The sequence below is a fragment of the Phragmites australis genome, chromosome 15, assembly GCF_958298935.1.
Source record: "Phragmites australis chromosome 15, lpPhrAust1.1, whole genome shotgun sequence".
In the NCBI taxonomy this organism is placed as follows: domain Eukaryota; kingdom Viridiplantae; phylum Streptophyta; class Magnoliopsida; order Poales; family Poaceae; genus Phragmites; species Phragmites australis.
In genome coordinates this window covers 6273601-6417779 of record NC_084935.1, presented here as the reverse complement: position 1 = coordinate 6417779, position 144179 = coordinate 6273601, and the positions used below count along the sequence as shown (strand labels likewise).

Genomic DNA, 144179 nt, shown 5'->3' with positions numbered 1-144179 from the left:
ATTTTGATCAGTGTTTAATTACCTCGTACTTCTTCAGCCAGGCGCTGGCCTTCTCGACCTGGTCGCCCTCCCAGCCGTTGATGACGACCTCCTCGCGCTTGAAGCGGTTGTTGATCTTGGCCGTCTCGGCGATCTGCCACGCGGCGATCTTGGACTCCACCTCCTCCTTCTTCACCTGCCCCACCGACACACCGCCTTCGCCACCGTGGCCGGCGCCGGCCGGCGCCATGTCCCGGGCCGCCGCGGACGGGGTCGGCGAGCCCCGGCGCGGCGACGGGATGGGGTTGCTGTCGGGCACGATGGCCAGCGGGTTCGTCTCCTCCAGCTCCTCCTCCCCGATCCTCCCCATCGCGTCGACGTCGTCACTCCCGTTCGCGGCCGAGGCGGCTGCGGCGGCGGCGTTGGCGTTGGCTGCTGCGGCGACCATGGCCAAGAACTCCCTGCTCATAGTTGGGAAGGGCTCGCTGGGGGCGGTGTCGCTCCCGACGGAACGGATCGACGTGTGCCTGCTCCCTCCCGCCGCTGACCCCCACGACTCCCCCCGGCCCCAGCGGTACGACGGAGGTTGGCTCGGCGGCGGGCTCAGCGGGTGGATGTCCCTGAACTCCGGCTCCTCTTCCGGCGTCTGCCGCCTCTCCTCAACGGTGTTCTCCTGCTCGACGCCGCGGCTGCTGCTGCTGCTACTGCTGCCACTAGCCACCGTCTGCTCACTCAACATGTGGCACACTTCCTGTTCTCGCTAAGCCACTAGCGGCCGCGAAACCATCTGCGACTCGGTTAGTGCGGCTCAAGACGCTGAGCTGTGTGGTGCGATGGTGGGGTGAGAACTGAGTAGGGTGGTGGCGGAAGGCGCCTTCTTAAAGACGAGAGAGGGCGCCCACCAATGGAGGGCAAGGCGGGATATTTTTCCCGCTTCTATTTCCATTTCCTCAGTCTGTTGGGTGCCTGCGTCTCGCTTTCTTAAACCGGAGACTCTTTTTTTATTTTAGCGTTTTTAAACTAATATTTTAATAACAGCATATGGGCATCTAAATTTTTAGGAACTAACTCTTTTTGTCACGCCAAAGTGTCTGATGTGACTCTCCAACGTAGTCACGCTATATTTATTGGTGTGACCAAAGTGACCACGCTAGCAGAACCCCGCCGTCTTTACACGTGAGTTTGACGTGGTAGCCTGAATTACGTTAAATTGGTTTGCATGACTTAGATGAACAGTGTTTTCAGCGGTTTCAATTGTTCTCTTTCTGCTTTCTCTATTTGAACAGTGAGATTGTCGTACTCTAAAATTCACAAAACTTTTTCTGTATGTCCTATAATTCATGGTGAATCCATTTTAAAAGGATTCACCTCAATACCCATCTAGGTTTCAAAATAAAGAACTCAAAAATGGCTACTTTTAGAAATTCTAGTAAATTTTCAGGCCTCGAATAAATTCTCAAAAATCTGAGAAAATTCACTAATATTCCTCTCATATGGTGTAATAATTTCTAAAATTATTTTCAACCCTAAGTTACTTAGTGAAAAAGTGAGTTCCTTTGCAATGCTCCATTTATATACATTTGTATCATTTCGTACTATTTAGCCTTGTAAACGCCCTCTAAATAATTAGTAATTATGTTCGATTTTCCTCAAAATTTTGCCAGCGCTTAATGCAACATGTTCAGTCCTATTTGCAAACATGCACATCCAATAGAGTAGTAGAATTTTAATTATTCAATTTCAAATGTTGGTATATGTTACAATTTGTTCTATAACAATAATACTTAGGTGATTTGTGGAGCCAAAAAGAATTGCCATTGGCGGTCTAAACCTTACCAAATTTATTGTATGGATAGTTCATAATATGTTTTAGCCGAACCACACATATAATTTTTAGGAAGACTAATACACTTTAAATTGCGCATATTCAAACATAGCTAAGTGCTATGGCTACCCACAGCCTTTGAGACTACAGGGTGAATTGAGCATTTTGAAACGTACATTTAAATTAGGAAATAATTTCCAATTTTGTTGAAAGTAAGCAATTGATAACAGTAATGGTCTTAGGTTTAAGCCATGAGATATGTTCATCAAGAATCTATACACAATTTAGGTTACATTAAATCAAGAACACTGCGACTTTGGACCGGAATTCTATGCCACCGATGCAAGGGAATGGGCCACACCATAAAATATTGTCCAAGTCAGCGAGTGTACATTGCAACAGAAGACGATGATTATGTAAGTGATAGTGATGTTGAGGATGAATATGGTCTTGTAGCTAACCATGTAGGAGATGAGGACAAACATGAGATGGAAATCGATCACGAGAAAGAATTGAGTGCCACTGCCGTGGAGAATTACAGGACACTCATTGTGCAGCGAGTGTTAATCACTCAAATGGAGCAAGTAGAACAACTACAACGTCACAATTTATTTCAGATGTTCCTCATAATCAAAGACTATAGTGTTCAAGTTATTATTGATGGAGAAAGCTACAATAACTTGGTAAGTTCAGATTTGATCAAGAAGTTTGAATTGCCGATAAAGACACATCCTCATCCTTACCACATTTAGTGGTTGAACAATAGCGGTAAGGTGAAGGTAATGCAAATATTTAGGTATATTTTTCTATTTATTCATACCATGATTGTGCTGATTTCGATGTAGTTCTCATTCAAGCATGCTCACTCTCGTTAGGTCGACCATAGGAATTTGATACGGATGCAACACATCATGGTAGGAGTAATAAGTTCACTCTTATGCATAAAGGAAAAAAATAACTTTTTTACCTTTAACCCCTGCTGAAATTATAAAATATGAACAAAAGATAGCTGAAAATAAGATAAAAGAGCGTGAGCATGAATATGAAAATCAGTAAGTAGCAAAACATGTTTTTCACCCAAAAACGAGAAATTGACTACAAGTTCTAAGTTTGATGGAATAAAATTGAAAGGGTGTGTTATGTTTGCCACTAAATCTGATCTTGCTAAAATTTATTATAACGAGATGCCATGCTATGCTTTGATATGTAAAGATGCTCTAGTTTCACTCGAGGATATATCTATCTCTTTGCCTCCTACTGTTGTAAACTTTTTGCAGGAGTTTACGGATGTATTTCTAGCTGAGGTACCCCTAGAATTATCATCTATTCGAGGAATCAAACATCAAATTGATTTAATTCCGGGAGCAGCCTTATCAAACCGTGCTGCATATAGGACCAATCTGAAAGAGACTAAGAAAATTTAGCGATAAGTCCAAGACCTTTTGGATCGCAAATATGTATGAGAAAGTCTTAGTCCATGTGTTATTCCCATTTTTGGTTTCTAAGAACGATGGTAGTTGGCACATATGTATTGATTGTAGGACCATCAATAATATTATCATAAGATATCATCTTATACCTAGGTTAGACGACATACTTGATGAGTTGAGTGGTTCTATAATTTTCACTAAAATTGACTTGCGAAGTGGATACCACCAGATTAGAATGAAACTTGGATATGAATGAAAAACTGTATTTAAAACTAAGTTTGCCTTATATGAGTGGTTAGTAATGCCTTTTGGATTAACTAATGCACATAGTACTTTCGTGCGTTTAATGAACGAAGTTTTACGTCCTTCGATTGCAAGATTTGTGGTGATTTATTACGATGATATCTTGATTTAGAGCAAGCGATTTATAGCAAGTCACATGAACTATACTTTGATCTCTTATGTGCTGTTTTTAATGCTTTGAGAGATGCATGTTTGTTTAGTAACCTTGATAAGTGCATCTTTTGCACAGATCGAATCTCTTTTCTTGGCTATGTTGTTACTCCATAGGGAATAGAGGTGGATGAAGCAAAAATTAAAGTCATAAAAAGTTGGTTGACCCTTGAGACTGTTACCAAATATTCCTTATAGTTTAGTCAGAGATGAAGGACTAAGTTGTTGCGTCACTGTTTTAGATCTTGTCGGGTCTTGTAATCGAGTCGAGGTCGGAGTCCAGGTTGTGTATGTCTCTTCTCAGGTCCACATAACAATAGGGTAACCTCCTCACATCCCCTACATATACTTAGTAGCCATCATAGTTTAGGCTCAGATTTTGCTTAGATTATTTTGTTTTAGACAGTTTCGGCGTATACCGGTTTGTAGAACCCCAAACTCAAGTTGTTTATTGATAATCCGCAATATTCAGATTGCATCTACCTGTTCTTACTTCTGTTCTTGATTCACTTGCAGGAGAAGCCTTCTTGGCGAGGTCAACCATATTTTGGCACGATTGGTAACCACGGAGTAGTGGTGTATTGGTTGCGAGGGTTCTCAATCTATTCTGATCAGAGCCTTTAGATTATCAATATCGAAACTCCACCAAATCGACTTATTATATTACCTTAGGAAGATTAACCCATGAGCAACCTATATGGATTATTAGTTGTAGGTTTCTTTCATGGCATATTTCTTCAATTGATATTATCTAGGTGGCATGAGTCCAATCTATAGGATAAATTCCCTATTATTATCAATTATAAGTGCATGTCTCTTATAAGTATTCAACACTTGTATGCATACATTTAGGCGGAGCATATCATATGAGCTGTGATTTTAAGACTAACATGTGCTTCAAGTGATATCCTTTGTAGTCTCATAGAGTAATCTACAAGTCTCCAAAGGTATGCAATACTTAAAGGCTTCAATTAATATCATTATCAATTTATTTGAACATTTAAGCTATCTCCATTCATAATATGGCTTAAACTTCCTATCTCTAAATTTATCTGGTTGTACATATATTGTTACATGTCCCTAAGTGGTTCATCACATGTAGGTCTCATCATATGTATGTATACATATTTGGGGAGTTTAGACTATATTATGTGATTTTCATATACTATGATCCATGTGTTTTCATTTTAATTAGTATCCACATAATCATTTCATCTGGATTCCCACATGTGGTACCATTCCATTGGATCACAGTTCGTGAAGGTCTCCCCTATATGCTCTAATATTTTTCTTTGAGTTCAACATATGTTTGTAACCTTTTTAAAGATTATTGACAAAGAGGGAGAATTTTGATGACGAAAGCAAGACATCGGATGGTTAGCAAGATGCATGATGATTGATAAGGGGAGAAGAAAAAAAAATATTGCATGAATCGATCAAGGGAGATAGTAGCGAGATGCAGGAAGGGGAGGAAACCACAACAAAAAGGGGATAAGAGATAGTGTGAAGGTAAGAACAAGGTATGATAGGGATGAGATCTTTTCTCACAATTTGTTGTTTTTACCATGCATCCTAGCAAAGTGGTAAGGTTTTGTGCACTTTACATTTGGTATCATTTATTTGCCACCTATTTCGGTTGTGTTGTCATCAATCATCAAAAAGGAGGATATTGTAGCAAACATCTTGCTTGAGGGTTTGCCTTGGTGGCTCGGTGGCTCATCTTGCTTGAGGCCTTGCTTTGGTGACTCGGTGGCTCAAGAGCTATGACTAGAAGAGTCTTGGCGACCGAGAGTATATTATTGGTGAAGCTCCAACGTGGACTAGGGGTTGCGTTTATGACATCGATGCCACAAGATAAAAATATCTTGTGTTGAGTTTGCTCTCTCTACCATCTTTATATTTTTGTATTTAGTTCTTGCAATCTATCATTGCATTTTTTTACCTTCATAGAGTAATTTGCTATAATTGGCTATATGTTGCAAATCTTTGAATGACAGAATAGACACACTAAATGAACCCAGAGCACATTTAGATATAAATTGATATAGGTTTATCTTATAAAATTTTTAGAATCAATTAGTTTTAAGTGTCCTAATTCACCCTCTCTCTATTAGGACGTCATTGATCCCTACACCAGCGTTGTCAACCTCCATAGCCTCGCACCACCAATAGTCGCCGCTCGAGCGCTAGCAGCTGCCTCGTACGAGCCGCCCCTGGTCGGGCCGTGCCATGGAGGCTGTGGTGGGCTGCCAGGGTTGGAAACCCTAGTCGCCGCCCCTTAACCGAGGGGCGTTTTAGGCTAGGCCGGCTGACCGGAATAAGAAAAGAGAGAAAAAAGGGAGAAGATAGGTGGGCTGACTAGAAATAATATTAATGGGCCGAAATAGAAAATAAAAAATGGGCCTGCAGAAATTTACAAAAAGCCTAAAAATGCTTTTTCTTGCAAAAAAATTACCCCTAGAATTCAAATTTTACATCTATTTTAGCAATTATGCTATATTTAATTATATTATTATTTTTTCTATGCTATTAATTATTATTGTTACTATTTAAATTGCCTATTATGTATTTAAATTCAATAAAATTCATATAATAGCATAGAATAGAAAATATAAAAAATACAGTAATTTTTTCATATCTTTATTTTGCAACATAATGGAACTGTACTAGTAGTAATGTTTGTGTTATTTAAATATGTAGAAGGCTGGCATTATAAACAAGGAGTTTGCTAAGCTGAGTGCAGATGGACGCAACTATCTCGGATGTCCAGATTGTACTTGGAGCGAAAAAGCTCCGCACTTTCATTGGCCTAGGAACAAGTAGTGCAATGGTTTCCACGGAGAATGAGAATGATCAGACACTTCATTTTCTGCACCACCATCTCTCCCCCACTTTGAAGGATAAGTACATGGCCATGACCAGCGCTAAGGCACTATGGGACGCACTGTAGGAATGTTTTGAGCACCTTAAGTACACCATCAAGCCTCTTGCCGAGAACGAATGAGTTTGGCTCCGCTTTTGTGACTACAAGCATGTCATAGAGTACAACTCAACACTACACCACATTTGCACACTCTTGAATGCGGCAGAAAATTGAGAAGACTCTCTCCACTTTTCACGTGAATGTGACAAAATCCATACGCAATCATCGTCAATCAAAATATAAGAAGTATTCTAAATTGATTGACGTTTTGCAGCTCCATAAAGTTCATGATGAAGTCATAAATAATAACTTCTTACCCCAGCTGCAAGGAAAGAACAGTGGCCTAGAAGTCAATCATAACTCTTTCAAAGCACGCAAGAACCACAATAAGAAACTGGAGGAAGTAAAGTGGTGGCATACAAGGTCAAGCCTGGTAATGATAATGGTAAGACAATTAAAAAAGTCAAGCCATATGGTGAGCGGAACCAGACATGCTATAAGTGCAGTGTTTGGGGCCATTGATCCTGAATCTGCAAAGCATCAAAGCATGCCGTGGAAGCATACCAAAAAAACGAAGAAGGAGCAGCTAGAAGCACACCTCACCATTGCAATGGGGATGGAGGTAGACAAAGTAGCTGTAGTTGAAAGGGAAGCATCTCACATGGAGGAAGATGATGCTCCCACACTTGCAGTAAAATACTTCTCAATGAAGGATGTGGAAGCCTCTACTTTGCCATCCTCCACTACCATAGAATCCATGAAAGATGAAGCGGAAAAGAAAGCCATTGAAGAAGAAGTGGTCAAATATTTTGCAGACTCTATCTAGAATTAGAGTAATTAGCCATTTATTTAGTTGCTCAATTTAGGAGATTAAATAAATAAATGTAAGCTCTAGAAGAGCAAGCTTAGCTAAAAATAATAGTTTTTGATGTTTAATAAAGCATTTAGTCTTGTTGCCACTTCCTCGCACATGTAAATGATTGAATGATTTATTTCTTTTATAGAATATGTGTGGTGTCTGTATGCAGGAAGAGTGTATTGTGGATAGTACAACCACACACACTATCTTAAGAGAAAAGGGTGTATTTTTAGTCTATTAGAAATAAATCTGGAAAAGTGATGACTGTCATTAGTAGTGATAATTGCATAGTAGGTTCTACAAGAGTCACAATCATACTACCTATGGGAACTACGTTGCACGTTGAAGAAGAATTATTATACTCTAAATCTATAAGAAATCTCTTAAGTTTTAAAGATATCTGCGCTAACGGTTTTCATGTAAAAACTAGTGAAGAAGATGTTAGGAAGCACCTACTCATCACTAAGCGCGATAGTGAAGTGAGAATACTAGAAAAACTTTCCTCCATAAGCAGTGGTTTGTACTACACTCGCATTAGAGCACCTGAAATGTTCACTACCTTAAAGACTATTTCGTAGTGTAAAATTATTCTCCCTATAGCATGATAGATTAGGCCACATTGGTCTTAGAATGATAAAAAATATAATTATTAACTCACAAGGTCATGTCATAAATGTAAAGAATTTTTGGAATCATGAAGATTTTGTATGCTCTGCATATGCTATCGGGAAATTAATAATAAGATCATCTACCTTAAAGGTACAAGATGAAGTCCCTACATTCTCGTACTGAATCTGGAGGAATATTTGTATCCTCAAAGTACTTTACTTCCAAAGCCGTTTTGGTATTTTTATGGTATTGATAGATGCATCGTTGAAGTGGTCTCATGTATGTCTATTATCTACCCGCAATCACGCATTTGCAAAGTAGATCTCGCAGATCATACAAAGCAGGAATAATTTTGCTGACCATTGAGTGAAGTCCATGAACTTACTTCTAAAGCATTTGATGATTATTGCACTGGTATGAGAATTAAAGTTGAATATTTTGTACCGCACATCCACACTCAAAATGAACTAGCTGAAGCCTTGATAAAAAGATAAAATTTATTGCTAGATCTTTGTTGCAACACTGTAATTTTTCTGCTACATGTTGGGGACATGCAATCTTATATGCAGCAACTCAAATTAATTATAGACCATTCTCCTATAATATTCATTCACCTATGCAACTAGTGCAAGCAGTAATCCCGAAAATTTCCCATTTACGCAAATTTAGATGTATGGTTTATGTGCCAATACCGCCTCCACATTGAACAACTATAGGATCTTTGTGAAAAGTTAGAATATATATCGGTTATAAGACTGCATCCATAATCTAATAATTAGAACCAACAACTGGAAATTTGCATAAGGCCCGCTTCACTAATTGTATTTTTTATGAAAATAATTTTCCATCATTGGGTAGAGGAAATACCCTCTAATGAAAAATATTAGGAAATTATTGGCAATCTGAAGGAATTAAAACACATGATCCTCGCACTAGTGAAGCAAATGATAAAGTAGATAAAATTATCGATTTGTAGAAATTAGCAAACTATCTACCTGATCATTTTTTTGTGATTTGAAGAGCGTGACTAAGTCGCATGTGTCTGTACGCAATGCATCGGAGAGGGTGGAAGTACCAAAAGAAGGTGCCCCTTATCTTGTCCTAGGAGCTCCGAATAATAATAAAAGGACAAGAAATTTGGTCATTCAAGTCCCAAATAGCCAGAGAAGTTTGGCAAAAATGGGGAATGAGAGCTTACCGTAGCTGATCATAAAAATGCCCCAAAGGAAAAAAGGAGAGTCTGTGGAGACCTGGTGATGGTATGAAACATAAGGAAGTAGGCATATCAGATTTGAATCTTCCCACGCAGGAAGAAACCAGTGAAAATACGCGTGTTGAAATTGGCGCTGGTAAACTAAAGGACATTGCTCCTACAGTAAGAAATAATGAAGAGCAAGATATTGAAGCACCTAAAAGTGCAACACACGATGAAATAGGAATGAACTATATGAATTTAAGGGGATCTTAGAACAGAGCAACTACAATAGTTGATATATACTTCGCAAATAAAATTACCACAACTATGTATATCATGACCCTAAGCCTGCATCGCTTACTGAATGTAGAATGAGGTCAAATTGGGAAGACTGGCAGAAGACAATAATAGCTAAACTGTTGTCCTTGATCAAAAGAGAGATTTTTTTGGCCAGTATGCCGCACACCTTCCCACATCAAACAAGTAAAAAATAAGTGGGTTTTTGTTCGTACGAGGAATGAAAGGAATGAAATTGTGATGTACAAAGCACGACTAATTGCATAAGGTTTCACTCAACGACCAGACGTTGATTATGAAGAAACCTATTCCTCAGCCATTGTTGGCATTACCTTTAGACATTTGATCTCAATGGTAGTCAGCTTGGAGTTGGAAATAAAATTGATGAATGTTATGACTGCATATCTTTATGGGAGCCTTGATTCTAATATTTATATGAAGATACCTAAAGGAATACCATTGCCGAATCAGAATAAAATAAATAGACACCTTTATAGTGTACAACTGAAGAAGTTGCTATACGGGTTGAAATAGTCAGGTAGAATGTGGTATAATTGTTTGAGTGAATTTTTTTTGGAAAATGAGGCTATAAAAATAACATGGACTGTCCTTGTGTATTCATAAGAAGGAATCATGATGAATTTTGCATAATATCTGTATATGTCGATAATCTGAATATCATCGGTACAGAAGAAGAAATAAAGGAAGCAGGCTCATACTTGAAGTCTGAATTTGAACTAATTTGGTTAAAACCAAGTTTTGCTTAGGCTTGCAGCTAGAGCATGTGATAGATGGAATTTTAGTACATAAGTTAAATTACACTCAGAAGGTGTTGGAGCGGTTTAGTTTTGGAAAATCATTTCCCGCTAAACCACCATGATCGGAAGGTCATTGCAAGCAGATCAAGATCTCCATAGACCTAGAGAAGAGGGGGAGGAAGTATTAGGACTGGAATTCCCATATTTAATTGTAATCGATGCGCTAATATATCTGGCTAATTGCACTTGGCCAGTATCATACCCAGTTTCAAGACCAAACCAGATGCATCTATACGTATGTCAGGATCAATTTACACATATGATGTCATCAGTGGAAAACATATATAGTGCTCATTATTACATTGTTATTTATTACAAAATGACCACATGGGTCTAAAAAATTACATCACAACGGAAAATATAACTCAACGCAATGCACCACTCCGAAGGCAGTCATTCAGAAGTTTCGCATGCCTAGAACTCAACATCGTCTTTGGGTTATTCTTCACAAGCTTTACCATTTGAAAAGCAATCGTGAGTATTTCTAATACTCAGTAAGTGGGGGAAAGTGTAAGAACCCCGTTACCGGGATCTCCTGTGCCTCCTGTATCAGTGCTTGGATTACGTAGCTGTTATGCACAGTATAACAGTCGTAGTATCACAGTCCAACTTCGTACATTATAGAAAGTTTCATAATACAAAAGGTTACAAACCGTATTGCATATGAGAAGCTTGGCCTAGCGTCCATCAAAATACACAGCGGAACAAAAGCCCAAGCCACAAGCAGCGAGGGTGCGAACGCAACTTTAGAGACTACTCTTCAATCCCTGCTTCACCTCCAGCGAAGTCAGCATTGGCTACTTCATCTGAATGACACCAAGAGTGAGTACGGAAGGTACTCAGCAAGCCCTATACTACTTCAAAGTGTTGATAGATGCATAAAGCGGTATTTCATGGTCAAGGCTTTATGGTTTTATTTTTAGCGTAAAGTAGTTTTATGCAGGTGGCTAGTGGTATCAATAGCTAATGACTTTAAAACATTTCAAATAGTTCAAAAACCAATGACAAACTATATATGGGGTTTTTTGGTTCTGTGAGGGGCTACACCTCATTCCTTAGTCCCTATTATCACATCTAGTGTACCTCTAGTACCACACAGCTTCTGGCGGATCAAGCCAGGAATCTCATCACACGGACATCTAGTCCACACACTCACTTATCAAGACACACACACCCGGAGTCTATTCAAGCATGACCGTGCCTTCGCATGTCCATGACCGTGGACACGGCTATTCGAATAGGTTTACACTATGCACCACGTGATATGCTTAACCTCCAACCGTAGCCAGCGGAGGAGAGAATCATACCGATAGTATGAACAAGGGTTCCCGATCTTCCGAAAGGTTCTGGTAACTCTCGATTTGGTGGAAACGAGACACAAGTCGATCCGGCTTCCGAACAACACGATCCGAAACCCCGCAATCGCAGCACCACGTCTCCTCTGGTTATCAACCGGCGTTGCACGGTTGACCTCGCCAAGAAGGCTAAAGTCCTTGCCTGCGAATCGACGAACACAAGCAAGAACAAGGAAGAATGCAACCAAATTGCAGATGAATGATTAATCTCACGAGTTGGGGTCTCACAAACCGACGAAACGGCGAAACTGTTCTTGACAGAATAATCTAAGCAAACCCCCCCCTAATGAGAGCGGCGGCGGCTGATAATAAGGGTCTAAGGGTCGTCACACCCCCTGGACACGCCCCCCCTAATGGGCCCAACGACGATACACGGCCCAATGGGCTAAAAACGGTGACGCAGCACCGGGACAGATTCTGGACGCTGACTTGTTTTCGATGTTTCCCGTTGACTCAGAAGGAATTTGGACCTCAAACCAACGCCATTGGTTTCCTTATGAAATTATCTTTCCAACCATATATGGATCGTCGAAAACGGAGTCCGGATGCGTCCTGGGCGTCCGTTTTACTGCTCGCTGGTCCTGGAGGTCGAGGCTGATTCGGACTCGAGTTGGACTGGAACTCCTGCTGTTGTTGGACGTCCTAGCTGCTCCTCCACGCCTCCAAGCCTTCCTCTATGTGTCTCCTTGTCCTCTCCATGATTCCTAAGCAACACATAATCATTAGGTAGCAATCTATTCTCAAAATTATATAAAGAATTGCTTAAGAACGAGCTCACCTCTAAATTTAATTGTCGTGCGCGAGCTCTTGTGATTGGACCTTGAAAGTTCAATGGAGGATCATTGTATGTATCCGAAGGAGTGATGTCCTCATCATCCTCCCCCTCTTGAATTGGAGTCGTCCTCGACTCAAGCTCATCATCGGCTCCCAAGTAAGGTTTCAAATCTGCAATGTTAAAAGAAGGACTAACCCCGAACTCGGGTGGCAACTCAAGTTTATATGTATTATCATTTATTTTCTCAATTATCTTATAAGGACCAGCAGCTCTTGGCATTAATTTAGACTTACGCAGCTCTGGAAACCTATCTTTTCTTAAATGTAACCACACTAAATCACCCGGTTCAAGTTTGACTTCTTTCCTATCTTCACTACCAGCAATTCTATACTTTTCATTCATCTTTTCGATATTTATTTTAGTTGTTTCATGCAACTTACGAATAAAATCAGCACGTGCACTAGCATCACTATGTGTTCTTTCAGTGGTAGGTAAAGGCAAAAGATCAATAGGAGCGCGAGGGTTAAAACCATACACTACCTGAAAAGGACTTACCTTGGTGGTAGAATGTGTTGCCCGGTTATAAGCAAACTCCACGTGGGACAAATATTCTTCCCACATCTTCAAATTTTTCTTCAAAATAGCTCTCAACATGGTACCCAAAGTGCGGTTCACTACCTCCGTTTGGCCATCAGTTTGTGGGTGGCAAGTAGTAGAAAACAATAGTTTTGTACCCAATTTATTCCATAGAGTGCGCCAAAAGTGACTCAAAAATTTAGCGTCGCGATCTGAAACAATAGTAGAAGGCATACCATGCAAGCGAACAATCTCTTTGAAAAAGAGGTCAGCAATATAAACGGCATCATCACTTTTATGACAAGGTATAAAATGTGCTATCTTAGAAAAACGATCCACAACAACAAAAATGCTATCCCTCCCCCTCTTAGTCCTAGGCAATCCCAAAACAAAGTCCATCGAAATATCTGCCCAAGGAATAGAAGGAACAGGAAGAGGCATATACAAACCATGTGGATTCAAGCGAGACTTAGCCTTTTGACATGTGGTACAGCGTGCCACGAACCGCTCAACATCTCTCCTCATCTTTGGCCAAAAGAAGTGTGTGGCCAACATATCCTCCGTCTTCTTAGCACCAAAATGTCTCATCAATCCTCCTCCATGTGCTTCCTGCAACAACAAAAGACGAACGGAACCAACTGGAATGCATAGACGGTTAGCTCTAAACACAAATCCATCATTGATCACAAACTTGTTCCATGTACGTCCCTCTTTACAGTTCAGCAATACATCTTTAAAATCAGGATCAAGCACATATTGTTCTTTTATTGAGTCAAGTCCAAAAAATTTATAATCAAGTTGGGACAACAAAGCATATCGTCTAGACAAAGCATCAGCAATTATATTATCCTTCCCTTTCTTGTGTTTGATAATATAAGGAAAAGATTCAATAAATTCAACCCACTTAGCATGTCTACGATTCAGATTATTTTGAGAACAAAGATACTTAAGCGATTCATGATCTGAATGTATAACAAATTCTTTAGGCCACAAATAATGACGCCACGTCTCTAAAGAACGTACAAGTGCATACAATTCCTTATCATACGTAGAGTAATTAAGAACAGGGCCATGCAATTTTTCGCTAAAGTATGCAACGGGCTTACCTTCTTGCATCAAAACACCTCCAATGCCAACTCCACTAGCATCACATTCTAGCTCAAAGGTCTTAACAAAATTTGGAAGTTGCAGCAATGGCGCGTGCGTAAGCTTGTCCTTCAAAGTGTCAAAGGACTCCTCTTGTGCCTTACCCCAATGGAACACCACACCTTTCTTTGTCAACTCGTGTAAGGGGGCAGCAATGGCGCTGAAATCCTTCACGAAACGACGATAAAAACCTGCAAGTCCAAGAAAACTTCTCACCTGTTTGATGGTTTGGGGCACCGACCAACTCTTTATGGCTTCAATTTTCATCTCATCCACCTCAATTCCCTGTGGAGTAATAACATAGCCAAGAAAAGAGACTCGATCCGTGCAAAAGATGCACTTCTCAAGGTTACCAAATAAACGTGCATCACGTAAAGCATTAAAAACAGCACGTAAGTGATCTATATGTTCATCCAAAGACTTGCTATAAATCAATATATCATCAAAGTAAACCACCACAAATCGTCCAATAAAAGCTCTTAAAACCTCATTCATCAAACGCATGAAAGTGCTAGGTGCATTAGTTAAACCAAAAGGCATTACTAACCACTCATATAATCCGAATTTAGTTTTGAAAGCTGTTTTCCATTCATCTCCAAGTTTCATTCTAATTTGGTGGTAACCACTACGCAAGTCGATCTTTATAAAAATTACAGAGCCACACAACTCATCAAGCATATCATCAAGTCTAGGAATAGGATGGCGATATCGAATAGTAATGTTATTGATGGCTTTACAATCAACACACATACGCCAAGTACCATCTTTCTTAGGAACCAAAATCACAGGAACAGCACAAGGACTAAGGCTCTCACGTACATACCCGCGGTCCAAAAGCTCTTGGACTTGCCGCTGAATTTCCTTAGTCTCCTCGGGATTGGTTCGATACGCAGCACGATTTGGCAATGTTGCTCCCGGGATCAAATCGATTTGATGCTCTATCCCTCTCATAGGTGGCAGTCCCGGGGGTATCTTAGCTGGGAAAACATCCTCATACTCCTGCAAAAGGTTAGTGGCAGCAGGAGGTATCGAACTAATAACATCATCAAGCGAATACAAAACTCGTTTGCAAACCAAGGTGTAGCAAATATCATTATTAGAAATTTCAGCAAGGTCACTTTTTAGTGCAAGCATAACACCACCCTTCAATTTTATGCCCTCTACCTTAGAACTAGTTGCAGACTTATCCTTTTTAGGTGGGTAAAGAGAATTAGCAACTTGCTGATTTTCAGATTTAGTATCACGCAAATTAGCAGCTCGTTCTTTATCAGCTTGTACAATTTCAGCAGGGGTCATAGGAACCAAAGTAATTTTCTTTCCTTTATGCATAAAAGTATATGTATTACTTCTACCATGGTGTATAGCATCATTATCAAATTCCCAAGGTCGACCCAATAAAAGTGAGCAAGCTTCCATAGGTACCACATCACAGTCAACATAATCAGCATAGGAACCAATGGAAAAAGAAACTCTGCAAGTTTGTGTTACCTTAGCTTTTCCAGCATCATTAAACCACTGAAGGTTATATGGATGGGGGTGTTGGCATGTGGCCAAGCCAAGCTTCTTGACCAAATCTGAACTCACCAAATTATTACAACTACCTCCATCGATGATGACACGTGCTCGCCGATTTTGGATGACGAAGAAAATCTGGAACAAGTTATGGCGTTGCAGCTTCTCTGGTTGTTGTACCTTTGTGCTGAGCGCCCGCTGCACAATGATGCTCCTATAGGTCGCTGTGTCATCACTGCCCAAGATTTTGTTGCTCTCCTCAACAACTGGTTCTTCTGCTTCTTCTTCCTCAATGTCAGAGGCGCTGATGTACCCATCTTCCGTTGCAATGTATGCCCGCTGACTTGGGCAATCCTTCTGCACATGACCGAATCCATGGCAGCGACGGCACTAAATGCCAGAGGTGCGTCCCGTTGATGCAACAGAGGAAGCACTCTTGGAAGGTCCCTGCAAAACAGAATTTTTACCTGAGCCTGAAGGTCGTGTAGTGACCGTATTTGGTGCCGTAGCTGCTTGTTGCTTGCTCGCTGGTGAGGGAGCCCTGTAAGTGGATGGTTTGGACAGCCCCAAGGATGGTCCTGTGCGCGGCGTGTATGTGGTGCTGGCCTTGTACTTGCCCTGCTGCTCACGCCCCTGCAACTCCTTCTCTGCAAGCATAGCAAACTGAAACAACTGGTTGACATTGTTAAATTCTTTATAATCAATAATATCCTGGATTTCACGTCTCAAACCCGAATAAAATCGACAAATAGAATCTTCGTTTCCCTCTACTATGCCACAACGCATCAAGCCCTTTTGAAGCTCACCATAATAATCCTGCACAGATTTATCTCCCTGTTCTAAGCGCATCAATTTCTTACGCAGGTCTCTATGATAAGATGGGGGAACAAATCTATCACGCATAGCAACCTTAAGCTCTTCCCATGTACGAGGTGTGGCACCATCTGCAGCTAAACCAGTCCACCAAATAATAGCAAAATCTTTAAACTCACTAGTGGCTTGTCTAACTCTATGTTGTTCAGGTACTTGGTGGGCACTAAATTTTTGCTCTACTGTCATCTCCCAATCAAGATATCCCTCAGCATCATAATGTCCCGAAAAAGAAGGTATAGTAAATTTAACCTTAGCATAAGGATCTTCAGGAGCTCGATTATACATACCTCGATGGTGGTGGTGATGTGGAACGCCACCCACACCTGTGGTGTTAGTGCGAAGACGACGCCGTAATCTGTTTTGCAATGTCGCCGCTGGATCAACATTACCATCGTCATCATACAACTCATCACCGGTGTTGCTTCCATTCACATCTTCGTTGTGCACATGACGGTTTTCCAAAGCATTTACCCTGTCGGTGAGCTCGGATAACCGTTTGTCCACCCGCTCAACCGCGTTTGTGAGTTTCATCTCAATTATCGCTTCAGTGACAGCCTTGATGACTGTCTCCTTCATCTCCTTCTGAGCATTGTCTAGAACAGCTTGTAGCTGCTCTTGGCTGACACACTCCTTGAAGTTCTTTGGCGTTTTATCTCCATCAACTGACATTGTGGAAACAAACACAACAACAAACAGTGAAGGTTATCCCTAATAATCGTACTACAAAGGTGGAGTGGTGCCTCTCAATCAAGATCAGCAAAGGTAGACACCTTACCAAGCTCTTACCAGGGTTCTTACCAGCAAAGCAAAGGATACCTGGAAGGCGTGCGAGCGATTGCAAGGATGCAAACCAGTGCTGTCCAGAAGAATCTGTGGAGCTTGGAAGGCACACAAAGAGAACAAATATGTATATGTGGAACACAAATCAGAAACAGATAGTAATGCTGAATTATAGTCCCAAGTACTTGTTCTCGTTGCTGGCCTAAAGTGTTGCAAGTACCAAGTATGTGTGATAAACAAGGTGGAGAAACAAATATGATGGATAGCAAGAGCAACAGAAACAAGGAACTAAACAGCACACGCTAACACAGCTCACTTTGCCCTTCTCTATGTGCTCCTCTAGATATTGTTCCTCTTTTGCCCCTCTCTTTTTTCTATTTTTTTGGGCTGTCGTTGTTTTTTGGGGAAAATTCGACTTTTTCTTTTTATTTTTTTGATATTGTTTTTTCACTTAGGAGCACACAAGAGGGAACCACAGAAAATTTGAGCTTAAACAAGTGAAAGACGTGGCGCTTAAACAAGTGAAAGACGTGGCCTGTAGAATTTTCTGAAGTTCAGCCGGAAAATGAGAAAAATATTTGGAAATTGAAAACTCAAACTTCGGAGGCGAATTTGGGAATTCTGATTTCGCCGAACCCGGCGAAGCGGGGGACGAACGGATCCGAAACGCCGTTTCGATGCGAAAAACTCTGTGACTTTTCTGAAAACGGAGTTCGTACGCGAAAGTTATGCCCGATTTGAGAAACGACTCTGAATTAGAGGACAAAACGGGAAGAAAGTGGGGAAAATATGCGACGAAGGCTAGGGTTTGATGGAAACGGTGGGGGAAAACACACGAACTGGACTCTAACACGACCTAACCAGCAACAAGACCTTGACCAGGACACAAACTCAACACGACGGACTCTGAAACTGAAATATGCACAAGCTAAAGGCGCGGAAGGGTTGTAGGACAGGAAAAAAAAATGATGTGGCAGTGGACTATGGAACGAAGGCGAAAACACTCGAAACTAAGGGTAGATATGAACCTGACGGTATACCTGAAGTTCTGAATACCACTTAGTATGAACAAGGGTTCCCGATCTTCCGAAAGGTTCTGGTAACTCTCGATTTGGTGGAAACGAGACACAAGTCGATCCGGCTTCCGAACAACACGATCCGAAACCCCGCAATCGCAGCACCACGTCTCCTCTGGTTATCAACCGGCGTTGCACGGTTGACCTCGCCAAGAAGGCTAAAGTCCTTGCCTGCGAATCGACGAACACAAGCAAGAACAAGGAAGAATGCAACCAAATTGCAGATGAATGATTAATCTCACGAGTTGGGGTCTCACAAACCGACGAAACGGCGAAACTGTTCTTGACAGAATAATCTAAGCAAACCCCCCCCCCCTAATGAGAGTGGCGGCGGCTGATAATAAGGGTCTAAGGGTCGTCACACCCCCTGGACACGCCCCCCCTAATGGGCCCAACGACGATACACGGCCCAATGGACTAAAAACGGTGACGCAGCACCGGGACAGATTCTGGACGCTGATTTGTTTTCGACGTTTCCCGTTGACTCAGAAGGAATTTGGACCTCAAACCAACGCCATTAGTTTCCTTATGAAATTATCTTTCCAACCATATGTGGATCGTCGAAAACGGAGTCCGGATGCGTCCTGGGCGTCCGTTTTACTGCTCGCTGGTCCTGGAGGTCGAGGCTGATTCGGACTCGAGTTGGACTGGAACTCCTGCTGTTGTTGGACATCCTAGCTGCTCCTCCATGCCTCCAAGCCTTCCTCTATGTGTCTCCTTGTCCTCTCCATGATTCCTAAGCAACACATAATCATTAGGTAGCAATCTATTCTCAAAATTATATAAAGAGTTGCTTAAGAATGAGCTCACCTCTAAATTTAATTGTTATGCGCGAGCTCTTGTGATTGGACCTTGAAAGTTCAATGGAGGATCATTGTATGTATCCGAAGGAGTGATGTCCTCATCAACCGAGACCCTTCAAACATATTTCCTGCCGAGCATTCCCACGAGACACACCAAGTACCAGAGCTGCATGTTCCGAAGGCCAGCTTCCCTTTTTAAGCCTAGGCCGGTTCCTGAAACCTCCAAATAGCGGGACAGATGAACTCTTGGCTGCTCGCTACTCTCAGCCTCTTAGTATGATGCCCAACTCAATCCGGTGAAGGATAAGTCAAGTCCTGCTCATACAGGACTCATGATTGCATGAGGTGGCAAAGCAAGACGGCTCAATGGCTCGATCCTTAAGCAGCCGGGCCAGGAATCTTCATTGGTAATCAATACCACAAGGTAACTCAAGCCCCAAATAGCATCCTCCTTGGAGGACCACTCTGCCTGTCCGCGCCAAAACAGTTTTCACCAATTTTTACACATCTTTTATCATATCCCATACGACATCAAGGATTTCACAACCATCATGGGATTCACAACTATCAATGATTCATGGTATATGAGTTAATATTGATCATGGTAAATCATCATCTCCGAGGAGATGCATTTTAAAAGCAATGTCTCCGAGAAGACGTATTCGATCCTAAACATGCTAGATATCAATGAGTCGTCAATTGTTATTATAGTTAACAATAGGTAATCCTAGGGTGATATGTATACTAGATGATAACATTTATAGCATGGAAAGTGTTTAATAGGATTAACTATTGCAAGTGGTCTCTAAAACGCAATACATAGCACATGCGATAATAGGTCAAGTTTTAGTTGTTTATGTAGATTATTTGAAAACATAGGTTCAATATGATCAAAGAATTAGGACTTGTCTTCTCCAGAGTTTTCCCCAAAGTCTTGGTTGAAATCGGGATCTTCCTCGCTTCTAACACTTCTTGTGTAGAACTCATAGAAGTCGTGCTTTTCTGTAATTATAACCACGATCAACAACGACCTATACTAGAGAAGAATCAAATAACACCAAATGGAAATCCAAATAAGCCCTAATGGATATCACAATGTGAAAGATGAGCAGATCTCAATTTTAGATGAATTTCGGCGAAAAAATCGCCGAAATCGAAGCTAAAACGGAGAAGTCATGACTCCCGAAAGATTCAATCGAAATTAAATCAAAAAATTACCAAATGTTACTATTCATGGTGGAACCAACGTGTGGGACCCACGTGAGCAGTAAATGGGGTCCCACTGAATAGTAGCTAGGGGCCCACATGAATAGTGACTGGATGGGCCGAGTTGGGCTTAATCTGGGCTTGAATGCGCTGGGTTGCATAGTGTTGGGCCCGCATAGTGCATGCCCGCTCGGGTCTTAGGCTGGTTGGCTGACGGGCTGTGGAGGTGGGTTGAAGCTGGGCTGGCCCATCGGGCGCGACCTGTTGGCGGCTGGGCCGGCCAGCCGACCAATGGGCCGAGCCAGGCCGAGCCACGGCCCCTTGGTCAGTCCATTCGAGAGTGCAAGCACGCGGGCACGTGAGCGAAGGAGGGGAGGGAGAAGCGACCGGCGGCAAAGAGTTCCCGATGGCGCACACGGAAAGCTCGGTGGAGAAGCATGCTGGCCAGAGCTTCGTGATAGGAAATGCACACCAGGCTTCTACGGAATAGCGTGGACTTGGCTGGGGACTCCACGACGACGACTAGCGGCAGAGGAAGCACCAGATGGTGGTCGGAGGGAAGGCGGCGTGGCATAATTTGGACAGCACCTCCCCTGCATAGGGAGGTGCCAACCTGCAAGAGAAAGGGGCCTAGGGCACCCTAGAGCACACGGCACGATGGCCAGCGACAACACATGCACATACACACGCGGCGACGAGGATTACACGGCGGCAGAAACATATCACATGGAGACGCGCAACTATTAGCCAACAAAGGGTTCAGGGACACCCATACGCTATCTAGGAGGGCACGAGGGGGCCAGGAATGCTCACCGGAGGATGAACGGCAGCAGGTCGGTCGCGGTTACTGGCGGTTTGTCGAAGAGGCGGTGGCAGACGGCTCGGCTCCGTTGCACGGGCATCTCACATCGGCTTTCGCCGGACAGGCGATGGCACAAGGATGGCGTCGAGCTCCTACGGCTCCTCGACAGCAAGTCGATGGCAAGACAACGACGGTGAGGATGCAGCAGTGGCAATGGTGACGGCGAGAGCGTGGGGTGAGGCGAGATGGAGAAAGAGAGACATGTATAGCGGCTAGGCTCTATTTATAGAGGGGAGGGAGAGCTGGAGAGAGACGGTGCGGGTTGCTGGCGTCACAGGACATCGGCGGCGAGGTGGCGGTCGGCCCCCACCTTGTTTCCTAGAGCATGGGGCATGCTTTGCGCCATCCATGCGCAAGTGGGGCGCGGGAGTTGCGCGTGCATGGTATGGGAGGAGCGAGCGAGCGAGAGAGAGAGAGATCGGAGAAGCGGGGAGCCGGTCTGGGGATTTTCTCGAAGGGAAACAGCAGCCGGTGCGGCGTGAGGTGGAGGAGGGAGAGAGGAGAGGAAGGCGCGCGAGATGAAGGCCGGATCAGCGACGCGTGAACGTCCGAGGACGCGTAGGCGTGTGCAAGATGTCCAACACGGTTGGGGGCCATGTGCGGCGCGTGGGGGGGGGAGAGAGATGACGATTGGGTGGGTCGCATGGCTGGGCTACGCGGGAGGAAGAAAGGGAAAGGAGCTGGGCCAAGAAAGAGAGAGGAGAAAAGGAAACCGGCCTAGGAGAAAAATAGAAGGAGAAAAAGAAAGAGAGAAAGAAAAAGGTTTTGGAATAATTCAAATTGGAGAATTTGAATTTGGTTTCGACTTTGGATTCAGATCAACTTCATTTGGAATATTTGAACTTGGATCTCAAGACTTTCTAAGATGATTTGAATCAAAGAATTCGAACTCGAATTTGGATTTGTGCTTAATAGAATCTATGGGTAGAATTAAAATTGAGAGACATTCAAATTCAAATCTCCACAGAAAGAACCACAAAAATCTCAACTAATGCATATGATCGTCTTAATGCAGAGGTTATTTTGAAATTGATTCTAGTGCATTTGGAAAATACCTACTCAACTCGATACCCTTAACACACATATGAATGTATACATACTGGTACATATACATTCATATACATATACTTCCTTGACTTTAATTATCTTAATTAATCATAAAATTTTTAATTTGGAGTAAATTTTGTAATTAATCAACATGCTTAAACTCAGGATGTTACAGAAAGTATGACTTGGAGGCTTAAAATAAGATTTCCTATCTTCTAGGGTTTAATTTGCATAAATGCCAATTTTGGAATAAAGCTACAAAAAATAGTTTTTCAAAAGGGAAAAGTGTAACTGATCTTATTTAACCTCCAAAATTCAACAACTCCTTGCCAACTATAAACACACACCCAACTAATCATGTGAGGGTCTATGCTGCTTGTAGCCGTGAGCACTGCTGAATATTCAGTATGACACTCTGCAGAGATTGTACATTTTATCCATGAATTGAGACCAACTCTTTTGTCGTTACCCGTCGGTACCTTACACACTCACGACCATCGGTACCTTAAACACTTCCGAGGTGTGCACCGAGAAATCACTTCGAGGCTTTTTGAAAGAGTCTCAGTAGTACTTGCACACCAAGGTTTCATTGTTGTACATAAGTGGGCGGTCACTCCACAAACCGGTCCTTGATATGGTCTAGGAAATACCGCCAACAAACCGAGGAAACATAACATCTTAGCCAACAAACCAAAAATTGCATGGAACACATCCAAAGCTCATGTCAACTTCCCCTTCTTAGCCAAACCCTAGATTCATTTTTGTTAATTCCCTTGACAACATCAATTGTTATATCATACTACTTATCTCAACTTTTAATTTCATAGCTCATGATTCATCACCGACATACTACATGTTCATCTAAAAGCATGGCTAAGCAGTATATTCATGTCATTGTGAATAAAACATCTACAGAGGAAACCTACGCATGTTGAAAGTGTTTGCTATTTCTACCTCATTTCTCCACAAAATAGCATGCATATTTTCTAAATTGTATTATTATGAAAACTAGGTTCACAACATGGTCAAGGACAATTGCCTTCTTCGATCTGCTGCTCAAATTCTTTGAATTCTTGGTCTTGCAGATTCCCGCACTGCACTTCGACTAATCGAACGACGAGCTTACCCTAAACGGGGTGCTTCGAAGAGCAGAGGAAAGGGACAGGAAGGGCCGACGAGCTAACCCTGAGCAGATTTGGAGCAAGAGCAGTGACCTGGAGACTGGGCAGCCAGATGGTGGCGATGGTGGTGGTGGTGGCGGTTGGTGTGACATCAAGGAGGGGGCTCCAACGCTGGATCAGGGACGAGGACCTTCGAGAACACCACCAGTTGTCCCTGTGAAACCAGAGGGGTGGTTAGTGTGGCCGGAGATGGTTCGATTGTGCGGAATAGCAACAACGGCGTTACTCACCGAAGACAAAGTAGAGCGTCCTGTCTTCGGGCTTTAAGTAGGGAAGGAGGCGTAGAAGGCGTGAACGGGGTAGAGAAGGGGCTAGGGGAGCTTGACATTCACGTTTTACAGGCAATAGGAGGGAGAGAGAGAGAGAGAGAGGCTCATGGTCCGGCTAGACTTCATTGCCAGATTAAGTCCACGTGGAAGGGGAAATGGTAATGGGCGGTCATTTTGCTCAATTAAAGAGGGAAAAGGGAATGTGCGTGCTGTGGTTTGGTGCTCGGGCAGGGAGGCAAAGGAGGGTGGCTCCGATTGGAAACGTCAGCAACGACGGCACAAGAGTAGGGAATCGAGCAGCTAAAGGAGGAAGACGAGCTGGACAGCTCGGTCGCTTAACTCGACGGTGACATGGATCGAGCCAGACCCACAGATAGAGAGAGGGGCGGGCAGGTGGGCCAATTCAGGCCAACTAGGCTTGGCACAAAGAGAGAAGGGGAGGGAAAAGAAAATGGGCTTTGGCCCATGGAGAGATGGACAAGCAGGCGGGGAAAGAAGAAAGAACAAAAAGAGTTTTTGGCTGGGTTTTTGAATGAGCTTTGGCTTGGGTTAGGTTCTCTATTTATTTCTTTTTTTGTTTCATTTTGAATTCTATCTCTATCTCGAATCTAAACCGAATTCGAACGAATTCTAAAACACTTTTGACCCAAAATTCAGAGAGGGAGAAAAAGAGACCTACTGCAACTACAGAGCTAGCATGAATGCAATAAACAAATATAACCTAATTTGATTAATTTATTTTAGAAAATACTATTTTCTTTTTACTACTTATTTATTTCCCTTATTAATTCCTAGCAAATTTTAATTATTGCAAAACTTCGAAAAATTGGGTGTTGCAGCAGACATAGCGTTTGTAGTGAACCTACTTGCACAATATAGTGCAGAGCACACTAAAAGTCATTGGAAGGACGTGAAAGATATTTTGTGTTACTTGTAAGGTAGCAAAGATCTTGCTCTGTTTTACAGAAAGAATCAGGACATAAGTCTGATCGGATACGTAGATGATGGGTATGTATCAGACTCTCATACAACGAAATCATGGACTGACTATGTTTTCCTATATGATGGAACTGCAATATCTTAGAAATTATCAAAGCAAAGTCTTGTATCTACTTTGACAAATCACTAAAAAATAATAGCTTTATATGAAGTCGCAAGAGAATAAGCGTGGCTTAAAAGAGTGATCAATCATATCCAGCAGTCATGTGGTTTGAACACTACTAACACAACTACTATTATCTATGAAGATATTGTTAATGTGTTTCACAAGTGCAATCAGGATATGTGAAAATAACAAAGCATATCAATTTCAAGTTCTTTTATGCTCATGAATTGCATAAAATGAATGAAATAAAGTTAATGCATATCAAATCATGTGAAAATCATGCAGATTTATTCACTAAATCTCTCCTTGTATCTAGTTTTGAAAGATGTGTTGGTGATATTGGGATGATGAGACTTAGAGAGTTGCACATTTCAAATAGAGAATTTTCACATAATACCGATATGAAGAATTAAACCTTAGTCAAGAAGATTAAATACCCAAAGTTAGTCATGAAGATTATATAAAGTATTTGGATAAATTGTACTCTTTTTTCCTTAAATGAGTGTTTTTTAAGTTTCTCATGATGAGGTTTTTAACGTAGCAATTCATATGATCATGGCGTGAGCTATTTACTCTCTTTTTTTAAAAAAAATTACTGGGTTTTTAGAGAGTTTTGATAAAACATATGTATTTGACGAGAAGTGCCAAAGAAAAAATATTAGAAAACCTATAGTTTTACAACAGAATATGTGTTCGTCTCGATTTTTTAAAGTTTGATCTAATTAGAATAGGTTTTTATCTCTTGAAGATTGATTATATCTTTTAGTGGCTTTTAAATATATAAATATATGAGTAAAGCCCCTATTATAAAATACAAATGAACAAAACAGAAATATTTTCCAATACATTATATCTTTTTCGATGTAATTGTTCCTCGTTGAAATCTCTAAACTAAATCTGGTAACAGAAGTTACTCAGCAAACGCAAGGTCGCCGTGGAAGCGTGGGAACGTTTCTGAATCTGACGAGGAAAACACCGACACAAGACGCTGCAAATGGGCATGAACTCTGGTTTTTCTTTTTCCTTTGATTATGACTTTATCCACAGGTAAATGATCACGGTAGACATCTAAAAAATTATCATGGCAGATGTCTTCGAATTGTTCAAGAATACTTCCATTTGTTTCCTGACGATGCGCAACAGGGTTGGTTACACCAGTGCATCGATCGTCTGTCTGTATGTCTGCTTTTTTGAACATTCTTAGCTTGTCCTGATTATTCTCTAATCATATTCTCTTCATTTTGTTCTCTTTCCGATTCCTTTTCTCGTTCTCATTCTTTTTATTTTTTCTCATCTACAACAGCTTCTCTTCGAGAGGAATCACGAAGGGAAAGGAGAGAGAATCCCGTCCTAAAAGGAATAACCCTAAGAATCCTGTCGTGAAACGAAACCGTTAAAACGCTGAAGGGGAAAAAATCCTTTTACAACAAGATTTTAGTCTCTGAAGGGAATCCGTTGAAACTGACCTAGACTATTTTGTGGTGAAAAAATGGCGACACGGCACGTTGTGTTTGAGCCTTCGAGGATTAATAAACGGCAGATAAGTACTAAATAGTCAAGTAATGGCAGTGCTGGTACTAACCTGCTCCACATACGTGCGTGCGTTAGCATGGGTGCTTCTTTCGTTAACGGTAATGATTAGTCCTAACATTAGATATATCTTAATTGCGACAGCATGAGTACATACCAGTATTTAGAGGTGCTATCAGATAAAGGTGTAAATGTGATAGTGTCAGTATAGTCATAGATGAATTAATGTAGACAGTTGGTGGAGCTCGTGTGTAGTCGATGTAATGGTAGGCAATCGGTGAAGACGATGGCAATACGGAGGAGCTCGGTGTAGTTGTAGTGGCACTGTGGTGTGGACGACGGCGGTAGCCTTCACTCCACTGCACTGCCTAGATGATCGGTCTAAGGTTTATGCGTGAAGGGGTGTGTTAGCTGCGTGAGATTGATCACCCACAAGCCCCGATATACCCCCTTTATATTATAGCGCGGTGTGGAACGAGACTGCAACTAATAGGTTGGTTGGCCCTCGACCAGGGCGCGTGAGAGGAAACAGACTCTCCTATTTCTCAGTCATGTTAGAGAACACGTCAAAACATAAATTCGAGATCAATTCCAACATTCTCTTCTTTGATCAAAAGGCTAACATCATAAGTCCACTCTTAATAAAATAGCACAACAAGATAAAATATTACAGCAGCTAATTAAATACCACTAAAACCCAAATACCTATAGTACACCACTCTATCACAAAATAAAAATTTGTTATGCTTAATGGGAGTTGGTTTGCTTAATGACCCTCTTAATCCAGAATCATAAGCTTTCTAATAACCTCATGTCAGCAACATGATCACGAAAGATATAGTGTGGTAAGCCTTTAGTAAACCGATCTGCAAGTGTTGACTTAGTACTTATATGCTTAACACTTATTGTTTGATCTTGGATTTATCTTTCATAATATGATACTTAATATCGATGTGTTTGATAGCACCACTCGACTTGTTGTTACTCATATAGAAAATTACAGGTTGATTATCGCAGTAAAATGTAAGTGGCTTTGTAATACCGTCGACCACTCTTAATCTGGGGATAAAGTTCTTTAGCGATACAGCCCGTCCGATAGCCTCATAACATACTACAAACTCAGTTTGTATCATTGATGATGACGTAAGTGTCTATTTGGAGCTTTTCACAAGATAGCTTCTCCAGCGAGGGTGAAGATATAGCCTAGCATGTATTTCTTAGTATCCATGCACTCCACAAAATCTATATCCAAATAGCCAACAACTTCGAGGTTATCAGATTTTCTAAATAATAGCATGTAGTTCTTAGTGTATTGCAAATAGCGATGGACTTTGTTCACGGCTTTTCAATGGTTCGATCCTGAATTTGACTGATATATGTCAAGCATCTCGGTCATAAAAGCTAAATAAGGGCATGTACATACTTGAGCATACATAATGCTTCCAACAGCTGAAGCATAACGAACTGATTTTATTTGATAGCTTCATATTGGTTCCTTGGACATTAAAATATCCCAAACTTATCGCCCTTAACAATAGGAGCAAGTGTAGCAAAACACTTATGCATATTGTATTTCTTCAGTACTCTGTCAATGAATGCCTTTTGAGACAAACCTAATACTCCTTTGAACCGATCTTGGTGAATCTCAATGCCATGAACATAAGAAGCTTTACCGAGATTCTTCACATCGAAATTAGCGGATAGAAATCTCTTGATCTCAAACAGTAGATCATTGTCACTGCTGACCAAAAATATATCATCCACATAAAGAACTAATATAGTCAATTTCCCTCTTTAAACTTTATATAAATGCAATTATTAACTTCATTTCTTTAAAGCCAAAATTTCAAATGACTTCATCAAACTTGAGACGCCACTGCCTAAAGGCTTGCTTTAGACCTTAAATTGATTTCTTAAGGCGGGATCCCAAATGTTCCTTGCCTTCCATGACAAAACCTTCTGTTTGAGCCATATAAACATTTTCTTCCAAGTCACCTTTAAGAAATGTCATCTTTACATCCATCTGATGCAGTTCTAAATCATAATACGCTATAAGCATCATAATTATTCTGAAAGAAATCTTTACTTGATATATAAGAGAAAGTTTCATTATAGTCGATCTCTTCTCTTTGCTAGAAACCTTTAGCTATGAGACTCGCTTTGAACCTTCCGATGTTCCCCTTAGAGTCATGCTTTGTTTTGTAGACCCATTTACAACCTACTGTTTTGACTCCGTCAGGAATTTCTATTAGGCCCCATACATCATTATTGAGCATAGACTTTAATTCGTCCATCAGGGTATTAAGCCCCTCAGATGAATGTTCACTCATCATGGCATCTTTATATGAGTTGGGATCTTGTGTCTTCCATATATCATTAACATCCTTATTCATGTAGACAACATGATCATTCGAGATGGCAGGTCTCCTGTCACGCTATGATCTCCTGTCACGCTATGATCTCCTAATCGGTTCGTTAGGCACTCAAGACTAGGATTGGGTACTGCACAGGACTGCTGAGGCTCATCATTAGGAATTTCAGAGACCTCAATAGGAGGTGCATTGACATTAGTTTCTACAGAAGGTGTAACCACCTAGGGCACAGGGATGTAGTGCTCTTGGATCATCGATGTAGGAACATAAACCCGCTTTTCCTCAAGATCAACTTCCCTGGGCTCCAGATCTTCATTCTCAAGAAATACAGCGTGTCATGTTTCAACGAACTTAGTGATCATGTCTGGATAGTAAAAGCGATACCCTTTCGATCTCTAGGGATACCCGATAAAGTGACAACTAACTATCTTATGATCTAATTTTCTAATATGTGAATTAAAAACTTTAGCTTCAGCTGCATAGCTCCATACACGCAAATACTTCAAATAGGGCTTTCTCCCAATCCATAATTCGTATGGTATTTTTGCAACTAATTTACTGGGAACTCGATTAAGAATGTGTGCGTCTGCCTTAAGTGCCTACATCAAAAGTCCAACTGTTAAACTAGAATAACTTAACATACTTCGCACTATCCATAAATGTGTTATTGCGCCTCTCAGCTACCTTGTTTTGCTGAGGTTCAGAAAGTGTAGAATATTAGGCTACTATGTCATTTTCCTGAAGGAATTTGGCAGAAGGGCCAAGGATTTACCCGTAAGTGGCATATCTCCCATAATACCCCCCCCCCCCCGATCTGATCTCACTACTGTAATCTATAGGTTGTGCTAATTTTCAATCACAGCCTTAAATATCTTGAATTTATGAAGAGACTCGGATCGATCCTTAATGGGATAGATGTGCCGTAACGGGAGAAATCATCAGTGAAGGTAATGAATGAATCAAAACAATCCACCAATGTCATAGGAAAAGGACCACAGATATCCGTACGAATTAATTCTAATAATCATGTACTTAGAGTGGCCCCCTTCTTTATTTGGTTAACATATTTTCCTTTAATGATATCTATGCAGTAGTCAAAGTCGAAGAATTCTAAGGATTGGAGAATCTCTTCCTTAATGAAACGCTCTATTCTTCTCCTCGAAATGTGGCCTAAATAACAATGCCACAATTTTAAAAAAGTTTCATTAATTATACTTCTATTTCTCTTATGACTTACATCACATACATTCATAGATATAGAGGATTTATTAAGAGGAAACATATAAATTTTGTATTGTCAAATGACAAGACCAATAATATCTGAATTAAACTTAAGAATGCACTTATTATAATGAAAATAATCATCATCTAACATCGAAAATGAAATGAGGTTTCTCCTCATGGTAGGAACATAAACTACATTATTTAGTCTTAGAGTGAAGTCACTATTAAGAACTAATGGAATGGATCCAATAGCTTCAATTTCAGTTTCCTTTCCATTGGCCACTATAAGACTTTGCTCCCCCTTCCCTAACGTGCTCCCAGAAAGAAAACCCTGTAAGGAGTTAGTAACGTGCACAGTGACACCTAAGTCAATCCACCAGGAATTAAGAGAAAAATCAATATACATAGATTCATCAATGAATGCTATTAAATCACTACCCTTCTTTGTGAGCCACTTAAGGAAGCCAACATAGTATTTTTAGTAATAGTCATCTTGTAGCAGAAGTGGCATATGTCATCCTTAGGTTCTTGAGAGGCAGGAGCATGAGGAGCACGTGCCTTGGGCACCCTCTGCGCTGCCATGTCGTACTTAGCGACGAAATACAACTTCTTCTTAGAGTTAAAATATCCTTGGAATTTCCTTTTGTTCTTGGAGCTACTAACTTGATTGACAAAATCTTTCTTTTCAGCCTTCAGTATCTCTTCCTCTTGAACACACATCGTGATCAAGTCGCTCATGGTTCATTTCTCATTCTGAGTATTGTAGTTAATTTTAAAGGGAGAAAATTCAGGAGGGGAGAGGTCATAATGAGATGGAGAAGAAAATCATCAGAGATTTCCATTTTCATACTCTTGAGTTTGGCAACCATATATGTCATCATCATAATGTGTTCTCTTATGCCGTCGAACCCATAATTGTACTTAGTGTTGAGGAGCTTCTGAATCAATGTGTTGGCATAAATCTTAGAGCTGCCTTTGAATTTCTCCACCATGGATTCTAAGTACGTATTAGCTATTTCAGAGGTTGGGATTTCTCCCCTTATAGCTTCTGAGGTATATATCCTCATAATCATTAGTGGCATGCAATTGGACCGCTCCTACTTCTCATAAAGTGCATCATAAGCTTTCTTTAGTTTCACCATAATTTTTCACGTCAATGGTGAGAGCAGTGGGAGCATCAACCCTAAGTTTATAGTCAAGGTCCAAAACTCCAATAACAACAGTCACTTTAGCTTTCCAAGTGAGAAAGTTATTCCACTTAAGTTACTCAATGCCGTCAATTATGACGGCAACAGAAGAAGCATTAAGATCTGCACAGAAAAGTTAGGCTAGATTAGAAATTTATCATGAACAAATTTGCATGAAAATAATTTTACAAGTTAAAATTAAAACTCTAATCCGCATCACCGTTAGGCAGAAAACGAAAAAGAATTTGGACCACCACGCGCCCGCCGGGCCTTGAAGCTGATGGGCAGCGAAGAGCGCCTTCTCGTGGTCCTCGCACCGAAGGAGAGCGAGCTTTTGCTCGATGGTGCGAAGCCAATGGTAGGTGTTGAGTGGATCCTCAGCACGCGTGAAGGTAGGTGGCTGAGTTTGCAAGAAATCTGAGAAATCATCTCGGTGCCTGGCCCTACCTCCTCCTTGAGGGGCTGTGTTGCACACGAGAGCCTCTAGGAGCGCCGTCTAAGCTTGACGGTTTTGCTCGATTTGTATTAGGACATCCGCCATGCCCAGCGGTGGAGGTGGCGGAGGGTTGTTCTCATTAGAACCCTCGGGAAGATCTCTCAAACTGCCACCTCATGCTGTTGTGACTATGAGAAGGAAGAAAGGTGAAGGTTAAGTTCCGCCATAGGTGAAAAATCCAACCCCAACTAATGCTACTTGCTATGGTGGACCTTACTTATTTCGATCCGTATTCTACATACTGATGAAAATGCATGTTCAAAGGCATGATGCAAAATGAGCAATGAAACATAAAAGCATGCTCGCTACTGAACTACACGTATCTTTATCAAATGCATCTCACCCCATCAAGCATCACAACTACAGACGTTATACTTAGGGGCATAATATAGCAGGTTCATACATATTGATCATGAAAATGAGCGAAGGAAATTTTAGTGAGTTGCTTAGTGAAGTTAACTACTTACTAAACAACGCTCTAATTATGTTTAGGCTACTTCATTAAACCAAGCTCTGATACCACACTGTGGAGAACCGTCCAAATAATATTCTAATTAATCACCAGGAGGATCATTATCCATAATCACAACCTCGATGATTAACCAGAATATCATTCTGGTAGTCCCGGCATGTGTTTTTTTCCCAAGGATCGGAACACATGCCTTTCAACATGTACATTACAACATAGCTTAATAAAAAATGAGTAATAAACATTTATATTACAAGTATTAAGCATGCAATTGATTTCAACAATTTACAACAAAAGCGAGCTAAAAGGAAACAAAACCCCTTAACTCCTAACCAAAAAAAACTACGCAGCGGAAAGTTAAACTTATAAACAACAAAAGAGAACAGCGTCACATGCCCTTAGGCACCGTCTCAACACGCCACCTTCAGAGTAGGATGCACTACTCTTGCCCTCCACCCTGATCAGCAGGCACGAAGTAGCCAAAGACAGCATCATCCTCGGCAGCAGCAGAACCTGCAACAACTTAAGGGTAGCATCCTGAGTACGAAGGTACTCGCAAGACTTACACAATATGGATATATAATATTTCGACTCCAAGGATTATGCATTGAACTATTAGCAAGGACATGCCATAAGATTAAGTAAAACATATGCAGTGAGCAACCTAGACACATATGAGTGAGCACCTATACTTAACCAAACATGCCATTCTACCCTGCAATAACCAACTAAACATAAATGAAATTGCAACATAACAGTAACATAAGTACTTAAACATATAAGTAAACTGAACCAACCCATCCACCACCATAATAACCGAATCATCAACCACATATCTGAACCATCATCCACAAACGAGAACTCTACGACCGGGTGCAAATGAAACAATAGCATGCTCATGACCGAGAGCGCGACAGTTCGAACTGTTTATACACCCTGTAGGAGGATACTCCTGGACCCACATGACACGAGGACCATACGGCTTGTGCCACCCGCTAAAGTGCACACAAGGGGTACTCTGTGATAACCTTTCCCAACCAGCCCCAACCGTGTGGATCATGCATCACTCGGTGCGGCGGTACTAGAACTACTCTCGGAGGAAACTAGTACCACTTACAAACCCGCCCGCTCACACCATCGATGTTCTGGCCCACAAAGCCACAGCTGCGAAGGTATTCGGCTCACCTTACTATTAGATCGGCATGCGGTGAGTAAGGTAAGTGCTAAAACCAACTAGCCCGATGATTGGCCTTAAACGATGCAAGCGGTCTACGGTGTCCGGGTTCCTCTCCCGAACTGCCCCCAGGACTTTCCTTCGAGGCAGACATCACCCCTAACACCGCCCACATCTCGTCTCATACTCTCCACTCATCCAACCAACATCCACATAACCATATACATGAACAAGTAGTAAGCCCTAATCTCGCGAACAACGATCGAACCATTACTTGTCTTCTACCGAGGACCTATGCATTGCTAAGCATTTCGATCGACTCTTAGATATTTACCACATTACCAAGGCTACAAGGATATAGATGAACAATTCAAGGTAGGGATTATTCAATCAACATAAGTTCTACCCATAAAATCCCAACATCGACTCCCTATACATGGAAACCTATACATAAGCATAGTTTATCAATATTTAAATTTCATTCAATTCGACAAAGGTGCAATGTAATAGATGCTTGCCTTGCTACTCAGGTAGCTGCCTATAGATACACACGCAACACTCGCCGAAATCCGGAAGATCGAAGTTGTCTTCAACCACGGTCGCCTCCCGCTCTGGCTCCTTGTTAGCTAAACAAGAACGCGTGCAATGATGAGAATGAATGAATGCAATGAGGCCTGCCACAATGCTTAACAACATGCTAGAAGTATAAGACATGTGAATCAATGCAATACTAAACGATCTAAACGAAAACTAAAAAATAACAGCCATCCAGAGTATCCGGATTGGTTCGGAGTATTCGGGCTCGGACCCTCCGGGTGAACCTCCAGAAGAGGTGCTCGGTTACTGCTTTTTATTTGATTGGCCTGAAGTATCCGGGTGAATCCGGAATATCCGAGTTCCGGAGTATCCGGGCCATCCTCCGGTGAAGGCTCTCAGTTATTACTATTCTAACTTGACTCGGAACCTCCGGGTTGGTCTGGACTATCCGAGATATACCGGACACTCCGAGTGAGGTTCTGAACGAAGCTCTCGACTACACGATCACATAGCTACCCAAAGTCTCTGGGTTTGTCCGGATAATCCGAGTAATATAAACTTGGGTTCTTCACGATTTTTCCCTCGGGTGATTTGACTCACTTTACAAATCTGTGCTACCTAAATGTGCATATGCCCTATCCATGAGATTCTAAATCAAACTCGCACCCTAAACTTTAACCAATTTTGAACACAATTCAACAGACTATTTCTGCTGAATCCAGAGTATCCAGGTGAGTCCGGAGTATCCAAATCAGCCTGGAAACGCTGTTCTTGAGTGGATTTTTGGTTGATTCGAGCTGCAATCTTTTCCAAGCCTAAATGTAACATGTTAGGGATGATCCAAGGGCACTAGAACTTACTCATCAACTATCAACACAACTCTAGACCTCATTTTCGACCAAAACTCTATTTTTGCTCAAAAAGCTCAAGAACGCCAAGAACTTTAAGAACTACTCAATTCCTCCACGAAAACGAAAAATGGATTGGATAGATGAGTAGATCATGAGCTAGAGAATGCAATGGTACCACATGCATACCTTGAATCCTCCACTTGAACTCGGATTTTGGAAGAAAAGAGAGAGTGCTTGAGTGGGAGAGGGAGAGAGGGGAGGAGCTGCTAATGCTGCAGCTGGGTGAGGGCGTGGTGGAGTGAGGGAGGAGAGAGAGAGCAGGTGGGGTGCTGCCCACTTGAGAGAGGGAGTGGGTGAGGTGTGGGTCCACATGTGGGGCCCACATGTTAGAAAAAATGGGTATTTCTAATGCAATTTCTATTCCTTTCTCCCTCAATTTTCTTCTCTCATGTAAATAATTTTTAACGAAGTCCATTAGCGCTCCGAATTATCATTTCGCAAGATTAAGCATAATGCTTAAGAAGCATGGTTTTGCTTAAATGCATGATTAAGAATTTGGGACGTGACAGAGAGAGAGAGTGAGAGAGAGGCAGCCGCCATGAGAGGTGAGGGGTCGCCAGAGTTAGATCCAGCGAGAGAGAAGAGGAGGGAAAGAAGATTCCACCATTGGTTGACTCGCCAGCGCGCGCGTGCAGCTCCATCGAGCCGGTCTGTGGAGGTATCATGAAGGCGACATGCGCGTGCGGCGAAAGAGAGTCATACTCCAGCGCGAGAAGATGGCAATGAGGCAAGGAGGTCTTTATGATCCGCGTGCGCAACCATGAAGCGGAAAGAGGATAGGAGGACTCGCCAGAGAAGAAGTGGAATCCGACGGGCATAAATGGTGATGGAAAACACCAAGAATGGTAAGTCTTACCCCCTCCCTTCTTAGATTAGGGTTTGAATTTGAGGATTTGGGTTCGGATTAGAGGATTAGGGTGTTAGATTGGAAATTGGATAAGTTTTCCTTAGGTTTTTTCATTAGGATTTCTCAATTTCCCCAATTATCCTTGTTCTCTATGCTACTCGGGCTTAATTCGGCACTAAACATGTCGATTTCTCCAAAACCGACCCCAAAAGCACACAAGCATACACATACATGCATAAACATGACTAAACATGATTAATTGGCTCTAATCTGAGACATAAAACATTAATTCACATTAATTTGAGCCTAATTTGATTTTGAAAACATATAGTTGAACACTAAAAGATCTAAGCTGAAGCTAATTAGGCCCAATTTCATCTGATCTGAAACAAAAACACTTAAACCGAGAACAATTAGAGCCAATTTGTCACTAATTAACATGATTAAGTCTAATTATTCATAAATTGGCATCATCCGCAACTAATTAAGTCTAATTGGGTCTGGGTTGGGGCTAACTGGCTCTAATGCCATTGCTAACAGTAATGATTAGCCCTAACATCAAACACATTTTAATTCCAGAAGTGTGAGTACATACATGCATTTGAAGATGCCATCAGATGAAGGTGTAAGGTGTGATTACGTCGGTGTAGTCGTGGATGAGTTGGTGTAGACCGTTGGTGGAGCTTGCGTGTAGTCGATGTAGTGGTGACCGATCGGTGAAGACGATGGCAACGAGGAGCTCAGTGTAGTTGCCGCGACGTTGTGGTGTGGACGGCGGCGGCGGACTTTGCTTCACTGCAGCGCTTAGACGATCGGTAGAGGATTTAGATGTACAGGGGTGTGCGTTAGCTGTGTGAGATTGATCACCTACGAGCCCTGGTATACCCCTTTATATTATAACGTTACGTAGAACAGAACTGTAATTAATAGGTTGATTAACCTCAAATCAAAACGCGTAAGAGAAAACATGTCCCTTCTTTCTCTATCACCTTAGAGAACACTATACATAAGAGCATCTCTAACCAGCTACTCATATTTGACCCCCTATTCCTCTTATTTAGGGGCTCCTCATCCAGATTTCATCCCCTATTTCTCAGCGCGTTCCAACCGGCCCCTCATATTTGACCCCCTATATTCGAATCACCTCTATTTTATTAATATCTGGTAACTCTCTCTCTCCTCTCTCTCCCTCTCTCTCCAGAGCCTCTCTCCCATCGCCCGTCAGAGCTCCCTCTCTCTCCCCGCTCCTTCTCTCTCCCCGACCTCCCTCTCCTCGAGATCCCTCTCTCTACGCCTCCACAGCACAGGCGGTCGGGTGAGGGGGCAGCGCGGGAGGGGCCGTGCGCGGGTGAGGGGCCGGATGAGGAGCCCCTAGATGTAGGGGGTGAGGGAGGAGATTTGAGAGTTTCTCAAATAAAGGGGTCGATTGGAGACCGATTTTTATCGTTTTTTCTTTAAATATAAGATATAAGGTGAGAAGAAGACTCTAAAACCATGATCCATTCCAACCTCTCATCCACTTTTTCAACGCAGCATCTTTCTTCGTTGCTGTGCATTTGTCGCCATCTGAAAGCTACTGATCGACTGCAGTACAGGACACGGTGCATGCATGGCATGGCATGGCTCACCAAAACCAGGCCAGAGCGGCCCCGCCATGACATGCACGTTAATTACTGCCTATATCGTCTATCGTATCAACAAAAGCTGGAATCTGCTTACTTTAATTACAACCAGTTACGGACGTGTGAAGAGTGCTTATTATTCTTTGACGCGGTCAAACCCAGGACGTACAAAATCTCGCAAAATCTCAAACTTTTTAGCTCTCAGAGGAAAAGTCGCAACATTTTTTTGTGGCAGAAACACGGGACTCTAGTGACAAGGGAAGGGGCAGACGTCACACGTCAGGTAGATGAAGGGTCAGGAGAGAGGACGGGCAAGATCGCCTGTAGAACACCAGATGCGAAATCAGTCTCGGCTTCTATGCCTAGATTAACCACGTACGGGGGCCCAGAGCTTGATGGAACAGAGGCAACAAACAAACGAAAAGATCGCTCGACTTAGTGACTGGATCCTCCGTAACCACCATATCTACACTAATCTTGAAAATACTGCCAAGGCAATTGAATGAACTTGCACATGAATTGTGGAGAAAAATTAAAACACAAGATAAAGTGATTACCACAAATAATCTGGAGAAGGAAAGGCGATGAGATGATAGGTTAGTTGCAGTTCGTAGAAGAATACTGCCAAGATGAAGCATTCAACCTGCACATCTGCAGTTGATGATATGTTGTCAGCTAATCTTAGACACAAGGCAATCTAGCAAACCTAAGCTTGTTATTTGTGTTAGTATTTACAAGCTGCTTTTTAGGAGTAGTGCTCTGCAACATTCAGTAGCCAACATTTTACATATGGATGCACACATATAATTTATTTTGACTGTTTATTTACGTTGATGAAAAAATTATAAGTATGTAAGAAAATCAATGAATATGTGAATATTAGGTGAAAGGAATTAACAAACGAGATTTGTCATGTGTATCAAGTAGATGTAGAGTTGCTTTCCCGTCCAGTAGGTAGGCGCAGAAGATCCCGAGTGGACAGAAACAAAACCGAGCAAGGGCAACCCCTCGCACGAACGTTCGCGGGCGAGGTGAAGGTCAACCTTAACCCTACCACGGCAGCCTGGGCCCGTCTCGCTCCAAAGTCCCACCGGTGCAGTGCGTAACCCCGCACGAAAGGCAACAAAAAAGCCGGGCGCGTCCACCACGTCATGGGGAGCCATGCGATCGGACGCGGTTATCAGCCGGGCCCCGGGTGGCCGGACACGTGGGAACTACCGACAGCACCCGTGTCCCGCGGGGCCAGGCGGCGCGCGCGCGAGAGGCCAAGCGGAAACCAAGCGGCTACGGCTCGCGCTGTGGCACTAGCGAGGCGGACACCCCTACCCCATGTCCTCATCCATGAGGGCGCCCACGGCATCGCCGCCGCTGCCGTGCCGTGCGGAGCGCGCGTAGCGTATTGCCCACTCGCGGTCGTGGTGCGACGTGACGGCGGGCCTCGCCGACAGAGGCCCAACGATCACCATGCATCGAGTGGCATTCCGGTAGGACTTCGTTTATAGCGTAATCTTCGTTTCGGGGACAAGATCGATGCGCTTGCTGGGAAAGGAAATATCGAGAGGAGGGATTGGTGCGCGGATCACTTTCGCTGCCGCTGTTGCCACCGGACACTTGCCGCCGCCCGGTTGGCCGTACTGAACTGCTGATGATAAATGAGCAATGGCTTAATTTCATAATCTTCTCCGTTGCTCCTTTAGACTTCAGATATCGTTGCTTCCGCCACCACATCCTCCACTGCTAATGTGCTATACCTTTTCTTTGTGGCTGTGACGATTTTTAATAGAGTAAATTTTACAAAACAACATATATTTTAATAAAATTATCGTAAAATTACATATTTAAACAATAGTTTTATAACACTTTAGATTTAATGCTAATTTAATCTCAAAATTATAGATATTTTAGTAAAATTATCATAAAACTACATGTTCAAGTAATAATTTTAAAGAACTATAGATTTATCGCTGATTTTATCACAACAACAGATTTTAAAGGAGTTATTCCTAGCCCCGTTACTATAACGACTGTATCCCGCTTGCAGTCTCACAATAGCGGCCAGCTCATAAAATGGACTGTCCGAGAGCTTATAAAACTATATATAAAGACCAGTGACGTCCTAAGAGAAAGATTCTAACACTTATTTCACTTTTTTGAAAAATAGTAATAATTTGCCTTTTCCCTAGAATTAGGGTATTCTTCTTTGTCTCAAAACCTTAGGAGAAAATTTTATTTTTTATGTTAAGTAATTAATTTAGGTTATATTAAAGTGTGCTGCATTTATACTGAATAGATGAAGTAGGGTTTTTATTGTGTGGAAAATAAGTTTTTGAAAACCTCGAGGCACGTCGTTTGAAGTTTGGAAAAAAAATTGAAAATATTTCATAAAAAGAAAATATATTTTCTCTTCCATGAGTCTTTCTCCTTTTTCTCTCTTTCTCCCCGGCAGCCCATCCTTACTTTCTCCCAAGTCGAGCCCGTGCTCCCTCCTCCATTCACCCCGCCTCCCACCTAGGCCAGCCGAAGGCCAGGCCTAGCTGTCGCTCCCTGCCACCCTCTGTTGGCGCATAGCGAGAAGCCACCTCCTTCTCCCTTTGTCGCGTGGGGCCCACGCCATCTTCCTCCTTCGACCCATGCTGCACCGCTTGAGTCCGAGCCAGTCATGCCAGCTGCCACCGCCTCTCCCTGAGCTCGTATCCCAACCGAACTTCGCTCTCATCCAAATGTCCACGCTCATCCCTGCCTATATACAAGTCCACACCCCCTCTCTTTTCCATCTGATTTCTCCCTACACTGAGTTGCCGCCGCCATCTCCATTGTCGAGGTCCGCAAGCTCATGCCGTCGCCGCTTCGGAGCCGCTCCGCCCTCACCGACCAACTCTCTAGCTTCGAAAGCTTAGGACCAAGCTCGTCAACCCCTCCTTGTCTCTCACCAATCGTCGGAAGACCTCCTTCGCTGCTCATCGACCTCCTCTATCGCCCCGCATCATCGTCAAGCCTCAGTGAGTCTCCCCATCGTCCAAATCCGCCTCAAACGAGCTCGTCGTGTGCCCCTCTCTCTGCTCTGACGCTCACCATCGTGATCCGTGGCCGGTGACGTGTTTTTTGTCGAGCTCCGGCGAAGCTACGCCATGCCCGAGCCGTCGCAGCCGCTTGGGTCTTCACCGTCGGCTGGCCAACCCCACCCCTTTTCTCCCGGCCGTCCTATCTATCTTTGATGGCCTAAATTAGAAGCAAAATACCCCTTTGTTAGCCCAATCCCGTGATGACATGTGGCACTTTAATCCAGTCAGCCGCTAGAGCCACGTTAGTGCCCTCATCAGCCGGCCACATCAGCAGTATCTGCCCATGTGTCACACCACATCAGCAAATTTTATCCAATCAGCTTTTCTGATTTATTTTAATTCATTGTAATTTTGCAAATAAGCCCTTGAACTTTTATGTATTTAATAAAAAGCCCCTATCTTTTTGTTTAGCTCCTACACTTTTATTTATTTACAAATAAGTCCCTCTATCTTTAAAAAAGGTTCCTGTACTCTCTGTTTTATTCAAAAGAAGTCATTTTCTTCTTTTGATTCAACCTTAAACTTGTTTTTAGCGTAACTTTCTTGTTTTAGCTCTGATTTAGACAATTGTCGTGCTCACGTGTTCGTAGAAATGTGTACCATCTTTTAGTATCTTTTTCATAGATGTAGCTATTGATTGGTGTACTATTCTTAGTTAGTTTAGTTATGTACTTTTTCGGTTTGTTTATAGAGTAGACAAAGAGCCGTTCGAGAATCTCTAGGATCAAGTCTTTGAAGAGTCTGAGCAGCATGACTGAAGAGGCAAGTGCCCTTGAATATTTTGATTCTAGTTTTTCAAATGCGTTCTTTATTTCAAACATGGATGCTATTAATTTTGAATTATATTTACATATAGTACCATGTTCCATATATTCCTTATCGCCTAGTTGTCAGTAGTAGTTTTGTTGGGTAGCTTATGCTCAGCTTTGCACAAGGGTATAGATTGGTAGTCAGTTGAACATGACTAATGAACTATGCATCTATGAGTTGGAAAATTATGGTAATGGTATAACAACATAGAACCTTAGGCCTTGAGCAAAGTAGTGTTGATGATGATGATGATGATGGTTATGTTGTTGGATTTGTGTTTGCTTAAGTGACCTAAGTAAGGACTGATTCGTGGAGCGATAATCCAAGAAGTATCGTACCAATCAGAGACCTGGTATGGGACATGCTTGATCTATTAATCAGTGGATTCTATTTTTGTGCATGTCTAACGATAAGAGTGGATGTGTGGGGACGGCTAAGGCCAGAACCATTTGGTTAGTGGTATGAGATGTGTAGTGGAAGGGAAGGGTGAAAACTTGTTAGAAACTACAATGTGTAAAAGGGAGCTTCTGGGTGGTGTGAAAACCATTTTGACCACGGTGAAACCTAGCGGACGTGCACATACTGGATAAAACTTTGTAAAGATCTTGTAGTGACTTTACGTGTGACACACCACTGGCGTGTGTTAAGTATTTCGTGGATACGACAACAAGAAAATCACGAGTCTGGGGAAAGCTAGACAACCTCTATATAGTGTAAAATCTGATATATCAGTCGTGCTCACGGTCATGAGAGACTTGGATTCTCACATGATTAGTTGGTTTGGTTTAGCTAGTTTGGGAACCTGATGTGGGATTCAGGTGGTTGGGAAACATACGAAGATATTTCTAGGAGTTGGAAGTCTAGTGATGAATCACATAGTTAAATAAGATGCTTTTATAACTCTACGATAGTATAGTTGGCGTTTATGTAAATTTAACTTGTTACAACATGTTTCTTTATTTAAATTTCAATGTCATTTATTTCCCACACTTGCGGAGTATTACATGTACTCACACTTGCTATTTCCATCCAAATGTCCATCAAACGTTACTCAGACAATAAAAGAGAACTAGACTACTTCACCGACGAAGATGAAGATTGCTAGGCTAGTGGTCCCCCGATCAATTATTTGTGTAAGATGGGAGCTTCACTATGTTTCGCTAGTGTGTTTTGGTTAAAGACTTTGTGGTCATTTCTATTTATTTAAGTTAAACGTTGTAATAATTACATTGTGTGTGATACACTGATGAAGTCGTTACATGTATGAAACTTGATCCTGCCATACATATGGTTTACATTTGGTTTTGTCCCTTTTTAAAATCGGGTGTGACAGAGGTGAATTCGGACACTTAAAACTATTTGGATCTAAAAACTTCACAAGATCAATTTATGTCTGAATGTGTTCTAGGCTTATCTAGTGTGTCTACTCTACCGTTCAAAAAGGATTGGGACCTATCTAGAAAGGTAAATTGCAATTATGTAAATACAAAAACGTAAATAAGTTAGAGAGCAAACTCGGCACAAAGGATTTTTATCTCGTGGTATAGATATTATAAATGTTACCCCTAGTTCATGTTAGAGCTCCACCAAGGATATGCTCTCGGTCGGCAAAACTTTTCCAGTCAAGCTGGATGAGTCACCAAGTCACCAATGCAAGGTCTCACCACTAGCTTCTCTTTCGGTCACTTGTCGATGTCTTCACTTTGGAGTTTGAGTCCCCAAGACAAGGGTCTCCGTGTCCCCGTACAAGTTTTTTATCGTCACTCCACACTAAGTCGAAAGGTCAACAAGCTTGAGCCACCAAGGCTCAAGGTGCTAGCAAGTCACCAAGACTAAAAGGTGTTGGCGTACCATTTGGTACACAGTAGGATCACTTCTTGATCCACTCTCTAGGCAACAATACATAGCAACAACTCTTTCTAGGTCTAATAGAACTTATCACTCACTAATCTATGTGCTAATTGGCTTGGATGAAAACTTTAAGCACTTTGGTGGCTTGGACGTCTTCACAAGTATCTATGAGCTTCACCTGAACAACCACTCCTTTAAATGACCGAGTGAAGGGGTATTTATAGCATCAACCCCGTGAACTAGTCGTTGCTCCAATGGCTTAATTTTTCTATATACACCGGATGATCCGGTGTAAACAGATTGTACTCGTCAGACCATCTGGCGTGCACATCCTCTATGAACTAGCTGTTGAAATCCCACTCAAATTCATTTTAAACACCAGATATTCCAGTGTTACCATCAACTCAATCGTCGGATCATTCGGCATGTACACTTGAGCCTGACCGTGCCACTTCTCTCTGTGTAAAATACTTCTGCGTATGAAATCTTCATCGTCGGACCATCCGACGTGTACATACACGCCAAACTAGCCATTGACATCTTCAATGGATAAATTACTCCGTCATGCACCATCTTCGAAGCGTCAGACCATCTGGCGTGCATATCTTCTTCTGCTAATCGAGTAATTTTTTCTCTGCACAAAACACTCCGACATGTAGAACTTCAAAGCGTCGGATCATTCAGCATGCAGCTTCTTCAACTCCATCTGGAATGCTCTGGTGTGTACAAACTGCGCTGAACCATCCAGCATGTTCTTCAACTTTCTTTTTCTCTATCAAAAACACTCTGTCGTGTATACTTTATTGATCACCGGACCATCCGCCGTGCATAACTTTTTTGGGACATCTCTAATTCAATCAATTTTTATTCCGGTTTTGGTGGCTTCTTCATTTATTGCATCTATGAGACATACTTAAGCATATACTTGACAAACATGTTAGTCTCATTGACTATATTGTCATTAATCACCAAAATCACATTACATGCCCTAAGAGGGCCATGTACACACTGTAGATACTTTGACAAAATTATCGCAAATCGCAAAATTATAGATTTAAGCGATGGTTTCACAAAACTACAAATTTAACATCGATTTTATCGTAAAACTATATATTCTATCGTAAACCTGCTAACCTGACGAACGGACCTCACTTGTAGTCATATGAACACCCGGACGGTTCATTTCATGAGCTAGCTTTGCTGTGAGACTGGAAACGAGGTGCGATCTTCATGGACTCATGGTAACGAGGCTGAAAATAGCTCATCTAGAATCTGTAGTTTTGTGATAAAACAGTGTTAAATCTATAATTTTATGAAATTATTATATAAATATGTAGTTTGTGATAATTTTATCAAAGTATATATAGTTTTACGATAAAATTGACACTAAATCTATAATTTTATAAAATTATTACCTAAATTTATAATTTTACGATAATTTTATCAAAATTTACATAACTTTATAAAATTTACTCTTTTTAATATCAAGGAAGCAACCCAGCGTAACCCAAGTTACCCACCGCTCGGATCATGGGCACATCCGCACGCACACGGCACACATAGTAGTGCATGGAAGACGCCTGGTCTTGGCCCTTTTCTTACGTCGCATAAGGAATCTACCCCGTGCCATGCCAATATGCCATCGACATCGAGAGGACGGGAGATTGGTTGGACATGGGCATGGGTCTCCTCCCACGACGACCGCTGTCCGCTGCGCGCTTCTTTTTAGACCGGTGGAGACCAGCCCAGACGTGACCGGATCGTACTAGTCACCTTGTTGGCCTGGACCACATGCACTGCGGCTCGAGCCTTTTTTTCTCATCGCCGCTGACGTTTACGTTGCTGCGAGTTGAGTGGGGTCGTAATATACCGACACGTGTTAGCAGCAGACGGAACGATGGCTAGTGGAACGAGTATTTGGATGCTTTGGTTCAGAAAAGAATAATATTAGCTATATGGATGGGCCATGAGAGTGGTTGATATCGATTATCTCCTCTCTGTAGTTACTCCAACGGAAAATTGGATTGTTTGGCAAGTTCAGTGCGCACAAAAAGAGTTTTCCTCGTTCCACCAGCTAATAATTGGGAATCTGACGCTCAGATACTGCTCTACCACACGTCGTCCGACAAATGTCGGGAGAAACGAGCATAGCATTGTGCGAAGCACACGACCCCAGCATGTCGGCAAATGCATCCGGTCTCCAGCATCTGCCATTGCAGAAACGGAAAGGGACCGGCCGCTCGGAGGAAACGACGACAAACGAACGAACGAAACGAACAGCCAGAGCACAAGCGCCCACACCCAGGAAGTTCCCGATAGCACCAGCACTGTACGAGATCTACCTCGTCGCACTACACTATGATGCGGTATGCCCTAGACACGCACCGCAACACCCCATATGTAAACAAATATGCATACCACGGGCCGTGCACCGATCGAAGAAAGGATATAAAAAGCTTAACGGAGAAAGGTTCGCCGGATCGGCAAAAGCGATCGAAGGGCCCGGCCGGGGGGCAGCGAGAGCGACTGCGAAAGCGGCTGCCCGGCGACCGTCCCGGACGGCGCCAGCCGCCAAACACGCGCGCCATCCAGGACGAAGGTTCCTTCGATCGTGCTCGATTCGTTCCCACCCGCGCGTGGAACCGACTCGGCGCATGGATCGATCGTTTCGATCGCGTACGCGCGCGCGGCCGGCCGTCGTCGCGTCAGGGTCTCAGCTAGCTAGCGCGTGGGGCGGGCGGTGAGGTCGCTAGTCGTCCGGGCGCCAACTGGCCGTCTCGCCGCCGCGTCCCGCTCTCGCTAGTGCGACGTGGTCGTGTTCGGGCCAACGGTTGATCGATCGCCACGGAGAGGAAGATGCTTGCATCAACGCGCGTTTGGGTGGGATAGCAAGCTGCCACCTGGCTGTTTTACAGCTGGGGCTGATGGCGGCAACCGATGTTACGTCGGTTCACTCAGGAGCAAGGAAACCTCAACGATACGTCAGGTGAATATAGAATTTGACAGAGAGGACAGCACGTTGGCGTTTATGGAAAGGTGATGAGTTCATTGACCGTGGGAGATATGGGTGTGTATTCTACCTCGTGTCTTGATTCTTGATTGGTTGATGCTAACTTTAGGGTATGCATGGTTCGAAAGCGTTTTCCTTACCCTGCAAATCTCCCCCAACAGAGAGAGAGAGGGGTTACGTGATCAGACTATGCAAATCCGTGAAGACCAATGTGCCGCTAAAGGGATCGAACTCTAGCAGCTAACGAGCTAATCAATTGAGGTTTCAAATAATAAACTGACGGCGAGCTTCTCCCTTCGGGGCTCGGGTCTCTGTCTTCCCTGGGCCACGAGAAGGCCCAGACGCCCGAGGCGGGCCGCACTGTGCTCTCTCGCTCGCACAGCAGGGAGCGGCCTGATGTGCTTTCGGCCCGCATTCTGGGCCGGCAAAGCGACGCCGGCCGTGATGGCCTGCGCGCTTTTCCCTTTGCCGGTAAGCGGCTGAGCCGAGGAAAATCCAGCCCTGCGAGGGGGCTGAAACGGCCTGTTTCCCATTTGATCATTGGTCTCACATGCAAAGGGTTCATTTGGATTGAGCCCCGGCTGACCCACTAATCTATTGGCTCACCAGAAGTTTAGCGTAGGAATCGACGCCTGTGTTTCACCTGCAGTTGGCAAGAAAAACTAAGCACTAGGCGATATGAGGCTAGCCTCGCCAACTATTGGCGTCATTCTAAACGCATGAGAAGAAACAAGATCAACACCATTTTTTTGACAGGGCAAGTCCCGGCATCAATCAAAACATGTCCTTACTCCCGTGTTTGGGCCAGATGTCATTGGGTGCCTTTCCGGGATGGGGCTCGCCAGAAGTAGTTGACCATAGACTGACAGTGACGTGGGTGTGGACAAGGCAACGGTGATCGATCTAGTGGAGCATTCACCCATTTCAAGGACATTCTAGTAAAAAAAGAGTGTCGTGTCTTGAGGGAGCATCCTTCCTTGGACATTCCAGTAAAAAAAAAGAGTCGTGTCTTGAGGGAGCATCCGGAAAAATAAAAGAGCTTCAAAACCGGATTGCGGGTGATGCATAACATTTTTTTTTTCTGGATGGAAGAAATAATAGGAAGAAGAAGACAAGAAGAGAGAGATATGGATAGGCCCTAGCTGATTTCTTTGTATCCGCTGGTGATTGAGGCGACGAGTAGGAAAATATGATAGTCAGAGGCGGACTCCCATTTAAGTCTAGGTGCATAAGATGCTGAGTAACTATTCGGTTTTTTTAATGATTTATTATATATACTGAGTAATTATTTATTTTTAATAATCTATCATATATACCAGATATATATAACAGAGTCTAACTTAATATGTAGGATACGAAATTTCTAATCTAATAAATAGAACATCCGATCATTTTTTTTATCCATCATTGTCAGCCATGACAATGTATAAAACCGTGATTGTCCTTCGACAATAGTGCAAGACACGATAAGAACAACGATAAATTGGTAAATTTTTATTTGTGATAAAATGGTTAGACAACGACGGACCACGTAATAAGTAGCATCGGAACCGTGTTGAGAGGGGGGCCGAGGTCGAAGGGAAGATGGCGTGGAGCGGAGACGCGAGAGAGGCGACCGGCCGTGCAATCGATGCCTCCCCACATATTTGGGGTCAATTCTCCCGTAATCTCGTTCGCCATGAGAGGAAAACTCCACGTACAAAAGGGACTTCCAAAAACAGTACGGTAGAAAAGCCTAATCTGTAGACCCTGTCTTGCGTAAAAAAGGAAAGCCGAAGATGTTAGGTAATATTTGGTTAAAGAGGAAGATATGATAGAATAATTATATATATATAATATATATATGAGAATAAGATGATTTTATTTATATAAAGATTTTTATTTGATAGTTGAGATAGTATACTATAAGTGACAGTGTCATGTTTAAAATAGAACGACTACGTTATACTATTTTTAGAATGTTCCATTTTAAATCTTTAAAAAATATTCTCCAATTTCAAACCATTTCATCTCACCGCTATAAAATCTAAATAACTCAAAAAAATAAATTTACTGTATCTCATCTCGTATCGCAAACCAAACACTGCCTTACTCCAACGGTCTCCACGGCACCCACTCCCCAGCTCGGTGGTGGTGTTGACCGTTGACCTAGCTCTAAACCCCAAATGGCCGCCGCCGCCGCCGTCGAGACCGGCGACGCGTTCCCATCCACCGTCTCCTCCGACTCCGACTCCGAGGACCTCCTCCTCCTCCCGAACCTCCTCCCCTCCACTGCCGCACCCTCCTCCCCGTCGCACGCGCAGCTCCACCACTTCCACCTCCCGTCCCTCCCGTCCCCCATCACCGTCCGCGCGCTCCCCTCGCGCGGCCTCTCCTTCCAGCTCTGGCCCTCCGCCGCCACGCTCCTCCGCGTCCTCCCCACCTCCCTTCACCTCCTCCCACGCGCACCCACCCCGGAAAACCCACTCAGCGTCCTCGAGCTCGGCTCCGGCACCGGCGCCGCGGGGCTCGCCCTGGCCGCGGCCCTCCCGGCCCGTGCCGTCCTATCCGATCTCCCCGACGCGCTCCCCAACCTCCGCCACAATGCCGACCTCAACGCGCCACTCCTCGCCTCCGCCGGCGGGGCAGCCTCCGTCGTGCCGCTCCCCTGGGGCGACGCTGCCGCGATGGAGGCCGTCGTGGCGACGGCGACGGCGGAGGTGGCCCCGTTCGACCTCGTCGTGGCGTCGGACGTGGTGTACTACGAGGCTCTGGTTGATCCCCTGATAGAGACGCTGCGGTTCTTCGTGAAGGGGGAGGTGGTGTTCCTGATGGCGCACATGAGGAGGTGGAAGCGCACCGACAAGAAATTCTTCGGGAAGGCGAGGAAGGTGTTCGACGTCGAAGTGGTGCACGAGGACCCGCCGCTCGAAGGTTGGCGCCATGGGCCGGTGGTTTACCGGTTCACGGCGAAGAAGCGGCACGGCAAGAAGTGAAGAAGCTAGCTGCCTCAAGGTAATGGCTGACTGCTGTGTTGTTGTTGTTTGTCTTTGTTTGTTGTGTGCTAGATTCCATGTTAGAAACAGAAAATATTTCTTGTGAACAATGTAACATTGTGCAACCGAGGACCGTAAGTTGGTTGAGTTCGGTTGCATACAGATTTTGGCCTATATTAGTGGTGGCGTTCTTCTGGTTTACTCTATGCCTGATTTCATGATTGCAATTTAAATGTCACATTGCATGTTAGAATTTCATGAAGTTTGGAGAATCTGGTCTATGATAACCATGATTTGAACTACCTAGGTAGTTGACATGTGTGCTTCACAAGGGACCTTCCGAATTTTGTAGTTCGGACATGATAAAGTTTGTGGTAATACTATGTGTCGTCATATTAGTATTTCCAATGATGATGGACCTTCGGTGAAGAGATGAATCACATGATGCCTCTGCATGTTAAGAAGGAATCAGAACATTTGAGACATTAGTTAACATCAACCGAATATTCTTTCACTTCATCTTCTTTTCTTTCTTTTTTTGGGTACCTTACTCGAAGCACTATAATTCTATAGATACTATTTTCAGTTTATTGGTTTTTAGCTAATAATTAACTCCTTTAGTTGTAGGAGTAGAACTATATCCACTAATGATTGTTTGGATGGTATAATTGCTACTTTTGAACTTTCTAACACTGATTCTAAGCCTCTATGCGTTATAAAGAGATGTTTGCTTCATTATTAAATTAAGTAGTAAAAATTTGTTACAGTGATTGAAGGTTGTCAACTTGGTAATCTGTAAGGCACTCTAACCTCGTTCTGTTCATAGAGTTTTTCGTCCACTCATTCGTTTTTGTTGTGCATGCTTCTAGAACAAAACTAGACTACCGAGTATAGCTTAAGCTATGTTTTTTTCAGAGGAACCTCTGATGAATTTGAGTCCTTTCATATGGAAGGTCCCTTCATGTGGTATAGGGAATCCGGCATCTTAGTTACTCAATGTCTCAAATGCCTTATGCCTTACACCTCACGTTATGTTGGCTGTTAAAAAGAAAAGGTAATCTGTCAAACACTTGCATGTATGGCCAATTTGGAAAGGCACATCTAATAGAAGCTAATGATTAGCAGAAAAGCGTGTTCATTTCATATGTAGGTACTAGGTGTGCTGGGGTTGTCCTTGACTTGATATAGGGAAAAAAAAACTGAGCTTGTTTGGCGTGTGATGAAATATTTGACATAAAAGCACATCATTCTTGTTAGACCGAAATGAACAAGACAAGACCTGCGGGCACATAAGAATTGAACTCTAGGTGATTGTTGTAGCCTCACACAAGAGAATTTAAGTTACATAAAAGTTGCTTTTTCCAAGAGCATTATATGTCCTGTAGGTAACCAGTATATACACAAGTAGTTGGATCAATACTGTTTATAACGTCCAGATATAGTCAACAACAATAATTTTGGCAGTTACTTTAGCGCCTCTCAAATACAGTCGGCACTCGGCACAAAACACAAGCAAGCTGACAAACCTAGTAACCCTCATGTGGTAAACGAATAGAGGGAGGTGAGCTAGAAGCACTGGTTGCCACGGGCATCTTCAGTGGAAGGCTTGGCAATGGCGCCTCAAACTTCAATACACTTATGACCTGGCAGAGCGAAGGTCGGAAATTATAATCTGGGTGTGCACACCAGAGCCCCACAACCATCAAGCACACAGCTTCTCGCTCTTCAAATGCACCATCAAGCCTCCCATCAACTGCATTAAGAATCCCATTTCTTCCATAGAGATCCCACACCCATTGAACCAAATTGATCCTGTCGTTGTCTTCCTTCAGCACAACGGGCCTCCTTTTGCAGGCAATCTCGAATGCAAGAATGCCAAAACTGTAGACATCAGATTATTTACTTGCTTTACCATTTGTGACGCACTCTGGAGCCAAGTAACCCATTGTGCCAGCTGTCACGGTAGTTTGTGAGCCTTGGTCATGGTCGACAAGCCGTGCTAGCCCAAAGTCCCCAAGCATAGCATTGGACGCAGGGTCAAGCATCACATTGCTTGGCTTGACATCGCGGTGCACAACACATTGCTCCCACTCCTCGTGGAGGTATAGGAGGGCAAATGCAACGCCCATGGTGATCTTGAACTGTAATGGCCATGTTAGCATGTTACTGTTATCATAGATGTGTGTGTCCAGGCTCCCGTTTGGCATAAGCTCGTAAACAAGCAGGAACTCTCCATGCTCATGGCACCAGCCCACAAGTTGCACAAGGTTCCTATGCCTCAGCCGGCTGATGATCTTGACCTCAGAGATGTACTCCTTCCTACCCTGTGTTGAGCCTTTTGCAACTCGCTTTATGGCAATGTTGAGGTTTTGATCCTTCAAGAAGCCCTGGTAGACTGCTCCAAATCCTCCTTCTCCGAGCTTTCTCTCCAAAGCAAAATTCTTCGTGGCAGCCATGAGTTCATTGTATCGAAATCTTCTTTGGTCTCTTCCTTTCTCAATCTCACCGTCAATGGACTTATCATACTCTAGCTTCTCTTCTTCCTCCTTTCTTGAGCTCCTAGTCTTTCTGAAACTTAGGAAGCACCATGACACTTACGCTAGTAGCCAAGCTTATGACCAATACACTTTTCATCCCCTTACTCTTCAGCTGCACATCAGTAGAACTGAATTCCCAATAAAGTATCTGATGACTCTCTACCAATTTACCAGTGGCAGCAGAGAAGCCAATTGCCACTTTGTCTGGGAGATGATTTCTGAGATCAACCGAATAACCTAGGTTGGAGTTGCCACTAAATTGTGGGCTGTCCTTGTATGTCAAGAAGACACTCAAGTTCTTGGAGCTGGCCTGGTAAGTTACCCATGCATTGGCTATCCGACCATCACTGATGCTACTGTTCCATCGTTGGCCACGGATACAATAGAATGTATGTTGATGCCCACATGGTTGTCGTTTGGATCCCATATGTTCTGGTGGGTGTAAAACTCAACAGCCACGATCTGGTTGGATGTCTCGCTCTGATCACTACTATTACTGAAGAGGCCAAGATGGCCGCTATTGGAATTATTGGGGATTAGAAGGGTATTGTGAGAGGAAGAAGGCGAGGCCCTCACCATACGAGCTGCTGCTATTGTAAGCCTGTATCTTGAATGTGAAGCGGGTTGTGAAGTCAGCTAACTGACTAGTGGTGCTATCCGTAGGACCGAGGGAAGCGACTAGATAGAAGGTGAATAGGAGTCTAACCAAATTCTTGGATGGTCTATCCGAATCTGTAGGACCGAAAACGACGACTAAAGAATAGGCGCTTACCAAACTCTTGGATGACTTTTTTTCTATTTTCTTACCTAATGCCTCTCAAAACAAAGAGCGGAAACAAGAAACTTAGAGAAACAAGGGAGAATCACAATGATCATAAAAAACCATGGCTCCATTGGATGGATCTGAATACTAGGTTCTATGAGAAACCAATCCAAGTGTCACCACTCACAAACTCTTGCAACTTGAATGAAAAACACTTAGATCCAAAGAATTGAGAATCGGATGAAGAAATTCTTCAAGTTGATGGATTTAGAGGATGGGGACGGTTCAAGATCAACTCATATGTGATTCTTATCCCTCTAGCAACAAGAAGAACCACTTCAATAAGATAGAAAATTTCAGCTTTCAAACAAAAACGATAATTGCAACGAAAACCGAGAAACTTGCAATCAAACAAGTGAGCCAATAGAGGAAAACTATAATGAGATAAACACAAGTACAAGAGGAAGCATAAACATCATTTCCTGTAGAAGAACGTCCTATTTTCGACGGATTACAAAAAATTATTGCATACAAAAACTCTCACCTAATACATAGGCTAAATACTCATCTCTCCCTCTCCTAAAACTGCAGCACACAACTCTCAAATGAATTAATCAAAGGGCTCAACCAGTTCTCCCTCTCTATTTACTATTTATAGTATAGGTTCCTTGACCTCTAAGTTTCCTAGATTGTTCCCAAAATACCTCTCTTCCAATACACTCCTATCTACCGTCGAGGATATTTTCATCCATATTTTTCCTTGTCCATCAAATGGTCATAGTGCTTTCATGATTTAACTTCATCTCGACGCAAGCTTCACGATGATGCCACGTGCACTTCACACTTTCCCACGGTTTTGAGGCTAAAACGCAGAACCGCCTCGCACATTTTCAAAGCGTGACTCACCATCACTTTCTTACACCTTGAGCAAACCACCTGATGTCAACGCGTGTACTCCATCTTGCGATCTCGACTGTTGGCAAGTCTCTCCCGCTCCCAATCCCTCGGACCACCTTGTCACCTGCACCGGCTTTCGCTTGATTTTGTCAATACGCTGTCTTCATCCACCTTCTCACACTTTGCTTGCACACCATGTTTACAGCTAGAATCACCTTTGATTCTGTCCGGCCACCTTGATCATCCGATACCAAGTACCCTGCTTAGCCCCGATCATCCCGCCGTCGATCGTCAAGTTGCATCCATCATCTACACATCATAAGACAAGCAAACACGTATCTCTAACTCTATTATAGATTAGTCAAAATCAAAACCTTAGTCAAAAATCTCATCTCAGAAAAATCGTGAACGCCTAATGGTCCGGTGTTGCAAACTCTTCAACGCCGGACCATTCGATGAATGCGACCCACCAGACAAGCCATTTTGCAACATCTCTAGAACAAATGCTCCGATAAATGCTCCGACGTTCACAGATCCAATCGTCAGACCATCCGGCGTGTACATCCTCACCAGACACGCTATTTGTAACCTCTCTGAAAAAATTAGTCCGACGTGCACAGATCCAATCACCGAACCATCCAGCGTGTAGTATTGAGTTTTCTCTTCTGACTCAAAACCCTTCGGTGTAAATTCCTTTTGTACACCGATCATCAGGCGTGTACAAATTGTGTCAGATCATCTAACGAGTGCAAATTTTCTGCCTCAGAGATAAAAACGCCAACTCTATTTTTCTCTGCAACTTTGGTTAGTTATTATCATAATTACAATACATAGACATACTCATGCAATCTCATATATCATCAAACCAAATCAACGACTATCAATCACTCATTATATATAAATCAAGACGTATTTCAACTTGAATGCTCATAATCTTTCACACAACGCGTCTCAAATCAAAACACGAAAGAAAAAAATGAGAGAAACAAAGCACATAGCTCCAATAGATGGATTTGAACTCTAGGTTCAATAGAAAACCATTCCAAGTGTTATAGCTCACAAAAACTTACAACTCGAGTAGGAAACACTCAAATCTAAAGAACTAGGCACCAAATGAAGAAACACCCTAAGTTGATGGATTTAAAGGTAAGGGATGGTTCAAGATTAACTTATAGATGATTCTTATCCCTTTAGAAACAAGAAGAATAAATTCAACACGATGAAAAAATTTAGCTCTCCAATAGAAAAAAAATCACAACAATACTGAAAAACTCTCAATCATACAAGGGAGCCAAGAGAGTGAAACTAGAAGGAGATGAACACAAGCGTAAGAGAACATAATATTCATTACTTGCAGATGAACGCTCTATTTTTGGCTGATTACAAAAAGGTTTTATATACACAGCTCTCACCTAACATATAGGCTAAACGTTTCTCTCTTTCTCTTCTAAAACCCTAGAACTTAACTCTCAAATGGATGGCTCAAGGAGGCTCTCACAACCCTAATCATATTTATAGGTCTTAGAAGCTTCCTTGCCTCTCAAATTTCCTATATTCCTTACATTCCAAGTTTCTTAGATTACTTACATCCCAAGTGACCTTCCTGATGATGACACGTGTAACCTGTCTTGCGATCTCAACCGTCAACAAGTTTCTCCTGCTTTTGATCCATCTGACTGTCTTGTCACTTACACCGACATCCTTTTCGCTTGACTTTGTCAATACGTCGCTTCTTCCATCTTCTCAAGTTTCGCTTGCTCTCCACATGTACAACTAGGATCACCCTTGACTCTGCCCGACTTCCATGATCATCCGGCACTAAACACCCCATTTAGCCACGATCATCCTACCATCGATCGTCAAGTTGCATCCATCATCTATACATCACAAGCACACAAGTTTCTCTCCATCCCGGTTAGTCACAATCATAATCACGCATTGTAACACATAGACATGCTCATGCAAACCAATTTTAATTTAACTCAAAAGAAAATGTGAACACCAGATATTCCAGTGTTAAGTAGTACAAACATCGGAACATCCGGTGTGTACAGCAGTAGCACAACTCTATGAATCCTCTAGCGATTCCTCCGATATGTACGCCGGACTATCCAGCGTGTAGAAATCTTCTTTTCAGCCAACTCTAAGAATTTCTCTGGACTTTACTCTGACAAAGCATCCAATGTATACGCCAAACCATCCGGCGTGTACAACCTTGAACTTCAGCTTCTAGAATGCTTTGGTGTTGCTAATTTTTCATCACCGGACTATCCAGTATATACACAATAGCTGAGGAAAAATGCTCTGACGTATATAAACGCCTCTGCGCCGGACCATCTGACGTGTACAAACGTCTCTACGCCAAATCATGCGGCGTGTACATATTTCTTGGAACTTGTCCAATTCAATCTAATTTTTATCCCGGCTTCAATGGCTTCTTCATGTATTGCATCCATGAGACTTACTAAAACATGTACTTACTCATCATATGTAAATTAATGTACCTATCCACTTGTCACTGTCCCAGAGGGTCACTAGATCTGTGTAGACTGCTTGGCCGACACTGTGAGCGATCTGGCCAGTTAACTCTTCCTTGGTGAGCCTGACCGCCTTATTGTAGAAGGCATCCTCCTGGAACTGGATTGTGGCCGATCCATTGTGGTTCGATTCGGTGAAGTTCTGCTCAAAGGATAGAGGACTGACACGGGCAATATTGTTGGATATCAATAAGTGGAGAGCCAAGAAGCAAGTAATCTTGGATCTTGATCTCATGGCTTGTGACTTGTGAGAGAGCTGGAGGGAGGAAGGAAGCAAGGAAGGAGAGGCAAAGAATCAAGTTTTGCATTGCTGATAAGTTGTTTTCTATGTATATTGATGTAAGTAGCTAAGAAATCCCAACTTGGTCAGCTGTTGATTACTTCACACAAGCTTGTTGCTATTTTGTGTATCAGTATTGCCGGCCTGTCAATAGGGCATAGGCCTTGAAAAGACAGATGTAAGCCACAGGAGAAGCAGCTCAAATTTGGAGGTTATATTGGTGGTATCAGAAGACGTAAAATAATGGTACGATGTTGAACTATGAATTGAACTTTTCAATAGGAGAGAGGATGCTTGGCTTCTATCGGCGTTGCCGGCTTAGATCACAGACAAAAATAGATAGTAGCATGAAACAATGTCAAGGATAGTCCGTCCACATATAGCTTTGTTGGTTGCCGGCCAAAAAGACCTTTGCTTCTTTCAGCAGATGGAGCAGGTATCATTCCTGGAGGTCGGAGGAACTTTTCCATCTGGCACATGTGCTTACCAAACTTGATTCTGGTGCATTTTTTTCTTCATATAATTCGATGACGACGCAGCATTTCATGCAGTACAAGAGAGTTGGTTCTAAAGATCAATTCAATGGCAGGCAGTCAATGTTTCTTAATACTGTGTAAGCTCCAGTTTGTACAGTCGTCTGTTGCCAAATAAGATTACAGGTAGTAATAGTTCTTACTGTCTTAATGTGTTTTAGAATTCAGAACTAGAACAAGTACTTGGTCTCTGTAACTGCAGTCAAATGAAGTTTGTTTATCAAATCTGTGTCAATATTGTTTGTCCAGTAATCTCCTGCTGACTGTTGGCCAAACCACAGTCTCCAGTAGCCTCTGGCGCATGATCTCCAGGTTCTCGTTGGAGATCCTCTCGTACATTTTCGCGTGGTCGCATTTCTGCACATCAGACGACGCAGGTATCAACTAAGAGGTAAGTCTCTGCCATCAAATATCTCTTTCAGATTCAGCTAAACTGTTCGTTCTCTTCCTTGCCGTGATCCATTTGCCGTATAGGTGAAGGCGTGTGATCATCACTCTCTGTGACAGGTCCTGCCACTCATGCCATGCATGGAACACATCAAAGAAATGAACCCTAACACAGTGCTGAAACACTCGTATTTTTTGTCAGTTGCGTCAGAACAAAGAAGTGAAGAAGATACCTTTGCGAGCAGGCGAAGGAAATAATCGCCGTTTAATGGGTCGTCGACGGCAAGGTAACTGGAAGAAGAAAAAAACCGTTGATTTAGAAAAGCATTTGAACATTCAAAGGCAAGTAATTCAGATTGAAGATCAGGGCAATTTATTCATTTGGGGCTATTTGGTAGCCTGCATCAGCCTTGGCTCACATCTTCGGATATAGCTCCGGGCTGTTTGGATGGCTGTACACGAGCGAGAGCTTCAACGAGTGGATGCAAAATCACTGTTGTAGCCTGGCTCCCATGAAACAGATTTTGAATCAATTTTTCCTAGGCCAGGAGATGATATTAGCATATAGTTAGTGAGTATTAACTCATATTATTATATTTTAAATTAGATTAAGGTTTAATATGATAAATTACGTATTATAGAGTGTATTTATGTAAAATAAAAATCATGTTAATACTTTTTTTTTATTTAAATATCATACCATACTCATGTGAACAAACAAACACAATTTTTTCTTAATCAGATTGAGTACATACAACTAACTAAATAAATAACATTGTATGTACATAATTCGAGCCTGACTCACTGCATATGAGCCAGGCTAAATCATAAGAACAACCAAACGGAGGTATAGCCAGTGTACCATGGCGGATTCATCTCGTACAGCTGATGGAGGACCCTGTGCGTAGCCTTGTAAGTGAAGTAGTTGATGATGTTCTGCACGTCAGAACACGATAATCAAGGAGATGGATGAGTCAATTCACACAACCAGCTAAACGAGTTTGATTCCTGTTTCGATAAAGAGTCAATGGTAAACAGACCAATGCCACACGTACGTTCGAGCAGTCAGTGAAGAATTTTTATGGCATGCCCGAGCAGCCAGTGAGGCAAATCGTGCCTACCTTGTGCACGTCCTCGAACCCCTCCTCGTACGTCCCGCCGAACTCGCCCACGATCACGAGGCCGGTGGTCCGCCCGCCGCGCCGCGCCGACCGCGTCCGCATCGGCGTGCGCCGGCGGGGTCGCCACCTGAACCCGCCGTCGCCCCAGCCCTCGCCCGCGACAGCAATGCCCGCGGTGAAGTGCTTCTGCAGGGGGTGGAAAGGCAGCACATGGCGGGCGCGGCGGCAGGCACTGCCGGAGCGGCCTGGGCAATCGTCATCGTCCGTGGAGACAGATAGCCGCAAAGGTATTGTTTTCGTCGGCTGCCCGCCTGCGACGGCAGTGGAGAGGCGGGACAGGGTGGCCGCGCGGATTTCTGTGGAGGTGGCTGGTTTTGCCCGTGGAAACGGCTCATTTCTGGGAGAAAATATTTGGTGTAAATAAGTAAATAAGTGTAAATAATGAATATTGTCAGTTTAATTTTTATTAAAGGCTACAGTTAATTTCATCAATATATTAGTAGAAGAGTTATTTCGTAATATTTTATGATTGTACGAGAATTTTCTGCAAATCAACCCATCCACTAATAAAATGATAAAAACAACAATAGCCTTTGGGTGAGGATGGATATCATATTCGCTGTTTGCACCTATTTATTTATTTGCATTGCTTTTGCGCGCTACGGCAGAGGCTACCCGCGTGTTGGGTTGATGATATTTGTGACCTGCTGCACGTAGCGAATGGTGAGGAATGGGGATGAGATTCCTGTGGGGCAGCTCTGCTTGGAGCTGAAGCCTGAAGGGACGGCATTCCTTTGATTCAGTACTGGGCTTCCGACCCTTTTGGCGTTTCCTCAATTTTCTTCGAGAATCTTCCTTTTTAACCTGTACCTATATTGCGACTTTGCGAGTGTGAAAGTGCAGAATAGATTGCTCTAATGTAGTATATCATCTCGATGATTCATCCTTTTCTAAGTGGCTCCCACCAAAGACTTGATTGAGAATTCTAACACCTCACCAGTCCTTGTTCATCAACCGCCCGGCCCGGACAGGGCTACCCTATTCACTGACAAGGATCATTAGTTTGACGCTTCAGCCTCAGCGATTCGCCCTGATCCGTGCGTGGAGCCGGTGAGAAAAGACCGTTTGGTAGGGAATAGCTAGTTTCAGGACAGAATCCGCAGAGCGAATCCCTACCAAACGGATCCTAATTGTACCTTTATAAAACAGAAGCCGAGCTAGTTTTTGGTAAACATAGCATATGAAAATGAGATCAGTGATAAGAGCCAAAGCCAAATCGCAGTGCAGCTGCAAATTGGGCTGCAACAACAGAACATCGATTGTGTTAGGAACCGATGTCTTTCTACACAAGACATGCATATGATCAATTAGATTAGTAACTGTTATTAGCAGTTAATCTCTGTAATTAAAAGATAATAATATAATTAGTAGTTACATTACGAAGAGACACTTGTTGGAGAAAACAGTGTCATCTCTTCTGCCCGTATAAATATGCAAATACTATTCATCAATAAAGACAAGATTATCATCTATCTAATTCTACTTTCAATATATTATCAGCCACGCTAGTTCTTTCACTCGGCAACAAGCCACAACATATAGGCATAAAGGCCACTCTCAGAAGGTGAGCATGACAAATCCATTTTGCCCCATCCATAGATTACCCACAACATCTTCGTTCTTCATCGTATTCGTTCTTCCATGACCATGCTCTCGCCGCTTCCGTCATCACCCACGCCATAGTTCTATACATCACCGATATGGCTGCAACAACGGCCCTACATGTGCCGTTGCACGTAATGCCATCCCATTGATGACCATTTCTGCAGCCCTTACATCGACCTCATTGCCACCGGCCTCGCTACCTCCATTGCCTTTCTCCTTTGGAGTTAGGACAATAGCAGCACCGACCACCAACTTGGGGTCCTTCAATTGCTCGCCCTTAGGCTTCAGTCACACTCTAGCAGCAACGACGGTGCACTCATCGGAGGAGGACCTGAAGGAATACATCCCTGCGACGCCCTCTCCAACTTCAACACATCCACGCCTCCTCCCTAGTAAGGACGTGGCAACCTCTTCCTTCGTTGCGACATCATACCGCCACCGATGCCCAGGCCTTCACATGGGTCATGGGGTCCGGCGGCCCTCGGCCTCACCTCCGACGGAGCCAATGCATGTGCGCATGTGTGGGGAAAGAGGCCTTTAGGTCTCTTCGTTCGCATGCAAGAGAGGGAGGGGGATTAGACCCCCATGGCCGACGACCCCACCAGCAAAGGCGGCATATGTGGCTCCGGCGCGGCTTCATGACAGTCCTCGATGGTGGCCCTATCTCCGGCGGCAGTGCTCAATGCGGCACGACGACGTTCCCGCTTCGGCGCCGCACGCCCATGGCCGTGACACGGCCTCAATCTGCCGATCACGACACCCAACGATGACCGACAATCGATGGCTCTTCGGCAGGCGATGGTCGACGACCCTTCAACAGGCGGCGACGTGAAGCATCCATAGTGGGGGCGGTTGCCTCCTTCCTCTTTTACAGGGGGTTTGGTGGGGTGGGGTGGGGGGAGCCGCATGAGCCTTGGGCCGAAAGGCTGTCTGGCTGCGACCCATGTTTGCTTAGCCCGTGTACGAAAAAATATATTCACAGAATTAGTATTGGATAACTACAAGATTTACAAGGTTCGAGGGAGTTAATCTCTGAATAATAACATGTTCATATTATATTGTACTTTTTTTTCTTTTATGAGTTTTTCTATATGGTTTCTCATATAAGGTTTGTAATGAGATAATATCTACCTTATTTTTCCTATTTTTTCAAGTGATTTTTCAGAGATTTTAATGCGATTCATAAATCATAATTATTATTCTATAAGCTCATCAATGAGTTTTTTCTATAGAGTTAAGAGTGAGGTAATAAACAATATATGCCATATCATTTCTTCTTTATATTTTTCCATTAGATTTTAAAGGAGTTTTAATGGCATATCACCATATTATTTTTCTTCTCGTATTTTCTCACATGGTTTTAGAAGAGTTTTCCAACAAGAAGTTTACAACTAGAATAATTGATCAATGATGAGTGTTACAAACCAACATTTTTCTACCGAAGACATGCATACGATCAATTACATTAGTAATTGTCATTAGCTACGATCAATTAGATTAGTAACTGTCATTAGCATTGCATCTCTATAATTAAAGATAACCATATAATTAGCAGTTACATTATAAAGAGACACCTATTAGGGAAAATAGACATCCCCAACAGGTGCCTTCCCACCTCTTTTGCCAGTATAAATATATAAATATTATTAATCAATGAAGATAAGATTATCATTCTCTTAATATTTGTGTCTCTCTAATTCTACTTTCGATAGATTGTACAGCCATGAATTAGTGCAAGCAGACTAGTATACTGGGGCTTAAAAAAACAAAAAGACTAGTATGTGCTAATCTGCAGCCAGATGGGAGAACACAGTGCTTCCAACTTGGCCAGACGAGCCCAACGTGCACGACCGGTCGTCGCGGTCAGTCTTCTCGTCTGCGGAAAATCAGAGAATTTTCCTTCCTTCCCGGACGTTCCCGAGCTCCGTCCCAACACTCCCACGCCCGTTGTGCGGGCGGAACGGACGCGCTTTGCGCATCTACGGAACCCGGCAAGCCGCAAGCTCCGTTTGTTTTAGCTGTTTTAGTTTCAGAGCGACAATACAGTCCTATCTATACAATTTATATAAGTTCTCTCCCACTAGATTATAGACCGTAAAATTTTATAATATAATTTAGATTATAAATTATAAGAATTAGTTTTTATATTATAATTATTTATTTTTGTTTTTACTTTTAAAGCTAGAAGTAGAATCAACGGCACGAGTCAGTCACGCCGTGGCCACGTCAACCACGCCGCTCGCCCGAGCACGACGCGGCGAGCAGGTAAAACCCGCGGATCTGCCAGGTGGACTAGCTCGACGGTCGCCCTTCCCTCCCGCCTGCGCGATCTCGTGGGCCGTGGGGTCTGGTCACGGTCGCCCACCCCGTGGATTGATGGACCCGCGCCAGCACCGGCGCGGCGTCCTCTTGGCAGGCGGCTGGCTCGGTCGCCGGCTATTAATCCTATGAATCCACGACCTGTTTTTGTGTCCGTCGGCGTCATCGTAGTCTCGCGCTTACGCGTGCACAACACGTCTTTTCCGAGAGTTGGCGAGGGCAGAGTACCGAGCATGTATTCAATCATGTTTCATCCAAGGTCAAGTGTTTCGTGGGCAATAAACTCGGGACGGATCGTCGTGCCCTGTGACCCTGACTAGGGGTGTAAATTAATTAATCTAATTTTTTTACTCAACCAATAATATTAGTTTTTTAAAAACTTAATTTGAAAAAATAGTGTTATTAATTAAACTAAATTGAGTCGATGAATACTCTTAAATTAATTAATTTGCACCTCTATCCTTGGCCTAGTTATCTGTTGGACCATCCCATACATATTCTTTTTTCAAGTTCTAGCGAAATTCATATCTATACTCTAAACTATCATCTTTGACTAAACTCCGGTAAGCATGTAAAAAAAAGTTCGATGCTCACGAGCTACTCAAACTCAGCTTGTTAAAATCTCAATTCGAGATTAGCTTGTCTGAGATTTGAGCCGAGCTCGAACCTAGCTCGAAGTTCATGAGCCTTTTATTTTATTAAATAATTTGATAATTTATATGCTTGCTTAAGAATAGAGAAGAGAATTTGTGAATTTTTGCTGTTAATGAGCCTACGTGAGCCAAGCTGATGTCAAACAAAATCGAGCTTCAGTTGAGCCGAACTCAAACTTGTCTCTAGGCTCGATCGGTAACTCAGGCTAGGTCGAGCTCAGTTTCAATCAAACTCAGTTCGTTGTAGCCTAAACTCCTGTTCCATAACCACATGCTAAGTGGCCAAAAACACATTGAAAATTGAAACCTAAGTTGTTGTACTCCCTCCGATTGTAAATATAGATCATTTTAGACTTATACATAAAGATTAAGAAAGTAGATTGAATGATCTTGTTGTCCCTTATTTATTCTGTATTTATTTGTGAGAGTGATAGTATTTATTAAACAAGGAAAAAAGAAAATAAAAGAGAAAAAATGCATAGAAATTTAAAAATAATTTATATTTAAAAAATAGTTAAGGAAAATAAAATAACTTATATTTATAATCAAAGGAGTATATCAGAAGATACCCTACTCAAATATCAGTGCCAATCCCCCAATCTTATCATCTGCAGCAGTGTCCATGTCAAAGTCTCGCCGACAAGGCGATTCCTGCTTCCACCGAGCCTCACCTGCTCCAGAAAAAGAAAGGAAAATACAAACAACTAACCCGGCCCCACAATTACGCGAGGACCTCGAACCGAACTCCCAACAAATTAGAGGGCCTTACAGCAAAAGCGCCATCAAAACGTTATTTCTATTCGAAAAAAAATAGTGTTGGGATCGCCCCTACCAGCGAACAAAATAGTTCGACGACCGAGCCGCCCCTCTTCCCTGCATCCCGCGGCGGCCCATTCCTTCCTCTGCCGGTGCGTTGCCCGGCGCCGGGGATAACGCGCGGGGCCGCCGAAGCGGCGGCGTCGGAGGCGGTCCGAGTTCCCTTACGGGCGCGGCTACCCCGGCGGGATGGGCACGCCGGAGTTCCCCAACCTGGGGCGGCACTGCAGCGTCGGCGACTGCAACCAGATCGACTTCCTCCCCTTCACATGCGACCGCTGCGACCACGTATGTCTCTGTAACCTCTCGCTCTCGCTCTCGCTCTCGATCTCTGGTTAGTTGATGCTTGGCTACTCCGAATTGGGCTGTTGGTACGAGCAGATTGGTGTGGCTTGCGCGATACATTATGGAACCCAACAACTGATGTTTGTATGGAAATCTAATAGACGCAGCCTCTTGAATGAGATCTTGGGAAGTTGTAGTTTGTGGGCAAAACTTGGAGTCCTTGACTGTACTTCTGGATTGTGATCCGTATCCTTGGTGCCAACATGAGCCTTAGGAGATGGAAAAGGGAAGCTTAACCATTCATGTTAATGGCCGGGCAACGCTAAATGAGATATTTTTTTCGCTGGTAGTTCGGTGAGCTTGAGTTGTTGTGTCTAACGTTGACCAAAAGGATGACCCTTTATGTACATCTTCATGTGGTGGTTTTGCTTGCTCGATTTCACGATTTGTTAGTGAGGTAGAACTCTTGAGTCACTGGTCGTTTTTTGTGTTTCATCTATTATTGATATGCTTTATATGACCCTTTTGTCCACTCGGGCGGATGTGGAAACATATCTGGAAAAATCAAGGTGTTCAAGAAAAAAAGTTGTTCATCGGTTTATAATGAAAAGCCGCTGCCCTTGGTTCATAGATTCATTCACAATCTCTTTTCTTGGACTCCAAAATATAAAAACGGCTAGTTCCCCTTTCAGCACATAGCGAAGTAAAAAAGAATCTTTCTGCAAAGCATATTATAGGCTTGGAGCCTTTTTTTCAACCTAAAAGAAATATCAGCCATTTCATGTGAATATTGGACTGAAGCACAGCTTCCTAATACATCACACAACAGGAAGGAACTAGCAGAGAAAACAATATCTTTTCGAATTGGATGCCAAGGGTTGGTCATATTAGTAAATGTATTAGTTCATTAGTGCTTCCTGCAAACATGAAGTCTTTTGCACTGGACATATTTGTTCTTTGGTGACTAGGGGGAAAGTCCTAATTGAGGATGATTCATGTGTTGTTTAATGTGAGTGACATTAATGCTAGCTGAATTCTTAGGTTGCTAAGAATAACAATCTGTACTTTTTGTCTCACATTGTTTGCACCAACATCTTGTGCCGGACACATGTCCAGAATGATGTATGCAGCAATTGATTAGGATGCGCCAAAGTACCTTTCGCTTTCCCCTCTTTGGTCCATCATGTTGCCATGATTGACATTTCAGTTCAGTCTTGCAGCATGTAATTCCTAAATTATTTTATGTTACTGGCCTTAGTTATTTGTCTAACTTTGAAGATTGAAACTTGAATTACCAACTCCATGTCTTTTTTATCTGTATTTAAATGTAGCAGATAGGAAATTTGGGCTTTTACCTTTTCTTTTTCAGAATTTTGTTCAATCCTTTCAGATGCTTTCTGAATGTAAAGAAATATCATGATAAATATGATAAGTATTCTTAATAAAGAATTATATGGAAGAAATGTGCCATGGTAGTTTTATCTGCGTGTTTCTATAGAATTTTAGCATCTATATTTGTGAAAATTCTTCGCATTTTCCCCTTAACGTTCAAGGGCAACACATTTGTTGCCTGATGCTTTTCATATGTATTGTTTATAGTTGTCAATTTGTCATCACTAAATACTATCAGCCGGAGTGCTAATATGGTTGTTGGACCATTGTTTAGGTCTTTTGCCTTCAGCACCGAAGTTATATGTCACACCAGTGTCCAAATGCAAATCAGAAGGATGTTACTGTCCTCATCTGCCCACTCTGTGCTAAAGGAGTTCGCTTGAATCCAAATGAAGACCCTAACATCACCTGGGAGTCTCATGTTAACACCGACTGTGATCCATCAAATTACCAGAAAGTAACAAAGAAAAAGAAATGCCCTGTTCCTGGATGCAGAGAAACACTGACGTTTTCAAACACTATCAGATGCAAAGATTGCACCAAAGAACACTGCCTAAAGCATAGATTTGGGCCTGATCACAAGTGTCCAGGACCAAGAAAAATGGATTCCACCTTCCCCTTTGCAAATATGCTAAGGAGAAGCCAGAAAGTGGAGACACGTCCGAATAGCAGCAACAATAGTTCTTCATGGTGGAGCTCCAGCCTTCTGAACGCAGCATCAAATTTCAAATCATCGGCTGAAGCTGGAATGCAGAAATTGAGCACCGCAACTAGCCAAGCCTTCCAGAAGGCTAAGGATGGGATCTCCCCAAACAGCAGCAGTAGCAGCAGTGGTGACCTTGTGGAGCAATGTGTTCACTGCCCAGCAAGATTTTCCACTGTGGGGGCGTTAATCGAACATGTTGAGAAATCCCACCAGACGAACTCACAATCAAGTCGTGGCCGAGTGACAATTGATGTCTGCCCAAAATGCAGCAAGGGGTTCCGAGATCCGGTGTTGCTTGTGGAGCATGTTGAGAGGGATCATGGAGGAACATCAAGAGCATAAAAGCAATTTATTTTGGTTTGATCAATCCAAAATCATCCTAGAGCATCAATATAAAGTTATAAAAAGTTTGGTTGTTTGAATTTTCGTAATTCTTGCGTAATCGTGAAATTATTGTTTAATCTATTTTCAGCACCATTTGTCACAGTTTGCTTTTGAAGATCATAACTCTTGATCTAGCGAACCGATAGACTTGATTCTTTTGGAATAGTTTAGTAACGTTGTTTAGTTTATACTATTAAAATTTGAGAGCAATGGATCTTTATATACATTATTTTTAGTGACGTGATAGCAGTTTGTTCCGAATTGATTACAAGATTAAATTGAATATTTAATTAGAGTGAATTAAAATTTGAATTTAACTTTCGCAATCATTCACCTCCTCTGATTTATATTTTGCGCGTAATCGATCCTACGATTTACCAGTTTGATTTTACTTAGCAAGGTCACACGCAAGCCTTGTTATCATCAACAGTAACTGGAATTAATTTTCCACCAAAATTTCGCAAGACAACAGCAAGTGGAAACCTTGAAAAAATTGGCTAATTTTTGTTTGGGCGGTATGGTGTTTCTTCCGGTTTCGATACGGTCAAATTTCCCCGTAAGTGGAACGTGCTTCGTACCATCGTGCTTCCTCCCAGTGCACTGTTTTGCGGCATCCCCAACTTTGTCGCGCAACCAACAAAGGCCACCTAGGATTTGTGAATCGGCACGTCAGAACTGAACAATATTTGCATCCGGTGTAAGTTTCATCTGAATCACAAAAAAAGTTCGAAATAAGATGCCCCTCGTCAAACCACCACTTCGTCAGATCTAGGTTCATAAATGAGTTTGAGCATCGAAATGTGTTCCGAGCGCATTCTTCGGATATCACGAATATAGGTCGAAATTCAAAGAATTTGGTCAAAATTTGTAAATTTTTAGAATTTAAATTTAAATTTGACCAATAAGCGTCGGTTTTTATAATGCAATTGAGCTCAAATCTATCGATATTCGCGAATATCTCGAATTTGTGAACCCTGCATCAGATACATAAGCCTTAGCATGGAGCTGAGTGGAAGCTAAAATGTAGCTCTCGTCCAACGCTTTGCATGTCCACTCTTTTTTTTTTGAAAGGGAAAATATATTAATAAAGTAGTAGAGTACATACCTAGTTACATAAAAATAAGGGAAAAATGAAAAAACCCGCAAAATTCACTTGAATTTTAACTTTCCCCCCTAAAAGTTATTTTGTTGCAAAAAAAATCTCCCAAAAGTTTGACTTTGTTGCAAAAAAACCCTCCAAAAATTCAAAAAAATAAAGAAATAAAAAAAATCTTAAAAAAACTAGAGACAATTCTAAGACCTTATGTGAAATTTGTTTTAAAAAATAATATCCTTTGCATCATATTTCATAGAGAGGAAGTTTAGAAAAACAAGAAAAATGTGCAGCTCATTTATTAACTCATGTTATTTTAACTTTTTCATGTCTACTATTATTTTTCCCACACAAATAATTGTTTAAGTAAACTAATAAAAGTGGTCTCACTAATTTTGGAAGTGTTATGGATTAGTTATGAATTACTCTATCTGCAACACATTTACTCAATCTTGCACGTTACAATAACTATTTCAAGATTTCATATATTTTTAGAAGATAGAGGATCATGTAAGAAGACTAAAACAATTGGTTTCATAATTTTTGGATTAGTAAATAATTAACTATGCATTTAACTCGAATTAATAAATGAGCTGCACGTTTTTTTTTTTTTTTCAAACTTCCTCTCCATGAAATATGATGCAAAGGATATTATTTTTGAAACAAAAATTCACAAAATGTCTTAGAATTGTCTCTAGTTTTTTTTAGAATTTTTGTGATTTTTTTAATTTTTTTTGAATTTTTGGGGGTGTTTTTTAACAAAACCAAACCTTTGGGGTTTTTTTTGCAACAAAACAACTTTGGGGGAGTCAAAATTCAAGTGACTTTTGGGTTTTTTTTTTGCATTTTTCCCTAAAAAGAAAGAGAAAAGGAAATTACAAAGAAGCCCTCGAATGTCCTATTCATCTTCTTCCATAACTTCGATCCATTTTGCTGCAGTGCAAACAAATCTAAGACAGATCCTCTTGCTTCATCCATGGGGGACTCGAGACCTTGGTGAGTCCGCAACAACCAACGACTTGAAAATCCACCCAAAACACATCTTCTGACACACTGAATGAACTTCGGCTGTCGCCCCACTGATGAAAGCAAAGACCAACATGACCACACACAATAGAACTCGAGTGAAGGCACCTGGATAGATCATCTGCCGTCATCAGCATCACTGCCGGCGACGAGGAAAGCAAACCCACTAAAAGGATGAGCAAGACTTCCCCCTTTCGAAAAAAAGAGGAAGTAAACTAACCTCCAAGCCGTCGACCCAGTGACCTTGAAGACGCCAACGCCACCATCATCTTATTCACCAGCTCTGCCTTGGAGGGCCAAAAACACTGGTGGACACCACACCGTCCCCACCGGGAACCCTACCCTTTTGAATAGGACAAACTTGTTCTCAATTGGACAAAGTTTTTCTCAGTAGGGTGAATTGGGATGGAGCAGTACTAAATCCGAAACAGTAAGATTGCCCGAGAAAGGCTGAACGGCCGAGTCCTTTGTGTCGTCTTCCAAGTCTCAAAACGCCATTATATTCTGCCACTTCAAGCCTGGATGACAACAATAAACCACTTCGGCAGAAACCCTTTCGTCTACAGAGAAACTCTACAGTATTTTGCCATATGCTTGAGTCCAGTTTCAGCCTCTTAGGCTATCTCCAGGAGCTACCGTATACTTTCCTCAAAGTACTGTGCCGCTAGCTTTTTCGTCCTTTGCCGATGCCAGTCGTCCGCAACAAGCTCCAGCGGATCCCGTATCCAGATCAACAGGGATACGGGAGCTGGTTACTGTAGCACTGGGAGAGGCAAACTTGCCGATCAATTGAGGGGCCTGTATTACTGTGCCGAGTGGATGACTGTGAGTCTGAGGGAAAGAGAAGAGTAATGGAAGGTAGGAAATATGATAGCAGTTGGAGATGAAAAAAATAGAAGATACTGTAATAGTGTTAGAGGATGCTGTAATAGTATTATAGAGAATAAAATTTTAGAGTATCTACTGGAAATAACCTTAATAATCCTAGCTTACTGCTGAGTATCATCAGTGTATGTATTTCATGGAAGAACCCGAGGACAATCACCACTCATTTCAAGATGTCTTTGAATGGAAGGCTGGAATATAAATTCTATCGAAAATATTTCGAGTATACAAAATATATCTCGTGTTGTATGGAAAGATCCATAAAAGCCACAAGTCTTTTTTTTTTTTTTTTGCTATTTCCACACCCCATATTATCAGATGTCTTCAGATCTTTCCCTCTCTACTGCTCAGTGTGAAAGTTTCAAAAGATCTTATTTAATATTAAGAAGACACATAGAGACGAACCCTACTCGGGTGTCCTTTATGAAGTTGATAGCCACCAGAAGGCATGCAAGTTGTCAACCTAGTCCCACTGAAAACATTCCTATAAGAACTATTGAAGTTACATGTAAAGATTACTCTTTCATATTTTCTCAAAAATTTAAATGTTGACCTACAGCTTCATCTGACCAACACCTCCCCTGAATGATCCATATAGAGGCCTCGACCTTCTGAAGCTGTATATATCAGTTATTTCACACGATTGCGGTGGTGGTGCATCATTAATTATCTTTTTGTACTCGGCGGAATGGAGACCACCATAGACTTGTATGCTAAGAATCTTCTTTTGCAGCGCGTTGACTTTGACATGATTATCAAAGAACTCTATCAACTCTTCCTTCTTGAGCTCCCTCAGTGCAGCAACCTGCGATCATAGGAATCTCAAGAGTTCAAATTTATACTTCAGAAAGGACAAATAAAAAAGCACGCACCTCTGCTTCTTTTCTATCAAATTTCAGAGTTCCCATGGAAATCTCTCCCCAGAAAAATGCTGATTCCTCCCGTATGTTCTTGTACTTCTCCAGTTTCATATCAATAAGAGTGTTCACATTACTCTGCAGGAGAGAACATACAATGCTTACAATGAAAGTACAGAATCATACAGCGAAGCCACAGGATGCTGTAACAGAAGCAAATGGTTCTCTCAGTTACTGCTTACGTTCATGTTCAGAACATTCTTGTTAGCACCCAACCTAAAAAATGTCCTTTTGAACGTGGTTTTGCCTACTGATGCTAAAGTTTAACACTTGGTACTAAAAGAAGACATCACAATCATGTCAGCACTCAGCTGCCATTTTTCCAATTAAAAAGCATCCCTGACATGGCAAAGCTTGCAACAATAATGAGACGTAATCAATGTCATGAGAATAAGATAAGACGCATCTACTTTTGGTCATCGCTGAGGTAGGAAAATGATGACGGCAATGAATCTCATATCCTTACAATTAATGGAGGTTTAGATGGTCGGAAACGTGACTTGTTTTCACAATCTGACTGAGAATACACAAGTAGAGAAACGCTTAGTGGTTGGGTGACTGACTGGCCGTAGGTCAGTACTACTGGCTACTTCCTTGTCGGACACCATAACAGAATCAGGATCTGGTGCCAGCCAGGGAAAGGATTTTCAACTCTGATGACTGCACATGTGATATTCAGTGCTAATTGAGAACGCCATAATCCATGTGGGATACACATCAATCTGTTAGCTGCCAAACGTCCAGTGCTCACCAGGAAACAGAAATCAACATCTATTTAGATTGAAATAAAATTTATGCAGAAGAACTAGAGCAAAGAAAAGGTCCTTGGAGAGAGGTAAAATCACCAAGACAACCAAGATGAACAGAGAAGCACATCTAACCTTGAATTCTTCATCAGGCATCTGGTAAAGGGTGCCTTCAAACATCTTAAGAAAAGCTTCAACTCTGGCATCAAGATTGGATGGATCCTGTCGAACCAAAGTTATTTGAGCAGGAGAGTAGTTATATGTTTACAACTCAAGTACTCAAACTGCAAATAGGAAAGATTAAAAAAAGAAACAAAATTGGGTAAAAAAGAGTATATTTACCTTCACAGTTGACTGGATTATAAATTGCAATCCACGGACACCTGAATCATTTCTGCGTAAACACAGACACATTTATGTCCAAACCCAGTGTAAAATGAAAAGACGAAGAAGATAAATTCTCATAAAACAACAAACCCCACTAAAGTCTCCAGTACCTTTGCCTAAGCAGCGCTATGTAGCCAAGTTGCTCAACTGACCGTAACTGATGAAAAGCCGGCTGCTTACCAACAAGAGCAAGCAGCTGAAGTAGAACATTTTGTTTGACATTATCCTGATGAGTCTGCACTTATGAAAAGATTGTTATAGCATTATGTTGTGTAATAAAGAGACGTGGAGAAACTAGAAGGTCACGAATTCATGCTAACATGGTGCTGCACTGCTGCCTCCATCTAGTTTAGCACTGCAATTACCCCATTACCAGGAAACAGAAATGTGCTTACTATTAGTGTCAGTCATTGTCAGATTCCTTTCCGTTTCCTTTTCCTTTTGTTTCTGACTTTCTAGCAAACCAGTGAATGCACCCTGAGTTGATATCCCACCACAGCACCACCAGCCATACTTTGGGCTACATCGACATTCAAGATTTTTGCATACTACTATAATGTATTTAAATTTCCAAAGATGGTTATGGAAAGAACAGCATTGGTATCCCAAAGAGAAGAATGCTTCTAGAATACTGGCATTAACGCTCAAGGCCTGTTTGGATACAAAGTATTTTTGGAGTTTTTAGGTAATATCACGGTTTCTTAAAAATGTTGTGGTATTGAAAACATTGAGGTGTTTGGGTACAACAAACACTATGGTTTTAAAGAACCAAAGTATGCCCAATACCATGGTATTTTTGAATTATTTAAAAACCCACTCTGGACCTCTTTTTCTGGAAACCGAGCTTTGGCTTGCACGCTCACGTACTGCTTCACATTATACTTCGTTTAAGAAACTCCCGCTCATACACTACCCATGTGCATACACGTATACCAGTAGATCGATAGTTCACGTGTGAGGGTGTTAGCCTATGAGTTAACAAAGTTGAAAATGATACGGCCCATATAAAACTAGCTTGTTTACACATAAATGGATATACATCGGTTATGTACTGTTACATTCAAAAGCTAATAAAATAGAGATCACGTTGCAGAACTGTTCCACGTATGTATGTGCCTAGGTTGTTTATTTTTTTCATTATAATGACAAGTTAGCCTAATAGCTATTTCCTTGAAACAAAATATTGTACTTAATACTGCAGATGCCAAACACTTCATGGTTTTTCTAAAACTTTAAAATAACATTTGAAGAGTATAAAATCCTAGAGAGTTTGATGTCATGATATATAGGAGATTGTGTTAATATATATTATATCATGTGGAAGAATATCTTTCAAATTCCTACGTCTCGGCCTAACTTTGTGAGTAAACTTTTGTTTCTATTTTTTTTTTTAACTAGGTGAGATATGTATATATTCATAGCCATTACTTGCTAAGTTTATCTCACCCCGTTAATTCTTTTACAAGTGCGCTTTGGCTGTTTGACGTGCATGATGGGCCTGGGATTTTGTAGATGCACGCACCACTTCATCACAATGTTAATAATCCTAATCACGTCATAAAACTCAGTTTTCAGTAGTACGATGCTTGTGTTAAGTTTTCATTTGAAGAATCAATATTGTATATGTTGTAAAGAGATCTATGACATGGTTGTGTAGTGAGAAGTTTTAATTACTGTTTATATCTTATTATGCCTTGCATGTGATGATATATTCAGTTATACCTCAAATTACAGAGAAGATGCTGCCAAAAATTTGATTTTTTTTTCCTGAATTATGCTTTAGTGGTAGAGTAGGGAGTTACACAGTGCCATGGATTGGGAGAGATAGAGGCTAATGATTGTGTCATTATTTTACTTTTTTTATTTTTGTGACTGGACTGCCATACCAGTTAAAAACCATCCTACGCGGTGAAACCATTGTCATGTCAGCTACAAACCAGCTTCAAATAAGCTGAAGGGTCTAAAATGTCCGGTTTGAATAGTTCGATGGCTGAAGTTGTCTGGTATTGGAGTTCGAGGGCCAAAATCGGACTCTCGTGATTGTTTGAGGGCCAAAAATGGACCTTTTCCTATCATATTTCACAATCTTGCATCTGACTTTGGTTCTGATGCTTCTGGTCGGTCAGAAAAGAATCTCATCTTTAAGAAGTCAACCTTCTGAATCTCATCTTTAAGAAATCAACCTTCCAAATTTGGTAGTATATGCAGATTCAGCAGATGAAACAATCGAGAGTACGTTTTTTAGAGTGAATCAACAGTACTTAACTATACTTTTCACTCAAAATATCTTCCAAGAAGAAACAAATACAAAAGTAATACCTGAATATAGTGCAGCAGAGCAGAATTTTCATCTTGGTGATTTAAACACATTGTTGGATAGTAGAATCTCAAACCCATTTCAAGCTTTACAATTCGCTTGGCAAGATGTTGTGATGGGGATAATGGCTTGCAAACACTAATGGGTGCATTAAATAAGATATCTTCAACATGCTGGACAATACCTTTTGCTTCACTTGGTTCTATATTACCTGAATCAATAATATATGCAATAAATAATAACAACACTGCAAACCATTCTCTTGGTAAAGAAACCAATGGAAAGAAAGAAAAGTAGCAGGATTATCAAAAAAATTTCTTGAACAAGTATCAAAACATTTGAGACGACTGTAGGGCCAACCTGCAAAATAACACTCAATAAAAGTCTTCTCCAGCAAACGAGGGAAAAAATTCCCTAGACCGCTAGCTTCAAGATGCGAAAGTGCAGCAAGTTCCTCATCCCACGGCCATGCTTGTTCCTCCAAGATCAACGAACAGTAATATAAGACTTGCTGATATGGCTGCCGGAATTTGAAATTCTCATACTCCTTTGTCATAGTTTCCTGGTGCAAAAAACGAAAAGCCTTTAGTTCATGAGACATGAAGTGCATAGAAAGACAGCTCCAGCTCGCGGTTTCGATCCACAACATGTTGAAAGAGAATAATAAAAGAATGCATTACCAGGTGCATTTTTTTGATATTCTAACATCTAGGGTAACAGAAACCATTGACCCAGTTAGAATAATAGATTTTTACAATTCAGATGTGCATCTGATTGGCAACAATCCCCTGTCAATTTCGTTGTCCATAGACATTCAGTTCCATTTGCTTTGCATGCAAATACATTAAAATAGATTGAACGCAAAAGGCATATAAACAACGCTACAACTACCAAACAACTTGCAGGGTACTATTGGCAGTTACCTTTATCACAGAAAAACGGTCAAATTTAACTTCAAATTCTGCAATCTTGCCAATAACAGTCTCCAAAAGGGTCCTCATTTTGTCATTGTAGCCAACCATAGTTACCTATAAGACAGTAAACACCATTGGATAATTAAGGAACAACATGAAGTTTTCAGTACGACATACAATTAATATCATGTCGTGAGTTCTGTCAATGTGATAGTAACACACTGAATAATAAATCAAAGGCAAGTACAACACCGAATGATGTTAGCACTTAGCACCCAATCACTACTTGACAAACAAGCCACTTTCCACCAAATTTATGGGCAAACATCATCAGCAGTGATAGTTGCATGAAGCACCAAATGATGTATCACCACAATGTAGGCTGCCCTGGGATTATAGGGACATCAGATCAAGTCCATTTTTCAAATTAAAATGGATAGGGATCATCTTGAGATTCGTTTTGAATACTTTGGATACCTGGATGTAAGAATCAGATATACCATAACCACCAAATTTAAAATTTTCCACCCTGTTGCAACCTCCAGCATTATCAAACAACAGTAACAAATGTTCCAAGTTCTTTGTCAGGACATTGCAAGGATGAATGGAAAATAGTTCTCAAACTTGGTCTCTGAGCTCTCAAGCATGATGTCGACACTTAAATTTACATGTAACAACCAGACCATAGGACCAAGAACTTTTTATTTCTACACTGAACAACAAATACTTGGAAAAACATACAAGCTTTTTGCTAGTACTTTAAGAACTATGAAGCGTGTTTTCGATCTGGATTAGTGTCAAAGGGGAAATCAATTGATTTTTCAAAGTGAAATGTAAAACTAACCTGAAAACCAGTGTCATTTGGCTTAACAGCATAATAGAGGCCAGCAACTTGAGCATCATAAGCTGGAAGTAAAAGCAAAATTGGTGTGTTATTACAAAAGATAAGCTGAAATTCTGGAGTATATTAACTTCAAAAACCTTCCATGATAAAGTTATTGTTTTGGACAACGATACGGTCCCCAAAATGCAACATTGCCTACTAATTTCTATTAGAATGTGTAAACTATTGCAAAAACATATGATTTGAAACTACTTTTGGGGGCAAATGCACTCATATCATATTCAAATATCCAATCTCAATATAAAAAAATAATTAATGATCAAACTTTTGATGGGTTGACTGCACACAACCCAAGGCGTCACTATTTGTGACTGGCGAAAGTAGAGGTCATAAAAACACATTTAAAAAATGCTATTCCACACCATCATCTGGCGACTGGGCATTCCATATCGTACTATTTCCTTATAAGTTATTACTTTAGCTGATTGTGTTGACCAAAATGCAAAGTTAGCTTTGTTGAAATATATATCCTACCAGGCCTAGGCCCAGCCGACCGGCCCTGTCATCCTAGCTGCCGGCCAACCCTATTAAGGTTGTGTACATATGGACAGGATCTGTATTCATAGAAAGAATTTGTATGTATGGAAAGGATCTATATGTATAGAAAGGGTAGCTGTAGTTTCTTAGTTTAGAGAGATTGATCCCTTACCATGTATAGCTCACTCTCTTACTTAGTTTAGCTCCCTGTACATCTATATATGCCAGCCGGCTCTAATGGGAATGGTCAAGTCAAGCATTCTCCTCATTCTCCATTTCTTTAATGGCATCAGAAGCCAAGATCTAGTGACCCCCCAACCTCCCTGCGCCGAACCTCCTATGTCTGGTGACCGCCCCTAGGCCAACCGAGCACCCAACCACCGCCACTAGCTCCCCCCGGGTGCTGCACTCCACTAGCGTGCCATCTGCGCCCACATCTCAAGCTGTCGGCCACCACCGGCTCCACTCTCGGCGCACTAACATGTCAGCCACCACTGCTTCCACTCTCTCCACCATCAACATGCGCACACACATTCTCTTCACGCTCGAGCTTCATCCACCAAATTACTCCCGCTGACGTGAGCTATTTTTAGTTCTCGTCGGCAAGCTTGGTGCCCAGGGCCATCTCGATGGCTCCTCCCTCAAGCCGAAACCAAGACGTCATCCAGTGACGCCGTCTCCAACTGGGAATCGACGGACTACACCGTCCTCTCCCTCCTTTACACGTCCATCTCCGAGGAGATCCTCGCCATCGTCCTCGTGCCCGGCTCCTTTGCGCATGCTGTCTGGAGAGACTGTTCCGCAACAAGATAGCACACGCCCTCTCCCTCGAAGCAGAGTTTCGCTACTTCGCTCAAGGCGACCAGACGATCATCACCTACTCCCAGCGTCTGAAGTCCTTCGCCGACGCCCTCGCCGACCTTGGCTAGCCGATGTCTGAGGACACTCGTCCTCACCATGTTGTGCGGGCTATCTAAGCCATTCCGCAACATCGCCACCATCATCAAGACCAAGACGTGTTCCCCAAGTTCCTCGATGCTCGCTCCCTCCTCAAGGAGGCCGATCTCAAGATCACGGCACCCAACCCTTCTACGGCTCTAGTAGCCCACCATGCCAAGCCACCCAGGGCCACCACCTCCAGCCATATGACTGGCTATGGCGTCATGTCCAAGAGCTCCTCCACCAACGGCAACAGCGGCAAGAACAAAGGTCGAAACTACTGTCGCGGCGGCGGCAAAGGCAACGGCACTAGCAGTGGCACCACCGGCAACGGCACCCTGACCTTCCCCTGGCCCTAGGGCACCATGCCACTAGTCTGGCCTGGTGCTACCTAGGGCATTCTCGGACCGCGGCCTACGGCGTCCAACACCCAGCACGCCTTCGATGCACCAAGCATGTACGACACCACGACTACACCGTCATGGAATCAGGCCTCCCTCATCCAGGCCATGAATGCCATGTCCATGCAGCAGTAGGCACCTTGGTTCATGGATTCAGGTGCTTCTTCCCACCTATCAGCCGACCCGGGTAACCTCTCCCATCTCTCCCCACCGCCCAATATTAGGCATCAGGTGGTTGTTGGTGACGGTTCCGTTCTTTCCATAACCGCCTCTGGTCGTGCTGATTTTGTCGCCACCAGACCTCTCACTCTTTCTAATGTTTTGGTTTCACCTAATCTCATTTCTATTTGCAAGTTCACAACTGGTAATCTTTGTTCCGTTGAGTTTGACCCTTTTGGCCTCTTTGTGAAGGATCTCCGCACCAAGAACATATATGATGCATCTATAATAAACTACATCCACGTCACATCATACAAAGAACATACGCAAGAATGCACTGGAACAAATTAATGAACCTTTGTCACAAGAATCACAAAAAAATAAATCTCAGGTATTGCAGCATACCATAATCATTCAAATAATCCATTAGCAACCTTGTGAATAAATCAGTAAGAACTGTTGATTCAGGTGAGCTATGGGACAGTGGACAGTGAAAATCCATCTTGATATAAGCCTTGGGTGTGAAAAACATTGTATCTGGCTTGTACCACAATCTGGAAAACAGTGTCTTCCTCAGCATACAAGGAAAACTTACCTGCATGTGCCGGAAGATAAACCATGAGTTTACCAAGATTAAATAAGTAGGGAAGACTTTCCAAGTGTTACCTTTTCCTCAACACTTTTCAACGAAAGATCACTTGGAAGGAAGATGTTATATTTTGGCAGGTGTAGATCTTCCTTCGGGGCTTTCTCTACCCATTTCTGTAAAATAACACTACAGTGTAAGACATATATATGTTTCTAACTCAAGTAATAAAGTAAGTACAATAATGTCCAAAAGTGCACCTGTATACCGGAAGGATGGACAGCTTCAACAGAATATGATGTGCCATACCATGGCTCTGTTAAGTTTGTTTGCCCTTCAAATTTTTTTGATTCCCAAAATATTCTGAAAGGAAGCATGGAAGATAATCACTTATTCAGTAAGTGTTATAAGGCAATAGAGAGAAAAGGATAGAAAATTAAATAAAGGGAGCGAAAGAAAATAGCAAAAATGAAATCTCTCCAGTTTTCTGGAGTAATGCTCTGAAACCTTAGCCCACACAACCTGAATTGATGTAATTCCCTGAGAACTTACCTTACATTCTGTGGAGTCAGTTCATCTAAAATTTTCTGAATAGCATCTGGTGAAAACTTTGATGGCACAGATGATGCAATCAACCAATCTTCTGGTGGAAAAATCTACAAAGAGGTAAGACGAAGGAAAGAGACAATTAGTGGGTTTTCCTTAGTAGAACATTAGGGGACAGTCGTGCTGAAAATATTTATATTAATAGAATAGTAAGTAATGTACAAGGTCTATAAGACCAGAAGTACAAGGAATGGTCATTACAAATATACCATTCTTAAAAAGAAAAACAAGCATTGGGCACAATTTGTTACATGAAACTACAATATTCCAATATTGAATATAAAATCTCATTGTACAACAGCTGCATAATTTCATTCTGTGCCAATGGCCTACATATAACTCAGAAAGAGCATTCACATTTATGTTACTATGTGCCTAGACAACAAAACCAAATAAATTAAGAAATGAACAATATGATCGAAACTGAATGGCTAATTTTCTCCACATATTATTTTAGTCCTTCTATAACATGTGCTGTTACAAAAAATACGATGTTATAGAGGTTTTCTATCATCAGTCAATCAATAGAAAATAAGTCATTGCATGGAGCAATAGAATATTAAGCTCTTCACTATAGGAACGCAACAAGAACCAAGGTTGGAAAGAGTAAAGATGTAATTTCAATAGTATCTGAATTGCGCTTAATTTCTTCAAATGTAGCCAATTTTGAGTTTCCAACACGAATGTGCAAACAAATCCAGGATACAGGAGAGCTCGCAATTTGTGAAGAATAAATGTATGATTAGCATGTGAAATACCTGCATATTTGAAGAAATATTAACAACATAATTGATAGGTGGGCCCTTGTCTCGATAGTGGAATCCTGTCTCACAGATGGCTTGAAGCTTCACAGTCCCGTAAAAAAGTAATATAATCCATTAATACAGGAAAAAAAGAAATGTAAAATTTGAAGCACAGTCAAAACTGAATTGTCTACATAAAATTGTATCCGTATAACATGATCATTCACTTTTACTAGTTCATTCAATTGTGCTAGTCAAAAACAAGCTGTTCCAGTTTTATTTAGTTTGATAAAATGGAATGTGCTGGTGATACGAAACAAATGAGCCTTTCAAGGCAGCATCCATGTTTTCTTGGGTGATAAAAGGAAGAGGCATCACAGTAAGAGTGTATTCCCAAATCAGAAGACATCTGCCTTGTAGTTGTAGGGTACTAACTGCAGCAGAATATCAGTGGAAAACTAACTACAAAATATGAACAACAAGAAAACTATTGAACAAATCATAATATAGATGTATAATTATATGTCATGAAAATCCAAGATCTTATATGCAGGGTTTGTTTTTTCAGATTAGAGTAGTAGGCTAGCAGAGAAGTCGCTTATAAATGACCTGATTGTCTAAATTCCAGAATAATGTGTTATTCAGGAGAAATAAAGGTACCTCTGATATAAATTCGAAAATCAATAACTAGTCTCGGTGATGTATAAAATTGATTTCTTTTGAAAGAAAAAAGAACATAAATTCTGGACAAAATTTACCTCATCAAAAATCCACTTTGGAGTTCCAGAGGTCTGCAGCAGTGTTATATATCTGAACAATAGTCCAACAATCTCCTCCACATGCTCTATCATCAATAATTCAAATATATGATCTTCACTTACATTTCAAAACTCAAATATCCAAATGTTCCTTCAGAAATTAGAACTCACCCTGGCCTACATCTGTGAGCTGTATAACAACAGAGAAGAAAGAAAATTCATAATTCCAATCCCCTTCACCAGCTTCCAAACTCATAGCCCATCCTGAATAATTGAGGAAAATTAGAAATTAATTTGAAAAATTACTAAGGAAGATAACGAAAATAGAGTTATCTACGTATGGAATGAGCATGTCAACAAAAAGGGATCCCCAACAAAAAAGAAGTGATACACGTGAAAGACATCAAGTAAACCATACCATTATAAAGGCAAAAAATAGCATAAAGAAAGGAATTTATATATATTAACTCCACCATTATAAAAACCTAAACCAACCATAATTGCTCCCTTCAATCCTAGGTAGTTTCCCAACTAACAAGAATCAATAACCTTGCAAAGTTAACAGCAGCACAAAGGTAAAATAAGATTTAGAAAAGTAAAATATAATAATAACCATGGAACGAGAAAATTAACCGTATGTATCGTAGCTTTGTATGTAACATTAGTTGGAAAGATAATAAGATAAAACTTCAGATATTTTTAAAAGAACCATACGAGATAAATTTAGAGTGAATTGCACAAAACTATAACTATTGTATCATTTGTAACACAAAACTACAAATATTGTACCTAGTAACACAAAACTACAAGTTTTGTACACCAATTTCACACATAACACACAATAATTGTAGTTTTGTGTTACAAATGGCACAATAGTTGTAGTTTTGTGCAATTCACTCATAAATTTAATTAGAGATTACAAATAACATATGTAAAAAAAGAAGAAGAAAAATGACATCTGGAAAACCATGAATGAAATCCACCACTAAAACACACACCGAGACAGACAAAAGAGTGAATGGGGGTGGGGTGGATGAATGTTAAAGGTTGATAAATTGCAGCAAAGAATTCTGTCCAATTAGATGGCTTCTCCTTTTAAGTATGTTCAATAACATATGTAACTTACCTAACTTTTTAAGTATGTAAAAAAGAGATCCTTCTCCTTCATGGCCAATTAGATGGCTGACGTACTTGCAAGGCCCTTCTTTGTAATGCTGAACATTGGGAGTGATTGGCCACAGAATTCTCAAGGTGTGACCTTGTTTTATGGGAACTGCTTTAACAAGGATCTGCAAGTTGTCAACTATCATATAAACAACCGCACAAGAATTTGCCATTTCAAAAAAAGGCAGCACCCCATCCAGTGGTGCTCATTACTTATCAAGTCATTTTCAGTAAATAGTAAACCTGGAGATGTTCACTAGTACATGGATGGCCAGGAAATGAAAATGGCTTCCGTGCAACGTTTCTAATATCACAGAACTTGTTTTCCACAAGGTTTTGCAAGTTGTCAAGGCTCTCTGCAAATACAACAGACATGAGAAGAAAAAAGATAAGATTTTAGAGCAAATAACTTGTAGGAAAAAGTCTATTTTCCGTCCCTTAACTATTGCTGCGGTTTAATTTTCATCCCTCAACTTCAATACCAGAAATATTCCATCCCCAAACTTTTAAAACCTTTAGAATTCATCCCTCGATCTACTTTTGAGTAGTTTTACACAAGTGGCGTATATGACTAGGATCCCATGTGGCCCGAACATGCTGAGTCAGCCAACCCTTCATCGTTGTCTCTCTCCGGCGTACTAGCTTAGCACAGCACAACCCGATGGTTGGATGATCCTTGACCTTGCTCCTCACCACTGGCGACGCAGACTTTCTGATCTGAGCCATGACCTCACCCGCCTATTTCTGCTCCTCATTCCATTCCCTGCCCTGACTTGCCATTCCGACCAGTCGTGTGCTATTACTTAGCATCCTAGGTAGCCCTACCCTATCTGCCACTACACGAGCACAATCGCATGAGCAGGCACCGCCGCACAACTCACGCCCCTCTCAGCGTCACAGGGCGAAGTGGTGCAGCAGCGGTGCTGGTCGGTCAATGAGATCGTGGAGACCCCATCGTCGACGTGCGATGAGGGGTCCGAGGTCGACGCGCGCTCGCAGTCCGGCTACGCCGACTTCGACGACCTGGACAGGCTGCAGGGTCACCGCTGGGAGGCGTCCTCCGAGTGCAGCGGGGAGCCTAGGAGCTCATACGGCTCGCTGTACCCGCGCAGATGCCGCAGCCGCCACTACTGAAGAGGCTCGGCACGACGTGACGCGCGTGACGGGAAGACCGGCGATGGCGGTAGGTCTTTCTCCGTCGTCGCTTCAAGTTTTATGGCTCCTTGACGCTAAATTGCTAATTGATAGTGCGGTGAATTCACAGAGCTGTAGCTGATAAAGGAGAGGTTCTCGAAGCTTCTACTAGGGGAGGACATGTCGGGTGATGGCGACCAGGCCGAGGTCCGACATCTACGTCAACCTCCCCGCCCTCGAGAAACTCAACGACATGTTGCTTGTAAGATCCAAGATCCTTTTTACTGTGCAACTAGATGGATTTGAGCCGTAAAACTTGTTGCTTGCTCAAATCAAGTGGTGGTTGCGCGTGTTGTGCATCAACAAGCCCGGGCTGACAAAACTGGTGCGGCGAGACCTGCAGCAGAAGCGTGACTGCGCGAGCCAGATCCACAAGGCGGCTATGGCCATCAACAATGGCATTTTTGCAGAGATACGGGTCCCTGACCTACATAAGTAAGCACTACCCAAGGTAACATCATATCTCTATGAGATTTCCCGAGATTACGTGCGATTCATCAGCATCCCTGAATCTGAAAATGGATTATGAATCCTGAATGCTGAATGTTCAGTGCGGGCGGGCGGGCGAGCGTGGGGGACCTGATCTACCGGCACATGTCGTTCTCGGGCAAGTTCTCACCGGAGTACCACCTGGACTGCCTAGAGATCTCATCGGAGCATGAGGCCTTGGAGGCGGCGATGCACGCGTGGCGGCAGAAGGCGAGCCAGAGCCACTCGAGGTCACCCTGGAGTGCGGTCAAGGACCTGATGGAGTCCGACAAGAACGTGATGCTAGCGAGCCACGCCGATGACGTGCTGCTCTTAGACGGAAAGGCCTTGGCAGGTTTGGAGGTGGAAGGGCCTCATGGCGACGACAACCATGGAAATAGGAGGGAAATGAGAGTGGGAGAAGAAGAATAGGCTGACAAGTGGACCCAATGTGGGAGAGGCTAAGTCAGCATGGTCATGCCACGCGGGATGCAAGTCAGTAGCGCCACGTGTGCAAAACCACTCTGAAACAGGTCAAGGGACGAGTTCCGGACGGTTTTAAATGTTAGGGGACGAAAGAAATCTAGTATTGAAGTTGAAGGACGAAAATTAAACCGCAGCGATAGATGAAGGACCAAAAATAGACTTTAGGAAATGCAAAAAAATCATAAATTTTTTTATGGAAAACCTTTTCCATACACAACAAGTTGCATCAAATTGGCTGAGTAGTGTGACTCATAAAATTTAAGAAGCTCAAGCCTTGTGTCTAATCCTTTCTCCTTTGCTTTAACCTCCAGAGTATCCCAATTTCCTAAATCAATCGAATATCTGACAATTAGTTCAAAGTAACTGCAGAAAGTAGCAAAGCATATTACACCAGCTTTACATTAAAACTTCAGTAGTTTTGACGTTTGTAGGAAGTAAAGACCACACTGTCGACTGGAAATGTAGGCACTTAAACTCTTCTTGCGCACAAAACAAATTTAGTCATTCAGTTGTTCTCAAGGTATACGACGTTTTTATTGTAATGAATTCCATTAATTTGGTTATTAACAGCAAAAAAAAAAAAAAAAAAAAAAAAAACTACAGGGAGCATCTATTGTGCCATTACAAGATTTTATCACCGAACCCGGTTTAAAATCAAAAAAGTTTATTGAAATAACTGTGTCATGTAATACTCAGGAATGTAAAAATGACGATATATCATGTTGTTTTAATTAATGCTAACCTAGGTAGCAACTAGCAAGTATCTTCAACCTCATTAACAGCACATAAGACCAAAAAGGAAAAAAGCATTGATACGAGGATTCAAATACCAACCAGTGCTGAACTTATGATACGGGTGAATCTTCGAGCAAAGATGCTTCTGAAGCTGAAAATACAATTGCATAAATGATTTATATAAATAACATAAAAAGAACGTCGTGTGATTACAATTAACTATAATAAATTTGATCTCCATAACTAATTCTTTATTTAACATAAGCTTCGAAACTGATAGTACCTGATTCATTCGCCAAGGATCTGACAATAGGTTTTTCTGATTTTCTAAAAGTAGAGAAAACAGGAAAGTAATTAGAATTTAGAAGCTGATTCTCTCACTAGTTCCACACAGAGGAGGGAAAATAATATGTACCAGAATCAACAGCTTTTATTTCTCTAAGTGTAGCATCTGGAGACATCAATGGCTTGATAAAAAATTGTGCAAACCTAAAATTAGATGACAGAGGAGCAAACGGTCAAAATTTCAGAAAAGGAAAATGAAGGGGAAAAAAACAAAGAAATCAATAGAAGGTACCTATCCAAAGCATCATGCAGGCTATCACTGTTCACATCAAAATAAAAGTTCGTGTGTTCAGAAGATGTGAAAGCATTTGTTGAACCACCATGCTACAAGAAAACGCCCATTATCAAACTATTGATGACACAAAAGATACATCACATCATAAATTTAGTGTACAAATCTGTAAAAAGATCAAGTCATCACAGCATTTCTTGTCTCTTGTCAATTTTACAGGTGTTCAGATTTTACTGTGTCATTTAGATGAAACAAGCCTAAATTAACAAAGGTTCAGTTTAAACAATGAATATCCCATCAATTTTTTTTTAGAGTCCAGATAGAAGGCTTTTCCTAGTGCTGTTGATGGTTTCAGGGGCTCAAGCTCAACCTCACCCTGGTGAATTCCTGTAGCAAAATACTATATGGTAGGGAAAGCATAGCTCAGTCACTGCCATAGAAGCAGATTTGTTCAGCTTCACGACTAACATACAATATATGCCAATGGTCACTAAAGACCCTCTCAAGAGATGAAGTAACAGTATATCTTGAAGACCTAGTATTCTTCGAGAGGGAAAAAAGTGTTTGTAGCCTTGGACTGTGTAATAGAAAAGCAGTCACTAACATGAGAAAGCAACTAGATTAGCTGTTCACTACACTACATATATTGAACTATTGTAAGGCTCTCCTCTTCTAAAGCTATAAATCTAAAACTTCGTGGCAGAAGTGCCCAATTGTGGTAGAAGTGTCTATTCCTTGCCAAGAGATCAAACGAAGACTACATGGTCGTTTCATCACAAGTTTCGTTTTTAAATTTTGTGGAACCACATTTTTTCATTAAATTTTAGTAATGTAGATTTCGACTCTGTTATTCAATTAGGATTTAATATAGCATTTATGTGAAAATGTTAACGTTGTTTTGGCAAAAATAAAAACACTGGTTGACTTCTATCTCTCTTTTACTGTCTCTTTATAGCTTTGACAAACTCACACCATTCATTTCAAATGGGATTTGTCCCATGGACACACGAGCAATCCAACCCATAGGATTTCCTTTTCCTCTTCCCATTCGAACTTTTGAGCATATCACTGATTACCAGCAGCTCCTATGACTAGAATACACATCAATTTTCGAGCTCCACTATCATCTGCTACATTTAAAAGGGTCTGAGATAGACATGCTGCTCTTAGGAAGCAGTGTTCAAGCATCTCGATTAGAGTTCAAGTCGCCGCAATCTCGAAAAAGAATACAATAGATTAGAAAATGGATTCAGTTCAGTTATCCACCTTTTCTGTTTCTGAGTTTGTGAAGAAGAAAAAAAGATGGGAACAGTTTTTATAAACTCATTGTTTGAATTTTAGAGTACAATTTCTGCTATCCAGGTAATATAATATCTTTACAAAAACAAGGTGTTGGACTGTTAGGACCAAAAACAAGTAAAACAAGACCTGGTTTTGTGAATTCATGATCCAAACCATCCTTAAATATTTCATCATGAATGCACTATGCTAGAATCCAGCTGCTGCCTTTCTTGTTCTAAAGCACTTTCACTATGTTGACAAAGGAATGCCAGCACAATCCAATAATAAATTACTGCCACAAACATATTAAGACCCATTACAGAGATCTCTTTGTAAACAGGGAAAAATAAAAAAGTTCAACCATGGCAAAATAAGACATACCTCTGCAATGTACTTTGAGTAACTGTCTTCTACCGGATATTTCTCGCTAGCATAAAAAAGCATATGCTCTGCAAAAGGAAAACGAAGCATAAAGTTATGAAACAATACAGAAGTGCCTCACAGTATTCATTTTTTCAAAATCTAAGTACACATTTCACCAACGTCTCTCTTTTCCCAAATATCTAACTACTAAACCTGTTTTGAACCAATGGTCATAACATGAAGCAGTAAGGTATCCAACCGAATTTTCAAGTAGCATATGCCATCCATTTGAATATGAAAGGAAACTGTTAAACTGCTAACATATAGCAGCATTCTTCAATCACGAACCTTAATATTCATTGTTTTTTCATTTTCATGAACATACAGTCTAAAATGAGTAAATTATATCAATTTAGCCACTGTTTTGCTGATAGTACCCTTTCAGCACTGAGCATTGACAAATCTACAGATTTAGTGATTTACTGGGTAAACATTTAGTTGCACCAAACTAAGATACTCTATAACTCGTCATCATTCAGGATATTGTTTGTAAATTTGGATATTAAGCAGCCAGTGTTGAGCAAGTTCTCTCTTGTCCCTGAGACGTTTGCTTCGCTCTTCAAATCCATTGATACATTGACATGCTGATATAACTTCATTCTTAAAAGATCTTGCACGTATATATACAGACTTGAATGCTCAAGAGGACTATGGCAAGTTCCAAAAAATTCTAACAAGCTAGGCAAGCCATACTGTAACAAGCTTCGGAACTTAAAGTAGCGTTTCTAACACGCTAGTAAAGTACACTGATAGGCCCAAGCAAAAAGACCTGAAGTACATCCAGAAAGCATCGCAAAAACAGCGATACTAACGTTCCCAGTTGCACCAAATTTGCATTGCTCACTCGTGGCAATTCATTACTAATATTACAGATCAAGCAGACAAGCAAAACAACTCCGAGCATCGGCAACTCCACTGCAGTACACTAAGCGAGTTCAGACGCAGCAAAGCCGAAACAGAGCACTAACCGAGAAAGTGTGCGAGCCCCTCCAGCCCGTCGGGATCGCAGAAGTACCCCACGGACACATTCATGGACGCAGCCGCCTGCAAAACAAATCACAACATCAGCTCGCAAATCAAAACCCCGCAGCCACCGCAAAAACCAGTTCAGCCCATCCCAGCCCGATCGAAGCAGAAGACCTTGTCGGTGTCGGGGTCGCTGACTAGCAGGCACTCGAGGTCGTTTGGGAGCACCACGCGGCGGTACTCGCGCTTGTCGTTGCGAGGCTTCGTGATCTCGACCGCCGCAGCCGTGGCCGGGGGAGGGGTGGCGCTGCCGGCCGGCTCGGCTGGGGCGTCGGTCTCGCGCGGCCTCGAATCCATCGCCGCCGCGGCAGCTTCAGCGGCGGCTTGCCGATGAGAGTCCGCAAGGCTTGGAGAGGTAGTTGGGAGCGGAGCGGCCGGGTTGGTTTGGTTCGGCTTGACTCGCCGCTGTTGGATTTGGAGGGGAGCGGTGGTTGGCTGACGAGACGAGACAAGACCTGCAGCGCGGGTCGGATTGGCTCTTCGCTGGCCGTCCGGCCAGTTGATGTGTGGGAAAATGGGCTGGGCTGGACATGTGGGCCGGGCCGGATGAGCCACTGGGTTAGTGAGACAGTCCACGTGCTGCGGTGTTCAGCGTGCACCGGGACATCTTTCTGGTCAAGGTTCAACTCAAGGAAACGATTTCTTCCTGCGATTAATCAAGTAGAGTTTAGTAGACTAATTTCTTCCTGCGATTAAAGCGGCTTTTATTTGGTCTGACGGAGCCACGGGCCCACGCCTCCACGGTGCAATTATTGTGCAGGAGTCATCAACGAACAATGCTCGATTTCCATCCTCAATTTTGACTTTTCAACACAAGAGGCAAGAAACTCCGTAGATTTTTTAAGATAAAGGAATCTTTATCTATTTTATCTTAGCATAATAAAGTTAAAAGTGGCTACCTCTTTTGCTCTCAATGCCTCAAAATTATCACATTAATGTGTAAAAAAAGAAAGATCTACACCGTTAGTTGTAGTGAACGCAGATTATAACAATTTAGATTTTATCTAAAGTCTAGATCACATGTATCATATAGGAACGTATCAAATAGGATAGGATACTCTGATGTACTGCACGACTACTATACATCTACTGACATACGAGTTTAGATCTCATGTACCAATAATAGTCATACAATACGTCAGAGTATTATGTCCCACTAAATATGACCTCTGTTAGTAGGTGTTGGTAAGAGTTGCAGGAGAAATATAACTCTATTCTCCTTAAAACTCTGACTCTGTTACTGAAGATATAAATTAGTAGCTTCAAGGATTCGTCGTGAGGAGGCATAATCCTGCAAAAAAAAATGCCTCGGTCCAGATGGCGGACGGCGGTATGCCTACAGTACCATGGTTTCCCCTCCATCGCTCAACAGCGCATAGTGCCACGAGCAGTATGGCGGGAGGCGTGCGCCGTTCAATGGTGCTCCTTGCCGTCGTCGTCGTTTGCTAGTCAAATTAGTCTTTCATGTGTTCATCGAGTATATGCATGGGTAGAGCTAGTGCGGGGTACTCAAGGGTCAAGCTGAGGAAGAAGATGCTCTCGAAGCTTACTCTGCTTCTGCACCACATGGGCTATTGGCCGGATGGGCTTGTTTAGTTGAGAACTCGCAAAGGCTGTCGCACACCAGAGTCATTAGCAAATAGATTGAAGCCCTAGCTATGCAGCCATTGCCAAAACACGTCTTTGTTTTCTAGACTGATGCAAGGGCTGTCGAGCGTGCATCCTGGGCTACGGTGCAGCATGCCGGGCAGGGACAGCCATGGCGAAGCGACAGGCTAAGGAAGATGCTGGACAGGCGTACGCGTCGCGGTCACGGCCGGCGTCGGAGCGCCGGCATGTGGGCGACCATGGCGCAGGATTGAAAAACAGTTAATATAGTCAGTCAGTGTAGATGAAATATGTTAGTGATTTGGCCTTTATTTATCCCAGAACACAATCGATGTTGAATCTATTTCCTAAGATTTGTTATGTTCGAATGTTGAATCGCATCTTGATTCAGGTTGGTTTATTCATAGGAATCCCACGCTGGGTTACACGCCTGGCCAAGATCGGCTTCGTCTTCACCTCCTCCGTACCGGGGAAAGGCATGCATGTTGCGCCGCAAGGGCGAGTTTGCCGCCAGCGGGAAGGCCGGCATGAGGAACCGCTCCGCGCACCAAGAGTCGGGGGCAACATGCAAACTGTTTGGCGAGAAGGACATCAGCGAAGCTCTAGCCCGACCAAAGGCTTGAAGCTGTGGCTCCACGCCATCCACGCCATCAACGAGAGCTTCTGACAACCATGCACCTTTCAACACGTGATGACGTGAATTGGTAACAAATTATTTTTCTTACAAGAAAAAAAAAACATCTGTCAGGGATCCTCTGACTTCACGTCACCATCACCGATATCATGATGTCAGCGGATCCCAGTCCGCTATTAGGGAGTGCTTAGTAACTGAAACAATGAGATATTTTTTTGAGAATCTTTACGTTGCCCGATACAACTCGTAGCGTGGCACTAATATGGAGTAAATGCTTGCGTTGATATGTATTGGTATTTTTGCAATTGTCATTCGATTTTTGGAATTTACGAAGCATGCCAATAAGGGTAGTAAAGTTATTCATCCAATCTTATTTCCTATTTTCAAGGGCGACAGCAGCACAGACCGGCGATGCAAGACCCGTGATCCTGTGGCATCCACCAACCTGCATCCCTATGCACCATCTGCCGGTCGGCGATCCTAGTTGCCAGCCAGCCCGCCCCCATCTGCTCCATCTACCGCCGCTAGGGAAGTCATCCAGGTGTGGCCGCCGAGGAAATCAGGGGCGGCAGCACTGACCGGAGACATGAGACGCGCGATCCCGTGGCAACGCGCGGCGTGAGATCATCTGCTGGTCGCCGATTCTCGCTACCGCCCAGCCCGCCTCCATCGCCATCCTGCGGAGCCGCTGAACGTTTCGGCGCCATCAAGCTGCGCCGCCGCCTAGGCGACTCTATGGCTCAATGAGCAGCCTGTGGCGCCACGGGCAAGGTTTGTGTTTCCCGCAGCACATCACCGCACGGCGACGTGACGCCTCCCTTGCGAGGCCATGGCATCTCAGCTCAACTGTTCGTCGCCAAGCAGCGTTGCCACCGGATGTTCCTGTATTTTGGAGTTAAACATTGTGATGTCTTGTAGATCTATACTGATTTGATACAATTGTTTACTTGGACATGTGCTAGATGCGGTGACATGATCGAGGTAAACCTTCTCTACTGCTGATGTGCTTTCTGATTTTTGTTAAATCTTTGTCCTGCTTCATGCAATTTTGGGAATGGATGATGAAATCTTATTGGATGATCCTGGGGTTCAAGCTGATGGAGATAATTTTAGATATCGAGAATTGTTTGCATGTTCTTCTGTACTTGCATTCGTTGTACCTTAATCTCCTCATCTTATAGTATACTTTTAGCTGATAGTATTTTGATGAACATGCAGGCATATGTTGGTTTTGCTAGTGATATCAACTATGTCATTGTTGTGTTTAGAGGAACTCAACAGAATAGGTAATTAGCATATACTATTTTGCTTAGTTTTAGAAAAGCTATTCTCGTTTCAATCTAGAAATTTCCGTCACTTAAAATTTACACGAAGTAGATCAATTATGTACTACTCCTATTTCATTTGCGTGTATCTTTCTGTTAGAATTACTTGACCATAGTTGACAACTTTGCATATCTGTGTGCAATGTGTCAAATGTACTCTATAACCCCAACTATACCGATCCCCCAATTTCTCAGCATCCAGAATTGGATAGAGGACTTGTTATAGGAACAACTTGATCTTGATTACCCTAGCATGCCTAAAGCAATGGTGAGTGTATCTGAAGCATTATAATTAAACTGCATCTGTGGGAAACCCAATTCATACTAGTACTCTACCTTGTTATAGGTGCACTGAGGGTTTTACTCTGCTTATCATAACACAACTTACGTGATGGAGTAGTCAGTGGTATTCAAAACACTTGAAATTTATATGGAGATGTTCCAATCATAATCACACGGCATTCAATGGGTGGACCTATGGCTTCATTTTGCTCACTTGATCTTGTTGTGAGTACTGAACCTTGCTTGAAGCATATATGCTTTGAACTTCTCATTTACTATATGTTCTTCAGAAACTTATTTTCGATAATTATATTTGCAGCCATTAAGTTGGCATCATGTACGGTGATATTTTTTTCCTTTCATTTATCAACTAAATCTTATTTTGTATACAATCTTCTACAAGTATAACCAGTTAGTATTTTGATATTAATCTAGCTTTACGTAAAATCTGGGAGTATCCTGTTTCCTTAAAAAAAGTTCCTATTCTACTTCTGCTAATAGTAGGTACTTCTGGTTTGTATGCCTCTTTGGGCTCAAATACTTTAGTCTTTGTAGACCCACCTTTCATTTTCCATCATTTTCCAACGTGTATGACATATTGTTCATTTCTTCCGGTATGGATCCATAACATTGGACTAGGAAGCCTAATTCACTCTGTAGAGCAGATCTGCGATGATTCTGGTGAAGACCCGGCGTGCAGCAGGTCCCTCCTCTATCCCTCTCAAACGAATAAACTCAAGCAGTCAAGCAGATGCATTGTTACCCTTCCCTTTTCTCCCTCTCTGCTTTTAATTTTTGGCACTTTCCATATTCCTCCTAAAATCTTTTGTAGTCCATGTCTTTAAGTGGAAATAGCAAGCAAGATCATATATACTATCTCGGCGTCAGCATGTATGCAGAAGGCTGGAGCGCCTGCAAGATCATCATGGACTACAGCAAATTGCAGTATCAGATGGACTTCAACGGTAACGTTGTCTTTTGATCAAAAGAACACTTCTACCTAAGTACCATAAGAAAATCTTAATTTTAAGAGGAATCTTAAGTTTCTACAGACCTTTAGCGTTACTAATGATATGTCGAGAAATCATTTACTTGTACATGGATTGAATATCCAATGTGCATGCAAATCCAACCTAAAAATGTCTTGGTCATTACATAATAGAACTAAAGCAATTTTTGACACCATATGTTGCCAAGCAATTACTTTATCCCCTATAATTGGTCTGCGAAAGGAGAGGTTTAACGGTAATGATCGCATAACATCCGCCATTGTGGCTTGTCTCCTTCGAACCACATTATACAATGTCGGATATTACACACTGAGAGGAGTAGCGTCTAACCATATATCATTCCAGAACCTAGTCTGGCAGCCATTTTGAACATGGAAGGAACCCCATTTGAGAAAGTCCTCTTTAACTTTCATAAACCCTGACCAGAAATGAGAATCATCTGGTTTCCCTTCCACCTGGGTGAGTGTTTTACCACAGAGATATTTAGTTCTAAGCATTCTTTGCCAAACTCCATTCTCATTTGGTAGCCGATAAAACCATTTGCTAAGGATGCATATATTCTTAACCGAGAGATCGACAATGTCAAGGTCTCCCTGGTCTTTTGACTGGCATAGAATGTTCCATCTAGCAAGTCTATATTTATTCCTGTTGTTATCCCCTTACCAAAAGAATCTGTATCGAAAATAGTCCAATCTTTTAAGCACACCCAGGGGAATCTCAAAGAATAACATCATGAAAATAGTAAGACGACTTAAGACTGAGTTGATGAGCACTAATATGCCCCCTACAGACATAAGTTTCCCCTTGCAACTGCTTAATTTCTTCTTGAACCTTTCTTCGACCTCTTTCCAATCCATATTCCTTAGTTTCCTATGCATCATTGAGATACCGAGGTATCGAAAGGGTAACTGCCCAATATCACAACTAAATAATTGTGCGTATTGGTCCTCCCATTTTTTTAGCATCACCATAACAGAAGAGTTTACTTTTATTAAAGTTTATCTTCAAACCCGGGAGTTGTTCAAACACACAAAGTATGAGCTTCATATTTTTAGCCTTTTCGAGATCATGATCCATGAAGATGATAGTATCATCTACATATTGCTGAATTGATAGACCATCATCCACAAGGTGTGTGGGGGCAACTCTAACGATTTGTTCATCCTCTTTTGCTCTTGCTATTAGTATTGCTAGCATATCATCCACAATATTGAAGAGAATAGGTAAGAGGGGATCGCCCTGTCTAAGTCCTTTGTGAGTTTGAAACTAAGGTGTAACTTCATCATTGACCTTAATTCCTACATGTTCTCCAGACACAATATTTTGGATCCAGTCACATCATTGCGCCGAAAATCCTTTCATTCTCATAGTCTGTTGTAGAAAGGATCATTTGAATTTATCATATGCCTTTTCGAAATCGATCTTAAGAATCACCCCATTCTGCTTTTTCCTATGCAATTCATTGATGGTCTCATGGAATATTATGACCCCTTCCATTATATTATGACTAGTCATGAAGGCTGTTTGCATAGGACGAATTATTTTTCAGTCACAATATTTATATGATTAGTGACTACTTTGGTAAATATTTTAAAGCTGACATTAAGGATGCATATAGGACGGTACTCTTGTATTTTCAAAGCAGTACTTTCTTTAGGGAGAAGTGTAATCATGCCAAAATTCAAGCTGAAGAGAGAGAAATCTCCAGCATGAAAATCTCTAAACATTTTCAAAAGATCGTTTTAATGACTTCCCAAAAGACTTGGTAAAATTCAGCCGGAAAACCATCTAAGCCAGGAGCTTTATTATGCTCGATTTGAAATATTGCCCTTTGTATCTCTTCCTCCACGAAAGGTGCCATTAGTATCTCATTTTCACTATCACTAACTTGAAGAATATCATGTCTTATTGACTCATCCATTGCAAAATTATTATATTCAGGTTTGCCAAACAAGCCCTTATAGTACTTTGTGATATATTTCTTGAGGTTTGCATCTCCAATAATAACACACTTCTCTTGTTCCAGTTCATAAATTCTCTTCTTTCTATGTTTCCCACTAGCTACTAATTGGAAATATTTAGTATTATCATGTCTCTCTAGTAGCTCTTGGACATTAGCTCGTTGATACTATTTGAGCTCTTTTTCTCTGACAATGTCAGGTAACCTTTCGTTAAGATAATATTTGAAAGCTATCTCATTAGGCGTTAAAGGATTATGCTCCGCCCTCTTATCAAGCTCATTTATTTTCATTGTTAGCTGTTTCTTCTCCTTTTTAGAATGCCAGAGGTATGTTTAGCACAGCCCCTCAAATATTATCACAGCGCTCTGTTTTTGTTTTGCCATCTTTCAATAGAATTATTACCTTGCTGCTCCGATTGCCAAATGTTGGTTACCATTTCATGAAATCCTTCACGGATCAACCATCCTAATTCAAATTTGAAGAGAGGTTGTTTACCATGAAAGGAGGCAACCCCGACATTGAGTAATAATGGAGTGTGATCAGATTGAACCTATAAAGTACCTTAACCGTGACCTTATGATATTTCAAATCCCAATGCATACTCATTAGAACATGATCCAACTTTTCAAAAGTTGGTGGGACTAAATCATTTGCTCGTATATATTGTCTTCCAGTCATTTTGATTTCCCGAAGATTCAATGTATCAATGATTGCATTGAATACGTGGGGCCATCTAGTATAAAAATTATCATTGTTCTTATCCTCATATTGTCTCATGATGTTGAAATCCCTTATATAATCATTGGTTTAGATTCCAAACTACACACATGAGCCATCTCTGTAAGAAAATCAGTTTTATCTTCATCTTGGACTGATCATAGACCACGTATAATGCTCAAGTAAAACCATCGTCTTTGTTTTTTAAGAGAAGTGAAGAGCATAGTGTTATTGATATTATTTTAGACAAAATTATCTTGAATAGTACAACTATAGTCTAACCGCGTAATTACACGATCCCTTTGCTAGTTCCGTTCCAATATAAAATAAGGTTCCAAGCCACTCCTGAGATGACATGATATTCCATCTTCTATCACTCGTTAACGAAAGCTGAGCGCAAAGGACAAAATGTAACCGCACCATGACACCGGACCCGCAAACCGCTTTACGACGTATATTCTTGTTTATGGCACAGGAACGATCCAAAGTACACCCAACTAAGGGTGTATTTAGTTTAGGGGATGGAAGGGGTGATCCTTATTTTTATAGTGTTTAGTTTAGGTTAACAGAGATGAGATCATCTCTCGTAGAGAATATTTCCTCAATATGCTGTATGAAATCATCCCTTCCTCAATATGCTGTATGAAATCATCCCTTTAAAATGGTTGAACGAAACCATCCGCCTTTGCTAAGCATACTTATTAGTAAAATGATTAGTGATATTAGTATGTTGTATTACTAATTAATATATATTACTACGATATTTAGAGTTTGTAAGTATTAATGTGCTAATTAGTGATAATTAATGAGCGAATTAGAGTATGATTAGGGTTAATTAGCATATTTTATTATTAATTAGTAATGACTATGGCAAGAGTAATATTAATATGTGTTAGTGCATGTTGATTCGTGTATTATTAATGATTATTATTTAAAATTAAAAGATATAATTAGTTGATGATTTTCACCCCATCCGTCCCCGTCCCTCCAAAAAAAAAAAAAGAGGCATATCCTATCCATCCACCCAAAAAAAGAGATCAACCATCCTTAAAAACAGAGATGATCATATCCTCCTATCCTATTTTATCTCCAAACCAAACACATCCTAAGTAGAGAACCGGTTCCTCTAACGTGAACGTTAGAAATCAGTTGTTCAATAACATGTAATCCACATGTCAGGAACAGCTACCCTCCAATGTTACGCCCGTGGCTAAGTCGAATAGGTTCGCAGCTACTGACAAAGTACAGACCTCCTCCCGTGACTCCTGACGGCCTTCTCTGAAATCTACTGTAGTAATCAATCATTCCTCACAAGTTAGTTCGCCACCCTGGCACTCTGGGCCAATGTGTGCAGAACGATCTGAAAGCGAGTTCTTGAGATTGGCTTCTGCATCATGGATCCATGAGTTGTTTTTGCAGCCTTTGCTGCCTTCGACTCTCAAGCGGTGAGCCATCCCCTTCTGTAAAACTTTCAGTTTGATCCGTCTGGATGTTGCCTAATGGCTAGTGAGATCTCTACAGTTTTAGCTTAGAGACAGAAACTTCTGTAAACCGTTGCAACAAACATGGAAACACCCGCGGATGATGTTGCGGGCACAATTTAGCAGCACATCCAGCTCTGGAGTTCTGCGGGGTGGGGTAGATCCGTACATGTAGGATTTACAGAGCCGTGCTGTGGACGAGCAGCAGAAGCAACAGCATGCCTAAGCAGATGAGAAAATGCGAGAAGGATCTGTACAAGAAGCTTTAAATTCGAGAGTTTTTAAGGTGCCTTCAACTCCTCAAAAAAGCAGGGAGTATATTTTAGATCTAACCGTCAATTTATAGGGGTATTTTGGACTTTTTGTTTTGACTAAATAAATTGTTTCCTAAATTATGCGTGTTTCCTACATTTCAGACACATAAAATCTCCGAACTCTTCAGTCAATTGTGTGAACATGAGTTCACACAATCTGTCAGGATTCTAGCGTTCTCTGTGAGCTTTAGGGTTTTGAGAATGAGGGCTTTCATGGTTGTTGTCCTCAGACAGAGGCTTGGTAATAGGGCCGGCCGGTGGTATGGTGGGTGAGGGAATGGAGCAGCGAGACAACGGGGACGAAATAGCAAGGGGATGTCTCCTACTGTGGGCGGCAGGCGTCGAACTGCTGGATAAGCGTGGAGAGGGCGGGGGTGAGAGGAAGTGCACCAATAGAGCCAGTTTAGCGTGGCGGGGCAGTGGCAGTGGCTTCAGCGACGGGCACATCGTCGGAGACGGCTGGAGGAGGGCGGGAGGCGGGGGAGCGAGGTCAATGGCGGTGTGTGGACGTGAGGGAGTCGTAAGGAGGAAGAAACGATGGATGATGAAGAAAGAATGTGATCCATCCAATATAAATCATGTGGTTGTGGATATCGATTAAAAAGTGATACGTTCTCAGGTGTTTGAACAGCAGCATCACCCTAAATTATGTAACAATATTTCCTGGCAGCATCCTTACATCACTAAATCACCTCGGTACCTCGGCCATGGCGGAAAGGTTCGAAGATGAACCATCGGTCCTTTCATGCTTCAAATACAATCGATCGAACTTAATCCTTGTAGGTTGTTTCGCTACTGCGATTAATCTTCCTCTTAATTAGAAACATGCTCTGAACTAAGATCAATCTTTCATGGCGTACGTGGAGCTTCGCATCCAATTCAGATAAAAAAGCATTTGTTGAAAAATAAGATCGAACTAGCAAACAAAGAACAAGCAATATGCCCGACGGCATGATCCACTGAATGATCCGTCCATGTAACAAGAAGTAATAGGGGTTACTGTGTTCAAGAATGTGGGATCGGTCAGCGGTGAGGATAAATCATAAGGTGATTAGGATGTGCAGCCGCCGAGAACAGAGAAAGAATAGCTTGGCGGCGGAGAGGAGAGATTGATTCGCGACAACGGACTTGTGTTATGTGTAGCTACAGTTTTGCCCTTCAAAGTTCGATACTACCTCATACTCGATGATGGAGTATAAAATTTTCCAAATCGAACTGATCTATTGGATTGGTATGATTGAACGGTGTAGAAAGATCGGCAGGTACCATAGAAGAGCTCAGCGTGCTATCCTGCTACTTGGCTGTAGCTGAGCATAGAGGACAAGCACATATGTAAACAGATACGGATAGTGAAAATGCAGGCAGGACATAAACGTTTGTAGGGCAGGTCAGGACAGGACCACCCCCCAAATCAGCAGCGCCACACCTGCCAGGTCAAGTAAGTTGATCGCTGGTGACATTGCAGTCCTTGTCCTGCGGACCAAGCGCCCATCTTCCCGGGAGCATTTTCTGCAAAAAAATTAATCATGCAGGTGCGCTCAATAATTGTGTCCACGGCGATTATCTTGCATCTTTCAGAAATGTACAGATTTCTCAGTTGCTTGCAATACGTGTCCTTTTCCAAAGGAGGTACAAGTATCCAGAGAAATGGCCAATGGAGCAGAGGCCTGACGGAAACTTGAAATTATCATGAGAATTAGCATTCCAGAATTGCTTACACTTCCATTGTTCCTACCAGAGGTCCAAAACACAGTTTAGGTTGCGACAGTTGAGGTCGTGAAACAACAAAAATGCGCGAAAAATGAGAACCTGCATATGAACTGAAAACTAATGAGAGGCTAGAGCAATGTAAGAGTAAAAATAGTGCTCAATCGATAGAACAACACCGAGATGAATGAAGAGCCCAGAACATGAGGTGATTGACAACCGGTAGAAATCCCGAACCCAGACGAAGATCCACAGAACCAGACCAGTGTATGAAGCTATAGGGCAAAACAGTAAACAAACACAGGTCCAAGTGCTCCTGCTCATACGACAACAGTCACAGACACAGATGTCCTCACAATTCACAAAGGCGCCAGACTACAGAAGCCTCAGGCCAGCAGAGCCGCGGCCACGGAAAGCGCGGACGCGGCGATGGTCGCGGCCACGGAGCAGCCGAAGGTCTTGGGCGCGGCGTTGGCGTGCGGGGACGGAGCGGCGGCGGCTCCGGAGGGCTTGGAGCCGGGGGACAGGGCGGGCACCGCGGAGGGGGCCTCGGAAGGGGCAGCAGAGGAGGAGGCAACGCGGATGTCGACCTTCTGCCCGGCGGCGCAGTGGCCCGGGAAGCCGCAGAGGAAGTAGTGGTGGCCGGTGGTGTTGAGGACGACCGAGTCGTTGCCCGTGGACCAGGTGGTGATCGGCTTCGTCGTGTCGCAGTTCTTGTAGTCCGCCTTACTCACCGCCAGCACGTTGTGGAACTGCTTCAGGTACGTGAAAACTGCAAACGTCACAACAGAACAAGGTCACAAGGATGTCGTCAGTCTCAATCGTAGCTACTTGCAGCAGTTGACGAACAAAATCAGTAGTAAAACGTCACCACGCATGATCAGTAGGTTTGCTGAAGAATCCAGTGCAACATTCGAAACAACATATAATTTACGTGAGATAGTGCCCGCTCCTCTTTCACGTCTTGCTTCAATCTAAATAGAAAAATATTAGCGGTCAGATCGGAGTACGTATGACGGTTAGATTCCTGAAGGCCATCGATGGTTCGGACCTAGCCGAAACCTTCTAGCGGTTTGACCGGTGTGTTGAGCGGTCGGACTGCCCAGGCGCAGAGGCGAAATGCCTCTGACGATCTGATCGGGACTTTGACGGTCTGACCGTTGGAACCTGCAATCTTCAAACTTAAATTCGAAGGGGTATTCTCCCGATGAGTACGAGCTCATTTGCAAAAGATAGAGAGTTCTTGTGTGTGAGAGAGCTAGGGTTAGAGAGAAGTGAGGAGAGTGTTAGATTTACCAAATCCAACCACTCAAGAGTGAGATTTGTAGGGAATTTGGAGCTTTCACTCTCTTGTTGACTCCAACCTCTTGTACTTCATCTTCACCAGTGGATTGTTTGCTCGTCGTCGCTCATAGGTTTTTTTTTCTCCGCAAGGGGTTTCCACGTAAATCTTTGTGTCTACTCTTGATTTAATACTTCTCTTGCCATATGTGTTGATTTCCCATCATCTAGCTTGCTATTAGAGCCATCTCTCAAGTTCATGGTGTATGGATGGCATATGAGGAAGGATAGTGTTCTTTGATATGTTAATGTTGGGATCATGGAGATTGATACTCTAGCAAGTTAATTGATATAAGTGTATGTTTGTTAATGCATTCATTTCCGTCAGTGGAAGGCTACGGTGGAAACACAGACAGAAAGGAAGGTCAAATATTTAAGATCAGACAATGACACTGAGTTCCGCTCAAGAGAGTTTGAGAAGCTTTGTTGAGATGCCGACATTATTCGACACTAAACCACAGCTGGTACTCCACAGTAGAATGGAGTTGTGAAACGTATGAATAGGACACTATTGGAGAGGAACTATTGCATGCTCTCTCATGTGGGGCTACCACAGAGTCTTTGGGTAGAGGCAGTTACCACAACACACTATTTAGTAAATTGCCCACCTTCTACAGCTATTGAATGTAAGACACCAGATGAGGTGTGGTCTGGCAAGCCACTTCATTATGATCACTTGAGGTTATTTGGTTGTCCAGGGTATGCTCACATTCGCCAGAACAAGTTGGAACCTTAAGCATTGAAGTGTGTCTTCCTTGGTTACGGTGATAGAGTTACGGGGTATCATTTGTGGTGTAAAGATTCTAGACCCCCTAAGGTGATCGTCAGTAGAGATGTAACCTTCGATGAGATGACGATCGTTACTCTAGCTTGTCGACAATTGGGAGAGGCTCCCACTTTAGGTAGAGCTTCTACAGATGGTGGTTCAGAGGCTGAGCACATAGCACAGAGGGTAACAATTTGAGGTGGAGACTCCAGTGACCGAGTCTACTACATTTTACAGTAGCAGGAACAACCATTATTGTCAGAGTCTGCAAAGGGTGTTCAGGATTACATTGATGAGGTAGATCATGAGGCAGATGTAGCTGATAGTCAGTAAGAGGATACAATTTCAGGTGGAGCTTCAGAGGCTTCAAACTCTCCTATAGCACATCATCTTCAACGATTAAGGAGACCACCACATCACTATGGAGAGTGGGTCACACCAGTTGCGAGAGGCAGAGGTACAACTGCTTTCGCTTTGACAGTTGTCGAGGATATTGAGCATGATGAGCCTAACACTTACAGAGAGGCAGTTCGCAGTCCTCAAGCAGCAGTTAGGTCCAGTCTATGACAGAAGAGATGGAATCATTGCATAAGAATTGCACTTGGGACTTGGTGTTGCCGCCCAAAAGACACAAGATTGTTGGTTGTAAATGGATGTTTAAGCTCAAAGATGCTTCTCCAGGAGTTGATGCTCCAAGGTACAAGACTATATTGGTGGCAAAGGGCTTCAATTAGAAGGAAGGAATTGATTATCATGAGGTATTATCTCTAGTTGTGAAGCATACTTCGATTCGGGCTTTGTTAGCTTTGGTTGCTCTATTTGATTTGGAATTAGAGCAAATGGATATGAAGACCACGTTTCTTTATGGTGAACTTGAGGAGGAGATCTTTTAGGCACAACAAGAGGGTTTCGTGGTTGAAGGCAAAGGAAACCACGTTTATTTGCTAAAGAAGTCATTATATGGCTTGAAGCAGTCTCCAAGGCAATGATACCATCGTTTCGATTCTTATGTTAGTAGTCATGGATTTAAAAGTTCATATGATACTTGTGTGTTTTAGCAAGTTCTTACAGATGGCTCAAGGGTGTATATGTTGTTTATGTTGATGATATCCTTATTGCAAGAAAGAGTCGATATGCTATGATGAAACTAAGGCCATGCTCAAGAGTAAGATTGAGTCGTAGGATAGGGTGCAGCTAGAAGGTTGTTGGGTATGGATATTCATCGTAGACTTTGGCTTTCTTAGAGTCAATATATTGAGAAAGTTTTGCATCGTTTTCACATGTCATGAGCGAAGCCCGTTTCTACTCCATTGGCTGCTCATTTCAGGTTGTCTACTTTATTTGGCCTAGTGGATGCAGAGGAGGAAAGGTACATGTCTAGAGTTCCTTATGCATGTGCAGTTGGCAGTTTGATGTTCGCTATGGTTTGCACACGTCCTGATATTGCACATGCAGTTAGTGTTGTGAGCCGTTTCATCTCAAAGCTAGGCAAAGAACATTGGAAAGCAGTTCAGTGGATCCTCTGGTATCTTAGAGGCACAAGCAAATATGGTTTGATGTTTAATCAAAGGGTAGCAAATCTGGGATAGGTTGTTGGTTGTTCTGATTCTGATTTTACCGGTGATCTTGATGAGAGGCGCTCCCTCACTGGTTATGTGTTTCAGCTTTGTGGGTCTTGTGTTAGCTAGAGGGCAACTTTGCAGCATACAATTGTATTATCCACCACAAAACCTGAGTTTATATCTTTGGCTGAGGCAGTGAAAGAGGCTATTTGGTTGTATGATTTTCTTGGTGATTTAGGCATTGCGTAAGTTGATCGTGTTGTCTTTTGTGATAATCAAAGTGCGATTCACCTTGCAAAAGATGAAAAATTTCATGAGAGAACCAAACATATTGATGTGCGTAATTTCTTTATTCGGCTTCATGTGAAAAAGAAAGCTTTGTGTGTTGAGAAAATTGGCACAAAAGACAACCTGACTGATATGTTAACCAAGGTGGTCCCAAAAGCCAAGTTTGAGCATTGCTTGAACTTGGTTGGTGTCCGTGCTCACCCGAGTTAGCTTCATATGGAGCATTGGAGGCGGTGAGGTTATTACATGTTAATTGATCACTTGAAGATGAAGCATTTGAAGTTTGAACATTTGGCATCAAGAAACTTGATGTGTTGGCTCTATGGCTCAATTATCGCTGAGGTGGAGAATTATGATGTGACTAGCTCCTCTTTCACATCTTACTTTGGTCCAGGCAGAAAAATGCCAGCGGCCAGACTGGAGTATGTGTGGTGATCAGACTCCTGGAGGCCATCGATGGTTCGGACTTGGCCGGAATCTTCTGGCAGTCTGAACGGTGTGTTGGGTGGTTGGACCGCCCAGGCACAGAGGCAAAATACCTCTGGCGATCTGACTGAGACTTTGACGGTCTTACCACCGAAACCTGCGATCTCCAGACTTAAACTCGAAGGGGTATTCTCTCGATGAGTACGAGCTCATTTGCAAAAAGGAGAGTTCTTGTGTGTGAGAAAGCTAGGGTTAGGGAGAAGTGAGGAGGGTATTAGATCCACCAAATCCAACCACTCAAGAGTGAGATTTGTGAAGAATTTAGAGCCTTCCCTCTTTTGTTGGCTCTCACCTCTTGTACTTCATCTTCATGGTGGATTGCTTGCTCACCGTTGCCCATGGTTTTTTCCCTGTAAGGGGTTTCCACGTAAATCCTCGTGTCTACTCTTAATTTGGTACTTCTCTTGTCATATGTGTTGATTGCCTAGCATCTAGCTTACTATTAGAGTCATCTCCCAAGTTCATGGTATATGGCTAGTTGGCATATCAGGGAGGATAGTGTTCTTTGATATGTTGATGTTGAGATCATGAGGATTAATGATGTAGTGAGTTAATTGCTGCAAGTGTATGTTTGTTGATGTATTGGATAGCTTGTAGTCGAGTAATTTAAAGTTTAGGACTTTGTTCTTGTTCATGCACATAAGATTCTTAAACTATTCAGTATGCACTTGATCATATTAATGTCCTACTGTCAAGGGCCCCTGGGACATATAAAACGTCCACATCCTCATGGACAAACTTTTGGTTGCTGGAGAGTGGAGACTGAAACAGAATGAATTATCGAGGGCAATTCATATCAGCAAGATCCTACCAACCCACTCAATCGCAATCAGCGGATCCGGTACGCCTTTAATTAAAGCACTCCAAATCCAAAATTCCACACTATCTGGCTACCTGCATCCATACCAATAGACCACAAGTTTACTCTCCATCCACTCTAATGGACAGATAGTTTAGATATGATCGGCAAGGACAATAGATCTTAACTATCATGCAGAGATTCAATCTAGAACCACTTAAGGTAACCAGATAAAATCCATACTAGTTTGACTTGAGTGGGAACAAATGATATGATCACCATGCTAACTTTACAGCTCATGGGCCTACCTCAATCTGGTACCCACATTGCAAAAATGGTAGTTTGGCACAATCATAGACCCTTTTTGTCTTTCTGGATAGGCTATATACATTTGAGATTCTTTGATTCCTCTACGCTGAAGACGATATACACGCAGTCATCTTTCGGGCCCAGAGAGGCAAGGGCTACCAACCAGCCAAGAAATTGCTCAGAGAAAAGAGCAGATCATGATTCATGAAGCATACAATGAGAGCGCATGCATCATCGGTGAGTTGACAACAGGTCCCAACATTATTTGACAAGTTGCAATAAGGGTTTCAGGCAGATGTGGAGAGCAACACATCATGGTACCAACTGAGTATAGCTAGGATTGAACGAGGAAGAGAAAGCATGGTCCACCAAGAAAGTACTGCGTTGGTGAGTGGCGATAGCGAGTGGAATGATGATCGATCAAAGCATGATATTGATGTTAACCATCTTCGGATTGTAGGTTTGCCTAGGCTACAACCCTTTCCATTTTGATTCCACAGTGTGAGGCTTTGGAGCAAGTACCCACTGACGATGCAAAGCACAAGCTAAAATCAGTTTTCCTTAGACACCAAACTTGCTTCGGTTGGGGACTTTGGGGTCCTGCAAAAGCACCTTCGTGTGCCTTCAAATAATCACCAGACATGTCTAATTGCCGCTGTACCAAAAGCATGAAACGCGAGCAACAAAGCAAACAGAGCCGTTTGGAGCTAAAACCAACACGATGGCTTTGCCTCAGCGTGCCCGGCTAATTTCCGTCGGCGGTTCCAGTTCCACACACCGATCCTAACTTTTCCACGCACAGGAAAAGAAAGGTAAAGCTAAAGCAAGCTGGCCTCTCGATGAATCGGGAACATGCGATCCTTTTCCCTTTGGATAGCGACTAGCGAGGCATTCGCGCAGGTGACTGCGCGGTGACATCACGGTTGTAGAGAGTCAGACAGCCTGCACGTCGAGACGTCCGTATTTTCCTGCTAAAAGCTTCGCGAACAGAATAACAGAAGAGAACAGGGCGGGACGAGAGACAGACAAGGCGGAAAAGCTGGCTGGCGAGAACGGCCGGTGTACCGGACGAGTGCAGCGCAGCGGGCGGCAGCAAAGCAGATAGAAAATAGGCAAATGGCCAGTGGCCGCCAGGCGCGACCACACACCCACGGGGATTCCTGAGCTGGTCTCCCGTTTCCCCTCGTCCAGTCCTGCTGCGATCACGTTGCTCGGGCGGCCGCGCGGTGCCCGCCCGACGTGAGATCCAGCTGCTAGGTGCCGTGCCGCACCCGCACCCGCACCCGCCAAAAGCGCCAGCCGGGGCACGGCCGCATGGCTGGCGCGGGTCACTAGGGTTGAAAGGGCCGCGTCTGGGTCGTCTTCCGGAAGCACGCTGCGGTGCTGCTGGCCAGCCGGGCCGTTACACTGCCCCCACCAACCCAGATCGATCGGTGCGACACTGTGTTTCCTAATGCTCCGTCACATCGGCCATCACACAAATAGGATTTCGTAGGTGCTGCTCCTGCAGTCGTAGCGGTCGATAAAGTCCGGTCGATAAAGTCGGCCTAGTTATGGCGCCGGACGCTTACGCGCGGTGATAAACGAGGCCTTGACTCGAGCCGCCGTACCGCGCCACGCCACGCCGCGCCGCGCCGCACCGCACCGCACCAGATGGGCGTGAACGACGTCGGGATATGAATGGCAATCAGATACAACATGTACGAATAGTGCTTATCTATATTTATATTTATTAATTTTAACCCATCTACCAATATATTCACGAACGTCCATGGGTAAAAAATCAATCCTAAATCTATTACCTGTTGATATACCTGTTTACTCATAAGACAGCACGACGACGTGACGTGACAGGGCAACGTAACGGAAGTGGCAACGAGATAGGGTGGCGGGGTGAGATAGGGGCAATAGGGTGGCATGGGGAGGTATGAGGTGGCAGTGACAAGACAGGATGGATCGGAGCGATGCGACACGTGAACGATGGCATAGCGAGGTGGATTAAAATAAAGTATTTATATGATGTAGAATATTAAAATTTGGATATGATATATTTATATAACATAATATATTTATATAATAGGTATACGAATTTCACGAATATGAATATGTTTTACATATATCCGTACTTATTTACCTGTCGGATAGTATTTTTTTATCTATAAATACACTATAAATATCATTTGCTAATCATATCTTATCTTATTTAAATATTTATCCATAAACAAATAGATAATTAGAATAAATTATCATCTCTAGACAGATCGCAACGGCCAGCGCGCATACTCGTGTACGCTAGCGGCTGGCGCCTATTCACTGTTGCTCGAGACGCAGACGTGAACCATTTTTGGATGCTTCCACGTGTGGAAGAGGCTGCCAGTAAATAGCAAGGCTTTAGGATAGCGACGCGCCGGATCCAGCACTTGGGTGCCGCGCAAGCGCAATTTTTTAAGTTGGTATTTCTAATTTTTAAAATTTATAAGTTGAAGTTATAAGTACAATAAAAATATTTGGATAAATTATTTTATTTTAAAAATATAAATTTAAAGCAGTGTGTTCGCTGCTGGGACTAAGTGTCCGCACGCGAACGAGTTTTTGCTCGGAATTGGAGGGGGGCGCTTCCGAAATTCTTAGCGAACACTACTGCTACGTTCAATTTTCTTTTAACGTTATTTTAGTCTTTGTTATACAAAATATAATAATTTTTTTTATATAACATGCTTACTCATCTCAATTATCCAATATTCAATTAATGTTACATAAGTCATCAATTCAACACACTAATTCAATTAAAACTCCACATTTTAATAACATTTAATATGGACACTCTAAGTAAAACACCACTTAAAATCTAAAACGACATCTATTTAAAAATAGAATTAAATTTTTAAACCAGTATCTATTTAAGAATTAAGTAGTAAGTTATAAGTACTACTACTGGAAGTCTGAAAGTGACAAAACACACTCTGTATTAGTGGTATACTTCTTTGGTGTAGATGTAGAGAAGTGGACGGTGAAGTGCTTTGCTAGGTGGCTTCCACTTGCTGTGTGACTTTTGCCAAAAAAAAGCTAGTTCATGAGGTGCTACAGTTACACTACTCTGCTACTCCGGTTCTCGGTTCAGGAGACTAGAAGTTTTCCTTGGAATTTTGCAAAGCTTGGCACGCAAAACATAGTAAAACACAGGGAGCGTAGAGCATTCCAGGAGAGGTCTCATGGTCGATCTTCGGATTTCACCAACAAACAAAAGTGGGGTCTCTTCACATCAAAATTCCGAATTCTTTCTAATGCGCACAACACAATTCTGAAGAAAAATATAGTGCGTAGCAAGAGAAACGGAGTGCTGTGTGCGAGAGAGGGCGAGATTTGAGACGTACCAACGGCATCGCCGACATGGAACGTCTTGGAGGCGGCCCAGGCGGCGTAGTTGGGGTTGCCCATGACGGTCCACCCGGTCTTGTCGCCCACCTCGTACACGGCCGCCGCCGCCACCCCCGCCCACATCACCGCCGCCGCAAGCGCCGCCACGGCCACGGCCGACACCCTCCTCGCCGCACCACCCATGGCAGCAGCAGCAGCAACGAAACACGAGCTGGAGAACGAGAGGGAAAGAGAGACACTTGAGCTAGCTCGCTCCTCCCCTTCCCCTGTTGTTCCTGCTCACTCTAGAGTGATGGTGGCAGCGGTACTGAGGACTGACCCGCCGGTTAAATAAAGCTCAGCGGCTTTCCAGCCCGGCTCGCGGCGCAGGTTCCCGGAAATGCCCCTGCGTTTGGTGCGTGGGGTTTTACGTGTAATGTCATGGCCGTCGTTGGAGTGGGCTGTCATGTTGGATTTGTGGATTGGCTTCAGGCCTAGACAGTTGTGAAGGTCGGACTACCTATGCATCAGCTGCGCAAACTATCCAAGAACTACGAAAGAATGCCATGGCATCGGCTCTCCTCCTCCCCTGTGCTGCCTCTCCCCCAAATCCAATTCTCTGATCCTAGCTTCTTGCTTCTTTCCTGTCTAGATACTATTCCTATACCATGACTCCATTTCTTTATCAATTGTATCCCTAAAATACTCATATCATCGGTGGTTTTGACAATACATTATCTCGTTCGGTGTGAATCGATGTTTGATTGATTGGGTTCTGTGACACCGTGCTGTAATTTCTTGCGCTCGACGTTGTTGTCCCCGGCCTGACCAGGGTCCACGCGGTACCGCCCGGCGCGGGTCGCTGTTCATGGCTCGCGACCACTGCTCCGCTGCTTTGCTTCATCCGCGCGAATCTGCACATGGGGTGCAGAAGCGAGGGAAGGGAACGTGTGGATGCCGAGATTGGCCTAGTTTCGGTTAGCGGTGGATCAGAAAAAATTAAAAGGATGTACCTGATCAAATACGCATATCAAATATCATATACATTATATCACAAGTCTAATAAAATTAACATTCAACTTAAATAAGATAGAATATAAATTATTTAAATAAGAGTATCAGTTGGTTTTACATGATATAAATTGCAAATTATATTAAAAAAATATAACTTCAATTTCACACGACAATGACCTCTATTTTGGAAGCACTTGATTACATCATCAACACACACGGTAAAAACATGTCTCACTCTATAAATACAACGAGACATCTTTCAACAGATGATAATTTGCTATTCAGAATATTTTTGCTATGTTTCATCAGAGAATTCAACAGAGCATATGTTTGCTATTCAGAATTTAGAAATCAAAGTTAGTACTAAATAACTATGATTATCAATCAAATGCTACGATAGTTCTGGCTTTAGAGTTTGATTGATGCTACTCAAAATTTGATTGATGACTATCCATCGGCCGGCTATGTGCCTGCATGTTTGCCCCCACCCCTCCGAATGAGATGTGCATAGGATGATTGGGGGGAAATCAAACTAACCCTACCATTTGATTTCTGAATTTGATTGAAGCTATTCAGAATTCAACAGAGAATCAATTAATCAAGTATGCTAGCAGTATAGAGTTACTTACAGACCATGGTCCCTGGTCCATGGTGCGTGGGCACATGGGCGGTGGTCGGTGGACATCGGTGAGATGGCGACTGGGGTTGTTCGAGTAAATCTTTTTTTAAGCGTGCCCGCTTCTTACGAAGTCGCACGCTACTCTGACAGCGTCACCCCTTTCTTTTTTTGGTCGCGAGTAGTTCAGTCTGTTTTTGAGTCACATGCATCTCTGTTTTCGAGTTAGCGTCAGGAAGAGGCGAGATAGGGTGGGCCCACTGAGATACGAGGTAATCTTCATCCATTGTTGTTCTAAAAGTTAAGCATGTCATTTATCTTTTCTATAAGTTTCAAGCTAACTTATTGGAGAAGTTTTAACACCTTTGTTGTAAGCTTTTTTTGTTGAAAACTTATTTTGTAAAGTTTGCAAAAAAAAATACTAAAACTTTGTACACGAAAGTTTTAATACTTTTGCTGTAATTTTTTTGTGTAAAACTTATTTTGTAAAGTTGTACACGAAATGTGTTCACTACAACCTTTTTTTTAGTTAAGAACCTAAGTTTAGATAAACTTTTTCATATAAAGTTTTGTTCACTTAATATTGTTGGCTAAAAGTTTTCTATTGTAGAAGTATTGAATGAAACTTTTTTTGCAAAATTGTTCTAAAATGTTATTCACGAAAGTTTTGTAGACACAATTTTTTTACACAACTACTTACAAAGTTATTTACAAAAGTTTTATTAGGTTGTGTCGGGAGATACGCGCGGTCGACTGGCTGGTGCTGGACTGGGGACCGGGAGCGTGGGCGTTGTTGCCGTCTCGCCGAATGGCCTCACGTCGCACGTGAGGGAGGATACCGAGTGACAGCGGTCGGCGGAGGCGGAGCGGCGCTGGAGAATGGAGATCTGGTGAGTCGGCGACCCCAACGTCTAGTAGTACAGTTGGAGCCCTGATCGACGGTCGCCTGAGTTGATTGGGGAGTTGCCGAATTAGGCTGACCGAATTCAAAGGTATTCTAATTATTATTATCTCTGGGTGGACCTAGGCCCACACGGTGACCTCTGATCCGCCCCTGGGCTCAGGCAGAGCGCATGGCGCAACGGGTAGGGGAGTCCTAAATTCTTCATGCCGTCCACGGATGCGTAACACAGACATACGCGCCGGGGCCGGGAATTTCCAGGATCACAGGCTCGTTTCAAGCCAAATGGTGCTGGCCCGATGTGCACAAGATTTTTACTTGTGCCTACGTGTTTGCCGGTAGTGCAGCATGAGTAAGACGTCAAGAAAATTCTTTTCCGGAAAGTAGAAAAAATAAAGTCTGGCTCCAATCACCTAGGTTTTGGAGACACTATGTTAGTCTAAAATAAATATCATTTTAGATATCGATACAGTTCTCAAAATACAACCTTAATTATTAATTTTTATTATAATATATTATAAAATATATCAAAAATATATTATTATAAAAATACTTTTCAAGACAGATCTAACTATGTAATTTTTTAAATATCTAAACTCAATATATAAAAATAATAATTTATAGCTAAAATTTGAAACGGATGATTGCACGTAACCTAGAATGACACTTATTTTGTACCGAAGAGAGTAGTCGATAAAAACATGTTCGTGCTACAAATTGCTCGTGAGTAAGTTGACGCTAGACAATAAAGCTGGCCAACTGGATCGGGCTAAATGGCCCAGCACTAGGCACAATGACTTTAGTTTGACTCAGGCATGACCCGATAAGATAGCTAGATGGGCCAGATCTTCACGACAAGTCTAGTCAGGTCATGCCTGAGCCAGTGATTTCATCACGACAACACCCATAAAACTACTCTGGCTCATACATCTTTAATTATGTATCTTTTGCTAATTGTTAGCCATCTCAACAAATCAATTCTATATTTATATTTATGGATCAAGACGAATTTGATCATCAATATAGCAACATCTTGAAAAAATCTACATAGAAATAGACGGAAAATATGTAAGCTTTACTAAGCACAATATATGCATCAATAAATCATGTACAAGAACTACAAGTTAAATAAGACACTTGAGGAAGCATATTATATGTTGCAAGAAAAAAAATTAGAGTTCCTAATAAAATCATATAAATTTTGGAGCATAGGTTGTATCTTTTTTTCTTCTAATAAAAAGTTTTTAATAAATCAACCAATCACTAAAACTCATTTTAACAAGTCACACGCCATACCGTGGGCCACACCTGCCCGCCGTACCAGCCCGGCGGGGCACGATCGCTCACATGCCATACAGTGGACTACGTCTTCAATACGTGGGCCAGCACAGCATACCTTATTTAGTTAGTTAAGCCTGATAGGTCGTGCTTTAACATGGCCATACCTAGCCAGATCGGTCCGTCAGCTCCAGCAGGCCAGGTCTGCTAGACGATAGGGGCAGGTTACATTGGTAGGGACTAGTGGTCCGAAGTCCAAGCGAGATTCTTCTAGCATGTACCAGCTAGTACCTCCGCAACATGACAACGAACAGACGGCAGCGTTGATTGGTGACCGGCACTGAATTACTGATCGGCCGAACCTGCACGTCGGGCACGAGCTTCCAGAAACGGAGGAGGACGGGCACGGACGACGCATTCGGGTGTCGCGTGTCCGGCAACGTGTCTGCGTGAACCGGTCGGTGCGGTTGTTGATACTCAGCATGATGGCACCATGAGCTCAGGCCCCGGTCGTTGCAGTTATTTTATAGTTTTAAAATAAAAATTGCAAATTGTCCAAACCGAGGTCACGAAAAAGAAAAAGTTACTTTTAGAGGGAAAGCCGAAGACTCCTGTTTGTAATACGTGTTTATAGGTGAATAATTTTAATTCATCTGTCATCTCAGGTACAGTATGCCCCTATTTATAGCCTATATCCAACCACTTCACGCTAGGATTTACAGTTACATCCTCTCAACTGTCACATTCTCGACATATTCGGGGGTATTATGATACAATCAAGTACATTTGCATAATTACAACTGTGACATGAGCGGCTATATGGGCATCGACGTCCATTTGTGGTCTTCGGTCAGTCTCATGACTACGTTGTGGGCCTCTCTCCGGCTTCCAACCGAAGCTTCGCCACGACCTTCGCTCCTATTCTCTGGCGCCATGGGTTGACTTTCGGCCTTTAGCCGAAGGCACGTCAGAGCCTTCGCCTACACGGGCTAGCGAAGTCGCTGATCAATCTTTGGCCTCCGACCGAATGTCCGCCGCAGCCTTCGCCTACACGGGCGGGGGAGGTTGCAGACCAACCTTCGGCCTCCGACCGAAGGTCTGCCGTGGCCTTCGCCTACATTTCCTGAAACACAACTGCAACACCTATAAGTGCTCAGCCACCAGTAGACTTCAACTTGCCATCTGACTGGGGCGGGAGATCATCCCCAACAGTAGCCCCCTATAGGTAAGGTTCATCTTCGAGGGGCCGCGCCTGTAAATCGGAAGATGTATCTCAACGCCGTCCCCTTCGGCCCGTCAAAGGCCAGCGGGGGCTAGGTTGAATTTTTGCAGATTGCCCCCTCAATTGTTAGTTTGCATTAGATTTTTTTTAAGTTGGTATGACCATCCTGCCCCTATACAACCGTCATATCAATGGACGTTAAATGTCTTCGCTGCATACCGAAACGTCTTTTAAGGCTACGGTTCAACTTTCGATGCGTCTCGTTTTAACCGCCTCTCCCCCCTTTTCACCGCTATAAATACAAGCCACGCGGTAGTTTCTTTTTTTACCGCGTGAAATCGCTTAATCTGCAGCTCTCGTACGAAGTGTCTCGCGTTCTCTTTGCTTCCGAAGTCTCTCACCATCTTAGCTTCCTCAGCTCAGTGCGATGGCGCCAAAGGCTAGATCAAATCGCCCGAAGACTTACTGGATTGGACAGTCCAAAGTAGATGACGAGGTGTTAGTCGGGCTCGTAAAGGAAGGATTGATCAGCGATGATATCTGCCGAGTTTCTGCCATCTATCAGAATTCTGTGCACTTCATTTCCCAAAATGTTTGTTGTAACCATGAAGGTGTCCGTGTGCGGGTAATCCAGAACCCTCATGTCATCCTGTGAGAATGTAATGGGCACATTGGACCATCTTGAGTGAACATAAGTTGGCCCTATACCAATGTGGTTAACCCTTCGCACATATTTTTTTCGCTGCCTCTTCGATTCTATTTCCTGATTGGATCCTCCTGACATTGCCAACACTACGTTGTATCAACGTTTCACTGTGCTTATCGACCTGCTGGTCTCCGGGGGGGCTTCGATCGTTGGTCTTGGTGGAGGCGGAGGTAGCTCTGCTTGGAAAGAAAATTGTCCAGCCGTCTGATCTGGCTGGGCCGAAGCTATGGGAATATATTGTTGTGCCGACGCAACCATTGGTCGCCACTAGTTAGCGAACGTTGTGCTTGGATTGCGGTTCTGATTGTTTTCCCATGCTTCGCCATGCCTAAATTGTGTGGCGTGATGCACGATTCTTGCTTGATCGAAGGATTGTTTCGCTAAGCTTTCTTTCATGGCCATGACCTGTGGGCACTGCTCAGTCCTATGACCAGCGCCTTCGCCATGTAACCCACAATAGAATGTGGCCGGGTCATATGGAGCCCATCCACCTCGGCCTCCTCGGCCTCGCCCTCTGCTACTTCGGCATCCTCGAGTAGCCCCACTTTGCCCTTCGCTTACCGCCTGAGCAACTTCGACTGGTCCGGAGTCTATCTGATTGACCTCTTTTTGTTTCATTGTATACTCGGATGCTTCGGCTTTTCTGACATGCCTCAATCGGTCTCTTGAGTGTCCAGTGCCTGTTTCTCTGGCTAACGTATTTGTTTTTAGTGCTTTCGAGGCTACCATTTCATTCTTCCTCAGAAGGTGATCGAGCTCGGACCTTGCGTACTCTTCCATCTTATTGAGGAGCTCTTGTACGCTCCCTGGCCTCTTTCTTGTAAGTTTTCATGTCAAACGTCCTCCTCTGATACCCTGTATGGCAGTATCGATGATTGTGTCTTCGCTCAGGCCTTTCGCCTGACAGCGAATGTGTACGAAGCGACGCATATAGCTTTGCAATGTCTCCATTGGCTCCTGCTTCAGTGCGAAGAGATCGCTTGCGGTAATCTTGTCCGCCTGATTTGCTTGGAAATTGCTGTATAGGGTGTTGCGATGTTGCTCCCATGAATAAATGGATCATGGAGGCGATGCGGAGTACCACGACCTTGCTATCCCTTTTCACGGCCAATACAAAGGCCTTCGCCAGTGTTGCATCGTCTCCTCCAGCGGATTCGACTGTCGCCTCGAAACTCATTACAAATTCTCTTGGATCTGACTCTCTGTCAAATATTACCACTCTAGGCATCTTGAAGCCCGAAGGCCACGGCTGGTTCTGCAAGCCAATGGAGAGCAGAGACTCTGGATTGTCTGCGCACGACCGTTGCCGAAGGTCCTGCGCCGGTCATGTTGTGATTTCCGACGACGTCACATGGTGAGCCATTTCCTCTACGCGATGCAGCATATCGATCTCTTCTTGCATTTTCTTCAGTGTTTTCCTGGCTTCTTCTGCTCGCCTGCGATATTCTGCGGCTTTTCGACTTGCCGCCAGGCTATCTAGCATGTGTTTTTTTTGCGCAATCTGCCTCTCCAATTCTTCGGCTTCCAGCCTGGCTATTCTTTCCTCTTGTTTCTCGTCTTCATCTTCGTATTCTGCGAAGTCATCTTGGTCATCCCACTCTTCAACGTGCGCCTTCCTTCGCTCTTCTGCCGAAGCCTCGAAGCAGGCGCTAGCGTTAGCTTCTACGACCCGCACTGCTCCTACGTTTTCCTATACGGCCGCTTCGTGGCTGTCTCCGTTGTCTCCTGGGGCGCGACATCAACACCATCGTGTTATTCGCGCTCGTCGAAAGCTCCTTTGGTCGAAGCGTTGCTTGGACCCAGCACCGCCGAAGGGGGCCTTTCGGCCAAAGCCCCGGTTGCAACCGAAAGCTCCGACAATGTCTCCGATGTACCAAGTGGCTTTGTCATCTTTTTGGGTTGCATAGCTTCGGTCTGTTTGATCCCCGCGGACGGTGCCAACTATTGGAACCGAGGTCCCGAACAAAGAAAATCTTCGCTCTGAGGCTAAGCCGAAGGCTCCTGGGTGTGACGCGTGTTTATAGGTGAATAATCTTAATTCCTCTGTCACCTCAGGTACATTATGGTCCTATTTATAGCCCGTACCCAACCACTCCACACTAGAATTTATAGTTTCACCCTCTCAACTGCCACATTCTCAGCATATTCGGGGGTATTATGGTACAATCAAATACATTTGCATAATTACAACTGTGCCCTGAGCGGCTATGTGGGCCTCGACGTCCATTGGTGGTCTTCGGCCAGTCTCATGACTACGCCGTGGGCCTCTCTCCGGCTTCGAATCGAAGGTTCGCCACGACCTTCGCTCCTGCTCTCTGGCGTCGTGGGTCAACCTTCGGCCTCCGGCTGAAGGCACGTTAGAGCCTTTGCCTGCACGGGCGAGTGAAGTCGCTGATCAATCTTCAGGCTCCGACCAAAGGCCCGCCACAGCCTTCGTCTACACGGGCGGGGGAGGTCACAGACCAACCTTTGGCCTCCGATCGAAGGTCATCAGTGCTCAGCCACCGGTAGACTTCAACTTGCCACCCGAAGGGGGGGGGGGAGATCATCCCCAACACAAATATATATGTTTATTTTGAAAAATTGTAAATCTAAACTCATATCGCCTCCCAACAGGTGATATATTTAAAAATAAAAAATTATTATGTTCTAATGCTCTCAAAATTCAAAATATTATTGAAATTGTAATGAAAAATTATGCGGTGTAGATGAGATTATCCTCTAGCTCTCGAAAAAATTTAGATAAAAATATGACTTATACAGTAAGAAAAAAAGATAAATTTTAGAACGACAGAAGTGTAAATTTGTAATTTTTTAAAATAATGCATATATTTCAAAATATAAAAATAATAATTTCTTCGGTTTTCAGGTGCAGCGAGCACAGTCCGGCCCAAGCCCGCGTGGCGCGAGCCCATGGATTGGATCACACCGTCGCCATAAACCCTTAAGCTCTCTCCGTCCCCTTATCCACACCCACTCTCCTCTCCGCCTTCCCTTCGCTCCACGCTGCGGATTTGCTGCTACCACCACCGACATGGCGCTCCACGCCGTCTCCCCCGCGGCGGCGTCCTCCCCGCCGCGCGCCTTCTCCGTTCTCCTACCGCAGCGCCCAGGTCGGCTCCTCGTCCCAACCTACCTACCTAGTACTATGAGACCGCGTTACTCCGGAACGCGCGATGTGGTGGTTTGTAGAGCTGGACCATCCTGTGACTACTTCCCACTGTTGTTGCGTGCCTTGCGATTTCGTCAGCGGCTCTGTAGTGCGAACGCGACGAGGTCCCGGACCTGAAAGCCTGCTCAAACTTGGTATCATGTGGGAACCATTTCAAGGATATATCTGTGTTTAAATCATAAGAGGTCGTAGTCCTTTAATGCAAGAGCATTTTATTCAAAAGCACATCGAGCGCCATTTTACAATATTTGCACCCAAACCATTGGTTATTTGCTTGCCTGCTACTCTGCCACTTAAAAATTTACGTTCCTATTCCGTTTTAAGGTATGCAACTACATTGCATTTGCGATAATGCCTAGTGATACTTACTGATCATTCCCGCCAATGTTGTGTCAAATTAGTGATCCAAAATTGTTTGGGTGGGGTGCTAATGTGTGTAGAATGACTGCAGAGGATATTACAACTCAATACTCGTAATCTTCAAGTGCTCTGTTTACATATTTTGACTTGAAATGAAATTTATAATGTGTCAAGGGATCACCAAGAAATGCCGTATTTTACAGGCTGTGCTTATCTTGCAAAGCAATTAGTCTTGACGCGCTCCTCTACAAACTTCATGAGACTTCAGGGTGGAACAATGCACTCTGACAAGAGGCGAGTGGTTCCAGCTTTAAATATCCGTCCCATTTTAATGGACCTTCACTTCTTCAGATTAATATTCATTTACCTGTGAGGGAGTAATCTTCATTTGCTTGTGGTTCTCATGTTATCAGAGCAGTTTTGACGCATGCCACCATTGAAGAAATTGAAGCTGAAAAATCTGTCATTGAAGACCAAGCTGTAAGTAACAAAATTTTTTGTGTTGAAAAGGCCCTTAAGCCTGCTCAAGTTTTGTACCTTTAGTTTTAACTAGCTGCAGCTTTGTATATTCAGAAAGAAAAGATGGATAAGGCAATCGAAACAGTCCAATCTAACTTCAATACTGTGAGGACAGGGCGTGCAAACCCAGCCATGCTTGACAGGGTTGAGGTTTGACGACTCATCCTTGTTCCTTTTTCCTGTTATGAAGTAGTTGTTTCACGATCAAATATGTTCGTCTGTGCTGGACACAACTTAATGACTTAGTCCTTTTTGCATGCATGTAGCTGCTGTTCTATTTTTCTGCTTAACTGAAGCTATCGCAACATAGTAATTCTTTCAATTCAGTCACAGTAAATATAAAATGCTGACTGATGGCAGAAGCGCAAAATTGTGTGGCCAATACCATAACGCACAAGAGATTATTTAGAAACGATTGGATTGTTCTGTTCAACTAAGGTTGAATAAGAGTGTCTTACAGGTTGAGTATTATGGAACTCCTGTGAACTTGAAGAGCATTGCACAGATAAGCACTCCAGATGCAACTTCTCTTCTTATCCAGCCATACGACAAGTCTAGGTAAGCTATTTAACCTTCCCAGCACAGAGTTGTTATCGAGTCTTTAGTCCTATGAGTTCACACCCATATGCTGCATTCAGCCTCAAGCTTATTGAGAAGACAATAGTTGCTGCAAATCTTGGTGTAACATCAAGCAATGATGGAGACGTGATACGTATTACTGTCCCACCATTGACATCTGATCGCAGAAAGGTTTGGGTTTGGAAATTTATTTGTGTATTACATGTGTCACTTGCTATGTCATCAGGAAAACATTCCTGCAAATTTGAGAAAGGAAACTCTCTGGATACTAAACTACAGATTCATTAAAACAATCAGAATTTACTAAGTGCCACCATATACTCCATGTCTCATGACGATAGTATGTTGTAATAACTGAAAAAAAACGTCAATTTAATTTATAAAAGTGGTCAGCAAAGAAAGTTATTTTGTTTCTGATAATAAATGTACATGTCTTTCATTCATTCTAATAGTAGTTTAGTAATTTGTATCCAACACCACTTAGATGCTAATGTAAACAAACCTACAACTAAAACTCGGTTTCTTTGCATTAAATGGTTTCTGAACCTTGTGGGATCACCAACCAGCACCTTTGCTAATAAATTTTACCAGTCCTAAGTAAATTTAGTCTGGCATTGCCCAGGCCTAGGTTCAGCGCTGACTAGGCTTGGAAAAATAGGGCTTGGTGGCCAACTAAGCCTGGCCCAGAACAGGCAGACCATAACCATGGAGCACGATCCACGGCCCGGCATGGGTTCTCAGGTCTAGATTATAATATAGAGTGATAAACATTGTGTTTTACCTCATATAAGTAGTAAATGATATGCTTATAGGCCTTGAACTGATAATAAAATAATTATCACTTTGTTACCCATCTGAAGTTCTAATTTTTTTTGTAGGAATTAGCAAAAACTGTTGCTAAGTTAGCTGAAGATGGCAAGGTATGATCTAAAGTTTTACCTCATTGATTTTTTCACTATGTTTTCCCTAGAAATATTTATTTTAGATCTTTCTACTGGGGCTTTCTGCCTTTTAATTTGAGCTCATACTAGGAATTACTATCCAGTAATTTCTTACTGAAAGATCATGTGTTCTGTTGCTCAGTTTAGATGTTAGTAAATTATGAACGTGATGTATACGACTGACTGTTGTTTTTACAGGTTTCTATAAGAAACATAAGAAGAGATGCGATCAAAGCTTATGATAAACTGCAGAAGGTCTACTGTTCTCAGTTGGGTACTATTTGTTGGTGCTATTGTACCTTAGCGATGAAACTGAACTATTGCATTTGCTTATGTAGGAAAAGAAACTTTCTGAAGATAACGTGAAGGATTTATCAGCTGATCTACAAGTGAGGATACTTTAACCTTTTCTCCTGTAGCTGTATTGAGATTCCCAAGGATGTGCCGATTTCCCTAGGAAAGCTTATCCATTAGATGCAGTGGCGACTAACATCTCATACAAATTCTGCAGAAAGTCACAGACGAGTACATGAAAAAGATTGAATCCATCCAAAAGCAGAAGGAACAGGTACTTCTATCTGTTTGTTGACCTTTTTCAGTAAAGATCTCCTGTTTGTTGATTCCATGTGTCCTGTCTTACGCTAGATATAATTGGCTGACTGCCACATTTGATGAAACGGTTTATGACACTAGATTAAACTTCTGAATAAAATAGCTTTCCTTGACGTGAAAGAAGAACTAGTGGTATTCCGAAGTTGTTCATTAATTGCGCTAGAGTTTCACGAAGTGAATCAAAATTATCTGATTTTTTCAGGAACTGATGAAAATTTAGATCTCCGCCTGACTGTAAAACTGGTAAGTTACATCTATTCCTGTTGGTATTCTCTATGAACCCCAGCACGTGTCGACGAAATCGGCATGCAGCTATAGCCCGGTGAATTTTGCACCAACAGGTTTTCTTAAGCAATTTCGTCTCTTGATGGCTACCACTGCGCCTGGGATGCGGTTTCTGGGTTGGAGCCTAGCTGAAATTGATGGATGCGACTTCACACAACGTTGCTGTGCTCCTCGTTTCCCTTTTTGTAATGCTAGTAAATAGGCTCTCATCACCGTCTTGTCCGACTGCTACATTGTCAATATTTCTCACCGTATGAATCAAGCGTTCTACGATTTGTTACGGCCTACTCTGAAGTCTCAGTTAATGTTGTGTTTTTTCCCTGAGGCTCAAAACAATTTCGTTCTACAGAATTGGGACCAGATACTGACATGTGGGCCCCCTGGTCACTAATGCCACTTGGCTCTGGTTGACGGATCTGGTATGTTCGTAATCTTCGCTGGAAATCTCTGGTTAAATGCTGATATCATCAGAGATGAAAAGGATGTCTTGTTTGCTACGACTGGTCACCGGTTGCATCCGGTTGAGGCCTCAGATACCACCAAGCCAATTTGCACGAACTGACGCATCGGCGAGGGGTCGACACGTCTCGCGCCGACGACGGGGACAGGCTGCGACAATTTTACGGACGCTGGTGCAGTGGTGCCGCTCCAGCGGCGGGGCCACCCCGGGTTGGATCCTCAGGCTGCCGTGGCAACAGGTGGGCCCCGGCAGGTCCCGTCCTGTATTCTCCGGCGGAGAGTCAGTGAGATAGTGACAACAGCGATGGTGACTCTGATAATTACGAGGCATACCCATTCCACTACCGCCCTAGCAGTAGCAGTAACAGTAGCATAAATAGGTCAGCTGATTGATGATGACTGTCAGGACAATAATTGCAACAGCAATCATGCAGTCACTTTCCATGCATCCACGCTCTGTGTAAGCATCGTCTAATCAAGGAACATGATTAGACGATGCTTAGCAGCATCTTAGTTGCATTTCACCGGGAAGAAGTCCAAGAACCAAGGAACACAAGGAAAAACAGGGCTCGCTAGAGCAATCGAGCTTTGGACAAGGTTTTTCCTTTTTTTTTTTTAAAAAAAAACTTTTTTTGGCCAGGACAACGATCTAAGAACACGGAAAAGCACAACACGAATCGATCGATCAGAGAATGCCGTGCTGCAGCGGGAGAGAGACAAAGCCCAGTCCTGAACCGGATCACATGGGCAGAAAAAGCGCAGCGCGCGCGGCTAACCTCGACGAACGATCAAACGCCGCGGACGCCGGAATCAATCGCGAACTCGGAGCAGAGCGATAGGAGATGGCGCCGCACGCACTTCGGTGGATCAGAATCCTCGGGAACGAAAGACGAAACAGACCAGAGATAGAAGAATGGCCAGCGGGAACTATGCCGCCGCCCGCCGGTGGACGGCTGGCGGGCATCCGGCATGCATGCATGCATGCGCTCCCCGTCAGGTCGCTTCCGGCGAGCTCCGACTCTTGAACTGAAGCACCGGCCCGCGATGATGGTGACAGCAATGGTGAAGCCGGCCGTGGTATATCTAGCATCCTCCGTCTCTGCAGCAGCGCGCCTTTATATACGCCACTCTAGCTGACCTGTCCCCTTTCTTTCTGTCAGCTCCTCCGCATCACTCACGTGTAGGTAGCAGGAGTAACACTGTTGGGGGAGCGAGAGCGAGAAAGGAAAAGCCGGACCATAGCCACCGAGCAGCTGGACCGCCGATGCTGATGCGTGACCACCTAGCTAGCAGTGCGCAGAAGATCCGAGCCCCGCCCCGCGGCAGGTCCACCAGAACAGGCCGCCACCGCGCCCCCACGGCTCTGACAAGACGGCGGGCCCCGCGAAGCGGATTGGACAGCGGGGCCCAATGATGGCGCGCGGTGGGGCCCGTGACTGCCTGCCTGCGGCTTGCCCCCGCGCGGTGGTGGGCGACGGCGACCGTGCGATCTGCCACGTCTGCTCCGCTCCCATTGGACGGCGCGGATCAGGGGTCACGGTCGGAGATCAGACAAGGTAATCACGAAGGGGTCTCGTGTGGTCTGGATTAGCGGCTCGAGGTAAGGATCCTTTGTTTGCCGTGCCGGCGGCGACCGGTCCAGGGACAGAGACTACTGGTAGTAAAAACACACGTGCTTCGCGGCTGCCTTGCCCTTGCCTTCGTTCTCTCTACTAGACTACTGTGCCACGAACGTGATTGAGAAACTTGATTCTTTTTCAAGTCCTGATCTAGAACTTGCAGATAAGGTAGTCCAGGTTCAAACCACGCACGTCTCCAGACTGTTGTGGAACAGCTACAAGCCTACAAGGACTACGACAGTATTGCCACATGAATATGAGAGGTCGCAACGGTTCTCTAACGAGTGCAGCACGTCAACTCGGCACAGGAAAATGTAGGCCACGGACTGCAAACATTGTCCTGGGTTCATGCACCTGGGGAAGTTGCTCGGCGATGACATCAACGGTTCCGTACGTCTGCTGGGTTCAGAGCAGACGCCGTGGAAGTCTACGTTTACGAAATGATGCTGATTGGTATTGTAAGGGCTTGCGCGCTTTTAAATAAGTAAGGGTGTGGTTTTTGAAGCGTGGATTTAAGGATGTGAAGAAGGTTTAAGGGTTGAATTGGAAGGAGTAGTGAGTACGAAGTTTTTTTATTTGTAATAGAAGTAATCTCACTGGTTTGGAACTGTAAGGAGCTACAGTATAAAATGTTAGAGAATTATAACCTAACAGTCAGGTGCTAGAGTAATACTAATGTGTTCGTGTGACTCGAAAAGCGATAGTAAAGTTCTTAGTATAAAGAAGTAGTTCAATTACGAGTATAGATGTCGAATTCAGTTGGCTTTTGATATGATGTCCAAAGGTGAACAATTCTCTTTATGAACTCTGATGATTATAGTTTTATCTACTTATGTGACGATACGAGCTACCGTGCTGTTACAGTAGATGTTATCAAAATCAAGATCTAAAATGGAGTTATATGCTTTGGGGAGTTACACATGAGTCAAGACTAGAGAGGAATATGATTTTGCTAAAAAAAACAGTGCTGATAGAAGAGAAATATACTTAGTTGTAGGTGGAGTCATGGAGTATGAAATTAAAGGGATAACAGTGTCTCTGTAAGGCGGTGAGTCTGAGTGAAACTTATTGGACAACTCTCGTTGAATGGTAAATACAACAACTTAAGTCCAGTGTATATGGAGGTTCGCACATGACGACTTCAAGTGGTAAATTATTCGTTAAGGTGATATTTATTGGATATCTGTCGAATAATTATATGAAGTTGGTTACACATAGAACTTAGAATCGTATTAGCAGTACATAATAGAGTTAGAGTATAACTTTAGATGGAATCCTAGTAGGATTCCCGTAAGTAGGCATTCTCACAAATATAGGGAGGAGCGATCGTAATCATGTCTTAAGATGTAAGTTTTGATTGAACTTTATTAACAAATATTATGTCTCTAGTATCGCCTATAATATGTATCGTCTTGAGAGATTGATTCGTTGTTTCCACTAATAGCTAAATTTGCTAACATTATTTCTTAACGATACACACCTACTCCCTGTTAGATTGGGTCTAGTCACGTGCATCTGTTTGATCCTTGGATCACATGGTTGCAATGTGCTTGGCCTTTCTCAAGAAGAATCAGCGCATGCTTAGCGTTCCGGTCACGGGAATAAGATATTAAAGTTCGATCCCTCTTCCAAAAGGATCTCGGTTTGCTTAATTTGATGACTAAGCCCGAGTAATAATAAGTATCACAACCCCACCACGGCGACGTGTGCCATGAGCGGGGTCCCTGCGTCCCTCCCAGATTGAGAAAGAGAAAAACGACTGAGACCCCAGCGAGTATGTATAAATAGTGGCGAAACAGTGGCGTTTGCACCATTGGCGTTGCATGCTTTCTCACAAGCATGAAAGAAGAACCGAAGCATTCGCTCCTACCCACTTCCTATTCTTCGTTGCAAGGTGCGGTCACCGGACGGCGATGATCACCATTGCCGGCTCCCCTCGTTCGGGCCAGCTTATCAGACGAACATGGTGAGCCAAAAGGCGATGATCCAGGGAGTTCCTATCGATCTCATGCAATGCTTGGCAGCTTTGATCTCCTTTTTCCGCGTTTAGGTGACCATGCCATCACTGCTGCCTGGGCCCTAGATTTTGTCGCCGTGGGTTTTTTCCATTGCCCCTGTTCTTGTTTCCGCTCCTAGCTACTGCCTTGCCACAGTCCCAAGAACAGGGATCCTTGGGCGCGATAGCAATGGCTCTTCGTCCTTTCTCGGCTTCTCTTGTACCCTTCCACATTAAATCCTCACAGCAGCAGTCCAATACTACAACTAAGCTCACTCGCCCAGATCATTTCCCCTCTACAGATTAGCACAGCATCATCAGGTTCCCTCTTCAGCACCACACCTGATTAAGTGTTTCAGTTCAGGTGATAGGCTGCTTACTAGCCTACGGAGTACACTAGAAGGTCTACCACACGTCACTCCTACTAGCCACTGAACAAGCTATGACAAATTTCTTTCCCATTCCTTTTCTGATTTCCTCCATCGTTCTTGCCGTAAGCCTTCTCGAAATCCATCTCTTTTTTCCCTTTTAAAACTGTATTCATTCTGGCAAGACAAGTGTAGGGATCGATGATATTTTAGTAAAATGTGAATTAGGATATTTAAAAATCTAAATTAAATTGATTTTAAAAATATCACAAGATAAATCTATCTCAATTTCTACCTAAATGTACTCTAAATTTATCTAGTGTATCTATTTTACTACTCAAATGATTGCAACCTACTCTAACAAGGTAAATTATAAGAATGTAAATATAAAAATGTAAATAAGGGTAGAGAGACGAACTCGGTATAAGGGATTTTTATCCTGTAATATCGATGGCATGAATACCACCCCTAATCTACGTTGGAGCTCTACAAGGATATACTACTATCAGCAACCGATCACAGCTCTTGAGCCACCAAGCCACTAAGTCAAAACCTCAAGCCGGATGAGCCGTCAAGCCACAAAGGTAAGACCACATCACTAGCTTCTATTCCGATAATTTGTCTTCGTGATCACTTCTGAGCTTAAGCCACCAAGGAAAGGATCTCTCTATCTTCGTACACATGTCTTACCGCCGGACCACCAATACCCAAGATATCAACGAGTCACCAAGACTCCATGGCATCGGCATACCTCTCGATGCAAGCTCGGATCACCTATTGATTCACACTATAGGAAGCAATCAGCTAGCAATACTCTCTAGGCCTAATAATACTAATCACTCCCTATCTATATGCTAATTGCCTTGGATGATCACTTTTAACACAGGCTTGGATATTTTCTCAAGTATCACTGTGTTTCTCTAGACTCAAGCACCTTCAAATGACTGAGTGGAGAGATATATATAGCCTCAAACTTGCCAACTAGCCGTTAACCTAACAACTCAGAAAAGCTGTTAACACTGGATTATCCGATAACAATAGTAGTACAATCACCGAACAATCTAGTGAGTACAATATCATAAACTAACCGTTGTATTCCACTCAAAGTCATCATAAACACCAGACACTGTGGTGTATATATCATCTACATCACTGGACTATACAGTGAGTACATTTGATCCATCCGAACTTCTGCAACCTTCTATGTAAATTGCTTTGGTGTGCAAAATACATATCATCGGATCATCTGTGAGATATTCTTTAATCCGGCGTGATCCTCCTGTGATAACATGATCATTTGATGGAGCTATCTGTATTCTCCCTTTTATCAACAATGTTCTACAGCTTCTACCCATTTGACACTAGATCATTCGGTGAGGTAAAGCTACCGCTAGATATAAACCTCTGGTGCGTATAATTCTTTCAGCATCGAACCATTCGGTGAATATATATTTTTTTCTAGGACTTCTTCAATTCAATCAAACTTTGTCCCGATTACGTTAAATTTTTGATGTATTACATCTACGAGACTTGCTAACATATATTCTTATAAATATATTAATCTTAATAACTATTTTATCATTAATTATTATAATTATAATTATACTTTAATAGTATCATTTTTCTATAGCACGTAAGTGCTGAAGTGCATGCCACGGCCACGAACTGCTGTGAATATTCCGCGCAGGGATGCCAGCCAGTAACGTAAGCTCTAGTACCGCAACAAGTTTACCTGTTACCTCGGCTGGTAAAGAAACAGTAGGCGGAGCAGGGGAGCAGGGTCGCCTATTTGAGGGCTCCAGCCTCCACCGCCCCTGCCGCGAGCTGCTGGCAGAATAGAGAACAGCGACGCCGATCCTGCCGGACGGGCCTGCTTGTCAGACGGACATAGTTGCGGAATCCGATGCTGTTGGAGGCGGGGCCGACCCGTCTGGATGTGGTGCTGGGGGGTAGCAGCGTGTGTTTGCTAGGCCATGCCATGCATGATTCATGTGTTGGCAGTGGTAAGGTATCCCAGGCGCGATTGGGGGTGTGAACTGTGAAGTGATGGAGATGTAGGGGCTTGTTGCATTTGAGTCCATCCGCTGGGAAAATTTTATACCGTATCGGCCATCTATATTGAGATTTATATTAAAAGAATAATAATAAAATTATAAAGTAAGTAATATAGTAATAAGTATCATATGTGATTAATAGATGATTAAGATAGATTGTACATACATAAAGACAAGATTGAGCTTCTCAGTTGGACCAGTGCAATTTGGTGGATCGGATCCTCCCTGCCAGAAATCTCGAGCAGTGTAGCGTCTTGTAGTTGTTCTTCTCATGACCAACTGATTCTGAAGCCTCCAAAGAAAAGAAAAAACTGTCTCCGAAGCTTTGGATCAATGTAACAAGTTCACGACGCGATCAGGGAATGCCACTGTACCTTGTCCACCGTACCAGCGATCTCGAACTGCCGATCGTCAGGCTTGAGCTCCTCTGTTCCGGGGTGCGTGAGCGCAGTCGATTGGGATAAACCGCCCGCGTCGCGGAGCGGCGCCGTCCTCGATGCTGCGCGGGGCGGGAACCGCACAGGATTTTTCATCGGCCGCGGCCGAGGGCGACCCTCTCGCGGATGTGAACGTTTGCGGCCGCTGTTACGTGACAGGTAGCGGGGCCGCGGGCGCACGGGCAAAACCCAGCGGCGGGACGCGCTCGGCGTCGATTGAGTTCGAGCCCGGCTTGGCCTGACAAAGCCGCCCGGGCCTTGTGGTGGCGCCGAAACGCCGAAACGACGCAGCCGCCAGCTCTCGCCGATCACACTCTGCTGGGCTCGGGTTTGTATGCCGGTGGCTTTCAACAGGTCCGATCCTCGTCGCGAGTGAGTAGTGGCATGGCAGCCCGGCAGCCGAGGAGCTCAAACACGTGCCCTTTCACACGCAGAGACAGAGTAAGCTACCTCTTGGCCCTCAGCGCGAGTGACACGGTCGGTTTTCACGTCGAGCGTGCTCATGTGATTTGCAAATCTATGTCAGCGATCAGGTGGACAGCGAGCGTAACGTATGCTCCACTCCACGGGTCCACGTTAGGAAATTGACAGCTGACGACAAGTAAATACAGTACGATATTTTTTTGGTCTTCCGCGACTGGTCACCGACTGCATCCAGTTGAGGAGGCCACCAATTTTGGCAATCTCCGCACACTGACGCTTCGGCGAGTGATCGACACGTTCACGCCGACAAGGACAGGCTGCGACAATTACGGACGCTGGTGCCGCCATAGCGCGGGCCCCCCGGCCTGGGTTCTTCTTCTGGCGTGGCAGGACGTGGGCCCACGCTGCGGTATCAAGTGGGCCCCGGCATGTCCCATCTTGTACTACGTGTTCCCCAATAACAGTGGCCAGTGGCAGTGGAGTCAGGGAGACAGTGACAACACCGATGGCGACTCTGACAATTACTCCGTCCTAGTACTACTAAACAGGTCAGCCTTTTGGTGGGCACTTGAGCAGGAAGCTGATTAGACCGTGCTTAAGACCTTGTAGCAGCGAAGAGATCAAGATGGTAAGCCACCATGACAATGCACAAAAGTACTTTTGAAGGATGAACTCCAATAAACAGGAGGAAAAGAAGCACTCGATCGAAAGCAGGAAGAGCTCTCAACAAAGGCGTTTCCTCGGGGACATTGATCAAACCTCGCGATGCCAGAACAGGAGCTCAAAACGGTCGATCAGATTATCTTCCCCGGGACCGGGAGGACAAAGGAAAAAAAAAAAGCGCGGGACCAAGAATGACCGGTCGGAGGGATCTCGGCGGCGGATGGATGCCCGGCGACCGCTCTATCTTCGTCATATGGTCGCATCCATCTCCTTTACCGGAGCCGGCTGCCGAGGCTTAGGCGAGCTCCGAGTCTCGACGTGTGGGCCATGGTGGCGTGAGGGTTACGACGGCCAAAGGTGAAAACCACTCGATTCGCTATGTACAGTATTCCTCCGTTTTTAATAGAACGTGGCGTCCCTTTTTATAATTTGTAAATCTCTAATATACTATTAGACTATACATATCAATGACTAAGATGACCTCATATATTATAGACACGTAATAATACATTAAAAATTTACACGTTTTATCAATGATATATAGTAAAAAATTTCCCCTTATGTATATAGTTCGGCCGCTGCGCATCTCTGCACCTTGAAGAGTAGGCACTGTTTGTACTTTGGGGAAGAGAGAAAAGGCAGGGTCCCACGCGTGTGTATGGCCCAGGGATACGCTGTCATGTCAGATACGGGCCTAGCGGTAAATTCCGAGCACTTGCTATGAAAGCTAGTGACGCGCAGAAGATCCTAGCTAGCCCTGCCCCGCGACACCTATTCACTGGTCCGCCACCAGGCCCGCCAACCTATGTGGCCACGTAGGCGGGCCGCCAGGATCCACGGGCAAGATCAGAGCAGCCACTCGCCCACTCGGGTGGACGGCTCTGACAAAACGGTAGGCCCCACGTGGTGGACCCGTGGTCCGAATAATGGATCGCGGTGGGGCATGTGACCGCTGCGATAATAGCATCTTCAACATATTCCTTTTACTTTATTTTCTTTTTATTTTTTTCTATTCTCGTTCTTTTATTTTTTTAATAATTTTTCTTCAAAAGAATTTATGAAAGAAAAGGAGAGAGTATCTCATTCTAAAATGGATGATATTATAAACCCTTAACGAAAACATAAGAAAAACCGTTAGAGTGTTAAAGTGAACGAAAATCCATTTATAAAAGAATTCTGAGTCCCGAAGAAAAACTATTAGAGATTATTTAAGATCCTATGCTGTTTGCGTGATGGTGGGATCGACACTAACTGTGCGATTCTCTAGGTGTGCACGAGGGACGTCTGTCGGAAAGCTAATTTTATAAGTTTTTATCTTACAAAAGATTTTTTTAATAATATATATTTATTTTTTATATAATTATTAGATCATATAATAAATAATGTAGATTACAGGAATTTTCATTTAGGGTGTAGAATCTGCTTCCCGTCGGCAGGGAGATCAGATGCGACGAGAATCGCGCTGCCTAGCCATGACGCCTGCGCGTGTGCGGTCTTCCTGTTCGCGGCGCCGACGTGGACGTTGTTTTGTGTTACACGCGGATAGGCTAGCAGTCAAAACACACGTGCTTCATGGCCAGCCAACGGCTTTCTTACCCACAGCCGCCGCTACAGCCTGCATTTTTTCCTACCTTGAGAAATAATATCTTGCACCAGTATTTTAACTAGAATATTTTTATTTAATTTAGTAAGTTTATAATAATAGGAAATATTTTAAAGACAAATCAACGTATATAATTTTTATGTTTTGAAATTAAATATTTCAAAAGATGCTAATAGTCAAAATTTCATAAGTTTGATCAAAACTTATTTAAAACGTAATGTATTTATGATCGAAGAAAATATAAAGTTTTGCTTAGCTAGCCGTACAGGGTTTAGAGTCATTAGTGTGGATAAACGTGATTGAGAAGTTTGAATATTTTTTTCAAGGTTTTACGAAGGGAATAACATAGACCAATCGTTCCAAACACGGCCACTGTGGTTGCAACTGTATCTACAGCACTCTACGGCTTTTCAACGGCGCGCAGGAAAACGACAGGCACGGCTCGATCTGATCGATCGTGGGGACGGGACTGGGACGCGATGAAGTGGTAATGTTGTCGTCGCCTCGTCGGTGCATGCACCTTTGGGTCTGCGAGCTCAGGGGTGACATCAGCGTCGTCGTCTACAAGAAGGCTCCTTCCGGAAGAGCTGACATGGTCACCCGGCTATCCAGGCAGTGACTGCACACTGCTCCGGGAGACCAGGAGAAATAAATTATCGGCGAGTTTGTTCACTTGCGAGTTGCGACCATGCTAGCTCGAGCTGGGAGAAAGAAGTTAGTTCTTCCTAGTTCACGTCATTCTGGATCGAGTCTTAGTTTAGGTGATAGCTAGTCGGCTTAAAAAAAAAGTTGCTAGCTAGTCACTAGCCCTTGTAAAATCTCAAGATAAAAACAGCTCTGCTCGAATCATGCCGTTTACAGAATGATTGACAACTTTTATAAGCCACAGATTTTATCGGTGGCAGACGCAGGAATGAAGTTTAGAAACTCTCCTATTCCTACTCCTACTCCACCTTATTTTTCTCTTGTTCTTTTTTCTTGTTTCTCTTCGTTCCCCTCTTTTGTTCATTGGCCTTCCAGGCATCTTCAAGCCCCATGTGATCCGCCCCGGACGTTATTTCTGGGGCGTACGGCATACCCACGAGAACAAGCCATTGTGAAATTTACAAGCTGTTCGGAAGAAGAGAAAAAAAGGTTTCTCGGTTTGGACAGCTGGGTAAGCACGGCACAGTACTTGTCACGGGCTCTCGGTGAGCTGGCCCTTTGTGTGGGCCCACAGGTTGACGTGGACCAGGGAGGTAAGTGGCAGGGCTCCACGCCACTATACCTACGCCAAAGCCGTGTGTTATAAATAGACATATTTTATTATAATTAAGTGATTAAGACCGGTTCGGTAGAGCTCTCTATGATTCAATTTTTTTGTGGAGAGTAATTTTTTTGGAAAAAATGATTGTGTGCGAAAAGTGAATAAGGAGAAGCTATTTTTTTCAGCTCTTCAGCTTCAAGTTAATTTCAGAAAATCACTCTACGGATTCCACTCAGGGAGCTAAAAGCTGAGCGCTGTTGTTTGGCAGAGCTCCCCCTGATTCTAGCTGGTAAGTTGCTCTGTGAGCTCTGCCAAACATGCCCTAATTATTAAAAGTAATGTTCATTAAAAAAGGATGTTTTCTCAATAGACATGTTCTTTTATCATATCCTTTTGTCATGTAAAAATATGTAAACACGTCATATATTAATACAAGAGTTTCATTCTCTACTGTCTGTGCTCTCTTTTTATAATACGTTATCAAACACTTTGCTCAGAACTATTGCGCTAATCGGGCAATCAGAACACAAGCATGAAGAAACAGGGTGAAGGGCATGCTGGACCATCCCACCACGCCATCTCTAGCGGCGACAGATCAATGCTGCATTTTTGTCCACCACAATCCTTTGTCGGAAGCCTCGTCCGTTACACAGGCAGGAGCATGAACTAGTGAGGTGTGGCACCGCCAGCCCTACGACATCAATGTGAATGCTACGTCTCCTTTTACCCCGATGTGGTGACTTTGCGATGTTAATCAGCCAGAACAGAAGAATACTGATGGATCAACACCGTCACAATTTCTTTTAATTCGGCACTGAACAAGAAGGTACGAATTGAAGACACCAGTAATGTCCTTACCTTCCAAATTCTTGTTATCCACCGAGACGCTAACAATATCCTCTCTATCCTCGCCATGGCTACCCACCGACAGCACCCCTGGTCTCCCTCTTATTCGATGACGATCGCGGGCGGCTCTCTTCACACGGCAGACTACAGTCGGCTCAAACAGTCGCGCCCCATTTGGCGGCGCCCCCCTCTTCCCGCATCCGGTGCCCAAATGACATGCTCCGAAGCGGCTACCTACCCAAGCAACAGCGGTGTACCATCCGTGCAGCGGCGCACGCCGCACAAAGCGCAGATACGGTGGCTCCTCATGGTCGATGGCACTAGTCGCCCTCTAGGCGGCCGTTGCAACGGTGTTGGCCGGATTCCCAAAGGCGACCTGCTGACGTCCTATCATCCGTCGGCGGCCTCAGCCCCTATGAGACGGCCTATAGTAGCTTGACGTACATGATAGAGGCCAGGCGGCAGCCTCGACTTGCCTAGCGGTGGCACCTGACTGCCCATCGCGGGTGAAGTCCTGAGACTTCAACAGCGATTGTCCTCCAACCGTGACGGCGCATCAACGCTATAGTGGCAGCACTCGTCCCATAGACACCCTCATTCGGTGGCTGCTCCCCTCAAGCTGTGTCGGTCCTTTTGGGCGAGCCGGGAGGTGGCCCTTCTCGGCGGTGACGCCTGGCTACGCATCTTCCCAGTGGTGATCCGCACTCATGGCAGCCTCATCCTCCTGATATGGCATGCTCGAGCCGGTTGTGGCTCACGTCCTAGCGGTGACGGCAGCATGCCCGAGCTCCTGTCGATCGGCGATCGACGAATGGTGGCGACGTCCTATCGGCGGTTGCGGTTCAAAATGTGTGGGCGGGCAGGGGGTAGCCACCTAAACCTAACCACCCCCACCCAGTATATGTGGGATCCCTCCCAGGTCGAATGGGCCCAAAAGCTTGATGGGCCGCAACCCAGATTGCTTTGGCCCATTCGATCGGTAATCAAGAGGCCAATGGATAATTTATAGAAAAGACCCTGTATTTTTGTGAAATTACTCATTAAATATAATGTGCATTATATTTTTACATTTAAACCCTCTAGTTTTAAATATATAGCACTGTATTATATTTACATCATGCAAATATGACTTCCTGACCTTATTTTTTTTGGAATTTGTGTCATGTTCAATGTGTTTGCTTCATGCAATCCCTATAACATGCAATTAAATTTATAATTTTGCAATTATGATTCATTTTCTTGCAAGATTATATATTAATTTACCTTAATTAAGCCCAAAATATTTTTATGCTCGTTAGTGCTTAATTCAAGCAAATTGCAATGCAAAATTTTAAGTGACTACCTCAACTAATATCGATATAATACAAGACCGTGGATGATATGAAATCTACTGCAATATTTGCAAATTATGATAATAACAACGAATTACTCGCGCCACTACTGTGCGGTCTACACCATTTTTTGGTGACTACCGTCAATGTGTTAAACCATTGCTATACTGTCTACACCATTTTTCATGACTACCGTCAAAGGGTTAAATCACTACATTTGACTTGGCATCTACTGCATATTTGCATATTATCCACCATTATTATAAAGTCTACATTTTATCATTTTGACTTAATGACTACTTTCAACGTGTTCTTCTAAATATTCTACTTAGCCTAACACAAATTAATAGGAACATAGACGTCTACTAATCAAATATATGGTTCAAAATCCATGTATGATGCAATGACCGGCAAAGAGTTCGATAAACTTGCATTTGATGGTCACAATTATCTAACATAGGCAATGAACGTCAAGGTCAGTCTTGTGTCCCGTGGAAAAGTAGCAATGCTACCACCTCCCCAAGAGGATGAATCACCGCTAACAGATCAAGTTAGATATGGAGCTTTATACATAATAAGGAACCATATCAATCCAGATCTCAAATCTGAGTATCTCATGGAAGAGAATCTAAACACTATATGGCTAGATCTCAAAACAAGATATGAACAGTAGAAGACAATCATTCTGCCCAATGCAAGTCATAAATGGATACATCTCTAGCTTCAAGACTTTATGTCCATCGGAGATTACGATCATGTTGTTCATAAAATCTACTCAAAATTGAGTTTCGGCGAACAAGAACCTACATATGTGGAAAAGATAGAGCTACTACGCTTTCCACTGATAGGATCTTACAGCAATAATATACCATGTTTATTCTAACTTAATCCATGTACTTCAGGCCGTAAACATGATGAACTCCTTCTCAGAAATCATCATCAACGTCCAATTGGCGCCACTCCTTTACTTGAAGTATATGCTAATGTACAAAATAACAAGTCTGGTGGCTCATTTAGATGGCATCCAAATAACATCATTGGTAAACGCAAATGCAACAAGAAACATAAGCCATGTGCACCGGATCAGAGTCAATGCATTTTCAAACTTGGCAAATCTAATGTTTGTCACAAGTGTCGATACTACAATCACACCACTAAGAAATACCACAACTCAAACATTTAGTTGATATGTATTTCTAATCTGTGGGACATATGCCGACCTGCTCAAAGATAAATATCTGAAGCACACTTCAATCTTCAATCTGACTCCACCAAGGAGGCTAGTTGTTCACAACAAGTTCTACACGAACCAAGAAACAACCAGACTCCTCTGCAACCAAAAGATCCATAAGCACGAAAAATATGTTTGTCAAAATTACTTTGCACGACATGTTTGGAGATCTTAACTAGTCCCATTAAATATTTTAATACAATATTGTGTCAGTACTATCATACTACATAAAATTTGTATGTATTCTATATATCTGAGAAAGAATTTTATATCAAATTCTTCAAATCTATATATAGATTACTATGAGAATCAATCTGATGAAGGAATTGTGCCTTGTGGACATATGCACCACAAATTCTATACTTAGGGAAACCAAAATATTTTTAAACTCTTATTAAGAGACAAAGAAATATTTTGACAATCACTGGATGTGATGCAATTTTTTTTTGGTTCTGGTCTTGCCATAATTACTCTCCATATGGTACTCAAGTCAAAATCGATGATACTATATAGTATCTCGATTCAACACGTACCTTATAAGTTATAGAGATATCTTTCAAAATAGTTTTCATATCGAAACCCATAATGACAATAAAAGAGAAAATTCTCCTCTTAATCAACGGATATGGCAAGCTTTGCCATATACTATATGGATTGTACTATAAATACATCAAACCAGTATATTGCATACAAAATAATTTTTCTATCTTGATCAAATCAAGACTTGACATGACTGTCTTGGTCACTATACATTAGATGATGAGAAAAATTATTAACAATTCTATTGGTCACAATATTTCCAAAATCTTCAGAATTATGTGCACCACAAGTGTCACAAGGAGTTTAATTTTAAGACCCTCTTACTTTAAAATTCAAAATGCGCCATCGAATTTCTTGAACACCTTCAAAAACATATATGTGGTTCTATTCAGCAACATTATAAATCGTCTAGATACTCTACAATGATACTCTACAATGTTGATTTATGCCAAACTCTTTGCTCATATCCTCAAAATTAGAGCAAATTATCCTGAATGCAAGATCAAATCCATTCACATGGATAATATCGTTCCTTAACGTGCATTCAATTATTGTTTAGCTTTGGACACTAGTGTATTAGGTACTCTATGTGCATATTTATAATGGTCTAGTTGAATATCTCATAAAGAGAATTAAATCATTTACATGACTAACCATAGAATTCAAATTTGCTAATATCTTGTTGGTGACATGCGGTTTTATACCAAATTCATCCAACTGCAATTATACGGCTCCCTCCGTTGCAGTTAATACGTGAAAAATTGGCTTCAGCCAAGTATTTCTCATCTGCGAATCGGTTACGTTCTGCATGTACCGATATTACCACCGTACATCATACATTAAAGGGCATCAGGGGGTCAATATGAGGTATAATTATCCATCAATCATATAATACATCGAGTCCTTCACATGGGACATATTCATTGCTCATATGCTAATAACATTTTGAGGACAATTCAAGTCTTTAGGGGAGATTAATACCACAAAGAATATCAGTAATCATAAAAGAATGTCACATATGTTCACATCCAGTCCTTAGTTCCACGTACTCAAGAATTTGAACTCCAAGTTCAGAGAATCATAAATTTGTAATATATTACAAATAACCTGCCAAGATGCATTTACTGACAAAAGAGGTGTCACCAAATCCTATATTCCTACTAGGAATATGCCAGAATGAGTGGAGGTACCAAATAAAATCACTCAACTCTCAAATCAAAATAAGAGGAGGAGAAGTACGGTCACAAAACTTGCAAGCTATCACAGAAATAGAGGAATCCCTCCTCAACAACAGTAAATATAAATCAACATCAAATTGATAGACACCTTATGTATATTCACTATCAGAACACCTATGGATGTTCAACATCTAAATGCACAGCACAAATATATACATAAATTCAGGCACTGGGTCAAGGGAACACCCTAACTTCATTATTTTGGAAAATACACAGAGTTAAATGCAATAATATTTTCACAAATTATATTGATTCCATAGAATCAATCAGTACCAAAGACAACAAAATGTTGACAAATATTTCTCCTTGAAAATTGCAGAAGATTTTCAATTGGATCCAGACCAAAGTCTATGTCCATGGCAGGGCACCTTAAGCACTCGAATTAGACCAAATAGAAGGAAGTAATTGATGTAGAATTACACTCCCTTACAAAAAGAGATGTATCCACAGAAGTAATCCAACGTCTTTCCTATGGAAGCAAAATATATTTTTATTCCACAATATGGTAAAATAGCGAGGCTAGTAGCACAAGGGTTCACGCAGAGACTCGACATCAGTTACGATGCTATATACCCTATGGTATGTGTAGAAATTATGTTCTCATATTCAATATCATTGACAGATCAAATGAATTGAATATATTCGAACATACAAGTCCCTAATGGACTTCGTATTCTGAATCTAATTACAAATCGTAATATATATTATGTACAACTTAAAGTCATTCCATGACTTCAAGCAGTTATGTTGATTATAGTACAACTGACTAAATGAGTTTTTTTTTCACAAAATGATTACTCCAATCACAACGATTGCATATGTGTGTTCATAATGAAATCTCAATTGAATTTTGTATCATCTCCAAACCACACATGATAAAATATGTAATCATCTTAAAGACGGAATTTGAGATAGTTGATTTGGGTAAAACCAAATCACGCTTAAGTCTACAACTTGAGCATATTCCTTCAGGAATATTTATCTATTATTCCACCAATATCTAAATGATATTGGACAATCATATCCATCAAAACACTTATGGTCATTCAATCCCTAAATATGAATCAAGATCAGTTCATACTACATTGGATTGATGATAAAAAGATATTGAACATACAGTTCTATATCTTAGTGCCATTAAAGCACTCATATCTTGTAAATTGCAATAGATCTGATATTGCATTTGTCGATAACTTACTAGCCTAAATAGCGCAGCTCTAAAAACACCATTAGGCGGGTGTCAAAGATGATATCCAGAGATATCTTTATGGCAAAAGATCTAGATTTTTCTATTAGAAAAATCAAGATATGACCATAGTGGGATATCCAGATTCTGGCTATATAACTGATACCCATAACACCAGATCACAGACTGATTTCATGGTGATATAGCCTTTTCATAGGAGTCATCAAAATAAATTCCAGTGACTACTTCCACCTATCATTCTGAAACATCACATACATGTTTATGGCTTCGCAAAATGATCAAACACATAAAATCATGTGGTATTGATTCTATTGAATCATCAACCATTATCTATGATGATAATTCGGTATGCATTACTCAAATGTAAACATGTTATATAAAGAGCAATATAACTAAACATATTGTCCCTAAAATATTGTATCATCATAATTGAGAGATAGAAATCTTGCAGAGTAAATCATGTGATAATCTCGTATATCTATTCACTAAGTTCTTACCAACTTCTGCATTCCAAAAAAAAAATTAATGGAATTAGTATGCGACGACTGCAAGCTTGCAATGTTCGAGAGAAGTTTATCCTTAAATAATAACATATTCATATTATATTGCACTCTTTTCTTTTATGAGTTTTTTCTATATAGTTTCTCATATAAAGTTTTTAATGAGGTAATATCTACACAAGATCATATTTCATATCTCATATTTTTCCTTTCGAGGTTTTTAAAGGAGGTATCAAAGACATATCTATTATTCTCTAAACTTATTTATGGGGTTTTCCTTTTAAAGGTTTCCTCATATGAGTTTATAAGAGATAATAATCAATATATGTTGTACCGTTTTTTTCTTATTTTTCTACTAGGTTTTAAAGGATTTTTAATAGCATATCACTATTATTCCTTCCCAAGATATTTTTTGGAGGTTTTAATATGATCCATAGATCATAACTATTGTTCTCTAAGCTTACCATGAGTTTTTCCTTCTTAGGTTTCTCATATGAACTTACAATGAGGCAATAATCAATATATGTGATATCATTTTCTCCTTACATTTTCCCATTGAGTTTTAAAAGAGGTTTAATGTCATATCAACATATTATTTTCTTCTTATATTTTTTCGACATGGTTTTAGAGGAGTTTACAATTGAAATAATTGATCAAGGGGGTGTGTTATGAATAGACACCTTATGGTGTAACCATGTGATCATTTATCAAGAGTAGTGTCTATTTGGAAAGGGTGTCTTCCCAATAGATTATCATGTATAAATATGTAAATACCCCATATATCAATACAAGAGTTTCACTCTCTACTCTGTGCTATCTCTTTACTTTCTATTTGCAATACCGGGAACGAATCACCTAGCCCCAGGGAAAGCCAACGTGTCCAGACTCCACACATGACCTACGATGGGCCCGTCTTGTCTAAAATCAGATATTTACAGAAATAGTTATTGCTGGTACGTGGAGTGTCAAGTAGGACTTGTTTGCACACTGTGTACCGACATGCTATGTGGCAGTGGGCTCTAGAGCCTGTTGGCACCTCACGCGCCGCATGATTCTTTGTTCCGCAGACGATATTTAAAGAAAATTTCATAACATTTTCATATGATATCGTATGGATATAATATTTATACAAAAAATGTATCTATCGGTGATATCTGCAACTTTTTAATTGAACATTTTTTTATTTGAATCTGTTTAGATATCAAGTGGCTAAAAATCCCAGATTTGAAATTTATAACTATTTTTAGGTTATCGAAACAGGTTGAATTGGAAAAGTGTTCAACTATAAAGTTATAGATATTATCGATAGATACAATTTTGATATAAAAATCATCTTCATCCGAGATCATATAAAATATTATGGATTTTTCTTTGAATATCGTTTGTGGGACACCGTACCTATCGGCGCGCGGTGTGCCGACTGCCTCTAGGGCCCACTGACACGTAGCATGTCGGAACGTACAGTCTCGATAGGTCTCTAGTCCGCACTCCTCATATCGACAGGTAACTATTTATACAAATATTAGATTTTTAGTATTATTTTTGCAATTTTCTAATAAAATAATATTATTTTTATTTAAAAATGGCATAACAACTATGATTCGACTATGATGTGTGGTAGGTCATTTCGCATGAGTACTCTCTTATACGTTAAGTACTTAATGTATAAAAACTAACCTCTTTAGACCCAAAAGGTTTTTGGAAGATTTTTCTTTGTCGCGGATATTGGGTCATGTAATTGGAGATTGGTAGCACTGTAGCCCTTCTTACTCCAAGATACAACATTCGTTCTTTTTTAGATGTTGTTTTAGTATTCGGCACACAGAACAAGGTTGAAATAAATTCTTTCATGCATGACATATTTACCTCTCTCGATTTCTTCAATATTGAATTATTGACATATAAGCCATCAATCCACCACACTCGTTAAATTAAAATTCCAATTTCTAATAGCCTTTAATATGAGCACTCTAGTAAAATATACCACTTAAAACCTAAAACGACATCTATGTAAGATCAAAATCAAACTCCTAAAATGACATCTATTTGAGAATGGAGGTAGTATATGTTACAACTTATTAAAATGTAAAGAGTTTTATTTCGTATTTGGAAAATATAATTGTTGTCACCAACTAGAACACCAATATGAACATACTTTGAAAATGTAATTTACTTGCATCCCTAAACACGTGAATATATAGTTAGCTTATTTTCCCAACTGTAGATTGATCACACCACTATTCTTCTGTACACGGAAAATTTGCTGCCAGCATATGTACAAGGAAGGACACTCTAGGTAAGTAGGCCACTCTAAATAGCCTTGCATAGAGGTGTAGACGGCTAAGTTCAAGTAGGTATGCCACTCTTTATGTCAACCGAAATGACCACATGAGGTGATGGCAGATGAGAATCAGACATGCACATCAAGACCCCGACGTTGACGTGCCACTTCCATTTACCGAGGTGAAAGAAACGCACCAAATGATTGTGCCATGAGTGGGTCCCTCCTGAGTGAGTGAGAGAGAGAGAGAGAAAGATGCCCGATGGCCTAGGGAGAGTGTATATATAGTGGCGCACTCGCGGAGAAATAACGGCACTGTAATACTTCGTCATCGCAATGCTTGCTTGATTTACCCTTGGCATGGAAGAACAACCGAAGCCTTCGCTCCCACTTGAGGATCGTCGCCTTTCTTCATTGCAACCTGTTGAATAATATGTGGTAAATAGAGCATGAACATTATTCCATATAAACAATTAAAATAGCAGAAATCTGAGCTATATGTACACAGAGTAAAGTAATTGCATAATTTGATAAATACAGTAACTACAAAGCTCAACATGTGTACCTTAATTAGCTGTTTTGCAGAACAGAGCAATTGAACAACTATCCCAACAGATTGACAGCAGAATAAAGGATGATAAAATTTTGCTCTCAGATTATTACATGACAATTGGCTCCAAGACTCAAGGGTCTTGCTCCCAAATTGTTCTACAAAGTTCATCATTGATTGGGCTATTGTTAAGACTTTAACTAGCAGAAAGAATTTGGACATTGTATCAAAATAAGTCACTGGACAATGAGCTGCAACAGTACAGAAGGCCTTACACATACTGAAATGACCAGTATCAGACTTAGCACAGGTGTACAGGTAGAGATATCTATCACAGATTGCAATCATTACATTTACCCAGTAAAGACTATGATATGCCATCTCTAAACAGAGAATAACACAATTCAGACTACCCTCTGCCGCCTGCAAGATCATTGTCATCTCTAAGATGGACAATAACAGACCTCAGAGAACCATCACCAGCCCATTATTTGATTGCGTTACAGCAGCTCATTCATCCATATAACCACAATTCTATTGCTATTATTCTTGACAAATAGCCCAATCTCAGATAACCACAATCATCACAGAGCAAGAATAGAAAGAGGGATAGGAGACAGATTACTCACAGCAAAACTTCGAACAAAGTCGAAAGGAAGTGAGGCTAGGCACGACTCAATAGCCGCTGTCCCAGAAAACCTAGCTCCCGCCGTTGCCGACGGAGAGAAGGAGATCGGAGATACAAAGCCTCTCCACGCTGCCACTGCACGCGCGGTTGAACTGCAGCCGTGCAGCTCCGGCCACCAACAGATTCCTCTTCCCGGACCACACAAAAACAGATCGATTACCCAACAGATTGGGGTTCAACCAGCTCAGAGCAGACCGGAAAAGAATCAGTGAGGAGTGAGGAAATCACAGACTCAAAACTGAGTTCCAGAGAGAGGGATGAGACACATAAGAAGAGGAGGCGCACGCTGCGTCACCTGGCCGACGAATCCGCCCCACAACCGCATACCCAAGGGAACCGGGCAGGGAAGTTCCGCCGCCGCCGCAACCCCAGCCAGCCTCATCCTTATCCACCGGAGAAAATCCCAGCTCAAAACCCTAGAGCTGAGCGGCTCCTTTTCACACCGACGACAGGGCTCGGGCCAAAACACCCGACGAGAAACAGGCCGGCCCAATCAGCTCTCAAGAACACAGCCCAACAGTGAAATTTCCAATAAAAATATAACAATCCCCACCAAAATTTTAATGTTGGAGATATCCGGTTTTATATACAGGATTTGAGTAGAGTGTACCTTGCTGGTTTGAACACAATACCTAGTCTCGTAGACTTTGACTCAAACAGACAGAGGAGGAAAACACCTTGATCCTCTGTCTTGGTGTAAGAGCTTCCATCCACATGACACTCTGTACAAGGCTGCCATGCTTTTAGTTCCCGGGTTGGACTTAAGGTCATGTCCAGGTATCTAATTCATGAGTGTCACACAGAGAAGTACCCTCCTCCTCTACAATTGCGACCACACAATCACACTCATATAGGTGAATTCTCCTAGATGTCCTGTAGGACGACATCTATAGCCATTCGGCACTGAATTCATTAAGAGCTAGTAGCTCAGCCTCTCCTACAGAAGAGCATAACAGCAAATGGGATCGATTTGCTCTTATATCCACACAGCTTGTTTTCCTAGAGCCTAGTTCACGGGATCTCCGATCTTCTAGGATAGGTTACTGCCGGTGTGAATCTTTTCAGTGGGTAGTAATCCCATTCCTCTCGATACTGCTTGAATGACTGTTCTAGCCATTCCTTTGGTGAAAGGGTCCGCAAGGTTCCTTTCAGACTGAATGTAATCCACAGTGATTACACCCGTCTCTAGTGCATGCCTAAGCGACTTGAGTCGCCGTTTTATATGCTTCGAAGACTTCATATTATCTTTCCTACTTTTGACCTTAACCAGAACGGTTTGGTTATCACAGTAGGTGAGAACAGCCGGAATTGGTCTATCCAATATCGGCAGGTCAGAAAGGAGTTCTCTAATCCATTCTGCCTCTACGGCTGCTGAGTCTAGTGCCACTAGCTCAGCCTCCATTGTGGAGCGAGTAAGGATGGTCTGCTTGGAAGACCTCCAAGATACTGCTCCACCTGCTAGAGTGAAAACATATCCACTCGTAGCCTTCATGTCATCCGAGTCACTGATCCAGTTGGAATCACTGAATCCCTCTATGACTGCAGGATGGCCAGAATAGTGAATCGCAAGATTCTTTGTCCCCTTTAGATACTTGAGAATCCTCTCCAGTGCTATCCAATGATCATCTCCTGGGTTGGACGTATAACGACTCAACCTGCATACTGCATATGAGATGTCAGGCCTAGTTGCACTGGCCAAGTACATAAGAGAACCTATCACCTGCGAATACTTTAACTGGTCTTTTCCATGACCTACATTCTTCTTCAGCTTAACATTTGGATCATAGGGCGTGGCTACAGGCTTACAGTCTATCATATCAAAACGTGTAAGCATTTTGTCCACATAATGGGATTGACAGAGAGTTATCCCATTCTCGCCCTTTATGAGCTTGATGTTTAGAATTACATCAGCTTCTCCCAGGTCCTTCATATCGAAGTTCTGAGATAGAAAAGACTTAGTCTGGTTAATCATTTCCATATCTGTCCCAAATAGCAATATGTCATCCACGTATAGACACAGAATGACACCTCGACCCCCACCATAGCGATAATACACACACTTATCGGCTTCATTAACACAGAAGCCGACCGAAGTCAGTGTAGTATCAAACTTTTCATGCCATTGCTTAGGGGCCTGTTTGAGACTATACAGGGATTTGATTAGCCTGCATACTTTACGCTCATGTCCTGTTACCACAAATCCATCTGGCTGCTGCATATAAATCTCCTCATCCAGCTCTCCATTAAGAAAAGCGGTCTTAACATCCATCTGATGCACAAGGAGATTATGCGAAGCTGCCAGTGCTAAGAGCACGCGGATAGTAGGTAATCTGGCTACAGGAGAATAAGTATCGAAATAGTCCTCTCCTTCCTTTTGCGTAAAACCCTTAGCCACTAATCGGGCCTTGTACTTTTCTATAGTACCATCGGGTCTCCGCTTTCTCTTGAAGATCCATTTGCAGCCGACTGGCTTGCATCCAACTGTGAGGTCTGCTAACTCCCAGGTTCCGTTAGTGATGATCGAATCCATCTCACTACGAACTGCTTCCTTCCAGTACTCCGCTTCTGGTGAAGCGTATGCCTCTGAAAGGTTTCGTGGTTCATCATCCACGACATAGGTGACAAAGTCATCTCCCAGTGATTTTCCAGTTCTTTGCCTCTTGCTCCTCCTAAGTTCCAGATCAGGAACCGTGTCATCAACACTCTGAGGAACATGGTTATCAACTAAAAGATCATGAGAACTAATCTCCTTTGCTCGCATCGGAAAGATGTGCTCAAAGAATGTCACATCCCGAGACTCCATTATCGAGTTAACGGCAATGTCTGAGACCTCGGAATGGACCACCAGGAATCTATAGGCTGTGCTGTGGTGTGCATATCCTAGGAAGACACAGTCGACAGTCTTTGGTCCTAATTTCCTTTTCTTCGGCAGGGGAATATGAACTTTAGCCAAACAGCCCCATGTGCGAAGATAGGACAGATTCGGTTTTCTCCCCTTCCATCCTTCATAAGGGGTTACCTCGCGATTCCGAGGAGCGACCCTGTTCAGGACATAGTTTACTGTGAGAACAGCCTCACCCCACCATGAGTTAGCCATACCAGAACTTTGTAATAAGGTGTTAACCAAATCACAAATTGTTCGGTTCTTTCTTTCGGCTACTCCGTTGGCCTGTGGTGAGTATGGTGGCGTAAATTCATGGATTATGCCACTTTCTTCACAGAATTCGGA

General features: G+C 42.6%; 6 protein-coding genes, 1 long non-coding RNA gene and 2 pseudogenes across 8 annotated transcripts; 4 read left to right on the top strand and 5 right to left on the bottom strand.

The window, feature by feature from the left end:
• LOC133892673 (remorin 4.1-like) overlaps positions 1-892 on the bottom strand; it is a 1525-nt pseudogene extending 633 nt beyond the window's left edge.
• Positions 893-48208: 47316 nt separating this feature from the next.
• LOC133893130 (uncharacterized) lies at positions 48209-49189 on the top strand. The gene has a single exon (XM_062334096.1). The coding sequence runs from the start codon at positions 48222-48224 to the stop codon at positions 49029-49031; it is 810 nt and encodes a 269-aa protein (XP_062190080.1). The 5' UTR covers positions 48209-48221; the 3' UTR covers positions 49032-49189.
• Positions 49190-50557: 1368 nt separating this feature from the next.
• Positions 50558-56000, bottom strand: LOC133893082 (L-type lectin-domain containing receptor kinase IX.1-like; annotated as a pseudogene).
• A 619-nt stretch (positions 56001-56619) lies between these two features.
• LOC133893081 (uncharacterized) lies at positions 56620-59827 on the bottom strand. The gene is made up of 5 exons (XM_062334050.1): positions 59751-59827; positions 58087-58483; positions 57828-57901; positions 57199-57256; positions 56620-56935 (listed from the first exon to the last, which is right to left on the bottom strand). Exons 1-5 carry the CDS (start codon positions 59825-59827, stop codon positions 56810-56812), a joined length of 732 nt encoding a protein of 243 aa, XP_062190034.1. The 3' UTR covers positions 56620-56809.
• A 3697-nt stretch (positions 59828-63524) lies between these two features.
• On the top strand, positions 63525-66396 carry LOC133892806 (zinc finger AN1 and C2H2 domain-containing stress-associated protein 16). Its single transcript, XM_062333760.1, has 2 exons — positions 63525-63827; positions 65491-66396. Exons 1-2 carry the CDS (start codon positions 63729-63731, stop codon positions 66262-66264), a joined length of 873 nt encoding a protein of 290 aa, XP_062189744.1. The 5' UTR covers positions 63525-63728; the 3' UTR covers positions 66265-66396.
• Positions 66397-69663: 3267 nt separating this feature from the next.
• LOC133893438 (insulin-degrading enzyme-like 1, peroxisomal) lies at positions 69664-87978 on the bottom strand. The gene is made up of 26 exons (XM_062334453.1): positions 87633-87978; positions 87461-87536; positions 86451-86518; positions 84789-84880; positions 84627-84700; positions 84495-84538; positions 84311-84362; positions 83679-83801; positions 81572-81684; positions 81291-81453; positions 80336-80428; positions 80165-80250; positions 79422-79508; positions 78610-78713; positions 78318-78420; positions 78138-78233; positions 77877-78066; positions 75436-75497; positions 74601-74705; positions 74038-74239; positions 73680-73888; positions 71471-71595; positions 71316-71367; positions 71109-71195; positions 70183-70305; positions 69664-70115 (listed from the first exon to the last, which is right to left on the bottom strand). The coding sequence occupies exons 1-26, from the start codon at positions 87813-87815 to the stop codon at positions 69864-69866; spliced, it is 2964 nt and encodes a 987-aa protein (XP_062190437.1). The 5' UTR covers positions 87816-87978; the 3' UTR covers positions 69664-69863.
• A 2188-nt stretch (positions 87979-90166) lies between these two features.
• On the top strand, positions 90167-92575 carry LOC133892988 (uncharacterized). The gene is made up of 3 exons (XR_009904424.1): positions 90167-91592; positions 92007-92070; positions 92267-92575. It is a non-coding gene; the product is annotated as an uncharacterized LOC133892988 (long non-coding RNA).
• Positions 92576-98699: 6124 nt separating this feature from the next.
• On the bottom strand, positions 98700-107802 carry LOC133892455 (mavicyanin-like). The gene is made up of 2 exons (XM_062333245.1): positions 107483-107802; positions 98700-99329 (listed from the first exon to the last, which is right to left on the bottom strand). The coding sequence occupies exons 1-2, from the start codon at positions 107667-107669 to the stop codon at positions 98944-98946; spliced, it is 573 nt and encodes a 190-aa protein (XP_062189229.1). The 5' UTR covers positions 107670-107802; the 3' UTR covers positions 98700-98943.
• Positions 107803-116155: 8353 nt separating this feature from the next.
• LOC133892905 (ribosome-recycling factor, chloroplastic-like) lies at positions 116156-119950 on the top strand. Of its 2 annotated transcripts, XM_062333895.1 has the most exons (12): positions 116156-116315; positions 116938-117028; positions 117148-117214; positions 117308-117403; positions 117714-117811; positions 117892-118003; positions 118711-118752; positions 118972-119028; positions 119112-119162; positions 119285-119341; positions 119588-119628; positions 119727-119950. In XM_062333895.1, the coding sequence occupies exons 1-11, from the start codon at positions 116237-116239 to the stop codon at positions 119603-119605; spliced, it is 768 nt and encodes a 255-aa protein (XP_062189879.1). In that variant the 5' UTR covers positions 116156-116236; the 3' UTR covers positions 119606-119628; positions 119727-119950. The 2 variants fall into 2 exon arrangements, with proteins under 2 accessions (XP_062189879.1, XP_062189878.1); XM_062333894.1 differs by having other exon boundaries at positions 119588-119950.
• The last annotated feature ends 24229 nt before the right edge of the window (positions 119951-144179 follow it).

Coding starts and splice junctions, on each gene's coding strand:
- LOC133893130 (XM_062334096.1), top strand. CDS start 48,222: ATGGCCGCCGCCGCCGCCGTCGAGACCGGCGACGCGTTCCCATCCACC.
- LOC133893081 (XM_062334050.1), bottom strand. CDS start 59,827: ATGGCGTGGGTGATGACGGAAGCGGCGAGAGCATGGTCATGGAAGAAC. Junction 58,484..59,750: donor GAAGAACGAAGATGTTGTGG/GTAATCTATGGA, acceptor ATTTTCTCCCAG/AAATGAGCCGTTTCCACGGG. Junction 57,257..57,827: donor TACGAGATGAATCCGCCATG/GTACACTGGCTA, acceptor TTCTTCTTCCAG/TTACCTTGCCGTCGACGACC.
- LOC133892806 (XM_062333760.1), top strand. CDS start 63,729: ATGGGCACGCCGGAGTTCCCCAACCTGGGGCGGCACTGCAGCGTCGGC. Junction 63,828..65,490: donor CATGCGACCGCTGCGACCAC/GTATGTCTCTGT, acceptor ACCATTGTTTAG/GTCTTTTGCCTTCAGCACCG.
- LOC133893438 (XM_062334453.1), bottom strand. CDS start 87,815: ATGGATTCGAGGCCGCGCGAGACCGACGCCCCAGCCGAGCCGGCCGGC. Junction 74,706..75,435: donor CAAATGACACTGGTTTTCAG/GTTAGTTTTACA, acceptor ACTGTCTTATAG/GTAACTATGGTTGGCTACAA. Junction 70,116..70,182: donor TTGATAGAAAAGAAGCAGAG/GTGCGTGCTTTT, acceptor CTATGATCGCAG/GTTGCTGCACTGAGGGAGCT.
- LOC133892455 (XM_062333245.1), bottom strand. CDS start 107,669: ATGGGTGGTGCGGCGAGGAGGGTGTCGGCCGTGGCCGTGGCGGCGCTT. Junction 99,330..107,482: donor CCATGTCGGCGATGCCGTTG/GTACGTCTCAAA, acceptor TGACGTTTGCAG/TTTTCACGTACCTGAAGCAG.
- LOC133892905 (XM_062333895.1), top strand. CDS start 116,237: ATGGCGCTCCACGCCGTCTCCCCCGCGGCGGCGTCCTCCCCGCCGCGC. Junction 116,316..116,937: donor TCTCCTACCGCAGCGCCCAG/GTCGGCTCCTCG, acceptor CGTATTTTACAG/GCTGTGCTTATCTTGCAAAG. Junction 118,753..118,971: donor AGTTAGCTGAAGATGGCAAG/GTATGATCTAAA, acceptor TTGTTTTTACAG/GTTTCTATAAGAAACATAAG.